The sequence below is a fragment of the Motacilla alba genome, chromosome 3 (genome assembly GCF_015832195.1).
Source record: "Motacilla alba alba isolate MOTALB_02 chromosome 3, Motacilla_alba_V1.0_pri, whole genome shotgun sequence".
NCBI lineage: Eukaryota > Metazoa > Chordata > Aves > Passeriformes > Motacillidae > Motacilla > Motacilla alba.
In genome coordinates this window covers 5,376,691-5,490,278 of record NC_052018.1, presented here as the reverse complement: position 1 = coordinate 5,490,278, position 113,588 = coordinate 5,376,691, and the positions used below count along the sequence as shown (strand labels likewise).

Sequence of the window (113,588 nt, the reverse complement as noted above, 5' to 3'; positions counted from 1 at the left end):
ATAGTCTACAAGGTCCCGTCCAACAAAAACCATTCCTTAATTCTGTGAGTTGGGGCTGGAGGGGACCTCTGGAGATCATCCAGTCCAAGCCCTCTGGCAAGGCAGGATCACCCGGAGCAGCTGACACAGGAATGTGTTCAGGTGGGTTTGGAATGTCTCCAGAGGACAATCCACAAAATCCCTGGGCAGCCTGCTCCAGTGCTCTGTCACCGTCAACGTAAAGAATCTCTTCCTCATGTCTAGGTGGAACTTGTGTTTAATTTTATGGCCACTTCTCCTCGTCCTGTTGCTGGGCACCATTGTAAAGACCCTGGCACCTTTCTTGGAGATACTTACACAGATTGTTGAGATCCCCTCTCAATCTTCTCTTCACCAGACTAACCAGGCCCAGTTCTACAGTGTCTCCTCATGAGAGATGCTCCAGAGGTCTCATCATCTCTGTGGCCTCTCCAGCAGCTCCTTCTCCTGCCATCCCAGGGATCCCCTCAGCTCTCAGCACCCTGTTCCTGACATAATTTTATCCCCACCCCTAGCTGTGATCCCAAATTCTGCGCTGCTAGAGGATTCCCAGTTTTCATTTTCCAGGCTCAGCACTCTGTAGTGGTGTCTTCCAGAAGAGGGTGGAACATTTAGCCACTCCAATGAGAGGAATTTTCCCTATTCCCTGTCTTCTTCCCCCACTAAAAATCATGGACCCAATTATCTGCCTTAATTTCAGAGCCTTGCACTTCTTGTATATGGAGCTGCACTCATTTGTAGGAACATTTGTTCAGCTTGTGAAATTTAGGTGCCATCTTTTTATTTTCAAATAGAACTGATGAAACCTCGAGGGAGGAGAATTTCCAAAATCCTCCTAACTGGGAGTATTAAATTAGGAACAGGTGAGAGGAAATTAGGAACAGGTGAGAGGAATATTGGCCTCTGTGTTTCAGCTCTGAGAGAGTTTAGGAATCTCTACAGAGTGAGAAGACTTGTTGATCCTCCAAGATGAGTGAAACAGATGCTGGGGTGAGCAGCATGTCTTGTGTAGACTTTTTGCTGCCTGAGCAAGCTACAGCATGTGAAAAAACCAAAGTAAAAAGGTCTCCTCCTGGCAGAACCATCTGAGTCTCCCCCACAAGATGGCTCTGCAGCCACAGGCTCTGGAAGAAGGGAAGAACCTGAAAATACTGGTTGCGTCTCTTTTTTTTAAAGCAGTAACTTTAAAATAATCTCCTTTGAAAGATATCTGCCTCACTAGAAAACCTGCAAAATTCTGCAAAAACTTTACAAATATGTCAATTCAAGCCTTTTTCTTCAAAAGTGGATCTTTCTACTCTTTTTCTTAAAGGAACAGACTATTCCCCTCAGCCTAGTACTTCATGATGCCATCCTGCAGTAAAAGTGACTACGAAATGGCTAAGAAATGAATCTGGTCAGTCTGGGCTTCATCTTCTTCATTACAAGCCCTTTGCACTAAACTATGTTTTGCAAATTCAGCTTGCAACGGAGTGATCGGAACCTGCTTGCAACTGTGCTTGTGCCCACACTCCGGCATAAAAAAAGTTGAGAAAGTGTCTTGTAAGGAATAGGATGGGGGGAAAATGGCTTTAAGATGAAAGAGGGTGGATTTAGAATGGATATTAGGAAAAAAAAATCTTCCCTTTAATGGTGGTGATGCCCTGGCAGAGGTTGCCCAGAGAAGCCCCATTCCTGGAAGTGTTCCAGACCAGGTTGGACAGGACTTGGATCAACCTGGTCTAGTGAAAGGTGTCCCTGCCCATGGCAGGGGCTTGGAATGAGATGATTCTTAAGGTTTCTTCCAAACCAAACCATTCTGTGATTATGTGAAATATTAGATACCATGAGAAATGGAAGCAACCCCAATGAATTGTGATTATTTGAAGTGTGAATTTTTGACATTTTTTATGGCCAGAATGGTGGCACAGAGTTACCTCAACTAACATAAGATAGCGACCTAAAAAGTGTAACTTGAGACTGTGTAGACACCTTAGGCTGCAAGTGGGTTTTATCCTCTTGCATTTAATCCTGTATGTTGGAAGGACTTGTGCCAGTAATTTTGTAAGGTCTTACATCAGTATCCTTCACTTTACAAGCCTGGGCACATAACAAAAAATGAAGCTGGAAATACTGAACAAAAAGCCTGAAAGTTGAGGCATAAAAGATGTCACTTTTAGACCAGGGAGTCAGAGAATTGTTCCTGGGAAACTTACATTGTTAGGTGCATAATGTAAATTCATATGGTCTGGCAACAAGAGAAGTGGTAGCTGAATACAAATACAGCTGGAAAAGCTTAGAAAAGTGTCTGGGTAAGTTGCAAATGAAGTTAGTGATCAATATCAGCTAATATAAAGAGGGAAATATCTCCAGAAGGGTTGCTCAGCCCAGTTTCAGCTGGGAGCTTTTTAACAGCCCAGGTGTTGCAGTAACAAATCAAGGCCTAGTAACTAAATGGATTCTTTCACTGTAAAACCTGCTGGTTTGTTTTTCTCTTTCTCATACTGCCATTGACTCTTTTTTTTTTTTTTTTTTGTCCCTTTTTGAAAACAGGTCCACTGAAGTCTGCTCCAGAGGGAAGAGAAGAAAACACATCAATGAGGACAAAGAACTGAGCAGCACTTAGGCACAGAGCCTTCTCACACCAAATGCCCACAGAGAGATGCAGCTGAGGATTGAGAGTCACACAAAATCCCAGCACAGTCTTCTTTGCAATACCTTCTGCCCCAAGCAGATCTCCTTATCACTAAGTTCACCTTGAACTTGTGGAAACTCCAAGTCTAGGAAAAAAATTCAGTCTTATGGTTAGGGCACAGGAGTCAGGAAGTTTGATTTCCATTTCTGTTTTTTTCTGCAGGTTTGTGAAAATCCATATTGTTTGCATAGTGTTTCAAGCTCTTCACATTGCTATAAGAGAACAGAGCAGTGCTCTTATATGTTTTCAGTTCTCAGTGTTGGAAGCAGAGTTTGATTTATTGCCATATGGAGTGTTTCCCTTTATCTGGAGACAAATATATCTAAGGTAGAACTCAGGAAAACCTGGAAATACAGAGTCTTTTCTCTGGCAAATTGACCATGGTCCATTCCACTGATTTTGCTCTTTTTCTCTTCATAGAATCATGGAATAGTTTAAGATGGAAGGACCTTTTAAAGGTCATTGAATCCAGCTCCACTGCCATGGACAGGGACACTTTCCACTAGACCAGGTTCCAAGTCCCTTCCATCCTAGCCTTGAACACTTCCAGGGATGGGGAAGTTCTCTCATGCCTTTCTGATGTGAAAGACAGAGAACTTCTGAATCAAAAATTACTGGTTTTTACGAGGCCACACTGATCTGAACAAAGTTAGCCCAAAACTGAGTTATGGAATTTGTTGCCATTTGAGAGAGAAACAAATGTGGCAAAGGAAATTTCAGCTTGAAAGTTCCAGCATAGCAAGACCTCATTGTGGAAAGTGTGAGGAAATCTTAATAGAGGGGGTTAGTACCTCTGCCTTCTAGAATAATTTGAAAACTGAACATTAAAATACTGACAGTAACAGAGGGTAATGAGCCATTGCTTGTCAAAAATAATATGTAGGAAAAGGTCAGCTCTTTGGGAAAGCAAGTGCCTCTGGATTGACAAGGTTAATCATAAAAATAAGTGTATTGCTGCCAGATTGCCAGTTGCTGGGTAACCCACAGGTGAAGGGAAGGGTGTTTGCTTAGTGGCAGGAATTAAAGGATTCACCATCTGGGTGAAGATTTCTTCAGTGGAGCATGTAAGATTTTTATTCAGACAATGCAGTCTGCCTGCTCTGCCTGCTCCATTTGACCAGCTAATCTGTCTCTAGACTCCATTGATGATATTGGCTGCAAGCTTAATTCAGTTGTCTGAATATGAATAACAATAAAAGTTCTCTTACTAGTTTTTCTGTCTCCGTAATGGACTTAAATTAAGTTAAAATAACACATCCACACGAGATAAGATAAAATAGCATGATTAGTTTGTGGAAAAGGTGCTTCCTAGGCACAAGGTTTGAGACCAACCTGAAAACATGATAAACACCTTTTCTTCTTTTTTTTTTTTTTTTTTGAGCAAGGCAAAGGTGCCTCAGTCATAACAGAAAATGTTCTATTTACTTTTAACTGGATGTTAATTGATTGTTTAGGTGTTTTTACACATGGTTTTTGCATTAAATTCTTCCTTGTGAGGGTGGTGAGGCCCTGGCACAGGTTGCCCAGAGAAGCTGTGGCTGCTTCATCCCTGGAAGTGTTCAAGGCCAGGTTGGACAGGGCTTGGAGCAACGTGGGATAGTGGAAGGTTTCCCTGCCCATGGCAGGGGCTGAAACAAGATGAGCTTTCAAGTCCCTTCAACCCAAACCATTTATGACTCTGTGATTTTGTGTGGCAGGGCTTTTCTGCAGGTTGGAGACCTTTTGGTATGATCTGATCATGCCCTATTGTGAATTCCTGTTACCCTCCCAAACTGGATGTTTAGGGACACCTTCCGCTAGCCAGGTGACTCTGACTTGGATCCAGGAAAACAAAATTTCCAGGTACAGTTTAGGAGTTAGTGTGGGCCAGGGCTAATTTCCCAGAACAGAAATAAACAGAAGGAATGAGCAGAGCAAATTAATGCCTGTACAAAATCAGATGAGAACCTCTGGCACTCATGATGCCATCTGGAAAGATGTTTGCTATGACATGCAAGTAACTTTTTGTTTGTGTGTTTCAAAAGATTTCTTAAAAAGTCCCCCCCAAACCTGAACTATATGGTGTTAAGATGTAGTTTATGGAATTATAGTCAGTGTGGTTACTTGTCAGCAGCTGGGGGGAGTCTTTCAGCTAAAAGCAAAGTAGATGAATGGTCTTTCAACTGATTTTCAACTTGGTTTTGTATTCTGCAGCTTCTTCTAAATCACAGCAAAAATCAACAATATTATTCATGCTGACAAGACTAAAAATAATGAAAAATTATGGAAAAGGAGAAGCCAAAGCTTTTTGTGTTTGCAACCTTTTCCTCGGCTAAACACTTCAGGTCACTCCTAGCTTATTTTTGTATTTTCCTTCCACCTTAGATTTTTCCATCTTAAAATATTTTAGGTACTTTTTGCACTTTCAGCAAGTGCAAAACATTTTTTTCCTGTAGTTTTGCCTTGCATAAGTGGCAGTTACACAGCACGTTGGAAGTGATTGAGACATTCACCAAGTGGTATGGATTTCTCATTAAAGTAGAATCATTACCAGGGTGACTGAGCAGTCTAAAGGCATTATATTTATATTTTTCCTGGTGAGGGTGGTGAGGCCATGGCAGAGGTTGCCCAGAGAAGCTGTGGCTGCCTCATCCCTGGAAGTGTTCAAGGCCACATTGGACACTGCTTGGAGCAACCTGGGATAATGGCAGGGGCTGTTCCTACCTTCAGGAATCTCATTCCTTGTCTGTATTCATTCCTTATCTGTATTTTTTGATGGAATACTTAAAAAACAGAAATCCAGATCTTTCCCAAACAGGTCTGCATTCCCTGATAGGTGCTATGAATCCATACATCTCAGATATGCCTGTTAAGTTCACAAAGTGCTCTGAGATTTCAAAATACAGCTATTATGGAAATAACCATTGTCATTCTTGTTTTTTAATAGCTGCTGACAGTCAGAAATATTTTGAGGCAAGTGCCAAGTTAGAAGCTGTGATTCTGAATAGAGTTTTTCAAATACTCAAGGGGGTCTATTATGTTTGAGGTAATTTGTCTGGACTGTCATCCCAGAAACATCTGGTGGAAGGGGATCAGACTGGCACAACAAAGACTGGCAGTGGTACTCACATGTCCTCTTGTGGAGCCACTTTATGGGTTTGGTTGTGCTAAAGATTTTGAACACTTTGCAGGGCATTACTGAATTTTCTTGAGCTATCTGAAACTCAGCATTTCCATTTCATGGCAAATGTCAAAGTTTCAGAGTATGTTTTTATTCTCAGTGTGAATATACCCACAAGTATAAAACCTTTCTTGCCCATTTAGAAAAGTGTTGTTTTAAACACTAAATATATAGAGAGAAACTTCACTTTAAAATTAAATTACTAGTTCAAAGCTTATTTTGTTTTGTTTCTAATCTTAGGATGAGGTGTTGCTGCATGTCTGAAGAAGAACAACGGAGCTGGAGAAGGGGCTGGAGCCCAGGTGTGATGAGGAGCAGCTGAGGGAGCTGGGAAAGGGGCTCAGCCTGGAGAAAAGGAGGCTCAGGGGGGATATTCTCACTCTCTACATCTCCCTGAAAAGAGGGACCAGCCAGGTGGGAGTTGGGCTCTGCTCCCAAGGAACAAGTGAGAGGAAAAGAGGAAACAACCTCAAGTTGCACTAGGGTAGGTTTAGATTAGATATTAGGAAAAAATTCTTTATTAAATGGGTTATCAGTTACTGGAATGGGCTGCCCAGGGCAGTGGTAGAATTTAAAAAGTGGAGGAATTTAAAATACATGTAGATGTGGCACATGGGGACATGGTTTAGTGACAGGCTGGGCAGTGTGGGCAGTGCTGGGTTAATGATTGCATTCAATAATCTTAGAGGTTTTTTCTCTGTGATTCGATGATTCTCTCCTGACACAACAGTTCTAATGGCTCAGGACATGGCCCAGCTCATCAATCTGTATCCTGTCAGGGTAAGAACCAGGTAAGGATGCTATTGCTGGGCAACCACGTGGGCAGTTTCTAGCGGATGAGATTCATCAGCAATTACCTAATTTTAGGTGGCTTTTTTTGTGTCATGACTACACTGGAGCTTGGTGGCCAAATTCCTGATTTGGAGAGGGATTTTCTACAGCCAAAAACGTGGAGTCCAAGTCAGTCTTAAATTAGGTACCTCTACTTAAGCAAGTGATTTCCTGTCTCCATTGTCTGTATTGAGTCATTCTCCACTAAGCATAACAGGAGCCTAGACTGATGTAGCCTTGTCCATTTAGGTTTGAAGTTGGTGCTGAATTTCCCACTGTTCTGTTCACCAGTGGGATGAGAGCTTTCTGAGAACTCATTAGTGGCAATAACTTGAAGCCTCTTGCCCATTTATTGTTATTATATTTATAATATGTATAATGCCATTTTGGGCCTGTGATCCAGAACATGTAACCAGAGCAGGGTACATCAAAGTCTGTCTTGTCAGTCTGTCTTGGAATATTTTTTAGTTGATAATATAAAATCCTGTTGAGGCAAAGCTCTGTAGTTCATGCAAGACAAGTCAAAACCAACTGGGTTAATCTGAACCTGTCTCCATTAGGATTTTGTGTTGACTTTGCTGTTGGATTTAGCAATCAGCTATAAAACACAACATTTTCAAAACCAGTCTAATGAAGATACTTAGAGTGATATTCTTCCAACCACATGTTTGAATCTGAGAAAATTACTTCAGGCTTTATTCCCTTTATTGTTGATGGGAAGAAGCAGGAATTTAGAGTGAGTCATCTGACCTGTTTTAGATGTCCATTTTGGAGTGATGAGTTGCAGATGAAATGCTGATTTCTCCCCATTGAGTACTAGAGGGCCAGAGGGGGATTAGCTGAGAATGCAGGTGACTGATGGGATTGGAGGAACTCATCCCATCCTTACTTCAGGGTACAATGTTTGGCCTTATCAGCTATAGCTTTATCACCCAGCAAATGCCGTGGCTGATAGGGGATCTCTTCCAGGACAAGTCTGCATGGAGATGAGACCAGCCACTGGAACTGGAGCTCCATTTCCACTTGAGAATGATTCACTGAGGTCAAAGGGAATTTTTCCACTGGCTTCACTGGGCTTTGCAAACCCCAGAGTTTCAGCCTACATTAATTTACCAGCTGGGTGCCACATTTTAAGATAACATCATTCCTCCTGCGTTTTATTGTCAATGTTTTGCCAAAGGTCAGCACTCACAGCAGAGCTGGTAGACCAAAGTTGACCACAGACTACTACAGCAGTTCACTTGGTCATAAAGGCTGTGCATGTGCTATTCCTAACAGAATATTCCTTCCCTTGCTACCTGAGTCTCCTCTGCTTTGGTTTATCTAGTCCATAGTCTTCATCATCATAAAAATCCATACTTAATCCCTTTGTCCATCTCCTCCAAGGCTGCCAGTGGTCTGTTGTTTACAAAGAACAGCCTTCCCATCCAATCCCCACTCCCTGACATGTCATTTCTTCAGCCTTTGATCACCTTGAAGCTGCATCTCAGTAGCAAGTCTGGTGAATTAAACAAATCACCTCTAAAAAAGAGAAGGCTGAAAGTACCTTTGATAAGAATTTGAGATAGACAAAAAAATTTGGGATAAAAACTGGATGTTCTTCCTTTCTGCCAGGCAGGCAGAAATGTTGCTTATTTGAAGGAAAACTATTAAGAGAAAATTCAGTATTGAGTTGTATAACTGAAGCTTGAAACTTCATTAATTAATAATTAAATGACTTGAAAAGCTATTATAGTTTTTGGGGTAAGTGACGACTTCAGGGAGAAAACAGAAGAGTTTAAGTATTTGTCTTATTTCTGTGGCATTGTGGGTGCTTTTGCAATACTTATACTTTTACTCACCCCACTGCCCTGACATCCTTTTCAGCATCTGGGAAAAATTATTCTTTTAGAGTCCATAGAGTGCCTCAGAGAACACACTACTGCCTTACCAGAAAAGCCTTACAGGTAATGACAATTTCCTGCATCAAAGGAGGGGCAAACTCATGTTCACTGTGTTGTCCAGGTCAGTGTGATGTGACTTTCACAGTCAAACCCAGATCATCCAAATAATAACATCATTGTTCTGGTCATGTTTCTACAGGAAGGAACTAATAATTAAAAACCTTTGGGAAAATAATATTAAAGTTGGACAGCTAAAATACTCAGTTTTGTTTTAAATTGCAAGCAGTCTTCATGACCACTGCATGGTCTGAGGAATTTCAGTTTTGGCAGCAATGGAAACAAGGGGAATATAACACAGTTGAAAGCCTTAACTCAAGATTTGAGACCAAATGTTCCAGTTCATCCTTTATTACAGGTTTCTTGTGTTTCTTAGAATGTCTGTCAGAGCAGCATTCAAATCAACCAAATTTAGCCACCTCAAATTGGGTGGCTTATTTAAGACACCTCTCTGGGCTCTCTGTAATCCCAGAAGGGTTTGGGTTGGATGGGACCATAAAGATCATCTTGTGCCACCCCCTGCCATGGGCAGACACCTTCCAATATCCCAGGCAGCTCCAACCTGGCCTTGGACACTTCCAGGGATCCAGGGGCAGCCACAGCTTTTCTGGGAAACTATTCCAGAGCCTCACCACCTTCACAGTGAATAGTATGGTATTGCTATAATATGAATAATATGATTGCTATTATTGCTATTCTTAAATTTAATGTCAGTAGGCGCTTCCAAATAACAATTGATCTCATCTAGAGAAGGTATTGGTATTTCTCCACCAAGAGTGTCTTTCACTTCAGTGATCTTTCACTATTGACTCCAGAGGAAGTCTGGATGGCCAGTTTCAACCAGATCTGAAACTTTTACATGGTTTTATTTAGCTGAAATACATTCTCTGGTGAAGTTAGGGCTATAAAATCTATTTAAGTACATGTGACAGATTTTAATATAATCAGTTACAAGCCAATAAATGTTTGCTTCAAGTGTTCGGGTTATAAAAACCATTTCAACATGTGTGACAGGAAAATATTTTAATATATTCAGTTACAGGCAAAAATAGATTGGTATTACTCTGTCAACTCCATGCATTAAAATGGTCACAAGTCAATATGGCAGCAATGATGAGTGAAAAAGGGTCATAATTGTGGTTCTTTATTTACCTCATGGTTTTTGTGCCTGTTGTATTCATGCTGTCAGAGTGTTTCTAAATAACCATAATGGATAGAGATGGCTTAGAATTTCCACTTCTAATGAATGAATGAATGAATACAGAGTTTCTCTCCTGATGAGGATACAGAGTCTACAGACAAACAAACAAACAAACAAACAATGTTTGCAATGCAGACTGAATGGAAAACGCAGCTCCACTTCCAGATAAGCCCAAGTGAGCCATGGGGACCTTTTTCCCCACATCCTGATCCAGGTTCAACAAGCCCCCAGCACCAAACCTCGTGAAATTCAATGAGGCCAAGTGCAAGATGCTGCACCTGGGTCAGGAAAACCCCTGGTGTCAACCCAGAGAATGGATTGAGAGCAGCCCTGCTGAGGAGGACTTGGGGGTGCTGGTCAATGAGAAGCTGGGCATGACTCAGCAATGACTGGTCATTTCTTGCACTTGCAGCCCAAAAAGCCAACTGTGTCCTGGGCTGCATCAAAACCAGCCTGGGCAATGGATAAAGGGAGGTGATTCTCTCTCTCTGCTTTGCTCTTGTGATATTTCACCTGAAGTGTTGCATCCAGCTCTGGGGGCACCAACACAGAAAAGACAGGGACATGTTGGAGCAGGTCCATAGGAGGACACAAAGGTGCTGCAAGGGCTGGAGCACCTCTGCTCTGGAGCCAGGCTGGGAGAGCTGGGGATGTTCACCTGGAGAAGAGAAGACTCTGGAAGACCTCAGAACCCCTTCCAGTGCCTAAAGGGGGCTTCCAAGAAAGCCAGAAAGGGATTTTTTTACAAGGGTATTTAGTGACAGGACAAGGGAAAATGGCTTCAAACTGACAGGATTTATATTTGGGTTAAATTTGAGGAAGAAGTTCTTCCCTGTGAGGGTGGTGAGGCCTGAGCACAGGTTTCCCATAGAAGCTGTAGCTGCCCCATCCCTGGAATTGTCCAAGGCCAGGTTGGACAGGGCTTGGAGCAACCTGGGATAGTAGAAGGTGTCCTTGCCCATGGCAGGGGCTGAAATGAGATGAGCTTCAAGGTTCCATCCAGCTCAAACCATTCTGTTCCCATGAATGTGTGACAGTGATTTAGAGGATATCAAGAAGAAAGCTTTTATTTGCATCCATAGTTCATTTCTGGGGCATTAAAGCACAGAAAGATTTAATCCCTGGCCAAAAAGCAGTGACAGGAAGACTGTGGCAAGGCAGAGATATGAACCCACGATGCCCCAGGGCTCTCCCCACAAGCCTTTTTTTTCTGACGGTATGCTCATCTCCGTTTTTTCATTGTAATTGAGTGCAAGAAGTATTAACAGCTGCTGTTGCTGTTTTTGAGCATGGTCTATTAGAGAATAATCTGAACCAGCCTCTTAGAAACAAGACAATATTTTTCTAATGTACAGAAGATAACATGAGCAGCAAAGGGATTGATGTCATCCCTACCTGAGATGAAGGAGGCTGCAGTGATGCTTTTCTGAGGCCCTTCCTTGTCTTACGAGTTTTTCACTGTAGAGTGGCCCTGGGAAGGCAAGCAGAGGGATAACTCAGTATTAGCAAAACAAACTGAGCACTGTGTAAACATGGGAGAAAGAGCCAGAAGTTTTTCTCTGTGAATGCAGGGAATATCCACTAAATGTAACTTACGTATGTAACTTACTCCCACTTTTTCTTCCTGTCAAGTATCAAGAGCAATGAGCAGAGGACCTGGCTGCAAGTCAATAACACTTGTGGGATTAATTTTTTTGCAAGTTTAATGATCTCTTATATCCTTGCAAAGGGCATTTCACACCACTGCAAAGGAGTGAAGTGCAAAGAAGTAAAACCTAAAGCACTTTACAAGGTGTGGAAAATGCTCTCTGAAAACAACATGTTGCTGTAGTTCAGTTAACCTTGAAAACTCAAGCAATTAAAATGGTAGTGACTAAGAAATAATAATTTTGAGAAAGTGGTTTTTCTTCTTTCCCTCACAGTCTTATCTGTGCCATATTTACAGCCATCTTGAGCTGGCAGTTTTGTACAGGGGGAATTAACCTCTATTTGGCTTAAAGGGTCAAAAGACCTCAGAAAGGAAGTCAAGACAGAATAGCTGTGACTTCTCTCACTCATATGATTATAATCTGAAGGCTGGAAAAGAGATCTGAACATGATTTGATGAAGAAAATGACAGAGGGTCTTGACATAAGGCTTCTGGTTCTCTCAGGGACCCTTCAGTTCCAAGCATTGTCTTTCTCTGGAAGTTAAAATCCAGAGAAGTTGCCTTAGCAGTGGGTTGCAGTGGTAGTTGTCAGTCAGGTAGATCTGCTCAATGCTGTCCTCAACAGGGTCACTGTCAAAGAGCTGGTGATGCCACCACAGTTTATTGCAGAGCAGAAGTTTTGTGTTCCCCATTCTACCTAATAAGAGATCCGTTATCATCAAGCCTCTGTTGTGCCCCTTTTTCCCAATATTTTTTCTTTCTCCATTAAATTTTTGTTCCAGATTGAACAAGGAAACCTGCTCTTTTCCATCCAAGAGAAGCATCTCCATGAATTTCCACTCTTATCTACCTCTATATTTTTAAAGGATTCAGTCTCAGCTATTTTTCTTTTCTCTAAATAATAAGTTGTAGTCCTGGCATTTTTTAATTCCCAGCGTGGGTCTATTTAGAAATTAGTAAGAGTAATTCTAATATGAAAGAAAATTGGCCTTTTTAAGCTATTGTTGTGTCACAATGGTGCTGAGAGGCGCAAACCAACAACGGCGCTGCTTTGTTACCAGGCACTGGGCAGAAATAGCTGGAGATCAGTCAGACCTTGGAAAATGTACAGTTCAGGGGGTCAATCAGAGGCAGCAAGAGGAAGGAAGTGACTTGAAGAGTGTCACACAGTAGGCAGCAGCAGAGCCAGGGCTGTGCCATCGAGTTCATCTGTAGTGCCATAGGATTGCACCCTTGAACTTCCCCAGTGTCTGTGTGGGATACACAACCATGCCTGCTCTGGGGTCACATCCCTGGGCTGCTCTATTCCTGCCTTGGCAGAGAAACTGGAACAGGGAATAGAGGTGAGTGCACCCAAACAGTGTTCAGAGAGCTCGTGGTGTCAACACAACTGGGTTACACCATTTGGGTAAAGATTATCAGTATATAATCAGCTCTGTCCGCAAAGGCTGCATTTATACAACCTGATCTCATCTTCCACTCTGGTAACCTTTTCTCTGACTACCTTTACATAAATATAAAAAATTTCCCGCAAAACAAATCCCCTTTCCCCTCTTCAGTGAAGCAAGGAGCAGCACCACTAGCTGCAACCAGTGAACTCTTTTAGAGGCAGCACTGGGCATGAGGACACTGTCCTCATGCCAGTGTCTGGGAGGGCCCTGTAGTGTTTGCTGTCCCGTGTCACCCTACATCCCAAACATCCCACCACAGCCTGCTTTGTCCTGTCTCCATTCTGCCAGATTCTAGTCCTGCTATCCAAGTTAAGAAACAAAGAGAAGGACCAGTTCCACCTGTGCTGCTGCAGTGGTGGTCCCTCTCAGCATGGTTCTGGATTTCCTAGCAAAAAGGAGAGGATTGGTTTTGTTATTCGAAAGAGGAAGGGGTGAGCCCAAATCAGCACTAGGTCAAATGAAAAAAATACAAAGGTGCAGAGCTGGGACTAGTCCTGAAGATGGACAGACTCCTGCAGAGCTGGCCTTGCTGCTGCCAGTGCTGCTGGAAGAATCTGGATAGGTTTGGTCCCAACCCTACACACTGTGATCCCTTGTCTCCCAGTCCTGTTTGCTGTTTTGCTGCTTCCAGACCACTTCTGATCTTAGGATCACAGACAATCACATCCTTGTTGCCATCATGCTACAGTAATTCAAAACTGGAGAATCTTAAATTATCCAATCTGTTGAATCTGGCTTTTTAGAGGGTAGAGTGTCTAGAATGTGTTTCTTCCCAGGTTACACCTCTCTGTAGCCACACTCATGCTTGCCCAGGGATGTGCTCACCGTAGAGGTGTGCAGAGGATGATGAGAGAGAGTTGCTGCACAGCAATATTCCTGTGGTGGCTGCATCCCAGGTGCTCCATTCTACAAATCGTGGGCTTTTTTCCCATTGTCTGAATGACACAAATGAATCGTGAATAAATGGAGTGCAGGACCAAATGGAAAGGAAAAGTCAGTGGAGCTTGCTACCAAAACGTGTCAATAAATGGTTGAAAAAAAACTGTAAGAAAGTGTCCCAGTGTGATTATTTGTCCAATATCCAGCATAACAGAGCATGGTTTTTGTCTTTGAGCCCTTGAAAATGAGAGTTACTGCTGTTCATACCAGTGTCAAACTGAGGTCTGGGAAAATGGTCATCATATTAAATATGAGCAGGTTGGCAATGTCACATTCCATACCATGGGCAATACATTTTCTTCTTCTCTTTTCTTGACACAATAGTAGCTTTCATTTTATTTTAACGCCTATGGTGTCATTTCCTTTCCACTCTCAGTGTATTAGTGTCTGTCTTCTCACACCCCTCAAACAGCTGTAGTATGCTTCATACTTGAATGTTGAATTAACCTCCAATCTCTCCTTTCCCACCTCCTGCTGTGGTTCTCCTTTGCCTTGTTTACTCAAAGTAGAACCTTTCATTACAAATTTGAGAATGCTGGAGGAGGAAAAAATTGTCCCTGAGAGGGCAGCCTCTGGTTTGTCATGTCGGGGACATCTTTACTCCATGTGTGACTTTCCTCACTGCATACCTGGTTTTTTGGTTTTTTTGGTTTTTTTTTTCACCAGTGCAGCATGAATATCATGGTCACAACAAATAATTACTTTGTTTAATAAATGTGAGCTTCTGTCTTCAATTCCACAACCTTTTCCCAGCTCCATTGCTCTTCCCTAGACACACTCCAGCCTCTCAATGTCTTTTCTGTCCTGAAGGGGCCCAAAATTGAACACAGCAATTGAGGTGTGGCCTCAGCAGTGCCCAGCACAGGGACAGTCACTGCCCTGGCCCTGCTGCCACACTATGGCTGGTACAGCCCAGGTGCCTTTGGTCTTCTTGGCCACCTGGGCACACCTGGCTCATGTTCAGCTGCTGTCCCCAGCACCCCCAGGTCCTTTTCCAGCTTTCCAGACACTCTTTCCACAGCCTGCAGCACTGCAGGGGTTGTTGTGACCCAAGTTACTCGGACTGGGTTTACCAACACCCAAGTTTTATGTATTAAACTGGTTGTAGTGAAAGAGCAAAATGTATCGATCAAAGTGGATTCTTCAGCTCCTGCCAAGGGAAGTTAGGGAGTTTAGTGTCCCTAGACTGAATTTAGACTTTGTAAATAACCCCTCAGGCAGTAACATGCAGTCAGTGCAGGCAGCCAGAAGAAAACAATTTAAAAATTACTATGCTTGAGGTTGCAAATACCAGCTTAAACAAGATTTAGTTGTTGAAAACATACAACTCCATGAGGAGACTCTGAGAATTCCACTTAAATGCTGGTTCTGATTTTCATAAATAGAGATGAAAGCTAGAGAAGCTCAGCTAAAGGTCTCAGCTCAAAGATGAGCTTCAAAAGTAAAATTGCAGACATAAACGAATGTTTAAAAGGAAGGAAGTTGTAGGAACTCCTGGAGAATGTGATGAAGTTGTGTCCTCCAAGGAGTTTGGAAAAGGTGGCATTTTCTGGTCAAAAAGCTTGAGCAGTGCATCATGGCCGATGTGTTCTGCAGCAAGGAGAGGGCACTCAAAAGGGCCTTTCCCCACAGACTGTTTGCACACTCGCTGCTCACTTGAGATCTCAGAGACTTTGCAAAGACAAGATCTGGACAGAGAAGCCAGAGATAAACAGGGATGACAGAGTCATGTCCTCCTCTAAATGATGCATGACTATTTTTGATAGACATTTCTGATAAGGACCCAGATTCATAGCCCTCCCCACATATCAGGAGACATCAGTGATTTTGATATCTGGTACAAAACACAGCCCAGTATTCATGTCCCAAACAGCTCCACACATTGAGACATTTTATCTCTCAAAATGAACCCCTACATAGTGGCAAACTGATAATTCAGAGCAATTCCCTTGTTCCTACAGATTCAGAATACTCTTTATTTTTCCCTGTGGAAATTAAAAATAAGGTTGTAGGACATTCTCACTTGGTACCATCAAGTAATTCCTCAACTCATACCCTGTTTTATGCAAACAAAGGGAACTATTTTTTGCATGTATGTCCATATTTATATCAAGGATGTGTAATAGTTTCATGGTGAGTTCATTTTTTGCTTGAAGTTTCGCATAACCTTTCAGAAATGAGTAGGTATCAACTTCATCCTTCCATCTGCCTCATTTCATGACTGCTTTATAGAATCAAAAGTAAGTTTCACAAAATATTTCTAAAATATTATCCCCCAAATGTGGGTCTGTCAAGATGTATAACCTTGGGCTGTTGTGAACAGATCCTATGGCTTGATCTGATGTGCAGGAAGATGGTGATGAGCACAACTTGCTATTGTTAAAGAACACATGAATAATGCACTGGGTTTGGGACCCATCAGCTGTTCTGGTTTTAATCATTCATATTCTTTTCTTCCATTTCGTAACTGGGCTGTTGATGTAATCCAACCCCATGTGAATGCTAAGCTGAGGGTTTCACAATAAATGAAATGCCATCTAAATCAGCGTGAAAGAGCCACACAGTGTAATCTAAGGTGCCCACAAGAACTGGCAGAGGACTGGGCTCCTGATGTAGCCAGTGGAGCCTCCAGTAATTAAATAATAATTAGCAATTAAATTATCAGCAAAACATTTTAATCTTGCCCTTGGTTTCCTTGCTTGCCTGAAGAAAGACAGTGTTTTATTTCAATAGAGAGAGGATGGACCATGCAACAAGTGGGAAAGCAGGAGATCTGGCTGGGACTGGGTGACATCAGGCTCCTTAAATTGAGCCCTCTGCCATGGTTTCACCAAGAAAGGCCAAAAATAAACATTAGGTGAGATGACTGCATAGTACAGGCCTTTATCAAGAAAGGGTTTTATCAGAATTAAAAGCTCTGTTAGAAAACTTTAAAACGGTCAATCCTCATCCAATGGCTGCACCTTGAGAATCTAAATGTTTGCACTCAGGATAAGAGCAAAACCCATGGGCAACATCTGTGCCAGGGAACAAAACACTGTTTTCAAAGATGATGATGTTACTGCTTGTGGGGAACAGTCCTGGGCTCATTTTAGCCAACCTGTGCCTGGGAATGCCAGGACAGTGCCAGCTGACCCAGCCCAAATCAGTGCCAGGAGCTGTTCTGTGAATTTAGCAAGGTGAGCAGTCAGATTCCAGCCTCTTTGTGGTGATCTGGCATTGTTTTATTTACCAATACCATGGGTTTGTGTAGTGGATTAAGTGACAGAATGTGGTAATTTTCTGCTTTCTGCCACAGGATTTGTGTCTTTTGTTATACTAGCAGACATTTCTCCGTCGTGGCTCTGCCCAGGTGCTATGGAATCACCTCCAGGTCCTGGTCGTGCCCCTCCTGGCCACTGTAAAATTAAAACTGTCCTGGTCAGAACCCGGACACTCCCTCAAAATGCTATCAAATGGTAACCTCTCTTCCTTTCACAGACTACACTGAATTGACCAAGCTGCTTGAAACTCTCCGTACTGGGCATGTTTTTGAGACATCACCTTTTCCCTTTCTTATTCTATTCTGATAGAAGAACTTCTTGTTATGATTAGCACTGTAAAAATCCTACTTTCCTGTGCTAAATTGAGTCTTGCTTATACACCCATGGCTCGAGAGCATTGCAACGACCACCCACATTATTTCAGCTGAATCTCCTCTGCTGAGGAATGTTCAGTGAAGGACGCCTGCACTGAGCAGCTCATGAGCAGCTGCTGGATTTCATGAGTTTGGTGTCTTTGTTCATGAACTGTGTGAGACTTGGAGCAAAAAGGCACTGGAACAACTGTTGTGGAGTCTCCATGCTTGGAGATATACAAAACCCTGCTGAAACGAAAGGCTTTTAAAGTCTCCCAGATTCCTAAGTTTAGGCTGTTACTGCTGTACTTGAGCAGTTAAATTCCACCTGTATCACACCCGAGATGCCTCCACGCTCTTGTGAATTTTAAAATTCCTTATCACAGAATCACAGAATGGTTTGGGCTGGAAGGGACCTTAAAGACCATCTAGTTCCAGCCCCCCGCCATGGGCAGAGATGCCACCCACTAAACCACATTGCTCATTATGGTGATCTTAGGCTCAGATATTATAAGGAGAAGGAAAACACAGAGGTGAGGTGTTCCTGTGGCTGCTGGCCAAGTCAGAACTCTGGAGTGTCACAGAGTGACCTCAGAAGTTGCTTCTCTTCTAGTACAGTGCACTGGACAGAGCATCCTCTATTTCTGCACTGGAGCAGCTCAGACAGTCCTGTCTCCAGTGGTGTGACTTTGAGCCTGCTGAGCCCCTGCAGCAAACACCTTTCCTCTAACACTTCAACTCAGAGACTCCTGCCCCAACCTCGTGTCTCCCATACTCAGCCATAAAGCTGGAAAACAAAACTCCCAACCTTCCTTCCCTTGCCTGCTCCCTCAGCCTGGCTTTATTTCCCAGGGCTGATGATGGTTGAAGAACAATTGATTTAGCTCATCGGAGGAGATTTGCATTGTGAATCTTCCTGACAAGCCAAGGAGCAAAAGGGTGGGAGAGGAGGGGTGGGAGGAGAGATGCTCTGCCAGCCAGGCAGGCGGGATCGCTCTGGCAGCAGCTCTGCCTGGCTTTCACTCTGCCTCCCAGGGGAAAATCCTTCCTCTCACTCCAGGCTTTTGCCCTGCCACACCAGAGGCAGGACAAGGAGGCAGCAGAAGGGTCCCTGCGCTGCCAGCACCCAACACCAGCTCTCACCTGCAGCAGGCAAACCATGAGGACGAGCTCTTTGCTCCTGCAGCGTCTTCATCTTTGATTGAAAACCTTCATCCATCTCCCCAAGGGACCATGGAGGAGCAGTACATTTCCAAACTCCACCCAGTAGTGGATTATGGAGCTGGGGTCTTTCTTCTAATCATAGGTGAGTTCACAGCCTGCTCATTTGCTTGGAGCCAGGGAACAGGATACAGGGATTCCCTGTCTGTGGTCAGGCAGAAGAACCTGGAGGGAAATGGCAGCAAATATTTCCCCACAGGTTCCTCTGCCTAGTGCCTTGGAGTTAGTTTTCAGCAAGGATTAATCTCCACTCTTGGATTTGGAATCTTGTTTTGATGCTGAAGAATGGCCAGCACAATTTTGGCTCAGTGGCATCACAACTATTTGAAATAAGTTAATAAATTGTGTGTCACTTTCTGTGGCATCTCAGCCCTGAGAACTGAGCCAGGGCAGCTCAATCCATGGGACTGGTCAGGGGGAAGCAGCTGTGAGCTGACCCTGGGTGGAAGAGGTGTCATTCTGCTGTGTCTGGGTAGGATGCAGTGCTACAGAACAGCAAAGTGTTTCCAAATAGCAGTTCTGGGTTTTGCAGCAGCCTGTTTGTCCTGCTGCAGGCAGATTTAAAATAAAATAAAAGTGGGGATAGCTACCAACCCATAGCTTCAGTTAAGTGAAGTGTCTGCTTCTTGCATGTACAGAGGCATTTGTTTTCTACCCTCATAGATTTGGAGAGCAGTGGAACTTGTTTAGGCAAGCTTTCCACCTGAATTTTTCCTAAGATTCCTTCCTTCAGCTCTCTTGAAAACTCAGTTTGACCTAACAAAGACAAGCCTATATTTTCATGTGCTTTAGTACTGAGACTCTGGGCAGAAGTGCTGGACTTTAGCACTTCATATTTCCTCTTGTTCTGCACAACAGAGGACAACTCAGGGTGAGAAAACCCCTGTTTACAAAAAAGGAAGGGCTTTTTCAAGTCAGGACGCCAGCTCCCTTCTCTCAGAAATGTAAATACATAGATGCAGTTAAGGCACGATGGGAAGGGGCAGCAAAAAAGGGCTGGAGAGTGGAGCTCCCCATGTTTGTGTTCCACCATGCTGCAGTCTCACACCTCTCCTAAAGGACTCTGAGGCACTGAAACTCCAGGCACAGCTTCCAGCAGGGATCCAGAACCCTGTGTGGCAGCCAGGTTCACTGCACCCTGCAGGGACTCTCAGAAATAAAGCAGTGAGCTGAACTGGAATCAGGTGTTGTATTTATTCATAGCTTTGCCACCTCACTGGGGCTGCACGTTTCTGCCCTGAAATGATGTTTTTATTGGGAACAAGGCCTTGGCATGGGCAGCAGCATTCACCACCAGCTGTTTGGTTACTGTCCCACAGTTACACTTCTGGCCTGTGCCAGCCAGCTGCCCACAGGCTGTGGGATGGAGGGGAAGAGCTCCTGTCAAGGGGAAGGAGAGGCTGGGCCTGGGTGTCACCTCTGATGACAGAACTGCTTCCTACATCTCGTGTAAGGGCTGGGCTCTTACCAAAGAAAGTGAACTGGGTTCATTTTTCCTCCTCAAGCCTGAGGATGTTCTGTTTTGGGACCCTCACTGCAAGAAACAGAATGAGGAGCTGGAGTGACTCCAGGGAAGGGAACAGACCTGGGGAAGGGGCTGGAGCACCAGGAGCAGCTGGGGGAGCTGGGAAAGGGGCTCAGCCTGGAGAAAAGGAGGCTCAGGGGGGACCTTCTGGCTCTGCACAACTCTCTGACAGGAGGGGACAGCCAGGGGGGTTAGGTCTCTGCTCCGTGATAACAAGTAACAGGACAAGAAGAAATTGCCTCAAGTTGCACCAGGGCAGGTTTAGATTGGGTATTAGGAAACATTTCTTCATGGAAAGGACTGTGAAGCATTGGAACAGGCTGCCCAGGGCAGTGGTGGAGTCACCATCCCTGGGAGGATTTTAAAGCTGTGTGGATGTGGCATTTGGGGACATGCTTTAGAGGTGGCCTGGTCAGTGCTGGGGAATGGTTGGACCCAAGGTGTTTTCCAATCCAAAGGATTCTATGATTCCATGGTTCCATGTCCCAGCCTGTGGAGAGTGCTCTGCCCACTGAGCCTCAGGTTGCTCTGCCAGCAAGTGGCCAAGCCCTCATGGGCATCATGCTGTGTGCACAGACACAGAGATCCTGAGAGCTCAGGGAGCCCTTCAAGGGCATCCAGAGGTGGCCTGTGAATGTGTGTGGTCAGAAAGGGAATGAAGGAGGGACATGGGGTCTCAGATTTGTGTCCCCATTTCAGTTTAGCCTTTCTCTTGACACCTCTGATGATTTTGTACTTATGCCAATATATTTGTTCCATTTTATTGCATGTGCTTCTAATAAGTCCTCTGTGGGCACTTTAAGTGGTACCTGTGAGCAAATGCAGCCTTCCTGCATTCACAGCCACAGGGGAACAGGACAGAATCTATTTCTGTCTCCCTCTTTCGCATCTGACTTTAGAGGACACCTTCTCAGGTAAACCTTTCATCAAAATGTTGCTACAGCACCAGGTTCACTAGAAAGAAGAGAGAAAATGAGTTGTTTGGTGTGTGTACTTCTGACACTGCTGTCACCAGCACGTTGAAGCCCTGTGGCACACCTGAATAATGTATGTCTGACAGCTCCTTTTGCAAAGCAAGCTCTGGGTCTGTTGCACGCCCCTGGCTAAACAACTCCCATGGTCCCACTGCTCCCAGAGACCACCAGAACAGTCATGCTAATTCTCAGGGATCAGCAAGGACTCGGGACTGCCCAGCCAGCACATGCCCAGCACCCAGGCAGCTCAGAGCCCAGTGCTGGAGCTCCAGTTGAAGACGAGGGAAGTCACACAGAGGGAACGCTTTGGGAAGTGCAGGGGACAGTTGGCCAGGGTGGCTGGAATACTTCAGCAGGAAGGAGAAGTGAGGATACTCTTTCTGAGGGCAAGAAATACGTGGACCTGCTAGAGTGGGTCCAGAGGAGGCCACAAAGATGCTCTGAGGGCTGGAGCACCTTCGCTCTGGAGACAGGCTGGGAGAGCTGGGGGGGTTCTCTCTGGAAAAGGCTACAGGGAGACCTCATTTTGGCCTTCCAGCACTTAAAGAAGGCTTATAAAAAAGACAGAAAGGGACTTTTCACATGGGCACACAGTGACAGGACAATCCAAACCCTGCTGCGGACAGGGACACCTTCCACTATCCCAGGTTGTTGCAAGCCCTGTCCAGCCTGGCCTTGGACGCTTCCGGGGATCCAGGGGCAGCCACAGCTTCTCTGGGCAACCTGTGCCAGGGCCTCCCCACCCTCACAGTGAAGAACACCTAATATCTAATCTAAACCTGCTCTCTTTCAGTTTAGAGCCATTCCCCCTTATCACTCCATAACCTTGTAAGATGTCCCCCCTCAGCTCTGTTGTAGCCCCTCTCAGGCACTTCACATACTTCCAGTGGATTTCCCAGGTGTATTAACCATGTGATATTCCTGTCTGTGTTGGTCTTTCCCTTTCAGCCATCCTGACAATCCTTGGGAATTCAGCTGTCCTTGCCACGGCTGTGAAACGCTCGTCCCTGCTGAAGTCACCAGAGCTGCTGACAGTGAACCTGGCAGTGGCAGACATTGGCATGGCCCTCAGCATGTACCCACTGGCCATTGCATCTGCCTGGAACCACGCCTGGCTGGGGGGAGATGCCTCCTGTGTTTACTATGCCCTGATGGGTTTCCTCTTCGGGGTCTGCAGCATGATGACCCTGTGTGCCATGGCTGTGATTCGATTCCTCATCACCAACTCATCCAAATCCAACAGTGAGTAACCCAACAGCCCGTCTGGTCACCTGCTGCTGCTGTGTTTGGGCTGGGCTGCTCTGGGAGGTGCTTTGTGGAATGTGGTGTGGTTTATCAGGTCAGTAACAGCAGAATAAGCCTCAACTTTTAGTGCAGTATCAAATCCTGGTGTTCCCAGAAGGACCTGATTAAATTCTGTATGAAACAGTGAGGTTTTTCACTTCTCAGTTTTACCAAGTGAAACTATCTGGAAAATGGAGAGCACAAATGTTTCCCAGGACCAGACTGCCTTCCCTTCCTATTTGTATCCAAGCAGATAAACTGGAATTTAAAAGGAAGGAATATTCTTCTGGCATTCCTGGGCTGGGACCACAGCACATTCAAGGAGAAATTGATCTTGTAAAGCTCCCTGCCTTACTAAGCTCCAAATGAGCACTGAGGGCTGTGTTCAGGTCTCATCCAATCCTCTGGCACTCTCTTTCTCTAGAAGCCCCAAGATTAGGGACCTGCAGCAGCAGCCCAGGTGTGTCTGTAGCCACCATCCTTCTGCCTAAGGAGAAGTTACGGCAAACCCCCATGTGGCTGGGATGGGATCCATATATGCTTGCTCTTCCTCTTTCTTGCAGGTAACAAAATCACCAAGAACACTGTCTGCATCCTGATTGCTTTTATCTGGCTCTACTCCTTGCTCTGGGCCATCCTGCCCTTGGTAGGCTGGGGCTACTACGGCCCCGAGCCCTTTGGCATCTCCTGTACAATAGCCTGGAGCAAATTCCACAACTCCTCCAATGGTTTCTCCTTCATCCTGAGCATGTTTCTCCTGTGCACCGTGCTGCCTGCGCTGACCATCGTTGCCTGTTACTTGGGGATTGCCTGGAAGGTTCATAAAGCATACCAAGAGATCCAGAATGTTGACAGGATCCCCAACGCAGCCAAACTGGAGAAGAAGCTGACCCTGGTGAGTTATCCCTGTGATGGGAAGAGTGTGCAGTAAACAGGAGCTGGCAGAGAGCTGGCTCTGCTCATGCACAGCTCACAGAATCATGGAATTACAGACACCTACACAGAAATTCTGTGTGGAAACAGGATTTTAATAGATTAATATTAAGTATTAATATATTATTTTTTTCCACATATGAACTTAAGTTGTACATTTCTTGTGGAAAAGCAGAATTGATCCAAGCTTTCTAGAGGCCAGTCATAGCATCACTGAATCATTAAGGTTGGAAAAGGTCTCTTAGATCATCAGGTCCAGCCATTAATTCAGCACTGACAGGTCCAGCACTTAACCATGCCCCTAAGCACCCCAGCAACCCACTTTTTTAAACATTGCTAATGACAGTGACTCCACCACTGCCCTGGGCAGTCTGTCCCAATGACTGACAACCCCTCCCATGAAGAAATGCTTCCTAATATCCAATCTAAACATCACCTGGTGCAACCTGAGGACATTTCCTCTTGTCCTTTCATTTTTTACCTGGGAGCACAGCCTGCCTCCCCCCTGGCTCTACCCTCCAGGGAGTTGTAGAGAGTGAGAAGGTCCTCCAGGCTGAGCTCCCCAAGCTGATCCTCATCAGACCTGTGCTCCAGACCCTTTCCCAGCTCAGTTCCCTTCTCTGGACACGCTCCAGCCCTTCAATGTCTCTCTTGTCATGAGGGCCCAGCAAGCACAGCTTCAGGTGTTGCAGTTCAGGTGTGTCCCACACACACCTCGTGCGCCAAGGCATCCAACCCTGTCTGTCCAGCTGCAAACAGCTCTCTTCCTTTGCAGATGGCCGTGCTCATCTCAGTGGGATTCCTGAGCTCCTGGACTCCCTATGCAGCCACCAGCTTCTGGTCCATCTTTAACTCCAGCGACTCCCTGCAGCCCGTGGTGACGCTGCTGCCCTGCCTGTTTGCCAAGTCCTCCACGGCCTACAACCCTTTCATTTACTACGTCTTCAGCAAGACTTTCCGCTGCGAGGTGAGGAAGCTGCAGTGCTGCTGTGCCTGGAGGGTTCACTACTTCAGCTCCGACAACTCCGCGGAGAATCCCGTGTCCACCATGTGGAGCGGGAGGGACAACGTCCGTCTGTCTGCGGCGCCGAAGGTGCAGAACCCGGGAGCTGCAACTCCCTGAAATGCAGACGTGGGGTCAACCTGGCCTCACTCCCAGGCCCAAAGGAGCAGGGATGCAGCAAATGAGGTTGTCACGGCATATCTTATGTCAATACTGAGATTTAAGTATATATTTTTAAACAACTCCCAAATATTGTCTGTAAGCCTCACAGAAAAAAAAAATTAAAAATCTATTTTTTCCCCCAAGAAATTCCATTTTAGGGGAAATAGATTTATGTAGCAAACATAAAATCATGTAAATTAAACTTATTTTCAGGTAAAAAGAGAATTATTATTTTTGTTGATTTTTTTCCTATATTTTGTGCCAACTGTTGGCCCTTCCAGTAAAACAGCCATCAGAGAAAACCATAGGTTGCACACAGTGTTACCAAATAAACACAGCTGAGTGTGTAGTTTTACAGCAATTCAGACTGAAAACCATATGGGGAGCAAGAAATGTTCACTGCCAGGAAAAGGTGAGAATGTGGCTGCTCCCAAAATGATACAGAGATCTCTGGTTCCTTGCTCTCTCAGAGGTGCAGCTCCAGCTCCTCCAAGCACAAGTCCAAGGAGCTGATCAGCCTTGGTCGGGTGGGGTTTGGTGGGAAGGTGGCAGTCAGTGAAGGATGCCTTCTGTGTGTCCCAAATGGCACAGTGGGAAGGGAAGGAAGCTCTCAGCAGGAGGAACTGTGTCCTTCAGCTGTTGCTGGCTGAGGTACAACAGCTCTTCTGCCAGAGAAGCTGTTGGAGCACTTAAGGATTGGAATTGTTAAGGCTGGAAAAGACCTTTTAACTCATGTCCAACCACCAACCCATCACCACCATGTTCACCACTAAACCGTGTCCTCCAGTGCCACATCCAAATATTTTGGGAACACTTCCAGGGATGGTGAGCCCATCATTTCTCTGGGCAGCCTGTTCCAGTGCTTTACCACCCTTTCTCTGCAGCTGTTCTCTGTACAGGATGACACAAGGCATTCCCTAGGTGACCTTCCTAGCAGGGTCACCCTGCAGATGCAGTCCTGGCTCTCATGGCTTCCATGGGAGCTCCTGAGATCCCAAGTGCCCCCCTGGCTAGAGCACTGACATGACTGCAACTGAGAACAGAGTTTGCTGATTCAGTCAACCATAGGACCAGGTTTGTTTAGTTGCTGTTTTAAGTTTCGAGAAGGTAATTCATGATCACATTATAATTCCATGTTTATTTCCTACCCAGCCCTGGACTGTGCTGTCTTTTCAGGATGTAAGCACTGAGTTCAGGAGCAAGTCTGGGTACCTCATGTTTGCAATCACCAGTGCAACCACCTCAATACAAACAGAAATTTAATCTCAAAACTCCAACAGATCAGACCTCTCATATATTAGGAGTTTTCCCACCACTCTTAGGAGGTTTACAATGTAGACACTCAACCTGAGCCAGCCACCTTTGGCTTCTTTCTTTCCACTGAGGATAAATGGAGCTCCTTTCGAATGATGACATATGAAGTTAAATAATACTACTAAAACTCTGATTTGTATTAAAATAAGTTCAATTTCAATGCCTTACTTTGAAAAAGCTTCTAGGCAGTCTCTGGCTATTAGACATAGGAATAGCTTGCAGATTTTTTATAGAAAATTTCTGTTAATGGTCAATTTTCCATCTGTAAAATTAAATATGACTCACTTCAGAACAAAGATCAATTATTTGAGAGAGGTCATTATTACATAAGTTAGAGCACAAGGATAACACTGCAAAGGCTTGGATTCCTCCACATTATTTTGCCAGTAATACTTTGCAACTTAAACTTTGTCTTGGGTTCTTCTCTCATCCACATAACAGATACAGTTTTGCTGCTCATGCATGTAAAACACAAGTTGTTTGATGACCAACTTCATAGAACCACAGAAACACAGAACCATAGAGTGGTTTGGGTTGGAAGGGACCCGAAAGATCATCTTGTTCCAACCCCCTCCCACAATCCCATGTTGCACCAAGCCCCATCCAACCTGGCCTTGAACACTTTCAGGGATGGGACAGCCATAATGTAACTCTCTTTATAAAACTATAGGTATATAAACCATCATTTTTTAATTTCATGGCATAATAAGGTACAAATGGTGTAGATGGCAGTAGCCTGTATAGGAGCAGCTGTGCTCTGTTCCCATCACTGCCCTTCCCTGATAAGCCACCATCTGTCAAATCAAAGTGCTGCTGGGTTCAATCCCATCTCTGCTGAATGAGTGAGACTGCCTGAAGACTTCTAGATCTACTATAACTGCCAAAAAATATCAAAACAAGTTCTCTGCATGCAAAAGAGATCAGGCAAAAGAGACCATCCAAAGAGCTGCAGCAGTTATTTTATTTTTCAGTATATCTGGAAAAAAAACCCAAACACACTTATTTGAATTCCCTTCACTTCCTGAAATCATAGTTCTAGAGATAAAATTTTCTTGTGGGTACCTATATAAATAATCCTCGAATAGAACAAGCAGAGAGTTTAGAACTTTCTTAGAAAGCACAAAACACAAGGCCAGGGGGCAGTGGGAGCAGAGGTTTGTGGTTGGCCATCCCTTGCTGACAATCAAGTGGTCAGTGTAAGGCTGCTGAGTTGTGACATTTCAGAGTCACATGGATTGCTGCCTTTTCTCCAGGCACTTCTCAATGTCATCCAACACCTGCACAGCTGCTTTTGGAATACGAGTGCCTGGGCCAAACACATTGGCAACACCAGCTTCGTACAGGAAGTCATAATCCTGTTGGAAAAGCGATTTAAGATTATAGTTAATAGTGAAACAGAAAGTTGGTAATTGATTTATAACTGGTGCATGCTCTGTCCTCTGTGCTGGGCCTGAGAAAGCAACAAGTCCCAGAGAGAGGCAGCACAGCTTCAAGGAAATAGGAAATGCGTGGAAGTTAGAAGGTAGGAAAAAAATACTAAAAAATATCCATAGGAAAGTGTTTATTTATTTAGAGTCAGACTAACAGCAGTCCTTGGAAAGTACTGAAAAGTCAATTGTATATGAGTCTGAATAACCCAACCTAAATTTGATCTAACTTCTAATTTTGAAAATACTACTTTAAACGAGGGCTTGGAGCACATGACTGCCAGTGGTCTCTTGCAATCTAGAGTTAATAGAATTTTATGACTGCTGTGAAATTTCAAAAAGACTTGGGAAGCAGTTCTATATTCTGTCTTTCTCCTACATAGGATATATTACACCTTAACCAACCACAGGGTAGTAGCATCCCATTGAGAGATAGTGGACAGAACACAAATTGTCTCCTAGAAAAATACTACAAGTTTTGTTTGCTCAGTTTAGAATTCTGTCATTCCCGAATAGCTGCTTGACTGCCTAGAAAAGGGAGAGGTGTGGAAAAAGGGAATAACAGGAGATTTATGTGCAAAATCAGTTTGGATCACTATAGACACAGTAAAGCGTAAGGCGATGGAGACAGGCAGATTGTGCATGAGCTAAGGAAAATTTGAAGATGAAAGCACAGATCTGACTCCAAAGGAATTCAACAAACTGCTCAACAGTTTAGGAGAAAGAGAGGGAATGAGAGGCAACACCTGCCTGATGATGGGAAAGGTGAGGAGAGGCTGAAAAGTGAGTGAGATGTGCAGCCTAGGGGTGATGGGACCTGTCAGGGGCCTTAGTCACTGGCTGTGGCTATTCCCAACCATTGCTGGAAGTCAAAAAGTCTCTTAAGACGGAAGCCAGCCTGAACCAATGATACGCAAGGACTGGTGATGTGAAACAACGGAGCATAAAGAACAGCTCCCTGAGGCTCATCTTTTCACAACACAGCTCCATATTCCATCCCACAAACACTCAAAGTTAAACCAGGGCATGGTGTACAGAAAATCAGATGGGGGGATCCCACCTTACAGACCTGTGCTGGCCCTAGTGACTGTACAGAGGAGCCTTCAGTGCTCTGACATTACAAAACACAGGAAACAGCTCAGCAGCTCAGAGAGAGATAAATCAGTCTCTTAGCTCGATGGAAAGGATGCTGCCCATACCTGAGGGGGGATGACTCCTCCACACATGACCAGGATGTCGGGCCGGCCCAGGGCATTGAGCTCCTTGATGAGTTCAGGCACCAGGGTTTTGTGCCCCGCGGCGAGCGTGCTCACCCCGACACAGTGCACGTCTGCATCCACGGCCTGCTGCGCCACCTCCCGCGGGGTCTGCGTGCACACAGGGCGTGGGATGGCACGGCCACAGCCCGGGGGCTGAGCACGCCCCCAGGGAGAAGGGATGCAAAGGGAATGAATGCTCTGGGTGCTGCTCAGTCCTACCTGGAAGAGGGGCCCTATGTCCACGTCAAAGCCGATGTCAGCAAATCCGGTAGCGATGACTTTGGCTCCTCTGTCGTGGCCATCCTGGCCCATCTTGGCAACGAGGATACGAGGCCTGCGGCCCTCACGGTCCATGAAGTTGTTCACTCTGGTTGAAAACACACATTCTGTCAGTGCAAGTCACTGAGAATCACTGGAAGTATTTGCACACATAAAAAAAAGCACTTGCTGCAAGTGTAGCGTAATTTCATCAAATAAAAAGATCTTCTAAGTTGTGGTTTGGCTGTGCAGTCTGCACATTATGTTAATATTCATGTTATGCCATTACTAACTCGCTTCTTGTACTTACCAGCCTCAAAAATAAAATATTCTTTATTTAAAAAAATCTTCCCTTATTCTTTTGCTTTCTAACAGGTAAAATACTGAATTCTCTGAGGGTTTAACGAGCTTAATTACAACTCACCAAAACACATTTTTTATTTTTTAACAATAATTATGACCTCTTATTTCAAAAGTACTCGCACAGAGATGGGTCCTGGACATCACACTATCCATTATCATTCCACTGGTTAAAAATCTGTCCATGGAAGGAATTACTGTATCTCTTATTCTGTGCACTAGTTCCACTGCCCCTCTTTTTTTGGATACTGGCAGCTCATTTTTCTGTTGTATTGATGCTACTGTGTAACCACAGCCTCAGATATTAACCTGCCATCGTACTGCTCATTATTCAAGTACCACCAGGATCTGTCTGTGGTTACAAGCTGATCTTAAAAGTCTTTTCCAACCTAAATTATTCTGTGATTCTATGTAAGAAAGGGAGCTACATCTTGATTTTCAAGGGTTCAGTTCTCTTTCACATAAAAGCATAACTAAAAATAGTTAAATTTAAATAGTTAAAATAAAAGAACATTGGTGAACATTTCCTAGCACAACTACTTTCAAGTCAGTCTAATCATCACCACTGCAAAGCCATCAGTAATTCCCTTTCAGGAGAGCCTGGGTAAACCCCAACACAGCAGGGACTGATTTGTGCTGCATCATCTCCCACAGCAGCAATTCAGGCTCTGTACCCCTGAGGGCAGCAGCAAAGGCAGAAGCTGAGAAAAGACCCAAAAGGCAACTGTTTTCACACATACCAACATCTTGGGATGCCTTCTCCATCGGGGTATGAGTAATACCCAAAGACTGGGGGTTGTATGTGGATATTCAGACAGATTTTAGCAACGGTTTTAGCAACAGTAAGAGTGAAATTGCAGGAACAATTTATGGGTAGATCAAAACAAGGTTTTGTAGTTTGAACTGCTGGAATTATTTTAAAGATGACTATTACACAGCCTTTAAAAGAAGCAACCCAATGTACAGGGATTTCAGGCAATGTTTCTCAGCTTATTAGTCTTACGCTTTTTGAACAAAAGTCTCAAACCAAAACTTCACCGCAGTGGATTTTGTTTGCAAGCAAATACAATTTCAATTAAGTTTTGGCTTTGTCTTATTGTACTTAATCCTTGTCATTCTACTTTCCTGCTTAGGAGAGTGCTTTTGCAGGTTGTTGTTTTTCCCCAGGGATGTCACCCAGGTTTGGGAAATGTTTTTTTAGGGCACAGTGAGTAGCACATTACCTCCTGGATTAAATGTGAGGCTATTACATGATGGCTACCTGGGAAGAGTTCTCACCTCTTGATGGCATGAAGGATTTCATCACTCTCCCCGAACTCCTGGCGATAAGCCCCGCTCACCATGCGGTCGCTGGCTTTGTGCTCCCCGAACACCTTCTTCATGGCATCTGTTATCTCCCCCACAGTGCACCTGAGGCACAGACAAAAACCATTCGTGTTATCAGCAGGCTGAAATGAAAATAGAACACAGAACACAGACATTGCTGGCACTGGCCCAAACATTTGACCTGCTGCTGGACAAATTTACTTACATTGTTTTCCCTTTCAGTGCTGCAACTCTGAAAATCCAGCTCACCCCACTGCCACCCACTGACAAAACATGCACAGGCATTTTTAAGAAAATACTTTATTGCTCATCTGAGAATTGATTTACAACTGGCAAGGCAATGAAATTAAATCAGATGTTCTGAATGGAGATTTTTTTTGGGGGGTGGGGCTCAGACTGAAAGATCCTGCATTTGGACTTATGCCAAAATAAAAAATATAAATCAGGAGGGGACAAAAAAGGGAAGAACACACAGAAGAGAGTGAAACCTAACATTTTAACATCTTGATTCTTTTATTTTAGTGTTTATTCTTGTCCTCTACTCCTGACACAGCTCCTTTACCCACTAGATGCAGAAGGATCCGGGAAATTTATTTATGTGCAAGTTACAAGTTTTGTTTGCTACTGGACACACTGTACATGTTTGAAATAATACTGCTGTAGTACAAGTGAGAGAAGCAAACTAGGCTGTTCTGTCTTCTTGTACAAACATCAGCAATAACAGCCTCTATCCCAAAGCAATTTAAAATTTTGTTCTGAATGCAACTTGGTACAAACTTAGTCAAAGGAAGGAAATAAAATTACTATTCTAAATGACTTTAAAACTGCGCTTATAAATACAGACACCAAAGCAGTATTAATAAATAATTAATTAATCTAGCACACTTCAAACCTCTGGAATTCATATTTTCTCCTGTCACATTATATTTATTCTCTACAACTCCCTGAAAGGAGGGTGGAGCCAGGTAGGGGTCGGTCTCTTCTCCCACATAACAAGTGACAGGACAAAAGGAAATGGCCCTAAGTTGCACCAGGGGAGGTTTAGGTTGGAAATTTAGAAAAATTCCTTCACTGAAACAGGTGTCAGGCAGTAGGACAGGCTGCCTAGGGCAGTGGTGGAGTTCCCATCCCTAGAGGGATTTAAAAGCTGTGTAGATGTGGCCCTTGGTGACATGGCTTAGCAGTGGATTAGCAGTGCTGGGGGAATGGTTGGGCTCAATAATCTAAAAGGAATTTTCCAACCTAAATGATTCTATGATTTAATTACAAGCAACTCTGAGGCAAAATTAACTTAAGCATTCTCTAAAGTTTTTATATAAAATGCTCAGGAAAGACTGGGGAAGATGCACCTTGCTGTCCACACACCTCTACTGCAGTTTCAGCAGCTACTGATTCCTACCACGTGCCATCTGCCACACATGCCCCCAAAGTAACAAGACATGGATTTCTGCTGCATTTGCTGAATCCTTCAGTAAATTTCAGAGGGATGTTTTATTTCCTGTGACCGCCCCCCCGCCCCCAACTAATTTGCTATTTTGCCAGCTCATACTGAGCAAACTTAGTTATAAATGTAAACTCTGCAAAGGTAAAATGTCAGAAATCCATTTGTGATCACATCAGGATCTGTAGAGCTCAGATGTCTGAACTGGTCTCTTATCTCTGGTATCACTTTTCACAGTTGGCCAGCTTTGCCTAAAGACAGCATCACTCTGGAACACACATTTTTAACTCATGTTATTGATATTGTTTTGGCCATTTTTGTAATTTTTCCTCCCCTGGCTTTCTGGAATTCTGTTTGACTCACTGTTAATCGCTGTGTCATCAGGTTTTGATTTTCAGGACATCTAAATAACCTTATTAATATTATTGCTTTCTGTAATTACAAACGAAGAATTAATAGTAAACTGCAAAAGTGCATTAGGTAAGGTGACTTCCCCAAGGTTAAAATGCAAGTTTGCAGAAGACTTAAAAACAGTGTCTATAAATACTGACTCCCTTTCAGAGTGCCAGACATCACAGATTGCAGCCCAAAATAAATACACCCCATGCACAAACACTGAGGGCTTACTCCTGGTACTGTGGTGAAGGGCTACAGTGGTATAAAACACATCTTTTTTTCTAGAGAAAACTAAGCTTAGATAAATCTTTCTCCTCCACTTTTGCAGAAGCAGTATCTGAGTACACCTCAGTATTAAATAAAGCCCAGCATGCCTGTGATGTGTTTTTCTGTTCTTATTACATAATAGTGTGAAAGAAATTTTCATGTTACAAATAAAAAATAAATGAGGTATAACCTGGTGGCTGGGATGAAGCTGTTTTTGTGCACTGTACAAAAATGAAACACACTTCTTTCTTCTACAGACACTGCTTCTGTGTTTTGAAAATTGTGTCCCAAATCTTTGCAACATTTTAAATCTAAAGCTTTTAAGTAATAACAGGAGTTTTGATTTTAAATTATTTATGAGTACCTTCCTGCTGTTTACCAAGAAAATTTTTTTTTAATCTCTGCCACATATGCATCCACAATGAATAGCTGTCTCTGGAGCCAGGAATTCAGCATCATTTTTCATCAGTCTGTATTTGTGTGTGACTCTCTGCCAGTGGTTCACAACCAGCTTCAGAGCCTAAATACCAATCTGGAGAAAGTCAATGACCAAACTGTGCCTGTTAGAGCTGGCACCCTGTGTCTGCTCAGCCTCAGCTGCTGCTGCTCCTCTCTGCATTTCCCAGTAAGCAGAGGCAGCAGTGTGAAATCAGGTGAGGAAGTACAAGGACACAGATTGGGCAGAAAAAGAAGAAGCACAAGCAGCGATGCTGCATTTCTGCCTTCCCTTTCCATCACTGTACTGCAGGTCTGGAGATGGACACAAAACCAGCACAGCAAGTGAGGGAGGAGAGAAAGAACTTGGTGTAACCTATCCCACTTTCCTGTAATGGGGTTTCTCATGAGACATGAAGCACAGAAGGGAGGTACTGCTCTCATCCCCTTCAGATCTGCCTTATTTCTTGGGTTAGAATAACAACATTAACTTTTCTACTTGTGTTTGTTTTCTACTCGTTTTTGTTTCTACTCAGCACTGAAATCTCTGTACTAGTCCACAGAATCTTTTCCATAGTTCAACACTGACAATTGTGTGCTACTCATTTCATTCCAAGTGAGTTCTATTACATCATGCTCAAAATCCATCATTTTCCATTTACCAGGAAAGAGGCAGCTGTCCCTCTCATGCTGGTGATACTGGCCCACTTGTTTACTGCTTGTGAAGGGTGAATGTTAATTAAGGTTAAGGTTAATTTTGAAACTTTTTACCATGTTGCCTCCAACAAAAAGGCTCCTTGTACATGTTCCCAGAGCTCACAATCCTCCTTCAAACACTCTATCAGATGCCATGACAGTTTCTTTCTGTGGTCACATCCCATATATAGTTTTGGGGCAGAATTAAGTTCTGTGGTTAGAACTTACAAAGTGCATCTTCAGTCCATTAATGCTTTACAATTAACAAAACCATGGTCACCAAGGAGAGAAACTAGGAGTTAACTGGTTAATTTTGCTACAGAAGATATGAATCCCTTGTAAATCCAACGCTGCCCTGCTGTGACCCCCCCAGTTCCAAGACAAATGTAGACACACTGCTGGAGATTCCTGACAGGCTGTGGTTAAATGGATTTAAAATACAGCTATTAAGTATTCTAGGAATGGGAATGAAGGAATTGGAGACACAACAGTAAAAACAGGGCAGCACCCCAATAAGGAGGAATTTGGTTTGCTCATATTTGGACCATTTGGTTAATTAAGGAACAGACAGACAGGATCTATTCTAGAGACTGATGCTGACCTTGAAACGAGAAAGAAAACAGTCTCAAAAGCATTTGGGTGAAAAAAGGAACTGTTCCACTGGACTCTAAGGATGCCTCACACTGCTCAAGAACATTTCTTACAACTTTGCCTGACTAAGCACACTGATTTCTCTTTCAGCCAAAAAATGTTTTCACACCAATCTGTGGTGCAAGGAGAGATGAAGCAACAGAGCATGATAAGACTGAATATCCATTTTCACATCTCAGACACTTCTTAAACTCCTTCACCCATGAAACAGCTGAGTGACAGAGAAACTCAATTATGTCCTGGGACTACTAAGAATACGAGCTGTAAACAGCAGAATGTGTACAAACAGCCTAATTTCATATCAGATTATTTATATCCATAGTGTTCCTTGTGAGAAATCAAAGCATTGCCTTAAGAAGTTGTAATATAATAATAGTGTGTCTTACAATGTGAAACTGCAGCCGTTATTTACTTCCACCTCTAAAGAAAAACCCCAAAACTCCAATCTTGCTGACACCACACCCAAGAAAAGTTAAAAGGTGAAAATGAACCATCAATTTTTAAATAAGAATTGGCTGTTCAACCCCACCCCCAGTACCTGGCACGTGCTGCTTCCACTGCCAGAGCAAGTAAGTTGCCTTCCCCAGTGGCAGCACATTGTGTGAGAGCAGCCAGGGACTGCTGGGCTGCTGCTTGGTCTCTGCTGGCTTTCACCTATGGTGCAGGGGAGAGACATTCAGTTCAAAGAAACCACAAAGTGAAATGGGAAGTCGAGTGTGAAAGACTAATTTCAAATATTTTATTCTGGATGTGGAATTGTCAATATCCAGTTCCTATTTCAATAAGATTAGAAATCAAAAGGCAGCTCGAACCTTAAAATGTGTACAAGTCCATAACATAACCCTAAACCAATTTAATCTACATTTTCACTGATTATGAAAGTGAATGTTGATTTCTGGGTCTGTAACCCTCAGTAGCACTTGACTAGCAGCACCCAACAGTGAGTGATGAAGCAATGTCACAGGCTTTTAGAGTAAAACATTGCATAGATGGTTTCTATCACATTTGCAGAACATGTAAAGCTCTCAATTTTTAGACTGGACATAGAGATATATATTCCAGTTTCTCCACTAATGACCAGAGTGGACTCTCAGAAACTGGAGGGTAAACTTCTGGCAAGCTGCCTTTACTCAGTCTCTGTCTGCAATTACAGAAAGATTCATTTTTAATAAGGTTGTTCTCACCTTGTTGATTTTCTCGATCTGCTTGGCACGGACTACAGAGTTATCAATGGCCAGAACTTCCACTGTCTCCTCTTTCTCTAGCTGGTGCTTGTTCACTCCAACAATTACTTCAGACCCTATTTCCAGTGGAAACACCAGAAACTCAGAACACATTTGCAAACTACTGTGAAAAGACGACACAATGTTAACAGGACAAGAAGATTTTGAGCATTATTATGCATTGCTTTGCTTATATAACCACATACATTTCAAATATGTAAATTCAGCTCTTATAGAATGCATTTGAGTCTGTATTTTCCAGATTTTATGATGAAAGATTAAATGCATGAACATTCAACTCAGTGAATACTGCAGTAGAAAAAAAAAAGAAATAGAACAATATTTATCTTGCAAACTGATTTAGAATTGAGTCCCTAAAATAGATTGCCTATTTTTCTCTTTTTAAGCTTACATAAGTGTATCTGACAGAACTAAGCAGAGGTGCTGATCTCCTGCTCTGCATTTACTTTTCTGATTTAACAGATAAGAAAGTGAAGTTCCTAGCTAAAACTATTCCATGTGCATAAAAAATAATTTATCATGTTGGAAAATTATATTTTAGGTTTCAAGCATTATGGACTTATCAGATATTTTTATTTGCAGTGCCTGACAACATTAATATGCTCTTTCAAGCAACATTAAGTAATTTACCTTACGAGAGAAAACACAGAACTTTACTGATTATTCTTTACTGGTCTTAATTAAGACCTGCTTCAAATTTATCCTACATACAAAGAAGTCCATAAAACTTCTTTCATGTTTGAGTTATCTCTAGTTTCTGTTCCTGGATTACTGTTGGAATGCAGATTACAAAAAGTGGAATAGAGTTTTAAGCACATATGTATAAATATCTCCACAAATACTTACTCTATGAGTATATGCACATATGTACAGCAAGCAAGGAGCTGTATCATCCTCTGCTATGATCTGACCATTCAGGAAAAACAGACACCTCTCCAGAAAACCCAGGAATTTGGCCAGCTACGGTGAGTATCGCCATCTGGTGGCATTTCTGCTTTTAAACTCAGGAATCACAGCTTAAAGCTCCCATCAGAAATCAAGCCATTCACTATTGAAGGCTCCAAACACTCTTTTAAAATGCTGTTTCTACTGCTTTGTCTAGTCTAATGCTGAACATGTCAAGCAAGACTTTTCACACTGGTACTGCATTTTGTAGATTCTGTCTCTTTCCAGAGCTTGACATAAAACCATCACCATTTGTTCTAGCACTCACAATCTGCTACTCCTAAACTGAGAAATGAAAAACCACAATGAACATGCGTGTAAAAAAACTTTATACTAAAGTATTCTGTTGGCAATTTTCCCTTCTTTCATCCCCCTGCTCTTACCAGAGTCAATCCTGGCTTGTCTCCGGGCTGCACACTCTTCAATACGAAGTTTGGGGATCCCCTCAGCAACAGCTTTGGCCATTCCACCCATTTCTTCTATCTCCTCAATGAGCTGAGAAATTAAGAGGATTGAGTTAGTGAGTAGTAGCAAGGTTTAAAAATTGAGTTTTCACCAAACCTTTTTTTATACAGTTTTGTGCTCTAAACTGTGTTTTGTAAAGTTTATTTACAAAGACATCACTGAAGTGTGAAATAATTCCTTGATTAGAAGATACTAATTTATGAAACAAAGAAGACATTAGAAGTCTTTCCCTTAGAAAGACATTTCTCAAAACTCCTCTCCCTAAAATTATCCCAGAGGTTTTGCAAACTGACCTTTAAAGCAGCTTCATAGACATCGTTGGTGAGGCACTCCATAAGGTAAGAACCTCCCCAGGGATCTGCCACTTTGGGAATCCCTGATTCCTCCTGGATTATGATCTGTGTGTTGCGGGCAATGCGAGCACTCTTCACTGTGGGCAGCCCCAAGGCTTCATCATAGGAATTGGTGTGCAGAGACTGCGTGCCCCCGAACACCGCAGCCATGGCCTCGATGGTGGTGCGGATGACGTTGTTGAAGGGATCCTGGAAGGAAAAGGGGAGCTCTGAAGCTCAGTGGTTCTGCCACGGGGCTGAGGGAGGTTAGTCATTATTGCAAATAAACCAATGCAAAATACCCCACTGAAACACCGTCATCAGAACAAAAGCTGAAAAAACCCCAATCAAACAGATTTATCACTTGTCGGTATCTTAACAAAGAGATTAATCCATAAAGAAAGCTGCTCACAGCAACAAATCAAAGCCTAATTTATATGTAGTGGTGTTTCAAAGAACTGAGTGAATCCAAATCAGAGAGGATGGAACAGTAGGCCTGATGTCTTCCATCCTCCAAATCCAGAATTCTTGGAGTAGTGAACAGTACATGTGTCAGACAAATTATTAATCAAGATGTGTTTTGGAACTAAATGTGCTTAAATATTTTCACTGATGACAGCATCACATAAGGTAATTATAGAAAACTGTGATTTGGATAGATAAGAATGTAAAATATAATTTATGAGTAGATACCTATCTAAAGGCATGTTAAGTATATTTGCCCTCTGAAACCTATAAGGAGAAATAGGTTGCCCACTGAGAAGCTATACTAAGATAAACCACAATGTTTAGACAGAGAGTTATGATCTAGCCAGACATACATTTACACTGGACGCTGCAAGACAATTGAATATAGTTTTGGTAATAATAACATTTTTGCACTCCCACAATACTTTTAATTGGAGGACCCATAAAGGTCACTCTTCAGAAAATTCCATTGTTTTAGTTTTACTGTGTTGTTGTCATGTAAGTAAACATTACATTTACTTAAAAAAAAAACCAAAAAAAACCCAAAAAAACCAAGGCACAGAAGTCAATACTTACAATCACAACCTAAAAATAATTCCTGTTACATGACTTTGACTGAGCATCAGGCCTTGGGATCAGAGCTGGAACCCAGCTCTGACCTCACTTGGGAAACTGTATGCACTCCAATGATTTATCTCCTTGCTGCAAGGTAAATCAGCAGGAGGAGCAGAGAGTGCACCCAGTTTCAAAGATCAGATGAGCTGCAACCATTACTTCTCTCTTCGGCACTGAGCATCAGAGGCATGAAAGACTCCCTTGGCTGCTGAAATGAATTCTCAAGCCAGTGATCCTGAGAAAAAAGTGCCTCTACTTGCTGACTGCACTGCATTTTGGAAGGATAACTCACAGGACAAATCCCAAGAGAGCTTCATCCTCTGAGTCCTGAATTGACATAAAGGCGTATTCAGTGCCAGTGTGTGCATTTGTCAGAGTGAGAGGACAACTGCTGCACCTTTGTGAGTAACACCAGCAGCCCCCTTTAAAGACACACACCAGGAGAACAACCTTTAAGTAAGGAGGTTGATGAGAGTCCAATTTCTAACCTGCTCAGTGAGTGACCAGCCTGAAGTCTGACAATGAGCTCTCAGCAGAAGAGATTTGGAATCCTTGGGCTTAAACATTTTCTCAATCAAGTGAGCCCACAGCCGCCTCCCAGCTCTCATCTTTGCTATTTCCATATAGAAGTTCATGCCAATGCCCCAGAAAAAAGAGAGCCTGTAACAGGAGAACATGAACAGAATATAACATTGAATTATTCAGATAACCCTGGATCAGTAATGGAGAAGCCATACAGCAAGGTCTCTGATTAATGTACTGTCACAGATGATGGGAATGTTCCTATTTACTTATATGTGTAAAAATACTCAATTTGATATTAAACTCTATAGAGGTTTTACCAAAAGGGACTTTTATACTAGCAAATTTCTTGAGCTCACCTAGGTGCAAATTCATCAATAGTGAGGCCAGCTTTAAGCCCAGTTCTGCAGTACTCCAAGCCATCTGCTATGGTATAAGCTAATTCGAGGATGGCGTCAGCTCCTGCCTCTTGCATGTGGTACCCACTGATGGAAATGGAATTAAATTTTGGCATATACTGAAAAAAAAAAAAAAAAGATACAACAGGGTGTAACAGCAGAAGGGAGGATCAAATACTTGTTCTATCACAAGAACACAGAATCACAGAACGGTTTGAGCTGGAAGGGAGTTGAAGGTCATCTAGTTTCAACACCCCCTGGCATGGGCAGGCACACCTTCCACTATCCCAGGTTGCTCCAAGCCCCATCCAACCTGGCCTTGGACACTGCCAGGGATGGGGCAGCCACAGCTTCTCTGGGAAACCTCTGTCAGGGCCTCCCCACCCTCACAGGGAAGAAAGTTGTCACTATTGGTGTAAAAGATTGCTCTCAATCTATTTCATAAACCCCTCTTAGGTACTGAAAAGCTGCAATGAGGTCCCCCTGGAGCCTTCTCCAGGCTGAACACTCCCAGCTTTCTCAGCCTGTCTCCAGCCCATTCTGTGACTTCCTTGATGACTGCAAATACAACCCATCTCTACAAAGATGTGTTTGAATCATGGTGCTTGAAATTTGAAGTTTGACTCAAACTTCAAATTTATATTTTAATTTATGTTGGATCTTAACTTTTACTGGGCTTTTTCACAACTATATTACTCTTCTCTACAACGTCTTCCCATCTTTTCTTTGTTCTCCAAAGTGCCTCATATACATTTACCCTAATAATAGAAGTTATACATTTAAACAATGAATACCTTTGAGGTGTACTGGAAGATGTCAGCAATGATCCTCATGGATGGTTCTGGAGGGAAAATGTAGGTATTTCTGACCATGAACTCCTTCAGGATGTCATTTTGGATTGTCCCTGTCAGCTTGGCCTGAGGCACTCCCTGCTCTTCCCCAGTCACAATGAATGTAGCCAGCACAGGAATGACTGCCCCGTTCATTGTCATGGAAACTGACATTTTCTCCAAAGGAATTCCATCAAAAAGGATTTTGGTGTCTTCCACTGTGTCGATGGCAACTCCAGCCATTCCAACGTCTCCTCGAACTCGGGGATTGTCAGAATCATAACCACGGTGGGTGGCTAAATCAAAAGCAACTGATAATCCCTGCTGGCCAGCTACATGAAAAAGAAAGGAAAAAACCAACCAAACAAAAAACCAACAGAGATAGTTAGACGTGTTGAACAGACTTGCATTAGGATGGGATTTAAATTTATTAACTCTGTTTTACATGATTCAGGCTTGAATGGCAAACTAAATTTTGACGTTAAACATTGTTCCCTCCCCAAACCTGTCAAAGGTCTAGTAGTCTTAAACTTTAATTGAAGAAGTTTTCAACTGGGAAAAAAAGCCAAAAAGGCAGTCCTTACTGTGCTTTAAAAACTGCTGAATAACAGCTCACCCACAAGTTAAAAATATGCCTAGATAGGCAGTATAAGAGCTTATAACTCAGCTTGGCTTAGCTGGGAACAGAAGTGTCATAAACTCTGTCACGTTACCTTCTCTTTATCACAAACTAAACACCACAGACTGTTCCCTGGCTCTATTGACATATGTTGTTATTTGCAAATCGCAGTAAGAGAAAATTATTAATATAAAGCAGAGAACAGGACAGCCAGAGCTCTTGTTGCTGCAACCTGAAAGCAGAATCCAAAACTCTGCTGTCCCCAAGCATTCCCCCCTCTGACCAGTGACTGGGCCATGCTACCAGCTTCGATCCATGATCTCAGCTGCTTGAGTCCTGGGATGGACGCAAATTATGTTTGTGTGTTGAGGTGCAATAACTAAAAGCAGCATTTAACACATTCATTCTCCACAGCAAAACGAAACAAAGGCACTTCTAGAAATGATCCAACTTCCCAGTAATAAAGAAAGACAGTGCCACTGGGAAGACCTTATCAGAAATCCAAACTCACAGTGCAGAATCACATTTGCCATGTAACTGACTGAATTCATGTTCCCCATTGCTTCACAAGGCAGTGTTGTTTCCCAGCCCAGGTGCCCCACCTTTGATGTTGTCCTTGTAGAACTTGTTGCTCTCCTCCACTGTACTGAACCCAGCGTACTGGCGGATGGTCCATGGCCTGTACGTGTACATGGTGGGGTAGGGCCCTCGAGTGAAAGGCTTCATCCCGGGCAGCTCCTCAGGGAAGTCCTCCGTGTCCCTTTTGGAGTATAAAGGCTTGATGTCGATCCCCTCTGGGGTGTGCCAAATTAAATCCTTTGGGTTCTTGCCTTTCAGCTGCTTCTGAGCCAGGGCAGCCCACTCGGGGTGCAGCGGCTGCCTGTGCAGGGTGCGCCAGGCCAGGAGCGCGCAGTGGCGCGGCCGCAGCCGCAGGACAGCATCCCCGGCCCTCAGCATGGCTCTGCTCGCAGGGTGGGGCAAGCTGCACAAAATAAAAACACGCATTTTGCATCATCATAAGCACCTAACACAGCAGATGTGAGGACGGAGAGGACATGCAGTTTGCTAAATCCAAAACAATCCCTTGGGAGAAAAATGAAACGTGTTTTTCACGCACTGATTTAACAGACAGCCTCTTGCCTTTCCACCAGGAAGACAGTTCAGGAAAAATCCTCTAACCAATGCAAACGTTCCCTCAACTTATCTACATCCACATATGAGATGTGTAACTTGTTTTCAGTCCCTCAGCATCAGTATCATTAATCCATCACTGAAAAGCCAGTGTGAGGCATGAAGATGGCATGGCCAGCTACCCTCTCCCCTTCACATCTCTCTCATCTAGGAATTCCTTCTTGTCAAAGAGCGATGCTTTTTCAGGGATGGGGCAGCTACAGCTTCTCTGGACAACCTGTGCCAGTGCCTCATCACCCTCACAGAATTTCTTCCCAGTATCCAACATCAAGGAGGCACTCTGCAGGAAGTGAGCTGTCAGAAAATTGCTGATATAATCATACACTTTGGAAAAGATGGCTTGGGCTGGATGGAAACTAGAGATAGGTTGAAAATGAAAGGAGAAAAAAAAAACAGTGGTATGTGAGAACACAGGGACAATACAAGCTGCAGAGCTTGTCCCACCATGCATGAGACTGATGGGGCAACAATGTGAACAAGTCCCTGTGAGGGTGGTGAGGCCCTGGCACAGGTTGCTCAGAGAAGCTGTGGCTGCCCAATCCCTGCAAGTGTCCAAGGCCAGGTTGGATGGGGCTTGGAGTAACCTGGGATAGTGGAGGATGTCCCTGCCCATGGCAGGGGTTGGAATGAGATGATCTTTCAGGTCCTTTCCAACTCAAACCAGTCAGTGAGTTCAGTAACTCCTAAAAGCTGTAAGCTCCTTTGATTCTGCTCTCCATACCCTATCCTTGCACACAGAAAAACAAAACCTTTACAGCTTAGCTCCAAGGGTCAGTCACTTCCTCATCTCTCATCTTTCACAACTCCCAAGAAATACACACTTCCCTGACACCTTTATGAGAAATCCTTTACGAGATACAGGAAAGCACGTGCATCACTGCAGCAACACCCTCCAAACATTTACTTTAATTATATATATATATATATATATATATATATATATATATATGCTAAGTGTGGTATTACTATAACCTGAGGGGCACAGAGGAGCTCCCGAGGAGCACTCAAGCCCTGTGGGGATGCAAAGAAAGCAGAAAGCAACCTGTGCCCACACTCCTGCAAGAGTCACAGGATGGGTCATGCTGGAAGGGACCACAATGGCTCATCTGATCTAACCTCCCTGCCCAAGCAAGGACATCCCAGAGCACGGGGCATGTCTCCAGACAGTTCTGGAATATCCCCAGTGATGGAGACTCCACACCCTTTCTGTGGAGTGCTTGGTCACTGCATACTAAAGAAGTTCTGCCTCCTGTCCGGGTGGAACTTGCTGGGATCAGCTCCTGCCCGTTCCTCTGGTGCCATTGCTGGGCCCTGGAGCAGAGCCTGGGCCCTGCTCTGAGCCCTCCCTGCACACAGGGACACCCAGGGATGAGGGCCCCTCTCAGCTGTCTCTCCTCTCCAGGCTGAACAGCCCCAGCTCCCTCAGCCTTTCCTCCTCAGGGAGATGCTCCAGGCCCTCCATCATCTTTGCCACCCAGCACTGGACCCACTCCAGGAGCTCCATGTGTCCGGAGGAGCCCAGAACTGGACACAGCACCCCAGATGTGCCTCAGCAGGGCTGAGCAGAGGGGCAGGATCACCTTCCTGCTGGCAATGCTCTTTCTAACGCACGCCGGGATTATTCCTGCCCCGCAGCTGGACGCTGCATTTACCCTTGTTCAGTTTCAGACAATTCCTCTCTGCCCAGGGAGTCCCCGCCCTGTCACCCCCTCTCCACACCTCTCTCTCCTCAGCCCCCACAGCCGGACAGGAACGCTCCGCTCTCCGTCCCGGGACAGCGCCCGCCGCCGCCGCCCGCCCCCAACACGCCCCTCGGGCGGCCAATGGGGACGGAGGGCCGGGCCGGGAGCTGGGACAGGGGATAAGGACAAGGACAGAGGCAGGGCTCGGGGCTCCGGACATGGACAGGGCCATGGGAAGGGATCGGGATCGGGATCAGCGATGGGATCCCCCCGTTACCTGTCACCGGCCCCTCCGTCAGCGCGCGGCCCCCGCGCACGCGCGGTGGGCGGGAGCGGCGTTGCGCGTGCGCCGCGGGAAGCGCGGGTTTGTTTGGTAACGTCCCGGCGGGCTGAGGCGGGGCCGGCAGCAGCGCCGAGGAGAGGGAGGCAGCGCCGGGAAGGTGAGGCTTGGGGAGACATGAGCCGAGAGGAGAGGAAGGGTTTTGTGGAGGTGTTGTCCTTGATGCTATCCGGCAGCACCGGGGAGCGGGCATTTGGGGATGTGAGGGGGTATGGGTGAGGACTACAACTCCCAGCATGCACTGCGATAGAGGAGACGGTCCTAGGCCGCGGTGGGGAGTGATGCGTGCCGGGAGTTGTAGTCCGTGCCTTATTTGCGGTCCGCTGTGAAGGCTGTCCCACGACATGGGTAGTTATGGAGGAGGGGACGTGCAGGGCTTGTTTCCTTGGTTTAGGGCTTATTTAGCTGGTGTGGAGTTTGTTTACCTGTCATATGGTTTGTTTACCTGTTTTAGGCCTCACTAACCGGGCCGGGGCTTATTTGTCTGCTGTCAATTTCGGCCCTTGTCTGGTGAGAAGTGGCAGGACCTGAGTGAGGAAAGAGTGGCCTGAGGGGGTGAGTGAAAAGCTAAATAAATCTGAGTCGTGGTGCTTGAGAGACGAGAAGGGTGGTGGGGTTTTCGGCTATTCCCTTCTGTGTGACAGCTTTTTTTCTCTATCTCTATAGTAAGAAAAACTAGATTTAAACTGCATCAGAAACCACTGTGCTTATGTGCAAAGGTAAAAAGTTCCTGTAATTGGGTGACTACACTGAAAATCAGAAAGATAAATCACAGAATGGTTTGAGTTGGAAGAGACCCTAAAGATCGTATCTTTCCAACTCTTTGCTATTGGCAGAGACATCTTTCAAATAGGGATGCTTTTGTAGTGGTTCTACCTTTAGGTAAATTTACAGGATTTGGGCTCTAGGTTAGCAAATATTCAAACAATATTCAAACATTTCATCACATTTAGGCTCATTTGGGGGTTATTGGGTTGAGCCCAATTTCTATTTCTTTGGGTTGGTTTTTTTTTTTTTTTTTTTTTTGAAAGTATGGTTTGCACTGTATGGGTTATAATTGCTGGATTTTAATTTTGTCTTTGTTTCCTCCTGTTCCCTTTGGTTTACAGATAACGAAACCCTGCCACACATCTTCCAATAAAATGGGGAAACCAAGTGGTGGGAGATCAGCAAAAAATCCTTTTAAATCACAAAGTCAACAAGGGCATTCTAGCAAAAAAAAGGGAGCAGATGAACAAGGAAGAAAACAAGGTTCAAAAAGACAGGTATTCATTATTTTGGAAAGGGAAGGGGAAAAAGGTATTTTTCCCATTTTTTAAATTGGAATTTATAGAGAATAGTTAATCAACCAAGAATAGTCCTCTCAAGGAAATGCCCAGTGTGAAGAGCTCTTTTGAGCAGTCGTCAGTAAAGCTTTTTGGGTTTTTTTTGTGCTCAAAGACTTTTGTCAGACACAGGCACAGTGAGTTCATAGGAGTAGATGAGTGCACAGCAGAGGATGTCTCAAAATTGCCGCATTTGCTGTAAATTTTTCCCTTCAGCAGGTCCCAAAGAAAGGCAAAAGGGAAGTTAAGGAACTGAAGGACTCTTCCCCTGCAGGTAGGGTCCTGTTCTTTCCTGTTAAAAGTGAGCTCTTTTACACCTTTGACTGCAGTCTGACTGAATTGCGTCACAAAGCTCTCTGTCCAGGTTTGACAAGTCATAGCTTTCCCTTTTTTCCTTTGTGATAACAGCAGAAAATGGTTCTTCAAAAAAGGTGAAGCTGTCCAGTGCCGCAGTAAGATCTTGGCAGCCTCTCTCAGAGAACAGTAGGCTATTCCTGGAAAATATAGTGGATTCAGTAGTACTGTAAGTGCCAAATACCCTGTTGGTTCTTCTTTATTTCCTCAAGGAACAAAGTAAAAATCATAGTATTACTTGAAGTCAATGTGTTTTTTAACATGTTCTCTGTGCTTGCACACTTTGTGATGGAAATTCTGCCTGTATTTTCTTTCCAGGTCTGTTTTGTCCCAACAGAGGGAGGGAAAAGATGATGTTCAGAAGCACCTTAATGTACTGAAAAACAGGTAAGAAATTATAAATTAGAAGGAAAAAGGGAGAGAAAAGATTTCTTCTACCCAGTTGTTTTGTACCATACTTTGAGGGTGAAGTAAAACTCTCCTCTGACAAACACACGTATATATATATATATATATATATATATATATATATATATATATTTAGATATGTAGAGAAAGCTATATATCATGTTTCATAAAAGCATTTTCAGGTTTTATTAAAATGGTCATCATTTGAAAGCAGTTAAAAATCCTCCTCGTAGAACTTAATTTGAAAAATGGAAGGGTCAGAACTGGGAAAATATTAGGAAAATATTAATTAATGTCAGTTTATAGTCAGGGAGTGTAGAGGCCAGTGGAATATAAACCACACAAGGTCAGTGCAATAGCAAACATGAGAATTTTGGGATTTCTTGTTCCTGGTTCTTTCCTTGGACACCTATGCCACATGATTTTGGAAGACAATTCAAGGCAGTTTTTATTTACCTCTGCAGTCATTTACTTCACTGGCAGCAGTTAAGTTTAAATCTGTAGTGAGATTAGTTTTTCCCCATAATTTTCTTTTTGCTTTGCAAAGAACTCCAAACAAGTCATACTTTCCTTTTTCTGTAATTGAAGGGTTCTGAGAAGTTTCAAGACATTAAAAGTGCCTCCAGGGAAGCTGGGCAACCTGAAGAATATCCTGGGCCTTCAAATGGCAGAGAAACAAATGCTTGAGACAAATGAGGAGTCTTTGGTACAGCTGCAGGTATGAAAATCAAGGAAGGGAAAAACTGCCTTACCACACTGCTGGCTGTGCCTGTGCTGTTGTGGAGGAGTGTCCAGTGTTCATCATTGTCTGCCACCTTTGCTGCAAAGCTCTGTCTCTTTTTGGATGTTTTGTCAGTGACTCAGTGTGTTCTGTGGGAAAGATTCACCATCTCTAAAGTAAATTTTCTTCTGGTTTTGTGGTTTTTTTTTTGGGTTTTTTTTTGGGGTTTTTTTTGTTGTTTTAGGAAGAAATAACCGACGCAGAGCAATCAGTGGAGCGCATTGAGGAAAAGATACAGCAGCTGCAGAACAAAATCCAGGTGCTCAAGAAGCAGTTAGAGGAAGATGAAAAAGAAGCCAGAAAGGTATAAAATAAATATAAGCATAAATAAAGATATCAAATAAATACTTGTGTAATCCTATAACCTAGAGGAATGGGCTGACTTCCAGAGCTTTCTCAAACAAGCTGTTTCTCAGTCAGTGTCATTTAAGGAAGGCCTCATTTGCTTTTGGGAATGGATCTTAATCTTTCCAACTTCAGTTGCAGAATTAAGTTTGGTTTCAGAAGATGGGTAATTACAGACAGGTTATTTTCCTACTGGTGTGGCTGATATTTGGGGGTTTGGATTGGTTTTTCATTCTCTTCTTCTTTTTCTAGGTCTTCCAGGAAAATGGCAGTGAAGCACTCCATCTTCCAGAACTCCCCAAGCGCAGTTTGCAGGCACCTATTTTGCAGGTGAGTGTGGAATACATGTTTATCTTTTCAGAGACACTTTGGTTATGAGGAGGAATGCAACAGAAAGTGCTTTTATCCCTTACCCTCTGCCAGAGGGGGCAATTCAGAAAATTCTGAAAAATTTGAATAGATTTTCATTTTCCGTGTTGTATTTTTATTCTTTTCAGTGAGAACTATACACTTCTGATTTAAAACCAGCACAAAACCCTAAAAAGCCTCCTCATCCCTGGAAGTGTTCAAGGCCAGGTTGGATGGGGCTCTTGGGGCTCTGAGCAGCTTGGGATAGTGGAACCTTGTGGGAGGTGGCCCTGCCCATGGCAGGGGCTTGGAACAAGTTGATCTTTAAGGTCTCTTCCAACCCAAACAATTCTGTGATCGTATGATTTAAAACATTGCCTGTCTTTTCCTAGAAACCCTATGGCCCTAGGGAACTTGGAATTTCTGAAATATATCTATAATTGCTGGAGGGAAAACTCATTCTGTGACTTTGAATCTTCTTTTGTTTAAGCTGTAGCTGGGCTGCATGAAGGTGAAATTCCTGTTGCACTCGACAAAAACCGGTTTTTTATTTGTTGTCTATGATTCTTTCCTTCTTTAGGAGGAAATTTTGAAGGTAAAGAATCAGAAGGGCCTTTTAAAGGATATGAATGCTATTCAGCAGTCAGCTGACTTGAAGAACTTGTTAACCCTTGTTGAAAAGGCCTATGAGAAGCTGGATTTGCTTTGAGAAGCCAAAATATGTCGAGTCTCTGTGCTGAGTTTGGAATCCACTTTCTTCCTAATGGCCCTCCTGTTGTGACTGCTGCATTTACGTTATAACATTTTCTATTAACATTGGTATATAAATGTGTAGATACATTTTGGGAGTCAAGTAATTTAAGTCATCTGTCAAGGTTTTTTGGGGTTTTTTTTGACCTGTGATGGCTTCAAATGAGGATACATCCTGTCTTAGGAGAAGGGAGGGAAATGGATCCTGGATTATTTGGGTGTTTTTACAGAATAAGGGAACTATTCCATTCTATTTGCATTTCTTTATCTGTAAATCACTGAAGGCCATGTCTTCTACGAAAGTAGTTTTTATTTGGGAGTTTAAACCCAAAACAGGTAGTAAAAATAAGCTTATCTAATACTTATCTAATACTGTTCAACTTTATTACTGTTTTTTAACAAAAACCCTCAATTGAATAAAATGTGATAATTTTTATCAAATGCACAAAATTGCTCTTATGTTTTCGTTACTTAATACAAAAAACAACATCAAACAACATGAAATAATTTTCTCAGGTAAATTACCTGCTGAAAGATAGGAGTGTTCTTTAGACTGACTTGCTTCATAAACTGCTGCTGCTACTCGTAATTAGACAAAAGGTAATTATCTCTTTTCTCTGAGGGCTTGAAAGCCTCTCTGGAGTTAGAATCATGGAATTTCTTAAGTTGGAATCAACCTGTAAGGATTTCTGAGTCCAGCTCTCTACTCCTCGTAGGATTACCTAAACCATGTAGGATCAGGAAAACCAGACTAAGTACTTGCTTTATACTGAATCACAGGAAAAGGATATATAATTATTTAGAAGTATTTCTCAAACTTTTTATCACTTGGCAAGGGAAGCCAAGTTACTGATATAACCATTACCCCAAAATAATTTAATCCAGAGCATGGGTTAAAGATTTTCCTGCATGCCAGGAAGAGGTTAAGTAGAGATATACTACTTTGCTTTCATTGAGGGTGATTTACTGTTTGGGTTTTGAACTTCCTGAGCCACATAGAGACCTTTGCCTTTTTGAAAGTTTTTTATTTTGAAAAGAAAGTGTGGAGAAGGGCAGTGAGTAGGAGTCAGATCAGCTTCCACACAAGGAAGTTGAAATAGTAACTGAAGAATGAGCTGTTGCATTACAACACTGGATAGATACAGAGGCAAGCCATAATTAATTTAATTTAATTTTTTTCCCCCACAGTGGGTGATTTATGATAGGCTGGCTGTGGGTATTGTTACTTTGGGGTTTTCATGCACACATAAGCAGGGTAACAAGAACCAGGAACATAAATCCAGACATTAAGCAGGTGGTCTTAGCTTGACTTGATGGTGGATTCTCTTGCACAGAGTTGCAGAATGATCTGATTGTTGCTTTTGATGAGATTTGAAGCCTCTTCCAGAAGGTTCACCGATGTTGATCTGTGTTTGTGGAGCTGTGACCACAGCTCTGTGATTTGACCTGGGAGCACCTGAAACTTCCATTTCACAAACCTTGGCTTTAAATAGGTAAGATATTTTCCTCTGTGTATGCTTTATGTACTGAGTTTATCCATTTAAGGAATACTCAGGGAAAATCTTAAAGAGCTTCTGGATTCAGGTCAACTTGGCTTAAGGTTTTTCCTCAGAAGTGATCTACAACAATTTGATTTCTTTGCGTATGGAAATGGCGTAGGGAGAAGAGCCAAGGGAAGAAGCTGCACTGGGACACTGGGGACCATCAGGATATCCAGCCCAGCTTCAATCCCAGCTGACTGCCAAGGTCAAACAGCCCTTCTGTTCTGACAGCCTGAAACTCTGAACATCCTACATTTATCTCCATGTACAATCTAAACACAGCTTCATAGCCCATATGTCTTTAGGGAAAAACCTGGACTTGGGAGCATTTGTTGAGATATGCTTTCAACAAACAGTGAACATGGCAGCCAGAACAGGAAAACTGAAGGCCTGTATTATTTAGCTGAGATTAGGTGATCTAAGAGATTAATCCATGAGCCATCAGTTACTTCACACTTCTGGTCCATTTCTGCCCTGTCCCAAAAAGTAAAAAATAAAAGAACACCACTTTGGTTTAGAAGTGCTGGAAACCTTAATTGAAATATGGATTATTTTGGTCAAAGAATTAATAACACAGATGCCATGGGAAAGTGATTTAAACATTCTAGAATCACAATGGATTAGAGCTCTAGGAACGTGCTACAGCACACATTTTATAGGGTTTGGGGATGACATTAAATGAAATGGCAGGGCTGAGGTCCAGGTCTGAGTTGGAAACTCCAGGTGGAGGGTGGAAGTTGAACCTCTGCAGGAGACTGGTGAAGAAGAGGAAGAGCTCCATTTTGGCAAGAGTCTCCCCAGCACAGATCCTCCTCCCTGGAACAAAAGGCAAAAGGACCACAAGAAAATCAGTGAGAGCTGCTTCTTCAGTATTGGATGAAAAAACCTCTTTTATCAGCTCTTGACTGAAAAAGATCAGTGGGAATCCAGAACATTTGACTGTTATATCCTAGGTATGAATAAAGAACAGAGTTGATTTTAAAACTCTTGGGTACAAGTTAACAGAGAAAGAGGAATTTTGATCTTCAGAGGTATCATAGCAAAGGCAGCTGGTGATGATTTTTTATTTTCTTTTGTCTAAATTCTTGCATTTGGAGGGAAATGTAGTCTGAATTCCTTAACTCCACTTTTCCATAAAATCTGAATTTTTACTTCATTTTCACAATTTTCTTCTACTTGGCTGAATTTTTGGATCCCAAACCAACTTGTTTAGTCTTGAGTCTAGGTCTATTAGTCAACTCATAGGCAATTTTTTATACTGAAATTTGTCAGCGAATTCCTTGAAGATTCACAAATGCTGGCCAGGGTGGGACTGAGAAGCAAGGTGGAGGAGATATTCTATGACTATTCAAAAGTGCTGTAAATATAAGTTCTGTCAAATCCAGTAGCTAGTAGATCCAGGGAATGCCCAGACCTGACACTCCCTGGATCTGCTTTCAGCTGGGACATCTGGACTTAAGTCTGGAAAAGAAGACCTGGGAACTGGAAGTGTCATAAGTTCTAAAAAGAAAAAAAAATAAATTACTGTGTACTGGTTGGTCAGTATGACAAGAAAAAATCTTATTCGAAGATCATACAGAGTTGAAAATATACAAATAGGGTTGATAAAAAAAAAGGAGAGTGTTGTGGATATGCCAGATAAATTAGCCAGAGACTGATATGTGGGAACTTAAAAAGAGCAATTACAGAGCCTGCAAAGCAGAGGAAATGTCAGAGAAGGAGCAGGGTTGGAATCTCCCATGGCAAATGGTGTAGGTATGTAAATTCAGGTGAATGTCACATTCTGAAAAAGCCTCAAAGGGCAAGTCCCTTCTTTCCTTTGATTTTACACAGAATTTGGGGTTTTTTTATTGTCATACTATATGAAATCTTGACCCAGCCAACATTTTTTGTGACTTTTTAAAAAGGACATGGAAAAATGAAGCAGGAATGCATAGAATAATCTTTGCTGTGTGTTCTGTGTAAATATAAAAGAGAAAGCACCTGCTGAGAAAGGCATGAAAGCATCTTTCTTCACAAATTTCCCATTGGCATCAAGGAAGTGTTCAGGGTAGAACATGTCTGGTTTCTCCCACTGCGACTGGTCTTTCAGGACTGAGGTCAGTAAAGGGACGATGTAGGTTCCCTGCAAAATAGGACAGTGGAATGAATTCCTGGGCAAATTTAGAAAGAAGAAATGTTAAAAGAAGCAATCCTGTAGGCGTCTCACCTTGGGGATGAAATAGCCTTGGAGGGTGACATCTGCAGCAGTCTCATGAGGCAAATCCAGTGGCAGGATGTTGGCAAACCTCTGAATTTCATGGATGACAGCATCTGTGTATGGCATCTGAGCTCGGTGCTCGATCCGTGGGGGGTTGGACCCTATCACTTGCTCTATCTCTTCTTGGACCTTTTCTGAAGAAAGAATCAACTCTAAGATGCAAGGACTCATTCACCCCTGAGACACAGTGTGCTTTACTCATGTAAAGTATAACAGATCTGGAGCATAAACCATAAATTCTCCAAAAATCTTTTTTTCCTTTCAGAAATAATGGGAGGTGAACAGGACTACAATGTTTGATTCTTTACCAACAAGAAACCTAAAGACTTTTTTTTCTGCCATCTCTTCTGTCTAAAGATCCATGTTCTGCCCAAGGGTTGTCTCGAAAACCCCGTTTGCCTCCAAACAACCCTGTACCATCAGCTGGAATGGAGCTGCCAGACAAAGGCAATTTTATGAATCTTCTCAGGTCCCTAAAGCCTTGGTACAGTTCATTTAACATCTGCACAGGCCTTGGGTTTATTGACAGCTTCTGAGGGAAACCTGGAACAGAATCATTGACCAACACAGGACAGCTCTTTGCTTACTAATTAATGAGATTTCCCTAAGCAGAGGGCCTGGCCTCTATGAACTCTGTGTTCTGCTGCTGGCCGACCAGTGAGATCCCGACTGGGTCTGAACCAGAGGGCACAGAGACAGTACTTGGCTGGAAATCTCAGATTTTTGTAACTTGGCCTATTAACACATGTGTTGATCCTCCAGGTTCCTGTTTGTTCACTAATACCTTGAGTATAACAATATCTATCATTAAACCACTTACTCTGGATTTCAGGGTACTTTAGCATCAGCAGAAAGCCCCAGTTTAGTGTGGTGGAAATGGTCTCAACACCAGCAGTAAACAAATTGCTCATCAAGCTTAGCAAGTTGTCATTATGGAAATACCCATTGGTAGTGGATTTCTCCTGAAAAAAGTCGTTGAGATAAGAGGATGAAAACTTAAAGCTTTCCATGTGAAAATGCAATTTATGTAGATAAATATTTGCTAAGATATAAATCCTATATTTTAAAAAAGTGTGTCTTCCTTGTCTTAAAAAAGACAAGGAAGAGCTTTGGGCTTGAGCCTGGAGGAGAATGCTGACATACCTTTGTGTTTACTAGGACCATCTGCAAAGGGAGCTGCCCTCCCCATGTGGAAGGTAACCCAGCCCTATCAGAGATCCCAAATAAATCCCAGTAAAGCCCAGGTAGTGATTCCATTCTGTTATGTATTTTGTTTTCAAAAGAGCCAGAAGAGCTGGGACAACAGAGAGAGCAGATAAAAAGATGCAGCCTTGGTAAATATATTCATACATTGTGAAGAAAATAAATAAGGATAAATGTTTACTGACTAAAAGAGGTTGGAACTTTAACAGTATGAAATCTCTGTTCAACTCTACCACTTTGTCATATGTATTTTCTCAAAGACGGCTTCCCTAAAGGAATTCAGCTGTAATTCGAAGGACTGAAAGAAAATTGCAAATGTCTTCATAGAACTGTAAAACATGGAACCAGGAAGAAAATACTCAGTTACCTCCTGCTGTTTAACCAGGAAGGCATCAATAAAACTTCTTTGGTCATTTTTGTCCAGGTTTTTGAGGTGCTCTACAAAAGTAACTCGTACAAAATCATGGAATTCATCTCTGTTTCGAAGGAGAGCTTTGTTAGCCCTTAGGAGGAATCCAAGGTATGGGAAGATATTGTACATCTGCAAGAGTGGAAGTTGTTAGAGAAATTTTATCAGCCAGAGGTCTGAAAACACAACAGAAACAAATTAGCAACATTTGGCCTTCCTTGCAGATACAAAGTCAAAAACTTAAGATTAATATTTTGTTTTTTAGAACACAAAAAAGTAACTGGATGAATTTGTAGTAGAAAATTCATCAAGGACCACCAAATAGATGTTAAAATCTTGCCCCAAATTACTATTTTTCAGGAGTAGTGTAAGTGACAGGCTCAAACAGCTTCAAGCTGCCACCAGGCAGATGGAAATGTTAGCCGGCAACTTTTTTTATTGTTTTGGCCAGCTCTTCCACCAACATTTTTTTTTTCTTTTTCAGAACCTAGATAGACATAAATCAATCCAGGGTGTGGCAGCATTGCATGCAAGTGTCTGAAGGTATTTTTCACTCACTATCGCTCTTCAAACTCTGTTTTAAATATGTTTTTGAGAGATTGGGGGCTTGATTGTTGACTTCCCAAACTGTCTCTCAAGGCTTTCTTGTCTGAGGAAGGGCTTTGTAAACCTATTGTCTCTCAAAGTCTCATATTTTCCTGTTTAACAGGAGAAACCAACCACCAGTCTTGCTATTGGCGGGCAGAGGAACAACATAAACATGTGAATCATTACCGTGACCAAAGGTTTCCCAGCAAGCCTCATGTTTTCATTGGTCAGATTTAGAAGTCTCACAAATCTGGGGTCTTTGTAGTCAAATCGTTTTCCAAGCAATATTGACACAATTATATTAGCAACTGCTGCATTAATTATTTTGCTGGCATCAATGGGATTTCCTAGACAAGGAGCAAGAGAATTTATTACATTGTAATAAAGAGATGTAATTTGTAAATGTAAATTTATTATTAAATATTGCTATTTATCTGTTATGATTGATTGCTATCATTGATTATTATCCAATGTCAGAATACCATAGCAAGACACAAAAATGCCAGAGGAGCCAAATTCATCAAACTGGTGTACATTTCCTAAAAAGGTCTGAACTTGAGTAAGACTCAAAAATCCTTTGCATACTTGGACAAAACCTTAGAGGTAGTGAGGCCCTGGCACAGGCTGCCCAGACAAGTTGTGGCTGCCCCACTCCTGGAAGTGCTCCAGGCCAGGCTGGACGGGGCTGAGAGCAGCCTGGGTAGGGGAAGGTGTCCCTGCCCATGGCAGGGGCTGGATCTGGATGAGCTTTAAGGTCCCTTGGAACCCAAACTATTCTGAGACTGTGATTCCACGGGTTTGCAGAATGAACAACCCACCCACCTTCCTGTGAGGCGATGGAATCTGCCAGGTGCCCGTACTCCTCCACGATTCGATCCTCAATGGCCTTTTTGCCCATCCCAAAGTCTCGTAAGGCTGTGAGGGTAAACCTTCGCATCACCTTCCAGTTTTCACCATGGGCAAAAACAACCCCTGAGACCAAGAGAACATTTCAATGTGGCATAAGATTTCAAATAATTTTGTAGGCATAGAATGGAGCTGTTTAGTAGCAGTCACTTTTAAAACAAGTTAAATTGCATCCAGATGAGGAAAAACACAACTGTGCCTTAAGTATTTTCAAACCTCAACAACAGGTTCATTACACAAGCAAAGGATAAATATTTAAGGTTTATTTAATCAGTCTTAAGAAGAATATATATCCTCAAAGACACTTGTCACTGAAAGAAAGTGGACATTGGAAATTCAAACTGCTGGTCATCATAGTTTGCAAGTGGAATTGAACTAAGATCTCTGATGACTGCAGGAAAAAAATTAAGCAGGAAAATATGTCTTGAAAAATTAGGTAATGTCTTAAAACCTCCACCATCAATTTTTTCACTGAAATTGTTACATCATGTAACTGATGACATCAACTATGTTTTTTTTCCCTAAATAAAAAAAAAAAAAAGTGAAAAGTAAGCTTCTATGCAATAATATGATCAAAAGATGCAGCTATTAAAATGTTCACAGAATTATTCCTGAATTTTTCCAAGGATCTTTGGAGATATAAATATGAAATTCTTATGCTAAATTAGAATGAAGTTTGGGTGTGAAATTCTTGTTTTGAAACCCAGCTCATTAGACAGTATTCTCCTTTTTAAAATAAATCCATAGTTCTCTATGTGCTACATGCTATCTATTGTCACATTCTGAATTTAAAAGCACTATTTACCACTGAAATGATGAGCAACACTAGAATACTAATTTCAGAAAAGATTCTTCTATGATAAGCCCAAAACCCCACAAGTTCAGAGCTGTATCATGAGAGCTAGAAATGCTTTTCTGGCAAGGATGCCCTGTTCTAGATCCTGCAAGTGTGTCACCATCCATTTTCTGTTGCTGTAGTTATTTTTAGAGTTATGGTTGTTTTGTTGCCATTGTCGGTAGTTTCAAAGTTGAATAAGTGTGCTAAAGTCAATGAAATTGCTCCCTATTTCCAATGCCTTTTTGAGCTCTGATCCAAAGTGTTGTCCCAGCTCCTGCTTTGTCTATAGCAGGGAAAAAAAAAGAGTAGGTCAAGCTGATAAGGAAGAATCAGACCAACTTACCATTTCCTTTGGTCAAATCTTCAAAGACTGGGATTTTAGGTCTCTCTGCGAATGCATCTCCCTGGTTTACAAGAGCTTCCTTCACTGTCTCATAGCCAGAAATCACTACAACTTTCCTGTACCCCATCTGAACACTGAAGACTGGACCATATATTTTGGACAGCTGTCAGGAGAAGAGAACAGTGATTTACAACTTCTACAGCCAACAGAGAAATTAATCGCCTGTTCCAGTGCTGCTTATTTTCCAGCCCTGCCTCTGGGTTACTCACATGGTAGATACTTTCCTGACTGCAGGGAAAGACACTTGATTTAAATGATGGGAACATGTCAGACATTGTGGTGGATAATGACTAAATGGAACAGTTGGGAGAAGAGTTCCATTGTGCTAAACTGAGCAGAAGCATCAGCGGCTGAAACCCAAAGTCAGCAAAGGATTGCACTGAGAGTTCTGTCTGCCCTCAGAAACCCTTGTAAATTCAATTTTTGACTCATGTTTTCACATGTAGCTGTATGCTATTGTGCTTCTTTTGTGCACAGGCTACACCTGAACAACCTGTTCAAATGTTTGGTACCATTATTTTATTAAAAATAAATAAATTTGTTTCTGGGCCAGGATTTAGCATTAGATACATTCAAATTTTTTATACATGATTACATACACCATGAATCTGTCTCAGAGACAATGTGGTAGTTTCTTAGATGGTACAGGTAGATTTATTTTTATGCAACTCGGTGTTCCTGATTCTTCTGACAACTGGAGAGGTGTTTCCCGACTGCACTAATTTTCTAGTGGGTTTGCAGAGAGAAACAGAAGGCATCTATTTAGCATCAAGATGCAAAATGTTCAACAAGTGGTAAGCAAGTACAGCCATCTGAAACAACAGGAGCAGTGATCCATATCTGAATTGTGCTCAAGTCAGAGAGCCAGTATCCAGCATCAGAAAGGAATCACTGATTTACAGCAGATACATGTTGGTTCTGCTGGCCTGCAAACAGATGGAACTTGCTCTTGTCAACATGACTGGACTGTGTGGGAGAGCTACAGTGATATTCCAGATATTGCGTCTAAGCAGTCTTTTGATTTGTGGGTACGACATCCATACAGGTTTGTTGGTGCAAATATCCCTTTCAAAATCATCAGCAGGGAAAATGTGTAATTTTAATCTCTAAGCAGAAAAAACTCTAAGAAAGGAGCAGGTTCATAGAACTCTTCTCACTCAAAGTCAGCAAAGCCCTGCAATAAACTACATAAAGAAAGCACTAGAAGAAAACAGAAAGATTTATTATTTTGGCAAAGGTTGGCCCTGAATATTAAGAGTATATAATTATATCTTCAGCTGTCGGGTCTCCTGCCCACCCAGGGACACTAGATGTGGGGTTTCATCCCCGGATTGAGGTGACCCCAAAAGATGGAAAAGTCCCTCCTCCAACCCGTGCCATCGAAGAAAGACTCAGTAGTCTTCTGTTGTCCGTTCTCAAGGTAGTTTATTGTTGGTTATCTAAAAGATTCTTCTCCTGAACTGCTGTGGCCCGTTCAGCAGGTCAGACAAAGGCACACTGCCCTCCCAGGGGGCTGGTGCCATCTTTCATATCATATATTACGTATTACATGTTTATGCTTTTTCCCCAATACCTACTATCTATATTGAATAGTGACTTTTTACTCTAGACTAATCTGTGAGTGCCAACATCACCAAAGACATGGAGGCTAGGAAGGAGAAAGGAAGAGGACAGGGCACACCCAAATCCCTCCATCTTAGATCTCCTTACTCCCATGTACAAAACTTGGACCCCTGCGTACAAGGCTTAAAACCCCCCTGTACAGCACTCAAAAATCCTTCCTTTCACTTTGTGACTACTTCTACTACAATACCTAAACTTGTGTGTGTGGCTTGTAATTCTTCATACAGAGTTGGTAATTTGCTCCATGGGCTAAGATCAAAACCCCACGTGTGTCTTTGGCTGCATGCCAGGGTCTCAGAGCCCCCTGCCAGCGGCTCTGGCCATCCAGGACACCCAGAGGGATGTTCTAGATTCCGACATTCAGCTTTTGGGGAAGAAAGAGGAAAGGGAGATGAGAATGTTGATAAATCAGTGAAGACAAGATGCTGCAGTCACAGCTCCAGGTACATCAGACAGCTGAAGGCAGAGAGGGTTACACCACATATCAAAATCATCCTTATTCAGTTGTATTTTTCTCAAAATTACCACAAAAATAAGGTGGATGTTTGCTAATCATTTGAAAGTTGTTGAAGGCTGAAACCTAGATAAAATATTACAGTCAAGAAACCATGCTGCATTCAGCATTTTCTGCTCAAATAACCATCTCCAGGTCCCTTGCTAAAGACTCATGCATGGATGCAATACATTGGGTGCAATAGGAGAAACCCTCTAGGACCAACAGAAAAGAAAATGAGTACCTGTAGATAAGTCCTGTAGGGTCTCTTCAAGTCAAACAAAAGAAGGTTTCCAATTATAGGCAGTGGTCTTGGACCTGGAGGAAAGTTCTGTCTTTGGTCATTGTTCCAGAAACCTACTGTTTTCCAAATGGAGAGAAAAGCCAGGATCAACACCAAAACAATGGAAGTGCTGCTGTTCCAGAAACCTGCTGTTTTCAAAATGGAGAGAAAAGCCAGGATGAACACAAAACCAATGGAAGTGCTGCTGTTCCAGCCCATCTCGATTCAGCCAAGTATTTGCCACAGAAGAGAAAAGAGAAAAGTGGACACTGGATCTCTGTCCTCCGGAAATAGTTTGCTTGTGTTAGTCCATAAACCTCTCTTCCATAAAAGGATATGCTTTAATCACAGCTTTGTGACCTATTCTTTTCCCATGTGCTTCTAAATAAGTCCTCAGAAGGGAAGAGGGGCATATATATGTTTGCTAACCAATGTGACTGGGTGAGGGTATGGGTCACTGGGCAAGTGTGAAAGTCCAAGAACAGGGATTCTTGCAGGTCATCAACCTGACATTTGCTATAAAAGCCATAAACTGGCTGTCCAGGTTACTGATTAATCATGTTTTTTGCCTTTAGCACAGATATCCTTGATACCCTTGGGGAATCAAAATTCCACTGCCCAGGGATGTAGTGCAAAGAGATTAATTTTTTTTAAAGTGTGTCATGTATGAATGTGAGACACAAGCTGAGAGCAGATGTATCTGTTTTTTGCAGCGTTAAGACAGTACTCGCACACTTAGTGTGAGAATCTCTGTTCAATTCTTCACATATAACCCAGTTGCAGTCCTCTAATAAACCCATCAGCCTGACAGTCTGTTATTTTTCTCAGGGTTTGCATGTTTGAGGAAACAGTACGCCTTTTCCTGTTTTCAGATTGTGTGATTGCTTTCTCCCATGCTTCCCAGGGCTTTTCACAAAACTGTTTAAGGGTGGCATAACTTCGATTCCATTGAATTCATTGGGAATTTGAAATCAGAGAATCACAGAATTATTGAGGTTGGAGGGGACTCTGGAATTTGTCTGGTTCAATCCCCCTTTCAAGCTGGGTCACCAAGAGGCACTTGCCCCAGCCTATGTCCAGAGAGGTGTTGAACATCTCCAAGGACCTAAAAGATTTTATGATCCTAAGGAGGAAGATTCCATATCTCCTGGGCAACCTGTGCCAGTGCTTAGTCACTCTCACAATATAAAAATGTTTCCTGATGTTCAGAGGGAACCTCCTGTGTTTCAGCGTGTGCCTGTGGCCTCTGGTCCTGGCACTGGGCACACACTGAGGAGAGTCTGGCTCTGACTTATTTGATCCTCCCCCCAGGTGTTTGTACTGATAAGATCCTGCTAAGCCTTCTCTCCTCCAGGCTGAACTCCCACCTCTCTGCGTTTCCTCATATAAGAGATGTTGCATTCACTCCAGTATCTTTGTGGCCCTTTGCTGGACTCTCTCCAGTCTGTCCATATCTCTTTGGTACTGGGAATGCGAGAACTGGACACAGCACTGGGAAAAGACATGCTCTGTTGGCTGAGGAAAGGGGGCTGAGGTACAGCTTCATTCAGGTGTCTCAGAGAGTGAACAGCAGAGGAGGAGGTGTTGAAAGAGCAAGCCAAGGGGAAGACTGGAGGAAAAGCTGAGTCACAGACCACAGAACAGTGTTTGGAAGAGTTTTCTAGCAGAAATCTTGAACACAAGTTGTATGGCCTTGAGGCCTTGAGGCCTTTAGGCCAGAACCTGAAGGTTGTGTGAGGTGAAGTGCCTCAAGGCTGAGCCTCTTGTCCTTCTCTCCCAAAAGTGTCAGGGTCCCTACAGAGACATGGCCAGAGGCAGAGGAGAGGAGGGAATTGGGGAATTCCCCAGGGAATGGGGGTGCAGAGCCCTAGAGGGAAAGAGCCCTGGCACATGGCTGGGGGCCTGGGAGTGGGGCTTGAGCGAGCCTGGGAGAGGAGCTTGAGCAAGCCTAGGAGAAGGGACTGAGCAAGCCTGGGAGAGGGGCTTGAGCAAGCCTGGGAGAGGAGACTGAGCAAGCCTGGGAGAGGAGACTGAGCACGCCTGCTCTTGGCCTGGCTCACCCTGAGCCTGCTGCTGACCCCAGGGGCTCTGGAGGAGAGGCCAGGACATTTCACCTACCTGGAAGATATTCTGGAAGAAGTCCAGGGCCAGTGTCCAGCTGTGCTCTTGTTTGTCTAAATCTACTTCACTTTTCCAGAGTGGGTAAAAGTCACTGAAAATGTTGAGTTTTCCACGTATATCTGGAATTTAACTAATAGCAAGGAACTGAGAGGAGGCTGTAAGGTGAACATTTTGCTGGAGGCTTGAGAAGAACAGGAAGAGCTCTCCTTTGGCAAGAGGAGACATATTTTGTTAATACATTTTGAAAAAAGGTTGATCCCAGTAAGAGAAATAAGACATCCCCAAGAAATGTCAAACAAATACATTTGGTCATCTGACCATTCAATTAATACATTTATTCAGCAACAGATTTGAGCACAAATGTTAAAAGAAATTTTGTAAGCAAATATTCAGCCAGTGGCTTTCAAATACATTTTCTTTTCAGTAATGAAATACAAAGATACTGCTCTGACAGAGGTAGAAATGAAGAACTATACAACAGCCTTCAAAGCTATGGTCACCCACTGTTATTCTGGAAAGGGCTGACAAGTAAGCTTGACCTTTAGTTAGTTTAAAGTAAGCTTGACCTTTAGTTAATTTAAAGACAATATCATTAAAGTTTTACTTATTAAAAAAAAAAAAAAAAGCACCCCACAACACCTTATTTAAGATCTCTCAATGTAAAAAAAAAGTCAAAGTGAGAACAAAGGTAAGACAGTAAGAGTGTTGAGTGGTTGTTGGAAGGGATAAAACATTGCCAGTCTTTTATGAGAAAGAAAAGAAATGCTGATGATCATGACCCTCAAATTTGGGGTAGTTGTACTTTAACTTTTGTTTACTTTTCAGTCCCATCCTTTAAGTTCATCCTTCCCTCCATGTCTTATTTAACTCCTTACTTTCTTTTCCTGCCAGTGCAAGGCTTCCTTATGGAAGAACAAAAGGGTTTTTAGTAAAACATTTTCAGCTTCTGTCTTTTAAGCATCCAGTCATGTATTACAGAGAAGTTGTAACTAATTATTAATAAAGTTCTGCTGATTCAAGGTATTCAAAGCTTTGATTAGTATAAAATAACCAACCAAAAAATGCACTAAGCCAGAGAACCAAATGCCACTGTCATCTGCAATGGGGATGTGAGCAATTAATGTAAAAAACCTTTGGAGAAAAAAATTGTATATGTCAAGGGCACAGTAACATGGAAAAAAAATAGCATTTAAAGCTCTGGTAAGACAAAAGGATTCATCTCCTTACTCGATTTTTGAGAGACCCTAAGGGACTGATTTCTCTGGGGGAGGAATATTCTGAAAAAAAAGTTCAGGGAAAATGAGTACTGAGAGGATGAGGGTATGGATTACTATGGAAAGATTATAAGGAGAACTGGAGAACAAAAATGTATAATTAATTTTTTTCCTTTTGTATTAAAAAAAACCCAACCAAACCCAAAATGTTATTATTGAGGGCATCAATCACCAGGAAAGGTTTAGGTTTAATATTAGGAAAAAATTCTTCCCTGGAAGAGTGGTTAAACACTGGAACAGGCTCCCCAGGGAAGCAGGAAAATCACCATCCCTGGAAGTGTTCAAGAAGTGAGTAGACACAGCATTCTCAACGTGATTTACTGGCCATGATGATAATCAATCCAAGGTTGGACTTGATGATCTTGGAAGTATCTTCCAACCTTAAGGATTCTATAATTCAAATTATTAATTACTATAATTCAAATTATTGATTTACTGGCAGTGGGTGATGCTTCCTTACTCAGGTATTCCTGTGTGGTCAACACTCAAAACTAGTGAAATTACCTCACCCTCTTTAAGGTGAACAAAAGACCCTCTGAACTCCCAAGTAGGAATTTGAGGGATGAAATCAATGTATTGAAGATAAGATTTTTACAGGCTGTTCAGAGATGGAATCTTTTGCAAGTACTTCCACACTTCATAAATTATGCACAAAATATTTCTAAAATTTTTACAAACGCAATATTTACATTGTTAAATCCTTCCCCAATTTTTACAAAAATGAATGTGTGACACCTTTGAGAGGATAAAGGTCATCTTACAGCCAACAAGGTAGAAGAGAGTCAGTCATTGCACATCTGCAAAAGAGCTTATCTTAACTAAAGTGTGATACAACAAATGTATTTTTATTCATGGATAGAAATCCGACATATGTAGCAGTATACAGCAGGTATAACATATGGGACAGTCCTACCTATTATCTTTATAAGATTTTCAAGGAAAAGTACATCAGCAGAAATGAAAATGTATGTCCTCTTTTGTATGGGAAGAGTTTTCCCGTTAAGTCTGATAAGTAAGACTTGAAATAAGATCCTAGTATAAAAAAAAAGGTTGAAAGTTCACCCTCTTTGGCCTGTTATTCAGACATCAGCAGTAGCTTTCCATGAATGATGGATTGAGGCACTGTGTTCCTTCCGCTTGATTTCCACTTCCCATCCATTGTCTCTCAATGGATTATCCCATGCACAAAGGCGCCTCATGGAATTCCTCCAGCTACCTCATTGTTTGTCCCTGAACTGAGCAGCCTCTGTTGCCACTTCTTCGAGGAAATTAATTTTCTTTAACTTCAATTTTCTTATTTTTGCTTTCACTTCCTGAGGAGAAAGTGACTTCAGAGTCAGTGACTCACCCCATGGAAGTTCTCTGCCAAGTCTTCTGTAGGTTGAAAATAATTTCTTTCCAATCAGTTCCAAGCAATTAATATTTTTCTGGAGCTGGCATTAGTTCAGGTTATATTTCTTGACATTAACACTGCTACAATCCACTTAGTACTGTTGTATAGAGTAAGACCTATTATGCAATCACTTGGTTTTCATAGCTGCTATTCAGTTCCCTTATTATGTCCTTCAAACTAACTAAATCTATGACAATAAATAAATGGATCTATGACTATAATGAATTTTTTACAATTTCACTTTCTTTTCCCTTTCAATAAACATATTAACAATGAATCTTGATACTCATATTGCCTAATCAATCACTGTATTCTGTGCTTTGCCATAAGAATTATTTCAACATTTTGCTTCCTGTCATAATCAAGCTTCAAAATACAGCATGCTTTCCCCTCCATTGGAAAACAGGACAATAGACGTTCGCAAAAATTTAAGCTGGGATAGTCTGGTGAAAGTTTGTTTGAATCCACTAAAAAAAAAAAAAAAATTTCTTTTTGATTACCGCTATACAGTTGAAGGATGTAACTCAGAAATCTCACAATTAAATATATTGTCCTGTAATAATGTTGAAACCCAAAGTTTATTACAACAGCTATATTATTGTCAGAGACCACAAAAGATAAAATATAGATAATTTTAAAGAGCACTTTGTGGTGCCTTTTTCTGATGAAAAAATATATTAGAAGAACCTAATTTATTCACCTGAGCTTGGCATAATGACTAAGTAATCTAAAGTCAAGCTTGTTTTCTTTTACAAAAATATACCTATCTTCAGCCTTTTCTTAAAAACCTGCTGTGGCTGGGACAATACTTGGATGTTGTTTCTTAGCATTAGAAACAGAAAAGAGCATCATTAGGGCAAATACTGCAGATTAATTATTTTTCTACATGGCAGCTTCAAATCTGCTGTGCTCATCACGGTGGCTGGAGTGAATTTCAGGTACTGTCTCCTCCTCTGGAACCTGCCATGAAAAACAAAGAAGAGCTCAGTTAAGGATACATTGATTTGCTTTTGCCATAAAAGAAGACTAAAACGTGCCGTGAATGTAATTCTATTTGTGTTTAATATACGTCTGTTTATTAACATTGACACAGCCTGACATGAGCCATCAATTCTGGATACTGAGGGATGAACTCAGGGTTTTCTTCATAGAAGAAGGAGTTTAATGTATTGTAAAAAAACTAATAAAATTTCCTTTAACTTCACATTTTATTAACAAGGAATGTATATTATATATTCTTGCCTTGCCTTTTTGGGTTTGTCCTGGCATAAAACAATAAAGTTCAGATTGCCTAAATTAAGAATATGTCATCAGTCTCTGATAAGGAAGAGGATACCTGATACAGTGAGCACGTAAGAGAGAGATAAAGGCAACCACTGTGATATCAATTTGTGTCTCTATTTCTGCTTTTTTTTCAAGGTGAGTCCAATGAAAAAGGCACGATTACCTAAGAAGGCCAAAAATTATCCTGAAGGTGGCCTGGCCTTGATAAATTCACAGCCTGAAGTAGAGCAGGATTTTTGAATTTTGAAGAGGCAGCCTTTCTGACTCATGTGTGCAAACCACAAAGCCCAGGAGAGCAAGGCTGCACTGACTGTACATCCTCCACTATAATGAAAATAAAAGGAGGTTGTGTCTTACCTCCCAATAAGCAGAGTCGTCAAAGCAGTTCTGGTCAGATACTTGTCCCAAGAAGGGGATCTTTAGAATAGCACCTGCAGGAAAACCAGCATCAGAGGTTTAAAAAATGAAGGAAATGACCAAATGAATGTCCCTCAGATGTGCCCTAGACATCCAGCTAAGTTTTCTGACTGATTTCCTCTACAGAAATGCTCAACCATCCTGGGGACATCATGTCAATTATTCTGAGAGGTGATGCAGATTCCTTCATACAAACATAAATAAGAGCATAAATGCTTTCTTTTAATTGACCAGATTTCCGACCAAAATTTTCTGTTTCAGCCTGATTTTCTGTTTGTTTGTCTGGAAGTATTAACAAACACATGGAATTGCGTGACACCTCATTGAGTAGATCTTGATCTCAGACTAGTTTCTGTTCAGAATTTAGAGTGTTTGAATCTGGAGAACAATTCATTCCAGAACATCCCCTTATTATTCCTACAGGTATAAAACTCAGTATCTTTGGAGCATGTCTTCAGTGAGATATATAGAATCACAAAATCATAGAAACATTTAGCTTGGGAAAAACCCCCAAGATCATCAGGTCCAATCCTAGACCAAACACCATCTTTGTCAACCAGAGCCCTGAGTGCCACATCCAGTCACTCCTTGGACACTTCCAGGGATGGGGACTCCACCACGTCCCAGGGAAGCCAGACCACCCTTTCAGTGAAGAAATTCTTCCTGACAAACCTGAACTTAATTTGAAGACAAAAACTTTGGAAAACTATTTTTCCATATTTGAGTTTCTGGCATTGGAATGCGTTATTTCAATTTGGCATTATTCACACAAAATTGTTTATACATTTATGTTCTCCATGGAGAAACATCTAAATTCACAGTGTTTTTAGTCACTGTAAGCATCACACTGACCTGTGAGTGCTCCTCCCACAATTGCAATTGCAAGTGTACTTCCCAGGGCAGCAGCCTGCATGGCAGGAGTAAGCACATGATGATTCCTGAAAAGGGAAGAAAGGTAGAAAGGGTAGAAAACCAAACCATTTCCCATCAAAAAATTGTTACACTTTGAGACTGATGATCAGTTTTACAACTTGTACTTGCTATGTGCTGGACAAGGTGACTGATAGGAAAATATCCTAGAATCTTTATGGTAGGAAAAGATCTCCAAGAACATTGAGTCCAAAAAATCCTGCCATTGCTGAGTATAAGAAGGAACTAATGACTTTAATTTAACTTTGTTTTAGGCTACAGATGTAGTACAAGTTCTTTGAGAAGGTTATTAATGTCTTGTAAGCCATTAGAGAATATTCCCTGTTATCAAAACAACCAGCATTTCATCTTTTTGGTCTTATGAGATAGTGGAAAAAAGCTATTTTGCCTTTTTAAAAAAAAACTCTTACAAATACCAGCAGTGCAATTGTACAGTCATAACAAAGATTTTTCTATGTTTGAATGGTTCAATATGCTGTTTCTTTATGATGTTTTAATTTATTTATTTTTGTTTGAGCTTTCAATCTGTAACAAGCTTGGCATTTAAACAGTGTGTTAAAGGCAGGAGATCAAGAAGAACCCAAATTAAATGAGAGTACAATGCCTGACATCAAATCAATGATGCATTTTTGAAAGAAAATCATATTCCAAACAAGGTAGCACATGATAATAGACCTTTAAAAATCAAAAAACCTCTTTCTCTCTTCTCTCTATAACTCACCTAGTTTCCGTTTTTATCGCAGTTACTACAATGCCAGCAATGCCCCCCACAATTCCAGGTAAACCATGTAAGTTATGAACTCCACAGGTGTCTTGAATTTTCAACTTGGATGCCATCACAGGCTGAAATGAGGGGAAATGGGGAGTTTAGAGTGAGTTTATAGTTTTCCATGATCTCTAGATGGATATGCAAAAGGAAGAGCAGAAGTGCAAGAATGAAATCATTATTAGAAGTCACCATTACCTGGATTTACTGTATCTATCCTTCCTTTGTAGCAAACCAAGGGAGCTCCAGGAAAGCCAAAGAGAAATAAAAAATAGGAGCAGAGCTGGGTCCCCAGTACTTACAGTCAGGAACTGGAACCCAAGGACAGAGACAATTCCAGCAATGACCCCAATAAACATGGCAGAAAAAGGGTGGATTTCCAGGTCAGCACAGGTACCCACTGCTACTCCTCCTGCCAGGGTGGCATTTTGAATGAGAACCTGCAGAGGGGACACAGAGCGAGGCAGAGGTGACACATGAGGAGCAGTGGCTTGTTTTAGGGCTGAGTGCCTCTGAAGGGTCTCTTGCACAGCTGGGCTCAGACAAATAACTGCAGCTGCTGGAAAGGAGTGGGTAAAAACTGAGCTGGATTTTAGGGCAAGGGGATAGAAGCTGGTTTGGTTTTGTCTGTTGTGCAGATGCACTGAGATTTCCAGGGAATGGCTCATTTCCTTCAGACACCTATTTTGGCTGTTGTAATAAGGAAACTCAAGTAGGAACTTCTTTGGAATTAGATTCAAAAGTCCACCTGAACCCTGGACTAATGTCTCTATGGTCCAGCAATTTCTGTGAACGAGAGAGAATCATCATAGAATCATTAAGGCTGGAAGAGACCTTTGAGATTAATAAATCCAACCATCAAACCAGTACAACCACCATGTTCCCAGTCCAGTACACTGCTTTCCAACCCTTTCTGTGAAGAAATTTCTCCTAATATCCAGTCTAAACCTGCCCTGATGCGACTTGAGGCTGTTTCCTCTCATGCTGTCACTTGATATTTGAAGAAGAGACCAAGCCCCACCTGGTTGAACCTTTCTTCCTCAGGGAGTTGTAGAGAGTGAGAAGATCCTCTCTGAGCCTCCTTTTCTCCGGACTGAGTCCCCCCAGCTCCCTCAGCCACTTCTCATCAGACTTTATAGGTTTTACAAGTATAATAGCTCTAATTCTGGCCATAGTATGGGAAAGGCTCCAGATAGCCTGAACAGTTAGATGGACACCAGGAATCTGCCTACTCATCCTTATTGGAGAGGGTTGACTCGATTTAACAAGGGTTATGGTGTGATTCTTACCATACTGAATTTGCCTCTTTTATCCACCAAGCTGGAGAGAGCGAATGTTACGATGGTACAGGCAGCCAAGGAGTAGTAAGTGTTGATAATGGCTGTTACCTGGGCTTCTGCAATGGCAGAGTTAAAACTGGGCCAAAAAAGCCAAAGGAACAGGGTACCTGCATGAATAGAAGTCAAAACAAAGCAAAAGCTATTTAGTCACAAGGGCCAATACAACAGAGTGAGCTACAAGAAATAAGGACAATGATTAATGAGAAACATGGAATAGCCAAAATTCTGGAAGAAATAACAGAATATGCAGAAGCTTTTCTAACACTGGCAGCTGGGATTTTGACACATGGTCTCTTGTAAAATCTTACTGGAAGTCTTTAATGACCCTTGTCATGCCCCACTCACTGTCAGAGCTCACCACCCCTGCAAAACCCCAGGCAGAACAGGAGGCACAGGCAACACAATTCACATGCAAATCCTTTATCATCTATCAATACAACTGAAAGTTTTAGCTGGTGAATTGGTCTATGAACAGTTCTCATGCTCAGATAGATATATGGTTTCTGACATTCAATACCATGACAGGCACAACTCAATCCTTTTGATTATGGACAATTGCTTTGGAAATACTGCTGAAAAGCACAAGATTTAACAGAAAGGAAATCACCACTAATGCACAGTGAAAACACATATTTTATTTGATCTTTCCATCCTTGGAAGCAAGGAAAAACTGTAAAAATATGTGTGCCACTGAAATTACAGTGCATCTATGAGAGTAAAAGGAATTTGCCTCCAGAAGTGTATTTAGGAAAATTAATGTAGCATAGTAATAGGTAATCAGAAAAAAATAGGAATGGGAGAGGGAAGAACAGTTGATCAGCTCTTGGTATTACTTCACTTACCAATCATGGCAAACATGTCTGAGTGATAGGTGGATTCATCATTATCATGTTTGTTTGTCAGACCAGGACGGTACAAGACGAAAGCTGCAGCCAAACCAAAATAAGCTCCAAAAGCATGGATAGTCATCGAAGCTCCAACATCTGTGGCCTGTAACAGGGACCCAAAATAATGCCAGAGATTTTATACAGCATACAGACAAGGGTCTGATGAATGAGAAGTCTGGAGGACTTAATGGTTTAATTCTGTGGTAGAAATCAGAGCCTAGTGTAAGCAAACTGGAAGTATTAAAAAGTGAAAGCATTTGTTGTTAAGAGAATATGATGATTGTTAAATAGTTGTACCTTGAATACTTTGGTAACTAGGTGTTCATTGCATGCAAACATGGGGATCTCCAGGAGAGTCAGGATCAGCATCTGAATGGGACTTGTTTTCCCCAGGAGTGCTCCAAATGAAATCAAAGCAGTTGCTGTACTGAAGTCTGCATTTATCATGCTGAAGTTAAGGAAAAGAAAACAAAAACCCAAGACACAAAAATAAAAGAAAATCAGTTTAAAAGCTGTTTAATATCCAACATGCCATTAAAATCATATCATTAAAATTACAGAGCTTTAAATCTTCAGATACAAAATTATCAAGCTCATCTTTGTGGATAAAAATTAAATCAGACCTTACCAGATGGATTTGTAAGGGTCTTACCAACTAGTAAAGAGTAAGTGTAGAAGGTTTCCTCACGTTTATACCATACATGCGCTTAGCTGGTTGGCATTATGATGAAAAGGCTGATGAGAAGTGTATGAGGATGTGCAGGGATGCCATGGAATCACAGAATCATTTAGATTGGGAAAGGTCTCTAAGACCATTTTTAGTACTGCAAGTCCACCACCAAACCATGTCCCTCAGTGCCACATCTGCAGGTTTTTTAAAACACTTCCAGGGCTGATGACTGCACAGCTTCCTTGGGCAGCCTGTTCCAATGCCTGACCACCCTTTTTGTGAAGAGATTTTTCCTAATATGCAACTAAACCTCCCTTGCTGTGATTTCTTCTTCTCACTTCAGGCCATTTCTTCTTGTCCTGTCACTCATTCCCTGGGAGCAGAGCCTGACTCCCCCCTGGCTGTCCTCTACTGTCAGGGAGCTGTGCAGAGCCAGAAAGTCTCCCCTGAGCCTCCTTTTCTCCAGGCTGAGCCCCTTTCCCAGCTCCCTCAGCTGCTCCTCATCAGATCTGTGCTCCAGACTCTTCTCCAGCTCCTTTGTCCTCTGGACATGCTCCAGACTCTCAATTCCTAGCCCTGACTGCCACCTAGGCTTCAAAGAAGACAGTGTGTCTTTGGTCAGATGGTTTATATAATCCTGGAAGCCTTGCACATCTGTCTGTTCCTGTGCACCATCTTTGCATGAGCTGTCAGGCAGGACCAGTGTTAATATGTTTTGGGGATTGGCAAAGGTAAATAAAAACCAGAAATTTATCAAAAACTTCAAATCAAAAGCACAGAGGGGCACTAACCTGTGGCTCCCTCTAAAGATGTCTGCCTGTGAGCATTAGGGAGCTACTTGTATCATTCCTGCTTTCCTCTCAGTAATCTTTGGATGCTGTTTATTTCAAAATTGTTTACAAGTAGTCTCAGAAAACAGAAATGCAGATGTGGAAAACACTCTGAGACCTTGGTAGAGGCAGGACAGGTGAAAAGGAGGAGCATTAAATGTGCTTAGAGAAGATGCCCATGAGGTCTCTTATTCTGTGATTGGTGTTCAGACCCTGCTGGAAATGGAAATGGAAATGGATGCTTATGGAAATGATTCCTTGAGAAGTAAGAGAAAACCTTGTGAGTGCACAGATGTGCTGCTCCAGCCTTTCTTCTGTGACCCCATGTGTCATGGAAAGACAGATCCTTCCATGCCTGCTGGGTGCAGGATGTGCTGTGCTACTGCTGGGAATTTGCCAGCTTCCACAGCTTCAGACATTCAAAGCAATCTCTCTAAGCACCCACACCTCCCACACATAAGGTAGCACCTCAAATTTCTTCACAAACTTTGGCCCAGTGCACCAGGAGTGGCCCCCTCAGAGGTGAAGGGCAGAAGGATGTGGAGAGGTGCACACTAAGGCTTAATGGAATTTAGGTTAAGTCTGACCCCACAGATGTTGTGGTTTATGGCTTCTCCTGATATCTTTAGAGATAGAAATATCAATTTTTGTGAATTCACATATACCTTTCGATGTTAACAGAAATTTTCCCTCTTTTCATATGCCAAAATCCTTGCATCAGAACTCCCCACTGGAGACCGAAGGCAGCAATTAGCATGTTGAAACCAACACTGCTGAATCCATATTTCTTCAGAAAGGTCATCAGGAAACCAAATCCAACAAATATCATCACATGGACATCCTGAAAGTCTAAAGGGAAAACACATCTATGTAGAGACTCTGAAGAGTGTCTGAGAAGGGTAAAAATCTGGGGACAAAGGCAGCTTGAGTAGAGAAGAGTTCCAAACTCCAGACATGCATGTGATCCATTCTTCCCACTTCATGACCAGTCTACCAGCTGAAAACGGAATGTCTGGAAAATGCGACACCTCATTATTGATTGTATTGATTCCTATATCATTATGGAAAGCCACTGGATCTCTATACTTGCAAATTTACTTGTGTCTGGCACCGTCCTCTCTTTGTGAAGCTACCTGGAACATCATCACAGCTTCATGTCCTCACAGAAAAGTTTTGTTCCTCTTCCAATAAAGGTGGTCAGAGCAAGGGTGTTCTGACTCATTCCAAAATTGTACGTGGGATTTGTTTGGGTGAGTGCTAGGTGTCCCAGTGAAAAGGAATCCTTGGGATCCCTAAAAATTACTGTCTGAGACATTGATCTTTTTTAGATAAAAGACAGAGAAAAGAAAAGTTAATTTTAAGGCAAAGCTTAAATGCTAAAATTAAATAGTTAATCAGCATACCATTAGTCTTCCTTCAAATATTTGGTTATTTTCTGAAATATTAATTTTGTTAAAATATGGTTAGTTCTTTTTCTACTTTTTAAAGTTATTAGTTTTATTTTGGTTTTTTTTATGATTTTAATAGAAACTGAGTCTATCACCACAAAATGGATACTTTATATTTTAAAATATTTTTTTTACTTTTAAGCTTTATGTGATTTAATTGACTCTAAAACAGACAGGTTTGAGTCCTGTAAGTGCAACTTTTTTCTGATTTTATTGTTATTAAGAACCTCCAATATAGAGAGAACATTTAAAAAAAAAATTATTTCATTGTTCTTGCATGCCAATAAGTGTGAAAAACTTTAGCTGGTTAGTGTGACATTTGGCTTGGAAGTTGGAATTCCCATTACTTGAAGTATTCCTCAGTTTGGCATTACCAGGTTTGGCCAAAAGAGGGCCCAGAAGTATAAGAATTTACTGGAGATTCCTAATAAACTCTTACATTTGCAGTGTCATATTCCAGCCTTGCCCTAGCCCTGAAATAGCAGTAAGAGTCTTTACTTTGCATTTAAGAAACAGCATCATTGGTTGGCTTGGGATTAGATGATGAACTTTAAGGTCCCTTCCAACCCAGGCCATTCTGTGATTCAATAGAAATGCAGGTAGTTCACAAACACCTCCAACCCTTTTGCTTCCTCTTCAGGCTGGGGATTTTAAAGCTGTCATTTATTCACACAAATGGTTTAAAGTTCTGGTTAAAACCAGGTTAATTCATGGGTGTTGAGGATAAATTCCTTCTAGTTTAGACTGTACCTTGAACTTTAATTATCTTTTATGCATGATTTTAAAGAGTCGATCTGGAGTGACTTTAAATGGTGAAGAAAACAGATGATTTGAACTGAACTGTTTCAGTAACTAGTTGTGTTTGACAAAGCATAGCACTTCTGTGAGAGAGGAAAATGAAGACTGGGAAAAACACTCCAGCAGATCCTGGACAAAGCCATTACACAGAATTCTGCAAGGCTGGCCAAGTCCAGCATATTACCTCCACTGCAAGGTGGTCAGTCTCAACACAAAGATGCTTGTGACATACTCCAGAACTGATCTTGCTTGGCCTAGAGTTGTAAACCATAGAATCCTGAACAAGAGGGATGCATAAGTTTTCCTAAGCCATGAGTCATGGATGCTCACAGGACAATGCAAACAGGATGCCAATACAAGAGAAATCCTTTTATAGTGCTTGAAGAAGCATCCCACCCCCTTGTTCTCCCATTCCAGTGGCACAACATGCCTGAAATTGTCCATCCAATTTGCCATGCCTGTACTTGTATACACCAGAATTAGATACAATGCAAAGCTGTGCTTAGGGAATGATCTCAGCTTAGCCCTCCTTACCTGAGTGCAGAGCTATGCTGATCCTCCACTATTATTTTTAGTTTTCTTCTGTCCAAAACCACTGAAACAGCTTGAATTCATGGTTCTGAGGTGTCTAAGTCATACAAAATCAGGCCTTGCACTGCAGTCCTGAGAATATAAATTACCTCCTGGATGAAAGAACTAAATCTCTGAGATACAGATGGGTTAACATCCTAAGGCATAGCACGGGAAGCAGTTTGAACCCATCATTTTAGGGACTCAGGAGAAGTCCTGGCTCAAGATATTTCTTAATACACCTGTACAACCATAGCATTAAATTTCTGCCAAGTCCTCAGGCAAACTACACTTTTGTTTCCACTTTGTACAGGTAAATTTGAGAGTAAGGGGTCCTAAAATTGAAAATATAGGTATTGTGAAAATCTGCTTTTTCCCCATTCTTCATTGGGAATGACCTCTGTGAGGCCACCATCTAAAAATTCAACATGACATCAGTGGTGTTTGCTTGGTTTATGTCTCAACTGGTAATCTGAACAGCCTGGCCAAAAGAAATATATGTTCTTCTCTCCTAAAACACTATTTCCACCTTAGAGTCGTCCCTTATCCATGCTATTCCTAAAGGCATGCCTGGCAGGAGGTCAAGGGGCCAGTTTGCAGGAGCCCAAACCATTCCAGAAGGCTGCTGACATGTCAATAGCGTGTGCAGCCAAGGGACAAGTGTGCAGGAATAACACAGTCATACACTGCCTGTGCAGGGAGGCATAGGAGAGAGCAGGAAATTCCTCACACAATTTTTAGACACTGATATTAATGAAGAAATAAGCATAGGTGATCTCTAACTGGGTAGGTTACATTTGAAGATCCATACTGTAGTGTTAGTACAATTACCTGTGCTGTCAAATTATTCATTTGGGTTTGGGCATAACTTTTGCCTAGGCCAACAATCTCCTCCTGGGTGACAGAGGACCGAAAGTAATTCCCAATACATTGTCTAGACAAGGTCACCTAATTTAGGAAATTGGATAGCTCAATACAATTGGGATGGTTTAATATGACACCAGCTAAGACAGCTGCATTTGTTCAGCCTGGAGAAGAGAAGGCTCTGAGGAGACCTTACAGCACCTTCTAGTACTTAAAGGGAGCTTATAAAAAAGTGGGAGAGTGACTTCTTGAATGGGCAGATAAAGATAGGGCAAGAGGGAACAGTTTTAAATTAAAAGAGGAAAGATTTTTATTGGGTATTAGGAAGAAATTCTTCTCTGTGAGGGTGGGGAGGCCCTGGCACAGGTTGCCCAGAGAAGCTGTGGCTGTCCCATCCTTGGAAGTGTCCAATGCCGGGTTGGATGGGGCTTGGAGCGACCTGGGCTAGTGGAAGGTGTCCCTGCCCACGGCAGGGGGTTGGAATGAGAGTGTCTTTAAGGTCCCTTCCAACCCGAACTTTCCTTTGGCTCTATGAACATCATTGACATGGCCAAACTAAGTCATGGAGAGCGGGCTCTGGAACAGCCCAAGGTACCATATCTCAGGGATACTGCCACATCCCAGTGGAGCTAACCTAAATGTGAATAATTAGCCCCGGATGTCCATCAGAAGACTTGCATCTGGAGCTGAATAATGCCCTCATTTTCTGTTCTCTGACCCAGACAATTCTCTCTGTGAGAATACACAGCACACGATCACTCCAACCTGATTTCACATGCCCTGTAACAGCCACTGAAAGGACAGGATGAGAGAAAAAGAGAGCTCAAAATTACGTTCAAAATTACACAGGTGCTACCTGCAGGCAGGGAGTTCTGTACTCTGTGATCCTCATCAAGCACATTTCAATCAGGGCTACAAGTCATTGAGGCCTCAGAGCCAAAAAACAGAACAACAAACCTTCAATACTGCCAGGAAAACACAGTTTGCAGCTCTGCAAACTTTGTTTTCTGTTAATTCACAATAGTCATATCTTTGCATGAGAGAAGTGAGCAACTGCTTCTCAGGCCAAGAGCTTTTTCTGATCTTCACCAAGTATTTGCAGAGCAACAAATCAACAGAAACATTTCTAGGCTAAACTATTACTGCCTAATGGAGCCACTGCTTTGGAAGATGGCAGGGTGTTTATCCACCTTGTCACCAAAACTATGGCCCTTTTTGGAGCCCAGGTTCCACAAACATTTTATAGCAATGATGCATATGCAGCTCAATTTCCATGTTCTCATAAGACACCTTTCCCAAGCCTGGGTGGTAGTAATGAAGCATTCTATTCATTTTAGTTATTTAATACATTGATCAGGATAGAAAGTCTGGCAAGAAACACCCCCATCTGTCTCTGGAAAATGCTGGACTCTTTAGAAGCAATACACAATTCTCCAAGTCTTAACCTGCTGTGCAAACACCAGAACTATTTCTCAGGCTCTTCTCTCAAAGAAAAGTAAACTTCTCTGCAGTGAGGTGCTTGCAGAATTTTGCATCTGCTCAATTTGGATTTGTCTTTGAAGCCTGCTGCTTTCACACCGAAGAAAAATGTGCTTGCCCGAAAACACAACTTTCTTTTCCAGCTTTATCAGTAGGTCTCATAAGTTATTCAGAAATCTTGCTTAGGAACAGTTTAAAGAAATTTCAGCTTCTATAAATCTTAGACAGAAATACTTACGTGGGTATAAATTTGTAGAAGAATTTGAGTCATAATCCACAAATATCCCAAACAAAACAATGACAATCACTTCCAGAAGAAGCGCCAGGATCGAGAACTTGAACCTCATGTTGGTGTCAAAGTCTGGAGGCATTGCTGGAGAGCAGGTGGCTGTGAGAGCTTGATAATGGGTGTTTGCCCTCAAAGGAGCTGGCTGATTCTGTGGATCTGGGTGATATAGTAAAAAAAAAAAAAAAAAAGGAACAGAGACGTGAACACACCGTCCCACCCACTGTGGGAGGGAAAATGTATGGGTCAATATAGTGATTTCGATTTCCCAGGGTACCTCCGTGTCTGAAATACTGGCTTGCATCTGTTTGGTTTTTTTTTTCCAGTTTGTGATACAAACCAGCTTGTTCAGCCACAGACGTACTCCTCACTGCCTGTATGTATTTTAAAAAGGAAATAGCCTTTAAGAAAATCTCACAGAGACTGGTTTGCTGCACATAGTAAGGAGCAGTGACTTTCAATTGTGTTGCCTGTAGTCAATAATATTTTCAAGTTGTAGCTCTTCTTCCAAAAAGTAAATAATTTTGCATTTCATATAAAACATGGAAAATCACCTCTCTTTGTATAGGCTGTGATAAACAAAGAGAATCTCTTTCAACAGCCTGAAGACATATTTATTTATTTTACAGTGAAGTTGTCATTCTCAGAGCACAAGTTCTCATTGTAAACTTTTATTTAAAAAGGAAATTATTGTACTTATTTAAATGCAAAATGGATATTCATAGTTCTTAAAAAGGATAGTTGCGATTACTAAAAAGAGGAATTTGAAGAGAGCAACTCCATTTTTCATGTTTAATGACTGCTTTTTTTTAACATTCTCCTTAGCACAGACAATGGAAATGGGTCAGAGACCAAATCTATTACATGGTTTAAAAAACTTAGTTTGTAGACTTTCTCACAAATGGAGGAGAAAATTAAATTTCACATAGTTTACTGTTGGATGATCTCTTGGTCTTGAAAGTCTAATTGCTTCTCGAATATAAAGGTAGAGTCAGACTAGTATTCAAACTAAGTTCAAAGTTCTTATAGCTTTTTCTGCCTGAAAATGAGTATGTGCATTTGGAAGGGAAACCAAAGTATTTAGCAAGAAATACTTGTCTATCTTGTCTATCACATAATCAAGCCTGCAAGTGGCTAAGATAAAATAAGCGCATATGTGTTTTTTCCTTCATAGCAACTGTATTTCATCTGAGCTGCTCAAAGAGAGGAAACAGAGCTTTGTTAAAAAGCTATCACTCATCCTTACTGCACCACAGGATAGGACACACAGCCAGATTTGATTGTGAGGACCTGTGAGCTCCTACATTTGCTCAGGAGATGATTAAAAAAGGACAAACTCATGAGCAAAGTTATTTTTACTCATAGCTCAGCCCCGAATATCCTGTGCATTCATAGCATAAAGTTTTTCCTAGTGAAGATCTCACGTGGCATACATGCAATCCTTATTGCACATTGAGATGCTTTAGGAGTGCAGGAAAAGTTCCTTGCTGAAATCTTACCAGGAGAAGAGCTTTTTAAAATAGTGTTTAGAATTTAAAATGGGTCAAGTCCATTCAATAAGGACTTTTTCTGAGGTTATTATTTTATGTCTTAAATCTCATGTGTGTACACACACACAGAGGCACACAATCTATATTGGAAGAGTATTTATCCACGTCTTTTTCCTTTTCTCTTGGCCAGGAAGAATAACTCAGCTATTTTCCAGTGAGGTGAACTAATGCCCAGCAGCCACAGAATTGCCCCTAGACATGTACAGGTGATTTACACACAAATAGGGATACTGAAGATATTATATTCCAATATTTATGCACTCTAATATTTGTTCTTCTAAATAAATGAAACATTTTTCTCTCACCACTAACAAGGCTGAATCTGTCACAAATTATCTTCAGATATTGCCAAATTTAGGTGAAAAGGACTGACAACACAAACTGTCTGGAAGAAGATGCTTTATCCAAGGGGTGGAGCTGGACTTTTTGGGAAAACCCAGTTTGGCCTGACTTACTGCCTCAGTTTCTGCTTGCTGAGGTGGGCTTTGGCCTGTGTCATATTTGGGTCTGGGCATTGCTTCAGGAAATGACAGATGCTTTGGATATTCTCCTCAAGGCTTTTCAAGGGAAGAATTGTGAATATCCCTACCCTGGGTATGCACACACCCATCACACCATCTGGGGAGAGTACAGAATGTCTGTCCTGTTAAATCGTGAAAACAAAGTCTGGAAAAGAAATAGAAACTTCCAAGAGCAATTGTTTTCATGTTAAAGCAAGTTACCTAAAACACCTGGCTAAATAGACCAAGTGAATGAAAGTGCCCTTTTTGGTCATGTTTGTTGGCTGACACAGGTTCAAATCAGGTTCAGGATGTCTCCTAGAAGAGGCTGATGTTATTTAGGACTCTGAACTCAGTTCACTGAAGTCTGAGCTACAAGGATTCCTCAGTCAAAGTGGATTTACAAAGCATGACTTGGTGCACACTAATCTTCAGTTTTCTTCCTTGGTGTGTGCTTTTCCTGTAGACACAGCTGTGGAGACCAAGGAAGTGGAATAAGGTGCATATTGCCTCCACACTGGGACAGAAGTATTTCTTAGATCTCCTGAACTTTGAGCTGAGTTTTTTTTTGAGAACATTGACATTTATCCCATTTCTGAAGTGTTGCAGAAGAACCATCTTTTTCATTAAACATTAACTTCAGTTCTTCGAGTCAGCAGACCCCTATCTCTCCTCAAGTTGAAAGATCATCTAAGAAAATGCAGTTTGTTCATGCAGTCCTGAAATAGCTTCCTTCACCTTAAAGATAGAAGTAATATTCAGTAAATTTTCTGACTCCTTAGATAGCAACAAAAACAATCACAGAATAGGTCAGGCTAGAAGCAACCAGAGTGGGTCATCTGGTCCCTCCTCCCTACTCAAGCAGGGTTATCCCAGAGCACAGGGCACAGGATTGTGTTTCCAGACAGTTCTGGAATATCCCCAGTGAGGGAGACTCCACAGCCTCTCTGGACAATCCATTCCAGGTCTCGGTCACTGCACAGGAAAGTTCTGCCTCCTATTCAGGTGGAACTTTTCTGTGCACCAGTTTCTGCCCATTGCCCCTTCATCTTGATTGGATCCAAGCCTCCCCCACCAGCCTCTTAGCTGATTTCTTGTAAACGCAGGTTGATACTGCAGTGTCTCTTTCTAAAATAAATGTGGGGTTTTTTTCCATTTGAATTCTCACAGACTTTGTTCTCCAAGACCTTACTTGATTACTAGACAGTACTTTTAATCTTTCTAGTACAGAAAGAACATCAATAGAAGGTAACACTAGAAGGAATGAGCTTTTTTTCCTTTCCTCTAAATAGAATAGGCCAAATAATTACATCCAGTTAGGCTATGTTCAGCTAAAGCATGACTTGTTGAAGAGGAGCATGTTTCACTTAAAAACTTCACTCTTTCATTTCTTCTTTTATTGCATGAGTGCTGCAAAGCAGGGGTTAAATGCTGAAACTGAAACTTTTGGTGGAGGTGTATCCAAAAGTTGCAGGATAGCTGTTTACTAGAGATAACAGGGTTCTGCTCCCTTCTGCAAGGGCCAGTGGGCCTGTCTGAACTGCTCTTGTGATAAAAAGGAACCTCAGCTAAGATGGATGCTTTGCATAACACCTAGGAGCTCTACCTATTATTTTATGAAAGCAAGGAGAAGTAATTAGATGTCTGTGTTTCAGTCTTAGATGGTGTGAGTGATGAATCATGTATTTTTATTGACTTTTCTTAAGTTAATGTGTTTCTCTTACTCCCCCATCAGCCCCCTGTGCTTACTTGTAATAGGGCACTAGATGTGGCTCTTCCTGCCCATGTGAAATCCCATACAGAGTCTGGTTCTAAAGGTAAGCAGTCTTAAGCTTCTAAAAAAGCACAAGGAGATGACTTCAGACATGGCAGGGAATCCTCTCAGTGATCTTTCCTTACAGAGGACTGTCTGCCTCTAGGTTTCAAAATCCACTCCACAGCTGTGAGCACACCTGGATTTGTGTTCAGTCTTTGCATCATGCCAGAAGAGCACTAGGAAAGGACACTTGTAAAGGAAGGGGAAGATAATTGTGTTGAATCTTGGATATTAGGAAGAAATTCTTCCTTCTGAGGGTGGTGAGGCCCTGGCACAGGTTGCCCAGACAGGCTGTGGCTGCCACATCCCTGGAAGTGTCCAAAGCCAGGTTGGACAGGGCTTAGAGCAGACTGGGATATTGGAAGGTGTCCCTGCCCATGGCAGGGGGTTGGAAATGGATGTTATTTTAGGTCCCTCCCAATCCACACCATTCTGTGGTTCTATGATTCCGTAAGTCTTTTGTTCCTCAGTGACATTTCATGATGTATTCCTTACTTAAATCAGCAGGCACAAGCACAGGCCAATCTGAGCAATCCCAGAAAACCTCCTGCTGAGTGTGGCTCTTCCATCATTTGTACAACCATCCGCCTCTCGAGGCTGAGCTGGGATCTTCTCAGTAGTACAGCATCAGGGTGTAGTTCAGTGGTAGCATGCAGTAGCTGGTCTGATCCACACAAAAAACTGTCAAGCCAGAGAGAGACAGTAAATATAAAATTTCTAGGACTCATTGAGTGCTGTAAATCTGAGCCAAGCACAAGTTAAACCCCCAACACAAACTGTGCATTTTGTCCATGTGTTCACACTGACCCGCAAACTCTAATAATTTTGACCTTGGCACCAGTTGCAAATGTGGGTAGAACAATTAGTACATAAAAAATTCTTATAAGAAACTCCCATATTGTTTGTTTTTCCTGTGTACAACTAACATCTCCTCCAGCTGGCTGAGGAGGTTAGGCAAGTGGGGACTTCTTTGTTTGCAGCTTGAATGCTGATCTGATGGAAGACATGATTTGTCACCTTCATAATTAATTTACATGACTGTTTTTAATTGTCAGGAAGTAGGTGCTAAATCACTGAATATCCTAAAGTAGTCCTGTGCTATTGAACTGACAAGATGAATTTATTATTTCCTCACAATGGGCCAAGGACAAATTCAATGAACAACTACAACTCAACTTACTATCTAAAATACAACACCCCTTCCGGGACAAACCAACCCAGGAGGTAATACAATGAATTGGGAGCAAATAAATATGAGTGTGGAAGAAAAAATTTCCTCAGTGGAAAAATCCAGTCTCTGAAATGTTCATACCAAGCTGGGAAAGTTTTCTCCTTTTTTCTCCTTAGATACCTCTCATTTATCTCTATAACATGCACAGAGTGTTAAAGTGTTAAACTCATGTAAAGCTGGATAAAAACCTTTACACTGGTTTGCTCAACTGATCTGACTAGATCTGCAATGACTCTTAGAGCAAGGCTACTGGAATAAACTAAGATCCAAAGATTTAAGCTTGGTTTATGACACATTACTGTTAATATTATGTCAAAATGGTCTGGATTGGTTTTCTATTTCCAGTGTACCCATCCTTATGTTTATTGATTACTGAAAAGATGGTCAAAGGCTCATCCAGGAGGCAGGGCAAAAAGCAAGACCAGAGACAGATTGAGCCGAATGGTGCTCCTGGGCCACGGGCAGGAGGTAGGAGAGGCTCCAAGGAGGCAAAAACCTCCTCAGTGCTCATTATTAAATACTGGGCTTGGACGATTGTTGATGTTTCTGGCTATTTTTACCTGCCCAGAAAATTTCCACATTTGAGTGGCTTCTCCCTCATCACAAGGTTTGTGTCCCTGCTTCACAACTCATTTTAGTTTCACTTTTCCCCTCCAGGTTCTTTACAGATTTCTTTTCCTTTGCCATTTTTCTTCTTTCCCATTTATGAGCTGATTTCCTCATGAAGACTGAGCCACAGCTATCTGTGGAAGAAGCATGGTCACTGCTTCCAACACCTAATTTATTGTGACTGACATTTTTTACCTCTTCAATCACCCAGCATTTGTCTTTTCAGGAGCATGGAAGTTTTAGGTCATTGAGGACTTTTCCTGTAATTGTAGGTAAGTTACCACATAATACCTTCAAGAAATATTTTGTTTCTATTTGTAAATTTTTTATGTCCTTCTTCATTCAAGTGGAAGGCTGCTGCTGACCTTTCCAGTTTTAATGCTTAGAAATTGACTTTCTTCACCAAATTTCTTAATTTCTTAATAAATTATATATATATATATATATATACACCCACATATATATGTATATGTATCTTGGTTTTGTGCAGAAAATAAAGGATAAAATGCAAGATGTTGAGAAATATCTCCTGCCATAAGAAATAGTAGCACCTGCACAGAAGCCAGTCCTAGGAAAAAACCATCAACTTAAAGAGTCTCTTTTAGGAGACATTTTCTGGTATGTTGTTGGGTGAACGTGGAAAATACCCTCCATTATCTGACTGCAGTTGCACAGCCACATTTACAGAAGAGGTGAATACATTCTTGGTTTGAATTTACTGAAGTTCTGTAATTTCTGTAGCAGTAGTGCTAAGAAATTATCCCTGACTCCTCAGTGTGTCAGTCCTGTGCAAAAATCATAAGGGCTACAGTTCCATTTTTGCCAAAATAAGCCTCTTCAGTAATCACTTTGTGGGAAACTTATCATATGTGCCTGCAAAAAGAATGCTGTATGTCACTAAATAAAAATGACACATTTAATATAAGATAACACTTCCTTTGTTATCTTTAGTGTAGTTTTCTGGAATTTGTTTACATTGGGAAAAGACTTTTTAAAGAAGGTAGGACAATGATTTTGAATGTCCTAAAAAACCCCTGATGGTTTAAAGTCAGTGAATGAAATAAAAAATCTTCTGGTTCATTCAACAAAATAAATGAAAGCCATAATTGGATTTTAGTGTGGCACTCAGGGCTTTTCTCTTTTACTTTCAGCACTTCCTGGAGCAGTGGGAAAAGAGAAGAAAGCAGAGGAGTGTTAATGATGTAAAAAATGAAATGAAAAATATAATTTGATTTCAAATGGTCATTTCTGTGGAGACAAAACCAAGAATCTAATGATAATGATTTTAAAGAGTAATATCCAGTTACATGTGTTGAGCCTTGGGCTCTCCATCAGCGACCAAATGAACATTTAACATGGCCCTTTTCCATGCCAGTTTGCTACCTCAACTTTTCCTAAAATTTGCCTTTCTTTCACGTTGTTATTGATGCTGGTGTCAGAGTACCTGTCAGCCCTGGGGAGCAGTCTGAGGCTGGCATTTCACAGACCCCAGAGCAGAGGGCTGAGCCCAGGGACCAGCCCATGAACTTCAGACGTCACCGGTGGGTCAGGAGGGCGTGTCACATCCTCACTTCTATCTTCCAGTGCCCCCTGTCCCCTTTGGCTGGTGGTTAAACTGAGATATAATTATGCTGGAGGTGTGGCTATCAAATGTGATATTATAATTTACAGGACCTAGTGCTTTGTGGGCTCTTTCTCAGCGTTCACTAATTAATCTTCCTTGCCCTGACTGTGTGGGTTTATCTCTGCCTTGCAGTCGGTGAGGCTGAAGCTCGCAGGTCAAATGTCTTGCTTGGGGGTTAAATGTCTTGCTCACAGCCTAGAGTGGAGACAGGAGCTGTCAAGAAAGTTCTTAATCAGAGTTCATCTCCTGTTTTTCACAGTTTAGCCGTGGCCTTTACATTTAGAGGAATCCCATTTTTGGCAGCTTGGCCTGGAGTGATGGGAGCGGCCCGAGGGTGGGGAATATCCTCTCCTGTTCCTGCTCTGATGAACCTTTTCTGCTTGGGCTTGCTCAAACATCTTGCCATGAATTTATTTCATGGGAGTAAATTGGATATTCTGACAATACAAATTTCTGATGTCATGCGAAGGTTTCCAAGGTTTTCTATTTAGTGTGAATTTTTGAGGGAGTAGCCTCAAGTTGTGCCAGGGAAGATTTAGATAGGGTATTAGGGAAAATTTTTTTCATGGGAGCAGTTGTCAAACATTGGAATGGGCTGCCCTGGGAAGTGATGAAGTCATCAATCCAGGAGGTGTTTAAAAGGCATGTGGAAGTGGCACTTGAGGTCATAGTTTAATGCTGAAGGTCTTTTCGGACCTTAATGATTCTGTAATTTCATGTTAACCTGTTGGTGAGATTTGTCAAGAGCAAGTGTGAGTCTAGTTTTGTGGAAGATTTGTTCCAACATAGCAATAGATGGAGAAAAACAGAGGAGATACTGGCCCATGACACTCAGCAGGACGTTGGAACACTGAAAATGATCACCTTCCCTTTGGTTTAGCCCAGAGGCCAAACTTGGCCATGGAACTGCTGCCATTGGTGCATTTTAAATATCAAAAATATTCTTTCTTCAGAAACTGTCAGACTGTTAAGTTACCTTTGTTCAAAACTGTTTAAGGCCCTTGTCATGTGAGTTAACAGTTGAAGAGCTCTCACACCCCTCTCCACAGATAAGGCTTAGACTTGTTCTGTAGTAGCTGCTCTTATCATCTCTCAGCACATGTGCTTCTTGTCAACCAGAATAGAAATTGTAAGAAATTCCTGGTGTTATTTGCTTCTGGCCTTGACTAACACCTAAAAGGTAGCACAATACAGCACAAACCAAAAAGCACATCCTAGTGTCAAAAACCCAGCCATTGTCAAGACATCAGTATGAAAAATAACTTTGTGACAATACAGGCAAGTAACAGAGAGAAAAGTCACTTGACATGCTGGATCTCAGCAAATGTCATATTGCTTTTACCCCGTCTGAGTGTGATGAACCCATATTCAGCAGCATCTCAGCTTTCACAGGGACATGACAACAAAGTGAAGTATCCCAAGCACTCCTTGATGTCATCTCTGAGAAACAGGGACACCCAGGCAGCATTTCCAGCATTTCATCTCACCTCCTATTTGTTCTGCTCCCCATCAATGGGGAAGCAGAACTTTTTGAAATCTCCTACAAAAGCACAAAGGTTGTGCCTGGATACCCTGCAGTAACCCAGAAGGGTGCCTGGTGCTCCAGGGTGGCACTTCAAGTTGTAGGAGATCCTTTCCAGCTCCTGCTGGTGCTGTGCTCAAACATCATAGCTGGATATCCAGAGCATGCAACTTGGCTCTCTGGGGAAGGAGCTCTATCAGAAACCTCTGATAATAAATTAATTCCTTGTTAAATATTTTTTGGCCCAGATAAAGGGAGAGGAAAGAGGAAAAACTTGAAAAATAACCCAGAAAAACACCTGAGAGTTTTGCCAAAAGTATGCATTCCCACATGAGAGAATTGGGGTTTTACAGGTTAGTGTTCCTTGAGGAAACAGAGATTTTTTAGGAAATTTTCACCGGCTTTAGTTTGAATTATACTCTCTAAAAATCATAGAGTCAAGGTTTGGGTTGGAAGGGAGCTAAAAGATCATCTTGTTCCACCCCCTGCTATGGGCAGGGACAGCTTCCACTATCTCAGGGTGCCCCAAGCCCCATCCAACCTGGTCTTGGACACTGCCAGGGATGGGGCAACCACAGCTTCTCTGGGCAGCCTGTGCCAGGGCCTCACCACCCTCAAAGCAGAGAATTTCATCCTAATATCCAACCTAACCCTGCCCTCTCCCAGTTTAAAGCCATTCTCCCTTGCCCTACTGCGCTGTGTCATTGTAAGAAGTCTCTCTCCAGCTTCTTTGGAGCCTTGCACAGTGGCAGTGGTCATGAGGGTGAAACTGAGCTTCAGGAAAGTACAAAATCAAGGCTACCAGAATTAATTTATGCCCTGGAAACCAGAATTTTCCCTAATTCGACACTCTCAATTGTTTTACTATGATGGTAATTTGACCAGCAGAAACAGGATGAAACAATAGAGGGCAGGAAACCACTGCCAAATTGTTTCTATATGTTTTAATTATTTATTGAGCCAATATTAGCTAAGAAACTTTGTGCAAGCAAGTGTTAAAATCAGGCCAGACAGGCCCAGAGCTTTAATATCTAATAAAAGGGGATATCCTTTACTCAGGTAGACATTTGGAAAAAAAGCAATGCAGGTTCATGTCTGGGTATGGCTCACCCTCTTGTGTCTTTACCTAGAATTGCAGTCTTGTAAAGAAAATTATTTCTACTGGCCTGAAATAAGAAGGGAAAGTGAGTTCTGCCCTGCTCAGGGCTGGTTTATGTGATTCAAGAGCTATGGAAAACCAGGACCCTTTCAGGAGCAGCTGGAGGTCTGGTGGTGCAAGGTCAGTGGGAAAGAGCCACAGCAATAAAGTTATCATTTATCACCTGCAGGCAGATGCAGCAGAATTTTGTGATTGGGTCAGAGGAAAAGTTGCAGATACAACATGTGCTTCTTATTTTGCCTGTACAAAAAATTGCCTCCCTTTTTGCTTTGTACTTCTTTTCCTTTCTCATCCATGCTCACATGAAATATAAAAGAACCTCAAAATATCCATACGGAATTTTCCAAATTAAAAAAAAAACAAAAACCCACCCCTTTATTGATAAATAACTTTAATTAAAAGCTCTGTTTGTGAACTGGTGGTAGATCATGTGTTTATTTAGCAGGAGAACATTCCATTAACAATCAAAAAAAAGTTAACAGAAGAAAATTTAGTGGCATCCAACGAATTATGCAAAAAAACCTGAAGTGTTTTAAAAGTGGGTTTCCTATTAAAAAGAAATAAATCAGTGGCAGCCATTTCAAAGAAAGACACAAAGTAACACATTAGCAGCTTAAAACGTGATTTCTACAAAACCTAAAATAACATCAGAGGTTATTTTGAGCTACCAGTCTAATTTAAGACTGAAGCAATGGTCAGATTTCAAATAAAATTGTTACCTATAGGTCAATCTGAGCAGATACACTGAGAGTGAATACACTTTACTGTGGGTTCTCCTCTTTCCTTATAATCTCTCAGCAGCTGTAATGACACCCAGCAGAACTTTAGATTATTTCAGTGGTGCATTTACAGCTTGCAGGACACTTCTTTTTCACCAGTGAGTGGCTACAGCCAAACAACATTTTCAGATTTTTGCAGTTTCCAAGGAGGTCTTGATACTTGCAAGGGTTGGCTGAAATAAAAGAGAGAGAAGCAAACACATGAAATATTATTTGGAAACTGAGCTCTAGTTTGATGCTTCTGCATTTTCCAGAAATTCCAGTTGTTCGTGTCTCTATAAATTGTGTACTTTTGCTCTGATATTAAAATGGTTTGATTATAGAATGTGGTTTTTTCAAGGAGAATGGAGTGACTTACTGCAAAGTCCTTTGTCACAGTGGCCAGGACAGTCAGCACATTTTGGTCCACTTCTGTAAGGCATAGCTATTTGCATTGGGTTATTTCCTCTGAAATTTGAAAAAATTACAAGACAAAACAAGATCAACATGAAGCTCTGAGCCATTTACAGGAGTTTGTTATTTATTGCAGCAAAAGGCATCCAGAAGTTTTTGGATGAAAATATTTTCATAGGCTGTCATGTTTTAATTTCAGATATTTATAGAATACAAAAAAAAATATTTTAAATAAGAGGGACAATAACATTAAGAGAAACAAAATTAATTGAGTGATTGTATATGTATAGCATTGTCTGTTAAAAAAATGTATGTGCTTCCCAGCTCTGCTTCTCTGATAGATTTCAACTGATTGAGGTAATCTTAAAATCACAGCATCACAGACTGCTTTGGGTTGAAGGGGACCTTAGAGATCACTTAGCTCCAACACCCTGCCATGAGCAGGGACACCTCCCACCAGACCAGGTTTCTCCAAACCTCATCAAAACCCCTCTGAAATACAGTTCTTTACCTCTGTGAATATTCATTTGCTGTTGGCTTCCACTTTACAACTGTTTTTCTCCTTTGTGGTCAAAATTACAGCATGATTTGTGCCTGATGCCTGATTCTGACAGAGATAAACCCTTGTTCATATGCTAAAATTTCCCTAATATTTCTTTCAATGCGAAATAAAACAAACATTGATATTCAGCATGCTGTTAAACCTGCGATTCACATTGGTATTTTGAAAAGTATAAATGGTTAAAGTAGATTGCAATTATTTTATCCTATAGCCAAGGATATTTTGGAAACACATCCATAATCACCACAACTAAGAAGGCAGTACGTACGCAGGGCAGTATTGGCAAACGTAAAAGTACTTGTAGGGGCCTGTGGGACAGTAGGAAACTCCACACCCCACCTTGTAACTGTTGTACCAGATTAGCTGTAGATTAAAAAACAAACACATCATTTCAGAGAGAGTAAAAAAACCCAAAAGCTTACAAAGTAACAGAACCAGAAAATAATTTTTTCTTTCATTTTTTCCTAGTCATTTTAAAATTTAAATCTAGCCACTTTTAAATTTAAAATTTAGCTGTCAAAAAGAATACATAGAAAAATGAGTTTCTTCCAATTTCCAAATGTTTTTCAACACATTTTCTGGCAGGACACTGAAGTTGAAATTCAAATATTTTCTTCATAGGTATTTTGCTTTGACATTTCTTAATCACGTATTTCAGTTCCTCTATAGAAAATATTTATTTCCAAATTAAAGGTTTTTCTACAGACTAATATTTTCTTTCTGGACAGCTCTTCCAAAATACTGGTTCCATTGACTACTAATTAGATGGAAAAGAAATTTAGCTTATCATTCATCTTTGGATCAGAGTATGAATTATAGATAGCAGTTTGATGACATTGATAAGTTTTTCCTGATTATAAATAACTCCCAGCTGGTTTAAGTGTACTCCTGTGATTCTAGTGTATCCCTGCAGTTTGTTTCAAGTCTCCATACCTGAGTGTAGCTCTGAACATTGATATTTTTTGAAATTGGTCCATATCCATACTTGAAATTGGAGGACTGACTGTACCACACTTGAATTGCATCAGCCCATGTCCTTGGGTAGGATGACAGTAACACATTCTCACCACAGGTGACACCTGGAGTAGAAGTAAATCTATTTATTAGGAGAGAAGCAAAGTATAGGGCAGGAGATGGGACAGAGGGGCTGTAGCTATATGCTAAAAAAGATGCCTAAGATGCCACTCACTTTGCCTTGTGATTTTAAGGCCTTGCAAAAAGTTTTCTTTCAGAGTGTTCATCTGACAAAAATGATGTTTTTGCATTTAATAATCACAGCGTCATAGAATTATTTGTGTTGGAAGGGACCTAAAGATCATCTTGTTCCAACCCCCCTGACGTGTACAGGGACACCTTCCATCTAATAATCCTAAAAAGCTATTCTACAACAGATTAAAGTCATGCTTATTTCTATTTCACATTCACAGGGGTCATCTGCAACCTGTCATTAACCCATTAGATCAGGCTCCATGCTTGTCAGTACCATTAATAACTCTCCTGTCTCTTGGACTGATTTTCATCCCACACTGATTTGCCCATTTCTGAGCATTTTTGGCAGTTTTCTCACTCCACACCTGGAAGACACAAAGGAAGAAGTATCCAGGTCACAGACAGATTAGTGCAGCCATGAGAAAGGAAAAAAAAAAAAATAGGGAATGGCTTGGGTGTTGAGCACTGAATGCTCCCATGGCTCTCAACAGAAAGGAGTTGTGCTGATTTACTCTCCTGGGGCACAGAAACCACATTTCTTCAACTCTTAAAGGTTTCAGAGCAGGTTATCCTGCACAGTCTTGATCTCCAGATGGTGCTGATTAAAAGGGTTTTTATAACATACTACTGCTTTCCTTCAGTTTGTGTCTGAATGAACACTGCACTGGACTAAGTGGCATAAATCTGATATTCAGCCCAGGTACAGCTGAGTCGTGGTGATTAACATCAGCTGGGCTCAGAACCTGGTGAGTGTTTCAGGCCTTGCTATGCAGAATTAACCACAAAGCACTGACCAGCTCATCTGCTCATGGGACAGGGATAACAAGGATATCAGGGGTGACAGGGATGGGAGAAGTTTTGCAGATCTAGGTCTCCTTTGCCCTCCTGACAGCATGAGATTCAGAAGCTGCAGCTCCCACTTTGCTTTGCATGCTCTTTCCTTCATCCAGGGTTTGTTTCTCTTCTTAGAGAATTAGAGATAGTTTGGGTTGGAGTGGACCTTGAAGGGTCATCTAATCTAAACCCTGTGCAATGAGCAGAGATATCTTCAACCAGACCAGGTTTCTCAGAACCCCATCCAGCCTCTTCTTGATATATCCAGGGATGGGGCAGCCACAGCTTACCTGGGCAGCCTGTGCCAGGGCCTCCCCACCCTCACCAGGAAAATCTTCTTGCTATACCTAATTTTAATCTACCTGCTTTTAACTAAAAACAATTAGCCCTTGTGCTATTGCTACAGGCCCTGATAAAGTGTTTTTCCTCATTCTTTTAGACCCCCTTTAGGCACTGGAAGGGGCTCTAAGGTCCCTTTGGATCCTTCTCTTCCCCAGGCTGAACACCCCCAGCTCTCCCAGCCTGGCTCCAGAGCAGAGGTGCTCCAGCCCTTGGAGCATCTTGCTGGCTCATATTGAGTTTCTCATCCATGAACACCTCCAAGTCCTTCCCATCAGGCTGCTCTTAATCCCTTCATCCCACAGCTTCCTTTGATGCTGGGTTTGTCCTATCATTTCGTTTTAGGTAAAAGCAGGCTAGCTTTAATTCATAGCTCACCATCTTCAGCATGTTCCTGGCTGTGGGAATTACAGATCTCCGTATTTCATTGTGTAGCTCAAGGATCTGTTTTTCATTTTGAGACTTAAAATGAGGAAAGGAGAAATATTTCATGTTTTTAAATGGAAAACCCTGAAAAAAATAAAAACAATGAAGGTCCCAGTTAACAGAAGTATAATAAACAAGATAAATTATGATCTTCTTGTCACTTTTGTTTGGCCAAATGAACCTACCCAATAATTGCTCTCATAAATCTCGTTTAATTTAGGACATTTATGGTGGTAGAAATAACATCTCAGCCAGTAGTTTTGGGCTGCAGCTATACTCAGGTAAAGGAAAGTATCAACTTACAGCATGGTTCACCTCAGATTTATTGAAGAAAATTATAATTTTCTTTCCTAAAGTACTTGTTTCTTTTCATTCATTAATAAGAAGATCTTGATAAACAGCTCTCATGCAAGTATAGCTCTCATGCATAGCAGGTATCTTACAAACCTAATCCTCCCTAGGAGATTTATGAATCATATTTCTGAATCTTAAATTATTCATTTATTTATGAAAAATGAATTTTTAAATTAGCCCCATGAAGGGAAGAGTATTTTGATAGGCAGGATTACAGAATGATTTGGGCTGGAAGCTCAAAGAGCCAGTAGCTCTGAAGCCCCTGTCTTATACAGGGACACCTTCCACTAGACCAGGTTGCTCACTAGTGTAATAAAAATATTATAATAATGCAAAAATCTGTATGAAATGAGAGTTTATCTTCAACATGTTACATTAACATATTAAAAATACTTGCACCCCATGATTTTAAATCTCCAGAGACCACAAGATCAGACTATATTAGGTCAGATTTCTATACAAAAGAGTCAGATATGGGTGTTTTGCACAAATGAATGATCCTACCTGTCCATCAGATTGGTGTAACAAAGCAGCCAGGAGAATAATTGCAGTTAATAGATCCATTTCTACAGGGGGAAAAAACACAAAAACAAACCCCCAAAATCCATTAATCTCTGTTGCATACATTTTATGGCATAATGTGATATGTGAGCAAGATACAAAACTGTTGCAAAGTAAAGCCTGCACAAAGAAGTTTATTTTAGTTGATCCTGAATATGGATGTGCTGAAACTGTGCATGGGCACCACTGCCTCCTACAGAGAGAAGACTCCACCTTGCATGGAAGCAGGGAGGGATTGTAAATAGCATAAAGTTGTGTGGTATTTGGAATAGATGGATCAGCCCCCTTTTGACTCCTTTATTCAAGATATCTTGAATTTGTAACATTTCCTTCATATTTGCCTCCCTGCATATTAAAAAGCCCATTTATGTGTTCAATACTGTCACATCAGAGTCCTTCTCAAGCCTCATCCATGGTGAGACTTTATGTTTTGGAGTGGATCATTGAACACATGGACTATAGTCTCCATTTCTTTCCCACTTCCCTGTTTCCTCATTAAATCAGTATCATAATGGCTTAAGTAAATGGTGATGATCACCCTCATGTTTCTTCTAACACCTAGACATAAAGAAAACCTTCACATATGATGTTATTAACAGATAATATTGACTACTGCACTCTGACTCCTGAGGGGCCTCATGCAGGTGGTACACAGACACTCTGAAACACACTCATATAAACAGGATGCTTTTCCTGCACATTAAAATAATTAAAAGTTATATATCTTTGTATTAATGAGGATATAGGGGGGGAAAGGTCTTTTTGGTTATTAAAAAGATGTGGCAAAATCCCAAGGAAGACTAGCTTTGAGTCAGCAGGTTGTCTTAAACCAGATAGGCAAGAGGGAAATAGAGATAACAAAACCCAATGAATAAAAAATGCCTTAGAGCTGGCCTCTCAGAAAAATCCATGGTGAGAGCAGGACAAGTCAATAGAAATCTAGGAAATTCTTCTTGATAGGGAAACTATCATTGTAAAAAAAAACAAAAAACAAAAAAAACCTCCCCCCCTTTAGTTTAGAATCACTAACTCTTGTCCTATCATGCAATTCAGATATTTAGTCTTTATCTTGTTTTCCTGTGATTTCATAAGAAAATCATTTGCATGAGGTAGAGGCAGGGATCTCACTGATATTAATGAAGAATAAATTCTTAAACTGCAGGAATATTTTTAGACACAGAGGAGTTGTCTTGCCCTTCTGTACGCACAGAAACAAAATATTTTTGGGACTTCCCAGATTAAATATTGCAACAGGAAACATAAAATATTTATAGATCCAGGGTTAAAGTTGATTACATAGTACTGCACATCTTCAACTGCCAGACTCTACCATCAAATGTGTCCCTTGGACTAAATGTGTTGGGCTTTACTTTCAAAGTCAAACAATGATGCTTCCCAGATACAATTATCCTTCCCTGTCAATAGTGCTCAATCCACTAAATCACTTCTATGCTTCTGAAAAACTAATGCCAGAAATGCATTTTTAGGCAGCTCTACTTGAAAACCTGAGGTTTCATGAACATTTGATTGAGTGTAAAAGCAAATAAAATAAACAATGATAGCTTCAAAACTGTAAACGAATTTCTATTTAATAAATATGGTCTTTATGTTTAATCCTGGTGTTTCATTCCTCAGTAGAAACTTTCTCCTGCCTTCTGGTACAGCTTTCAGGGCATAGCAAGTATGAAAGTTTGGCAGATTGGGAATATTTGTCTTTTCAGTTATTTTGATACATTTTTCCTCTATCTTCTCTGACTTTACCTCTTTAAATTTCATTAAGATAATAAATTCACTTTCCATTAGGAAAAGGTCATCAGCTTGTTACATACTATAATATATATTAGGCATTTCAGCAGCATATATACCGGAAAGTTTGGACAGATAGTTAACATTTAGAGATGACAAAATTCTGAGTTCAGCTGTACTGGTGTATCCCAATACTCATGTGAAATAAATTTAACACCAAAACAATTCAAAAGACATTAGAAAAGCATTTCCCATGACTGACAACCCCACGCAAAATGGATTCTTTTATATTCACATTTGTAGGAAGAAGCAAGTGCGTCCAAGTGCTACATTTTGTTCTGAAGAAATACAGGAACTAGACTCCACTGAAGCAACTTTTTATCCCTACTCATGGAAGGTGTGGTTTCAGAGAAGATATGTTGTATTTGACATTCTTTCTCTGAGATATTATAAGCATAAATTTTCTTTCAATTATCACATTATATAACACATTATTGGTAAAATTCAGCTATTAAAAACACTACAATTTGTAGCACAATGAACAAGAGACTGGATAAAATCTCTAAGGCTGAAATTCAGTTCTGCATACATTACCTTCATCCACCAGAATCCTTCTCTATCCTTCTGAGGATATGGCAGGAGAGTGAAAGGCTCTCCCCAGTCCAGGGTTGTATATATATACATTTCCCCTTTTTTTCCTTGTCAATATTTATTGCTGATAAATGACATCAGCTTTGGGGCTGCCCATTGTGCAAAGAAGAACTTTCCTTAAGGAACAGGTGACTGAAAATGAACCAATCCAGCTGCATTGTTCTGGATTTTTTTCCTTGTCTCCAGGGTAAGGAAAAAGAGAAGACAGAAGACCTGTCCTTTTGCAGAACTTCAACTTCTAGTCTGATCTAGCTACAGTGCTAATATGCTCTCAAAATAAAAGCTTGAGTTCTGTGCTTGTTGTTTTACAGTTGTCTTTCCTGTTTCTGGCAAAAGTGTGGGATAAATATTTTGAGGCAGAGACATAAGTGAGTGTCTTAGCTGCACACAGAATTACCTGTACTGCGAGCAACACAGTGATGTGCTCTTCAAAGTGGTTCCTGAACTTCATTTGCTGAATAAAACATGTTCCATTAACTCACTGAGGCTGTGGCACTGGGCATCACTTTTTACCAGTGCATGCAATGATAAGACAAAGGGGAATGACTTTAAACTGAAAGGGGGCAGGTTTCAAATAGATACTAGGAAGAAATTCTGGACTATGAGTGTGATGAGACACTGGAAGAGGTTGCCCAGAGAAGCTGTGGCTGCCCCATCCGTGGATATGTTCAAGACAAGGTTGGATGGGGCTCTGAGTAATCTGGTCTAGTGGAAGGTGTCCCTGACCAAACACAAGGTGATTTTTAAGGTCCCTTCCAGCCCAAACCATTCTGTGATTCTGTGATTATTGTACACATAACTCACCCCAGATGTTGCTCAAGATTAAGTTACTGCAGAACAGCTGCTGATGTTTCTCATCTTCAGTCTGGAGAGATGTGAAGCCTGTGCTCTGCTCTAGTGTGACATAAAATGGTCAGGGTTGAAAAGACCCCAGAGATCTCCAAGTTCCAACCCCCTGCCATGAGCAGGGACATCTTCTACTAGTCCAGGTTGCCCCAAGCCCTATCCAACCCAGCATCACTCTGCTCATCCTTTCTTCTTGCAGGTTCTTTGTTTCCACTCTTTTATAAGGTAAAATATCACAAAGGCAGCTTTGACAGGTCCTTATTGCTCAAACACAACCTTTCTTGCTTCCTTCCATGCAGTCTGTTGGCTATCAGAAAGCATAAAGCATCTGCACATCTCCTTATTCCTTTCTTGGTTCCCTCCCTTGTCCTTGCCTTTGCTGTGGTGTGTTGCACACTGAGCACCCTTTTCACCACACTGGGTGCAGGTTGCTGCCCATGCTGCGAGTCAATATTGCCTCACTGTTTCCAGATTTCTGCAGAATTCCTGCAGCTGTCTGCTGTTGCCAGAATTCTAATATTGGATTATAACCCCTGTGTTGGAAAACACAGCTGCCTTTGTTCTTCCTTTGTACAGCAGGCAGCACTCACGGGAAGTTGCCTCTGATAAGGTCTCCCATATCCTTCCATTTTCTGAGATAAGGGCACAGTTACTTTTTTATCTGAAGTGCTTGTGACAATTTTGATGAGACCAGGGTTATCACCATCAGAAAGCCTCATGAGACCCCTACCAGAGTTATTGACTGCATTTCTGTTGACTGTGAGGGCAGGCAGTCCAGCAGCTCCAGATTCCCAATGTCCTGGGAGATACTTCCATTCTTTTACCTCATCTGCCCTACTCAACAATTTTCATTCATTCACTACTGTCACCTGAACTTTATTTGTACTGTTAAAATGAAATTATGCTACTACAGGTATTTCTTTAAAGCGTGCCACACCTGTTTGAACAGTGAAAACAATTTGTTCTCTAAAGGATGACTGTCAGATAGGCTACAATTCATGGTCTGTGGGTGAAATAATTTGGAAGAAAGAAAAGATTAACAGAACTAACATGCGGAACCATGGTACAAAGAACAATTTAGCACACCAATTCCCACTTCCTCATGTGGATTACCTGAAGGGGTGGGGTAATTTAATTAAACAATAAATGAAGAATTTATTCCATGGAGTTCTGCAAACTTATGTATATTTTTAAAGATAAATCTATGGAAAGTTCTTAAAAAAAAGATCAGGTTGAATGATTTGACTGTGGAAGTCCTCCTCCAGGCCTTGTGTAAACCTGAACTGCAGGAATCTGATTTATCTCAAACAACGAAGACAAAAATCCACTTTCTTCAATTCTTTATTTCCACGGAAGTCAATGACAGTAGAAATAGCACTTTAGGTTAAAATCCATGCAGTTCTGTGTGGTTCAGAACTTTGCACAGATCTTCTTCTGGGCTGTCAGAACACCTTGCAGACCTAACTTTCTTTGGCAAAAAGGAACAGTTCTGATTTCTTCCACACAACCCAACTCACCTTCCACTCTGGATTATTATTATTATTATTATTATTATTAGAGAGAAAAGCAACAGAGTCAATCAATCAAAAAGTTGCTGTCAGAGTAACTGCACATAAGCAGAGTATAATGGAATAATGAAAAAAAAAAATTGTTGTCCAGAAACTTTTAGAGGCCTTGTCCTTCACTTGTGCTCCCAGAACATGATCTCTAAAAAATAGGCTGTTCCTTAGAGATGCTTTTCTATGTGTTTCTAAAAAGTTTGCCACAGGGAGATTTCATGGTTTCCTCGGGTGATGAATATCATTATTTCGTGGTACTATTATTCCAGAGAGCTTTTAGAGTCTAACATACAAAATTTCAGGAGGGATTTTGTGTATGTGTGTGAAAGTCATTCCCATGAAGCCCAAAAGGGATTAGCTAATGATTCAATCAGAACAATCATACACTTCTCATATCAAAGTCCAATAGGTGCCTGTGTTCATGCTCTTTTCAATCTTTGCTGAAATATGGCAAAAGTGAGCACCATAAAAATGCATAATTGTCCTTTTTAAAGCATATAGCGATTGTTAATTCAGCTTCACTTTAGATCTAGTAAGTCACTAGAAACATTTTCTAAATCTCTGCTATGGTACACAACAATCTGACTCCAGAAAAGAAATCTGGGGTAAAACTCATTCCATCTCCTAGGATAACCCAATAGTGAAAGCACTTGCATCTCAGCCCGAGCTTTTCTTGCAAATAGATAAAACACACCTCTGAAGTCATCTTTGGAAAGCAACATATCTAATATATTTAAAATGTTAGATTAGAATAAGAGAAACTATCAGATACAGACCAAGAAGAGAGATGAGTTTCATCCCTCTAATCATATTTCTCCCATAAACCAAATAAAACAATGCCTGTTGCAACTGTGGAAAGATACACAGAAAGTGAACAAAGAAGAACAGAGAAGAATTCTGTGTGGAAACCATTAGAACAAGACAATTTTTTTTCAGATATGTCTTTCTCTGTGAGAGTCAGGTGTAACCAAACCAAAGCCCAGCTGATCCTCCAGAACAAATCCCTTATTTGAACTAAATCTGGCCAACAGGAAATAGAGCAAACAAATCATAATGACTTTTCTTAGAATTCAAACTGACTTTTGATATAGGTGATTTATTAATTTTTATTGTTATTTAAAGGCAGTGAGAATACACCCCTTCCTCTCTAACTAACAGTGAAAGACACAAAGCAATGCAGACTCAAACTATCACAGATATCTCAAATGTAATGATCATCTGGAGGCATTTGTTTATTATTCATGGATAAAACAGGTTTTATGTTCAATTTATGCGGTTAATAACTTCAGACATACTTGTCTGAGAAATCCAGGCTACACAAATTGAAGTTTTTCATGAACACCCCTTTGTTTGCTGCATGAATTTGCTTCAAAAAGATTTTCTGTAATTTAGCAGTAGTGACAATGTGAGGCCTTTTAGTGTGAAATCTTTTTAAAAGTGTGGGTGTGAAATTAATTCCTTAAAATGCTTATATTTCTTAAATTTTTATATATAAGCATTTTAATCTTTTCATGCATCTGGCATAAAAATAAACCAGAGTTGTTGTAGAGGGTGCAGAAAGAAGGTTGATCTTGTAATGGTGTCCAGTTCAGTTGGTCAAAAATACCTTGAACCTGTTGCAACAACAAGTAATGTTAAAATGTGTTAGAAAACAGGGAAACCTGATTTCCAAGTCAGGGAGTCTCACACAGAGCATTCTATTGGACTGGCTGCAGTAAGTAAATGAGAAATATTTGGAGCTGTGAAAAGAGGTATTTATAGAAACTCCACTTAGAATCCTAGCTTGAAGAGCCATTTGGAAATTATATTGCTGATTAAATGCATTTTGACTCCTAATAATTCCTGAACCAGCTGCATTTGGCCACAGCCAAGCTTCTTTGTGGAGAGACTTCTCACCTTTTTTAGAGTCTGAAGCTGGAAATTACTTGATAGAAGATGAATAGAAGCTACTTAACCAGAGGGTGCTTTAAATACCCATTCAAAGCATATCTTGACTGAGGGGGCTTTCCACACACCTCGCTGAAGCTGAGCCTTTCCACTGCCTGACTTCCAGGAGCCACAGAGCTGCTGATAGGGAGAAAGGGAAGAGGGGGCATTTATTTGCTGAGAAAGGCCTTGAGAAAAAGTATTGCACAGGCAGACACAGATTCCTGGTTTCTGCATCCAGCAATATTTTTCCCTTTAGACAGATGATGTGATGTGATGTGATGTGATGTGATGTGATGTGATGTGATGTGATGTGATGTGATGTGATGTGATACGATAGAAAATGTACACACAGTCCAGAAAGATGAACCTAGAGCACACTGTTCTGTAATGACCAGCAGAAAAATTATTGCCAAGGAAAAAATACTTCCCACTGTTGTATTGTAGAGAAAGCCATTTACATGGATGTTTATTGCATTTCCCTGTGTATAAAGAGGGGTTTAAATTTCACTGGATTATCTCCATGTCTGTGTGGCTTTAGAAGATAAATATAAAAAGTTTTTACATTGTGATATTGTCATATGACAGACCTGCAGATTTCAGTCTCACAGACTTTTTCTTGCTTGTCCTTTGCTCTGTGGAAAGCAAACACTTTGGGTCAGTGAAGTACCACTCCCACAGAGCCAGAGAGTGTTTACCAGGAAACTTGCCATTTGCCAAAGTAATTTTTCTTTAACATTCCATATTGCAAAAGCAGGACATTTTTTCATCAGCTTCAAGGATGCTTTTAGTGCCAAGCAACAAATCAAAAGCTCTGTTCAGGTTATCAAATAATCAAGTTAATGTATATTTACCTTAAAAGAACGTCATCACCTGGGAGCCTGAGTTTTTTAGCAAATTACTACTCCTTTCCTTGATTCTCCTTTCTTTTTCTTTCTTTCTTTCTTTCTTTCTTTCTTTCTTTCTTTCTTTCTTTCTTTCTTTCTTTCTTTCTTTCTTTCTTTCTTTCTTTCTTTCTTTCTTTCTTTCTTTCTTTCTTTCTTTCTTTCTTTCTTTCTTTCTTTCTTTCTTTCTTTCTTCCTTTCTTCCTTTCCTTCCTTTCCTTCCTTTCCTTCCTTTCCTTCCTTTCCTTCCTTTCCTTCCTTTCCTTCCTTCCTTTCCTTCCTTCCTTTCCTTCCTTTCTTTCCTTCCTTTCTTTCCTTCCTTTCTTTCCTTCCTTTCCTTCCTTTCTTTCCTTTCTTTTTCTTTTCTTTCCTTTTCTTTTCCTTTTCTTTTTTTTTCTTCTCTCCCTTTCTCTTTCTTGCAGCTCTGCTGTGATAGCAATTTCCACCAGCTCTATGGACACAAATGGCTCTGATAGCACACCCAAAAACCTGGGGATTCCCAATTAGCTCCTAATCCAATTCCATGTCTTTTTTTTTTCCTTTCTACATTTAAATGTTGATGTTTTCTTTTTTAAATCATTGAGCTACTAATACACAAATCTCAACAGTACTTAATTTCTCTTGTTATACTTTGCGGACCCTCTGCAAACTTTCCCTCTGCTCCTTCCCAGTGGTAGGAGTCAAGTGTGAGTGCTTGAGCCCTGGGTATCAGGAACACAGGCAGCCAGGCCCTGGCACACATCTGGATGGAGCTCCAGTTGCAGAGCAATGGGATTAAACTCATTCTCAGAGGAAATCTCAAAGCTGGCACAGGCTGCCCAGAGCAGCTGTGGCTGCCCCATCCCTGGCAGTGTCCAAGGCCAGGTTTGACAGGGCTTGGAGGAACCTGGGACAGGGGAAGGTGTCCCTGCCCACGGCAGGGGATTGGAATCAGGTGATCTTTCTGGACCCTTCCAACCCAAACCATTCCTCTGATATTTTCCCCAAACCACTGCTCCTGGTTGGAGCACCTGGAGCCTCAGGGCTCTGAAGACTTCCTTGCAGAATGACAAAGCACAAAATGATCAATCTAGCCTTGAAATACTCAGTGATGTAACTGAAATCTTTTGGTGTACCAGCAAGAAATTGGTATTTTCATTTGAGGAAAAATGCTTATTTTTAGTGACACCAGAGCTTCAACTGCTCGGTTTTCCACCAGAGGGCACTCCTATATTTTCAATGAAGGCAAGTTTGGGAACAGGACTGAGCAGTTTTGTGTGTGCGGTACAATTCCAGCTGTGACAGGGCAACGGGGAAAATGCAGGAGCAAAGTGACCTTGTTGCACATCTGCCAGCACTGTCCATCATCTGGGACCCTCCGCTGCCACCCGATGTGGCACAGCCAGGCTTTAGAACCCCGTGTGTGTCAGGCTGATGCACACAAAATAAATTTCCAGTTCATACACACAGTGTTTGATATGGCCCAGTTTAATTAAAGGTTCTGTGCCTTCCTCCTGAGGAGAAACAAGGCCACTTGTGTCACCAGAGCTGGTACCAGATTTCACTATTTTCCATGGAATATTTCATCCCATACACTGTCATGTGGTTTTATCTTCACTCATAAAAATACACATTGTTATTAAAAAAAAATCACATCCACATTTGATGCAGCTTGGGTTGATTGTGTAGTTTTGGTGCTCAGGTGTTTACATCAAAATACAATGCAAAAAGCTATCTGCAGTCAAATCTGTAAACACTGAAGAATCTGTTGGTTTAGCTGGACTGTGTCCCTGTCAGATATATATATATATATTGTATATCTCTATGTGTGTGTGTGTGTGTGTGTGTGTGTGTATGTCGCTCTGATTTTTCAATATTTTCTAAGCCTTCTGATGTTTACATTCTTGTAACGAACTTTCTCACACACTTTCAGTAAATTACTTATTGTTTTGCATTATTTTATGGAGGAGGAGACATTTGATGGACTTTTGGTTTTTTCAGTGTCATTGGAGAGGTGGCACATTCACCCTCAGTCCACTGTCACCTTTGCAAATCTATAAATGCTGGAGTCCTTAAACTTCCCTTTTCTCACCTTGAGAACAGCAGTGTGTGCATGTTGTGTTGTTTCGTGTGCTATAGTGACATATATATATATATATATACATATATATATATCCCTATCATATATTACAGGGTTTGTTTTACTATTTTTTTAGCTTTTTAAAACTTAGATTGATTTTAGTAATTAAGGTAATATACTTGAATGAAGAAAATCCTGGCAGTTTGTTTATTGATGGCAGAAGAGAAAGCATAATTTTGTGGAGATGAAAATAAAAAAAAAAACCAAGGCTCTGAATGAAATGTTTCAGAAAATTAGTAGTTTGCTTTATTCATGCATACAAGAGTAAACCAAATTTCTGAATAGGCTTTCTCAAGTCTGAATTACTTCCTAAAGATGTATTTAATCGAGTTCATTCTTTAGCTACTGCAATAGTTGGAAAAGGTGGTTTAAGGAGGAAATAAGACTTTCTGGTAATTTGACTAAAATATAGATGAACAGGGTAAACAAAGACTGGAATTATGATGCATTAAGCAGTTTAGAGGTGTGAAAAGTGACAGATTCTCACAGCTACTCATAAACTGATCAGGTAAATACTTTTCCCTTCCTCTTAAGGAAGGAGGAACAGCCTGAAATCTGACTGTCACACTCAGCTCTGCTCCAAGGAAACATCTCTGTTAAACTGCACCCAGATGAGACAACTCAGGGCAGAGCAAGGCTGAGCTCACACAGGTGCAAGCATGTGTCATTTTTCCAATCCTTCCTTCTCACTTGTATTTTTCCTATGGACGCCTTTGGCATGGTTTTTGTCTGCCACAGTTTTGGTTTTTTTCCCCTCCAGTTGATTATAGCTCTGCATTCTATGGCTGTATAAAGGTGACTTTGGCTGACTGGCTATATGGTGACTCCTCTCCCCTGTGCTCCAGCAAATTCATCAGCCACTGTCTTCTCTGGCTAAAGCCATCATTCCTAATGTAATCAGAGATCAAGACTATGGATCTCATATGAATATGTGGTGTAGCAGATGATCTCTGTGCCTCCAGGATTTGAATGTGAGGAAACTGGTTCATCTAATGAGACCAGTCACTTCAATTCTCTACAGTGTTTCGTGACTATTTATCTTAAATACTTAAACTTCTCCTTTTGGCCCACTGCAGAAGATGTCTCAGTGCTTAACTGACTGCATCTCCACTATTCACTTCTTGGCTTTTGATCCAGAACTTTTTTTCTCTGAAGATCTCTCACATTCCAGCTCCACCCGAGCCAGGCCTGCTGTCATCAAAATCAACCTCACTATAGCTACAGGTCTCTTGAACCTGTCCCTGCCAGAGCATGATCCAGACTGCTAGAGTGGCATTTTTCTCACCAGGTCTCTACTTCAAAGCCATTCTCCTTATGCTGCCTTTAGCGGTAATAGAGGTGCTTCAGGTCTACATTTCATCTTTTCTTCTTAGAGCAGATGCCTGAGACAGGCTGGATGACCAGATAAGGTAAATAAGACTACCTTGACATCACCAAGAATTTTTTTAAAAACTATTATATAAGTCAAGTTAGTTACTACTCTATATCTCTTTCTGGGTAAGGTTGAGGAAAACAATTGTTTGGGGGAGATTTAATAATATGGATGGTACAATTTTTCTATGATAACTTTTTGGGTCTTAAGGCCACGGGTTTGGCTCTGGTCAGGAGAACTGAACTCTGCTTCTTGAACCATGTCTTCCCAGATGCTAAAGGGCCCTTGGCATTATTAACCTGTCAAACATACCAAGACTTTTCTGGAAGGTAATAGTATTTGGTCTAAGCCAAAATTGTGTCAAGGACTAAGATTATAAAAGCACAGGAAACCTTTTCAGCGCTCAGACATGTGCTCTGACTCTGTGTAACCTGTCACTACAGACAGACATGAAAAAAAGAATGGATGGAAAGGTTTCAGAGGAAAATCTATTTAAAAAGGCTTGAAATTAAGAATTGCTTCGGGTCATGCCATGGAGAAAGCATTAACTTGTCCTGCTGCAAATGCCATCAGTGAGGTACCAACAGTGTGTAGGTATCCTCTGAAATACACAGGGAAGGTGTTAGACTGCAATGGACACATGATTGATCTTCTCATCCATGTGTTCCCTTTGGAGCCTGTTTGATGGTGTCTCCACAGGGTCTGTAGGAATAATTACAATGAGCTGTGTTTCTTCTGTGAGAAGCAATGCAAAATCACACCTCTCCCCTTCTTCAGCTCTTAGCTACTCACAACTCCCTCATACTCATGTGCACACATCTCCTGTTCCTGCGTGGATCTTGGGGCTGCTTCGAGTCTGCACTGCAGCTGTTGATGTGTTTCCTGGTCATGAGGAGGTACAACAGTGCACACACCTTATGCATTCCATATATGTGGAATATTCAGGCATGCTGCACACACCATATGTATTCCATATTTGTGGAATATTAAGGCATGCTGCACAATTGCTGTTTTATCTTTGAAATGTGCCTGCTGCTTCCCCAGAAATGAGTGGAGACACTCATTCATTTTGATATTCCTGAGGTTTCCATTGGGCAAACTCATTTGCTTTCGTTGAACCCAGCAGCTGTGTGGTCCATCTTAGCTAAGCAGATCCTTCAGTGCTCAACCTGTACAATCTTGTTTCATTCTTATTAACTGGTAATGGGTGGGCTAGCTGGCAATTATGGTTTAGCCTAAATGGCCTTGTTATTTACTGCTATTTCCTTAAATTGAGCAGAAAGGCATCCTATGCATTGCGTATCACCTCCTGGCAGGATGAGCCCCTTGCTCCCACCCACTGCCAGCAAAGCAGGTCTGATGCTGCAGTTCATGAAGTGAACAAAGACAGCAGGGTCTCAGGGGAGATGCTTTATGCAGAGAATAAGATCAGGCTCAGACACCGAGCTGCTTGGGGCGATGCATTATTAAATGCTATCTACTGATACGCTCCTTCTGTAGAAGCCGATTAATGACATCCCACTTTATTATTCCTTATCTTTTATCTCCACCTTGTTTCACAGATGTAGCCAGCAGTACACAGCACTAACCAGAGATCTGGGGCACTCATTAGATGGTGGCTGCTCCTCACAAGTGCCATCAGACGTGCAATTCCCGTCCCTGATTTTTGCTAACGATGCTGGTTAACACTTTGCTGTGTCGCTGTTCAGGCAGCCTAGACAACATGGTCTTGTCAGTCTCAAACTAGCTTATCTTTTAGTTATTGTTTCCTTTGACACTATCTTCTGATAAGCTGGGAGATAAACACATGACAGACCCTGCAATGTATTCCCTTGGTGCTAAAATCTTAGCAGTAGCTCTGAAGAGGGGCTTCATCTAACGAGTGCTTCTTTTGCCCTATTTTCTATTTTGTTTGAGCATTGCAGCTGCAGATCTTAAGGCACATTTAAACCAGAAACCCAATCTTGCTTAGCTGCTCCCTGTACCTCAGGAAGTGTTGTGTCTTTGTGTGAATGTAGGTGTTTATTCCAGCAACTACACAGTACAGGAAAGTCAAGTACACTCAGTTGCCTAAGGCCCTGCTTTTAGCTTTGACACTGATTAGAGGAAAGCAGTTACCCTCTCTAAGACAAAACTAACCAGAACTATTTTTCTGCTGGGTTAGTGTCCTGGTTTATGTCAGCAAGAGTTAAACGGGCACAAGGACACTTTTCTTGAAGATAGATAAAACTGCCTTGGTTACTTCTTGTCCCAATGAGACGTGGATTTGATGAGAAGGGAGAAAAGGGGTGGACTAAGGAAAGGTAGCATCTTCTTAGTACTGGTGGTAATGGTGTGAGTCTTATGTGACCAAAGAGTCAAGGTCTGTCCTTCATCTCAAGGCTGCACCTGATCCTGGGAGCTCTATGTTCACCACCAAACCATGGCCCTAAACACCCCATCTTCACATGTTTTGCAATACCATAATTTCCCTGGGCAGTCTGTTGCAATGTCTGACCACTCTTTCAGTCAAAAAATTTTTCCCAATATCTAATCTAAACCCACCCTGGCACAACTTAACAACATTTCCTCTTGTCCTGAATTGTCCTGCATTATTTCTTTCTGTGGCTGGCTGTCTCAGTACCAGCCAGGCTGTGGATCATTTTCTGCCAGGTTAGGAAGTGAGATCAGTTCAGTAAGGAGGAAATGTAGTGGTGGCACTGGGAATGATCCTCTTCCAACCTGTGCAAACCACCTCAGCTAACTTCACTTCTATGGTGAGCATTAACAGCAAAACTTATGGGAAATTTGAGAGAAATTTTTTGATATTAAATGATAATCCCAGCAAACTATGGGCAAATTTTTATATTATTAGCATTATAGGCAGAGTAATAAATTGGTATTATAGGCAGAGTAATAAACATGCAGCGCCTGACACTTTAAGCTGAGAAAGTAAGAGGGTTTTTATTAACATATTACAGTGAGTGCTGGTTTGTGGACAGGCTGAGACTGAGATTAAAGGATCCCTACAGACAGCTCTGGGAGAAAGACAGCTGCTTAAATCCAAATGTGTGGTCCTAACTGCCTCTGATAGCACTCTACCATGCCTAGGGAAATCTTTAACCCTCGAGTATACTGCAGCATGGAGGGAGGAGGAGGATAAAAACTTTGATTCTTATTAAATTGAAATAGGTCACTTCTTGCTCAGTCATTTGTTGCAGCTAGCATATAATTTGGAGACACTTTCCTCTTGTGTAAATCACTGTGTGGGCAGTCTGGGTGCCAAACAGAGGATTGTGGGTGCCACAGATGGATTTCAGGGTGCAAACCATCATGTTCTGGAGCATTTCTTGTATCAGCTGGGGCATAGATGTTCTCAGGCCCCTCTATGATCTCTACATGCATCTCCTGAGAAACCAGCTACAAAATGATAAAATTATAAACTACAAACATATAAAACTATCTATAGCTTATTTCTGTTTCCTTTAAATTTTATCTTTCTTACCTGTTCAGCAATCTGATACAGCAGAGCAGATGAACAGTGACATAAAGTCAGGAAATCCATCTGAAAATGGCCCAGTTAGAGGTAGTACAATGTTAATTTCTTCATTGTATAACACTTGTCTAAAAAGCTTATCTGTGGCTAAATATTGCAGAGAGAATCAATAAGGATTATTTCCATACAAGTAGAAAAGGCAGCACCTTTCTGCTCAGATGATTAATATTTCAAGTGCAACAGTCCTATTTTTTTAAGGTCATTATAAAGGGCATCAAATTTAGAGAAAGAAGATTTTTCCAGCTGCCGTTAAGGGAAATTCTCTTTGCTATGGCAAGAGACAGGACACTGCCTTGGCTGAACTGTCCACATCACCATGTTCCTCTTAAACCACTGCACAAGTGAGATGATTCTTCCACTCAGAGAACTTACTCCAAACTAATTTTTGGTCAGGAAATTGCACTAGGTAGGTCCCCTCTAACTGGATTTATCCTATCCTATCCTATCCTATCCTATCCTATCCTATCCTATCCTATCCTATCCTATCCTATCCTTGTGTACTTTTCCACAATGAACCAGGAAGTCCATTATGCGGGACACAATTCAAGCCCTGTCCCAGAGCAGCCAGCTCTGTGCAAGGAGCTCCCTCAGGGACAGGTGAGAAGGAGGAATGGGGAATAATACCTTTCCACAGGCCTTCCCATGGCATGTCCTCATTTGGTCTGGATCCTTGCTAAAGGAAGGCAGGGTTATCAAGGGTTTCTCCTTGAAAGGTGGAAGGAAGCAGGAACAGGATGTGCTAGGAGGAAACTGCTCTGCTGTGGGGATCTCGGATGGCAGGAGCTGTCAGGGACAAGGCAAAGTGCCTTGCAATGTGTTAGGAAGTGTATGTTATAATAGCTTTTAAGTCTTTTACCAGCACTGATTGCAACATGGCCCTTTGGTATCATAGTCACTAAATATTTCTCATGCCCTAGAAACATCAATAGCTGGGCCTCACTTGAAGCAGTGGTTTTAGAGCACATGGCACAAGATTGTGTTTCCAGACATTTCTGGAATATCTCCAGTGAGGGAGAGTCCATCCCCTCTCTGGTCTCTGTTCAGTGCTTGGTCACTGCACAGGAGAGAAGTTCTGCCTCATGTCCAGGTGGGACTTGCTGGGATCAGTCCCTGCCCCTTCCTCTGGTGCCATTGCTGGGCCCGGGAGCAGAGCCTGGGCCCTGCTCTGAGCCCTCCCTGCACACAGGGACACCCAGGGATGAGGGCCTCTCTCGAGGCTGAACAGCCTCAGCTCTCTCAGCCTTTCCTCCTCAGGGAGATGCTCCAGTCCTTTCATCATTGTCAGCCTCCACTCAACCCACTCCAGGAGCTCCATGTCTCTCATGTCCTGATGAGCCCAGAACAGGACACAGCACTCCAGATGTGCCTCAGCAGGTCTTCTTGTTCACAGGGCACAATCCTGGGTCATGGACTTCTTGTCATCCACCAGGACCCTGAGGTGCCAGAGGTCTCTCCCCCAGCTCGGGAGCATCCATGGATGTGTGAGTTCAGCTGCATGGATGTGCTGTCCTTTAGTACTTTCATCTGAACCACACCTCCTGAGTTTGTTACTTAAGCCATCGCAACATCCTCTCATCTGAGTGACTCACTGAATGGCGTTTGTTTTGGCAAGATCAGTTCATGAAGCATCCATGCTGATATTTAATACCCTACTGGTTACAAAATGACAGGGAAAAAAATTGTTCCGTTATATTCCTGGAGATCTAAATTAGGCTTATGGACCTTTATGCCCTGGGTCAGATGGGTGATGATTGATTTTTACCTTATTACACTACTATTTCCTCTTATGACTGACTGAGAAATGAATTCTTGTGATGTGGCTTGCAGAAATCACTACAGCAAAGACATTGAGGGGCTGGAGTGTGTCCAGAGACAGGAACGGAGCTGGGGAAGGGCCTGGAGCACAGGTGTGATGAGGAGCAGCTGAGGGAGCTGGGAAAGGGGCTCAGCCTGGAGAAAAGGAGGCTCAGGGGGGATATTCTTGTTCTTTACAACTCCCTATAAAGAGGTTGTAGCCACGTGGAGGTCGGTCTCTGCTCCCAGGTAACAAACAATCGGACAAGAGGAAATGGCTTCAAGCTGTGCAAAGGGAGGCTTAGATTGGACATTGGCAAAAAAAAATTCTGCACAGAACGGGTTGTCAAGCATTGGAACAGGCTACTCAGGGAAGTGTTGGAGTCACCACCCCTGGAAGTGCTCAGGAAACATGCAGTTCTGGTTCTTAGGGATGTGGTTTAGTGAGGGACCTGGCAGTGATAGGTAAATGTTTGGAATCGATGTTATTAGAGGTCTTTTCCAGCCTTAATGATTCTGTGATTTCTTGACCCATTATTCATGGTAAAGGAGTCTTTTGTGAGTGAGGGTAATGGTTCTGCCTACTTCCTTATTGATAACAACACTGGATTAACTATTGCAACATAATTATTCTCACTTGGACCTGTGCTAGTTATGTTGCACCATTCACACCTATGCCCTAGGATTGCTTAATTTACTTTTAGAGTTGTCTCCAGCTGAGAGGGCAGTGTGCTGTGGAAGGGAAAAGTGGTGGAGATGAATGAGGAAAAATCCCAACCCAAATAATAAGCACTTTGAGTTGTGAAATTGAGCTTTTAACCTAATACTTGTCTTTCACACTACAAGAAACATCACTGGAATGAAGGAGTCAAATGTGTGATGAAATTATTCCGTGCCAAGGGCTCTGGGACTTGCAATCTTAATTATGAGAGCAGCTTCCTTACTAAAAGGGGACTGGAATGTGCAACCTTTTTAAGGGGAGACTGAAATAATATTTAACCCCATTGTTAGCTGCACAGAAAAACACCTGTATCCCAAAGGTCACTGAGTGGGGATTGCAGGTTATTTGTGCTAATTGTTGTTTCTCTCTGAAAGGGAGTCTGATGGAAGGTTGCTTGCCTGACTTCTGGTTTTGCTTAGGAAATCTTCTCACACAACCCGATTCTGCTCATGCTGCTAAATATTTAGGCTCCCTTCAACATGTAATGCTAATAAAGTCACAACTTAGGTGAAGTTTAGAAAATTTTATTTCATGGGAACAAGAAAGTATGAAAATTATGATGAACTGGTCAGTGAAGAACAAGTAATTTAATGACTGATACAATGAAAGAACATATTAAAAAAAATTGAAACACATGTCTACTTGTTATGAAAAATAAAGTTTCCAAATGCAGGCACCTTTCCCCCATCTGTTATTGTGAATTAAGCCCTTTTCTCAGACAGTCTATTTTCTTTACAAGACAGGTTTGGTTACCTGTATTTAAATGCAATCTTACACTATAAACAGGATTCTTAATTTAAATTAACTGCATTTGGTGTGTTTTCTGGGGGTATTTTTTGTGTTTTTTCACAACTGAGCATTTTACAGTAGAACATATGTCAGCAACAGATTCTAAACCAGAATAGATCTACAGGAAACTGGTCTGCTCTCCTAATTTCTTTTAAGAATTACATATTTCAAGCAATACTGTTTATCTTCTGGTCCTGTAACAGTACAATAGTTTAAATTTTCAATCAAGTTAAAATTAGTTACATGACCAAGCACTATCTATCTACTCCAAGAACATAATAAACATATGGAGCCACAGACCTTTAAAATTTTTTATTCAATAACATTTTGGGAAAAGAAAGAAGAGAAAAGCTAATAATTAAATATACCTGGCAAACAAACAACAAATTTAAATCAAGATTTCTACCCTGTTCTGGACCATTATATAAATAGAATATGTACATCATCCTACAGATTTTTTTGTGTGAGTCACTGTACTGAAGTCAGGCCTTCTGCATATGTTGGAGAGGCAGGATGGAATCAGTGTTTGTGGAAGAATTCATGAAGGAGATGTATATCCAAGAAGGTAAAAGCTGACCCTGTTATTCTATTCCAGTTTTGCATTTACAGGAGCAGAGCAGTGGACTTGATGAAGCTCTGGGTACATCCTGGACACTTTGACAGGAATGTTGGAAAAAAGCATCTTCAAACTTTCAAGGCTTGGCTGAAAATGATTTGAAACACAGAATCAATCATGAGTGGGAAGTGAAAACTTGCACCGTGTCCTTTCAGAATAATTTTTCATCAATGTTATTTTGTCCCTAATGTTTTCCTCTCTGTTGCCATTTGCTCCCCAGCAGCATCCAAACCACTAATTTGACCACACAGAAGAAAATCTCAAGCAGATTTTTTTTGCTTATCCATAAAGGTGTTTAAAAGCTTTCTTTTTTTATGCTACAGCCTGTGATGAGAATTTGGTTAATTCAATAATAGAAGATATGAACTAAATCTTGCATTGTGAGACTCAGCCCATATGTTTTTATTTTCTATCAGAATTCTAAAAACTCAGGTTTGCCACTTGCTCTTATCAAGTGTATTTCTACTTCCATTTCATCTGCCACCATTGTTTAAAGGATGAAGAAGAAAAAACAAAGGTGAAGAAATCCCTCTTTCCCGAAAATTTCTTAGGTTCAAGGATGAGATTTATCTCTCCTGGGCATGAAGAAGTGTTATCTCACCTAGGTAAAGCAGACAGCATAGTGGAATGTGATTCTCTGACAGTGCTTTTGGCCTAATGTTTCAGCAAATATTTTTTTTTAAATCAGTTTGCATAAATTATTTCTTGTTTTGGGGGTTTTTTTAAGCATCAAATTTACCCATGTAACAGTTAAAATGCTTGAAACTTACTGCATAATCCATCCTCACAAGCATTGGGGCAATCCCCACAGGGCTCTCCTTCCTTGTAGGGTGTCTTCATTGAACTTATAAGGTTTCCCCTGAAACATCAATGTTACCAACATCAGCTATGAATTCACTACACCATATCTGAGATGAAAACTAAATTATAAAGATGTTTAGATTTACACTCAGTTGCTTGTGTAACTTACTGTTACATTTATGCTCGGTCCTTGGTTATATTTCAATTTTTACATGTGTGCTCAGTTTGTTTGGGAATGCTTTGGCAGTGGGCAGAAAGGGGGAGGAATTTGCAGGGGTGGCTTTTGTGAGAAGGCACCAGAGGCTGTCTCTGCTCCAGACAGGGCCAGTGTTGGCCAGCTCCAAGCTGGATCCATGTGAGGGTGATTGTGGCTCCGTGATAGCACATTCAAGGGAGGGTAAATTCTGCATGCAACAGCAACCAGAGGAAAGGAGTGAGAATACGTGAGAGAAATCACCCCCAGGTCAGAGCAGAAGGAGAGGCAGGAGGTGCCCCAGGCACTTGAGCTGAGGTTCCCTGGTGCAGCCCATGGAGAGGTAGCTGTGCCCCTGCTGCCCATGGATATCCATGGGGATGCAAAGATCCACCTGCAACCTGCGGAGGACCCCCACTGGAGCAGGAGGGTGCCTGAAGGAGGCTGTGATCCCATGGGAAGCCCTCACTGGATTAGGCTCCTGACTAAACTTCTGACCCTGTGGAGGACACACATTGCAGTCCAAGGGAATGGAAGCATGGAAGGAATCCATGCTGGAGAGCTTAGGAGGAACTGCAGCCTGTGGGAAAGACTCACACTGAAGTTCATGGAGGTCTCTTGCCAGTGAGAAGGACCCACAAGGGAGTGGGGGAAGAGCCTGAGGAGGAAGGAATGGCAGAAATGGCACGTGATGAACTGACCAGAGCCCCCAGTCCCATCCCGTTGTGCTGCTGAGGGGGAGGAGGCAGAGAAAATCAGGAGTCAAGCTGAGCTTGGGAAGAAGGTGAGAGCTAGTAGAAGGCACTCTAGGTTTGGTTTTACTTCTTATTATCCTACTCTGATTTGATTAGTAATAAGTTAATTTTCCCCAGCTGAGTCTCTTTTCCATGACAGTAAGTGGTGAGTGAACTCCCCTGACCTCATCCTGACCCATGAACTTTTTGCTATATTTTTTAATTCCTCCATCCTGTTGAGAAGAGTCAGAGAGGCTGGATGAACTACTGATGGCCAGTCAAGGTCAACCCACAGCAAGATATTGTGAATGTAGAAATTAATTTTAGGCACTCTTTGAAACCATCACTTTACCTTAACATTCCCGTTAAAGTATTTTGGTATTAATTACAGTCTTCACTGTATTGTACATATTGGTATGCCTTCCTGAACTGACATTTCAAGTAGAATGCACAAAATATTTATTTCTAATTAAATATTATGAAAATTAGGATTTTTAGGCAAGAGACATTAAATTTGAAAATCAGTGTCCCTTTTATATATTTTATGCTTTTTCGTACTCTTTTCATGAGTATGTTTCTGTCCTTTCATATTTCTAATACAGTCTTCAAACCTTTTTTTCAGCTACTGGTGATGTGCCCTGATACAAATTTCTCTAACTCCTGACGAATTTTGATAATGTAACAAGTACCAAAATCAGAATCAATACGTACGCGGGGCAGTACTGGCAGACATAAAAGTAACTGTACGTAGTGTTGCTGCAGAAAGCGAAACCACATCCAATTTTATAAGAATTGTGCCAAACCATCTGTAGGTATAAGAATAAAAATCATGGCAGCATGGAAAATATACATTTGGAAATCATTTAAATACAGTATGCATCACAGAAATGTTTGCAATGCGGTTAAGTCACTTTATTTACCCTTTATAGTAAAAATATGATCCCCATGTTACTGAAAATCTGCTTTCACCCCTATTCAGCAAAATAATATTTGGGATATAACAATAATAACTCAAGACACATGTTTATAAAACCATTGATTTTGTATTTATGTCTTCATTCAATTGAAACTGTTAATGTAGGAATGATGATGTAAAATTTTGTATCCTGTGTTTTGTGCAGGTACCATAGAAGTTTAGGATAATCCATTGTCCAGCTCCTCTGAGTCAAAAGAACTCTGTTGACTGCAACAAACCTATTTATATTTCCTTGCTAATACTTTAATAACCCTGTTTTTTCAGGGTCTGGGGAATTCTCAGATGTTAAACTAGTTGTTGCTTCCTGAAGTCTTGAAATACCAGTATCTTTACTCTTTACTCCTACCTACACTTAGACCATTATTTTAATTTTAATTTTGTTACTTTACCTATTATTTTCATTCTAATTCTGTTCCTTTGAGAGTTTTCAGCTTGTTTTGTCTGAATAACTCTCATGTCTCCATTGTATTTATTTTCTTTAAAGATGAGAGGGTAAAACTTGCTTAGCTAACATTCATTTGTTCAGCCTGAAATATAAATATATATATAAAAAATACATCTACCTGAGTGTAATGGCCAAAC

At 41.6% G+C, this 113,588-nt stretch overlaps 7 protein-coding genes across 10 annotated transcripts in view; 2 read left to right on the top strand and 5 right to left on the bottom strand.

Moving 5' to 3' along the window:
* The first annotated feature begins 18,401 nt into the window (after positions 1 to 18,401).
* Positions 18,402 to 26,684, top strand: LOC119699205 (opsin-5-like). Its single transcript, XM_038132347.1, has 4 exons — positions 18,402 to 18,784; positions 22,147 to 22,440; positions 23,046 to 23,377; positions 24,191 to 26,684. The coding sequence occupies exons 1-4, from the start codon at positions 18,712 to 18,714 to the stop codon at positions 24,536 to 24,538; spliced, it is 1,047 nt and encodes a 348-aa protein (XP_037988275.1). The 5' UTR covers positions 18,402 to 18,711; the 3' UTR covers positions 24,539 to 26,684.
* Positions 26,685 to 26,833: 149 nt separating this feature from the next.
* Positions 26,834 to 43,970, bottom strand: MMUT (methylmalonyl-CoA mutase). The gene is given in 14 exon segments (XM_038132344.1): positions 26,834 to 27,249; positions 28,521 to 28,688; positions 28,800 to 28,947; positions 30,477 to 30,608; positions 34,949 to 35,064; positions 35,595 to 35,710; positions 36,983 to 37,094; positions 37,358 to 37,606; positions 38,968 to 39,139; positions 39,361 to 39,518; positions 40,194 to 40,561; positions 41,451 to 41,830; positions 43,759 to 43,784; positions 43,786 to 43,970. Coding segments are annotated over 14 exon segments (2,442 nt in total). The 5' UTR covers positions 43,954 to 43,970; the 3' UTR covers positions 26,834 to 27,120.
* Positions 43,971 to 44,026: 56 nt separating this feature from the next.
* On the top strand, positions 44,027 to 50,097 carry CENPQ (centromere protein Q). Of its 4 annotated transcripts, none has more exons than XM_038132351.1 (11): positions 44,027 to 44,161; positions 44,516 to 44,616; positions 44,728 to 44,780; positions 45,171 to 45,326; positions 45,606 to 45,660; positions 45,798 to 45,909; positions 46,059 to 46,127; positions 46,737 to 46,866; positions 47,114 to 47,233; positions 47,527 to 47,604; positions 48,203 to 50,097. In XM_038132351.1, the coding sequence occupies exons 4-11, from the start codon at positions 45,204 to 45,206 to the stop codon at positions 48,329 to 48,331; spliced, it is 816 nt and encodes a 271-aa protein (XP_037988279.1). In that variant the 5' UTR covers positions 44,027 to 44,161; positions 44,516 to 44,616; positions 44,728 to 44,780; positions 45,171 to 45,203; the 3' UTR covers positions 48,332 to 50,097. The 4 variants fall into 4 exon arrangements, with proteins under 4 accessions (XP_037988279.1, XP_037988278.1, XP_037988277.1 ...); XM_038132350.1 differs by having other exon boundaries at positions 45,603 to 45,660; XM_038132349.1 differs by having other exon boundaries at positions 44,028 to 44,161; positions 45,795 to 45,909.
* LOC119699204 (cytochrome P450 2K1-like) lies at positions 49,381 to 59,316 on the bottom strand. Its single transcript, XM_038132345.1, has 9 exons — positions 58,881 to 59,316; positions 56,461 to 56,623; positions 55,196 to 55,345; positions 54,560 to 54,720; positions 53,744 to 53,917; positions 52,994 to 53,135; positions 52,123 to 52,307; positions 51,897 to 52,038; positions 49,381 to 50,729 (listed from the first exon to the last, which is right to left on the bottom strand). The coding sequence occupies exons 1-9, from the start codon at positions 59,136 to 59,138 to the stop codon at positions 50,542 to 50,544; spliced, it is 1,563 nt and encodes a 520-aa protein (XP_037988273.1). The 5' UTR covers positions 59,139 to 59,316; the 3' UTR covers positions 49,381 to 50,541.
* A 4,840-nt stretch (positions 59,317 to 64,156) lies between these two features.
* RHAG (Rh associated glycoprotein) lies at positions 64,157 to 76,440 on the bottom strand. The gene is made up of 10 exons (XM_038133295.1): positions 76,229 to 76,440; positions 71,497 to 71,680; positions 69,629 to 69,779; positions 69,287 to 69,434; positions 68,394 to 68,551; positions 67,407 to 67,544; positions 67,060 to 67,181; positions 66,261 to 66,346; positions 65,349 to 65,422; positions 64,157 to 64,667 (listed from the first exon to the last, which is right to left on the bottom strand). Exons 1-10 carry the CDS (start codon positions 76,359 to 76,361, stop codon positions 64,590 to 64,592), a joined length of 1,272 nt encoding a protein of 423 aa, XP_037989223.1. The 5' UTR covers positions 76,362 to 76,440; the 3' UTR covers positions 64,157 to 64,589.
* A 10,671-nt stretch (positions 76,441 to 87,111) lies between these two features.
* Positions 87,112 to 94,592, bottom strand: CRISP2 (cysteine rich secretory protein 2). The gene is made up of 7 exons (XM_038130589.1): positions 94,539 to 94,592; positions 90,782 to 90,865; positions 89,505 to 89,595; positions 88,955 to 89,100; positions 88,290 to 88,384; positions 87,425 to 87,513; positions 87,112 to 87,239 (listed from the first exon to the last, which is right to left on the bottom strand). The coding sequence occupies exons 1-7, from the start codon at positions 94,590 to 94,592 to the stop codon at positions 87,112 to 87,114; spliced, it is 687 nt and encodes a 228-aa protein (XP_037986517.1).
* Positions 94,593 to 109,421: 14,829 nt separating this feature from the next.
* Positions 109,422 to 113,588, bottom strand: part of LOC119699893 (cysteine-rich venom protein LEI1-like) — a gene marked incomplete at its 5' end in the record, with an annotated part of 10,825 nt that continues 6,658 nt past the window's right edge. The window contains 4 exons of the mRNA XM_038133942.1: positions 109,422 to 110,389; positions 111,073 to 111,161; positions 112,742 to 112,836; positions 113,570 to 113,588. The exon at positions 113,570 to 113,588 is cut by the window's right edge and continues 127 nt beyond it. Of these exons, the coding sequence (XP_037989870.1) occupies positions 110,379 to 110,389; positions 111,073 to 111,161; positions 112,742 to 112,836; positions 113,570 to 113,588 (214 nt within the window). The remainder of the gene's footprint in view (positions 110,390 to 111,072; positions 111,162 to 112,741; positions 112,837 to 113,569) is intronic.

Coding starts and splice junctions, on each gene's coding strand:
- LOC119699205 (XM_038132347.1), top strand. CDS start 18,712: ATGGAGGAGCAGTACATTTCCAAACTCCACCCAGTAGTGGATTATGGA. Junction 18,785..22,146: donor GGTCTTTCTTCTAATCATAG/GTGAGTTCACAG, acceptor TTTCCCTTTCAG/CCATCCTGACAATCCTTGGG. Junction 22,441..23,045: donor CAACTCATCCAAATCCAACA/GTGAGTAACCCA, acceptor TCTTTCTTGCAG/GTAACAAAATCACCAAGAAC.
- CENPQ (XM_038132348.1), top strand. CDS start 45,204: ATGGGGAAACCAAGTGGTGGGAGATCAGCAAAAAATCCTTTTAAATCA. Junction 46,867..47,113: donor AGTCTTTGGTACAGCTGCAG/GTATGAAAATCA, acceptor TTGTTGTTTTAG/GAAGAAATAACCGACGCAGA. Junction 47,605..48,202: donor TGCAGGCACCTATTTTGCAG/GTGAGTGTGGAA, acceptor TTCCTTCTTTAG/GAGGAAATTTTGAAGGTAAA.
- LOC119699204 (XM_038132345.1), bottom strand. CDS start 59,138: ATGGGCTGGAACAGCAGCACTTCCATTGGTTTTGTGTTCATCCTGGCT. Junction 55,346..56,460: donor AGATTTGACCAAAGGAAATG/GTAAGTTGGTCT, acceptor TCTTGGTCTCAG/GGGTTGTTTTTGCCCATGGT. Junction 53,136..53,743: donor TCCTGGTTAAACAGCAGGAG/GTAACTGAGTAT, acceptor GACTTTTTTCAG/GAGAAATCCACTACCAATGG.
- RHAG (XM_038133295.1), bottom strand. CDS start 76,361: ATGCCTCCAGACTTTGACACCAACATGAGGTTCAAGTTCTCGATCCTG. Junction 69,435..69,628: donor TAGTTACCAAAGTATTCAAG/GTACAACTATTT, acceptor TCCCTGTTACAG/GCCACAGATGTTGGAGCTTC. Junction 67,545..68,393: donor AAAGAGGCAAATTCAGTATG/GTAAGAATCACA, acceptor TCCCCTCTGCAG/GTTCTCATTCAAAATGCCAC.
- CRISP2 (XM_038130589.1), bottom strand. CDS start 94,592: ATGAAGTTCAGGAACCACTTTGAAGAGCACATCACTGTGTTGCTCGCA. Junction 89,596..90,781: donor CCAGGAACATGCTGAAGATG/GTGAGCTATGAA, acceptor TGTGTCTTCCAG/GTGTGGAGTGAGAAAACTGC. Junction 87,514..88,289: donor GTTTGCCAATACTGCCCTGC/GTACGTACTGCC, acceptor TTCAAATTTCAG/AGGAAATAACCCAATGCAAA.